We start from the raw sequence: 144,179 nt of genomic DNA, 5'->3' as shown, positions 1-144,179 counted from the left end.
GGATCTCCACGGGTTGAAATTGTACGAGTATATAATAAATGACAAATTAAATGGATAAATTAACATTTATTTCACTTTTACCTTGATCAAAGACTCTTGGTGCCATGAGAGGATGAGACCTTCACATGTTGCTATGACTTATTTCTTGAATTCAATGGTGTTTTTAGATAGATAGATACTTTATTGATCTCCAAGAGAAATTCACATTTCCAGCAGCTCTGCAAAAATCACTTAAATCACAACATAAAATTAAACAACCCAGGCAAGACATGAGAGAAAAGAAAAATAATAAATATAATCATAAATAAACAAATAAATAAATATTGGACAGATCTAGTCAAATTTGGAGTGCAATAATACATAATTAATAATAATAATACATGATAGTGATTGTTCAGTGGATCAGGGCAGTGATAGTAATCTGCCACTGAAACTCGGGAGATGATGCTGTGCGTTGGATGATGCCGTTTGTCCATGAAGGAAAGGAGCCTCCTCGGTGTCCTTTGCTCTGCCACAGATGTCAGGCTGTCCAGCTCAGTGCCGATGACAGAGCCTGCCTTCCTCACCAGCTTATCCAGGCATGTGGCGTCCTTCTTCTTGAGGCTGTTCCCCCAGCACACTACTGCATACAGGAGGGCGCTAGCTACCACAGTATGGTAGAAGATCATTGAAGCTTCTGGCTTCAATTTTCACCTTCTTTATCAGAGTGCTGGCACTTGCGTGGGTTATTTTTCAGGCGTGATCAATTTTTAAAAAGCGTAGACTTGTGCTGTAACTGTCGGTTAGCAAAGAACGAAAGTCAACTGGGAGGATGTTATAGATGGGTGACAGATCCGGGAGGGACCATGACAACTGAACGTTTTGTAATGACAACGTTTTGTAACGACGTCTTCACTCAGTGTATTAATAACACAAGACTGAGATTCTTTGCTTGAGCACTCGAGTCCATCATTCTCCTTTGAGTTTGCCAGTTGAATGTGCCCTCCAGGATGCCGTAGTAAGCAAAGTATCGCAAGATTTGGTGTTGGATGTGAGATCCAAGATGGCTGTAAAAACAAGCCATGCCTGGGAGGATCGTCCGTGCACGTCTTTATTAATACCACAAGCGTCAACGTGCCAGTTAGTGAAACACAAGTGTGGTACGTGTAAAAGTGTACGATAACCGAGACGTTGTATGAGAAACGCGGCAAAATGAGGGCAAAATTTGGTCGAAAACTGGGACGTTCTGAAACCAAGGTTGTACTGTATTTTATTTTTTTGTTATTGAGCTGCATCAAAGACACAGTTTGGGAATTGAAGAATGCCTAAGGCCCATGACATCATATGCAGCTCATGAAAAGGCCTTTGAGGCTTTGACAATATAAAAGTCACCATTATTGGACTTTGAGAGTGTTTGCACAGCAAATTCACTTCCAGGCATCCAATACCTTCCATGTTTGATTTTGGAGGTAATACCTGAACAATGGCGAGTTCCAGTTCAGACCCAGAGAACATTCTCAAGTGGAAGGCCAGGAGGCTGGTGGAGAAACAAGGGGAATTCAGTAACCTCTGGCAAAGCGACATTCTTGCTTTCGATGATCAACTGCACGTGTCACGCACCAAACAACAGGCTCTCCGTGAACAACTGAACAAGGTCAACAAAGAGAACATTACACTACTGTCCCAACAGAAAGTGTTTCGGGCCAAACTTTTCTTGCTGCAACAGAAGAGGAATATCTTAGAGAATGAAGCGAGTGACCTGAAAAAAGTTCAGCTGGATCTGCAAAAGAGGATAGCTGACCTGGAGGGGGTGAAGGACAGCTTGGAGAGACGTCTGGCCTTGCAGGCGCAGCAGTATAAAGAAAACATAAAGCAGGCAGAAGACAGGGCCCAACTAAGGTTGTATGATAAAGAAAAGGCATTGCAGGCAAAGGAAGAGGCTCAGTGTAAGGAGAGGGAAAAAATGGAGAAGCTGGTCCAGGACCTGAAAGACGAAAACCGCACGTTAAAGCAAGATCTCAGCAGGACGGAGAAAAAATACGAAAAGGAACAGGAAGCAAACAGAAAAAACACAGCAAAGATTCACTTTGAATACCAGGTGGACATGAGAACGGCCAAAATGAAGAACAAGGTGCTGACTGATCGGGTGGAAACGTTATCGACAACAACAGAGGAGAAGGTTAAAGAAAATGAAACTTTGAGGGACAAGATTACATTTATAAGTGAAGAACTGGAGGTTAAGAAAATGGAAAACACCGACTTGCTGGTGCAGATTGAGTCAGTGGTGGAAAAGCTGCAGCGAGAGAAGAAGCGCACATCTACATTGACAGAGAGGATGGCGGAAATGGGGAAGGAGTTGGAGTCCATGTGGAACAAGTACGATTTAGAGCAGAAGGCACACACGTTCACCAAAAAAAAATCTGGGTTGGTCCTCAGGAAACACAGTGTCCTGACTGAACGGATCAAATTCCTCGACCACAGGATCAGGAGCCATCAGACCAGCATACAGAAGCTGGAATCGCAGATATCAGCCAAGGCGACCTTCATCCGGAATATCAGCCTGGACATAGAAAACTCCATGTCTCTGGTGAACAACCCCAATATATTCATCAAGGAAATCAGTCGAATCAAAGAAAAACTATTCGCCGACGACAAGGGAGGAATGATGGACACTGCCCTGGCAGTATTTCAAGCTGTCGAGTCTCAGAAGGCGAGGTTCGACCGCTACGAGAACACCATACGCAACCTCCGCAAACAGATCAAGCAGAAGGAACTGGACTTTCTGAGACACATCGAAAAACTCGAAAAGCCTCGCAGTGACTTGATCAAAATAGTTAACGATCAGAGACGGGAAATGGCCAAAATTAAAAATGAAGTGAATGAAATGACTTACATGCTTAAGGGAATGAGCCGTCACCTACCACAGAAGATTCAGGTGTGGCTCAAACAAAGACAAGGAGGGGCGCTAGCGCCTAAGCCCCCAGAAGTCCTGTAACAACACAGCACTGCCTACTAACTCCATGCAACCATACTGGCTTTTCACAGGGTAAAATCCCCTAAATATTATTAGTATTTGAAGTAGTTTTATAAGTGGAAAGATATATTTATATGTAATGTTTTTAGCAGGTTTTGGGAAACCATCCGAGTCCATCTTTCTGCTCCAGAAAAGGGTGTAGTGCCATCTCCGGGTTGTGGATGAGAGCCTGCCCCAAGTGGAGGAGTTCCTGTTCATGAGTCAGGGAAGGCTGGAACGTGAGATCAACAGGTAGATTGGTGCAGAGTCTGCAGTGATGCGGAATCTGCATCGGTCCGTTGTGGTAAAGAGGGAGCTGAGACGAAAGACAACGCTCTCAGTTTAAATGGTAAATGGTCTTTCACTTGGATAGCGCACTCAAAGTGTACTGGTCATTACGCCCCCACCCCCACCTATGGTCATGGGCTTTGGGTAGTGACCGACAGGACAAAACTGCATGTATAAGCGGCCTAAATTAGTTTCCTCTGTAAGGTGGCTTGGCTCTCCCTTAGAGATAAAGTGGGAACGACTGTCATCCGAGAGAACCTCGCAGTAGAACCGCGGCTCCTCCGCAGTGAGAGGAGCCAGATGAGGCTGGCCCGGATGCCTCCTGGACGCCTCCTTGGGGAGGTGTCCAGGGTTCATCCGACCGATAGGAGACTTCAGGGAAGACCCAGGACACTTTGGAGCTGGACGAAGTAGCTGGAGAGAGGGAAGTCTTGGCTTCCCTGCACAAACTGCTGCCGTCGCGACCGGACTTCGGATAAGCGGAGGAAGACGGATGTATGGACGGACATTTTTTGTCCTTTGGACCTTGAGTGGGGGTTTTGTTTGTTTTTTTATCTGAAATTGTTGAAAAAAATTAAAACATGGACAGTCAATGTTGCTGCTATTCTTTGACCCATCTCAGGCCCGTGTAAGGAATGAAAATACTCCTTGAAATGTCGTTTATGGAAATTATATTTTTTAAAATTCCTTCTTTATAATGGAATATTTTCATAGTTAGAGCATGGAAATCTGTTTAAGACCTTCCAAAATGTTTTTTTTTACCATTATTAGAGCCCTCTACACATGAACTAACACCCCACAGTCATTTTTACACTCCTATTACCCAATATAGGAGACATAAAAGACAGAAAATAAGCCATTTGAGACATAAATAATGTCATAACATGTCACATGATCACCGAGTACTTCCTGCGGTGGCTATTGTCTCATCAATTAATTTAACAGACACCTAGTGACCAGTGTAGAATGCTACATATCAATCACAGTATTTGAATCCATCTTTTGAATGCCTTACAATTTATATTATATTTAATTCGCCATTTTTATGCTTAAAATTCTTAAATAAGGCCGGAAATACGTAAAAATGTGCTGAAATATGCATATTTGTGACTCACACAACAGCATGATTTATTAATGAAGATTTTTATTGATAAATCGTCATAGAGTGAAGGTGGAAATTTGAAATGTATTTACAGTCGTTCCTCGTTTAAAGCGGTTAAAAGGTTCCAGACCCCACCGCCATAAATGCATTTCCGCAATATAGGCTTCAATATTAATAAAATATCTAATATTTAGTAGTTAGAGCGTAGAAAACCTGTTAATGACTTTCTAAATACTGTTTTTAACATTATTAGAGCCCTGTAGACATGAACTAACACCCCCAGAGTCATCTTGACACTCCTATTATTATTTGTTTGCAACACATTTCTCAACTCTTATGCTGCAGGGACTCGAGACGGCTGCTAGCTGGCAAGCTAACAAGCTAGTGAATTAGCGAGCTACCCAGTTAGCTTCTAAATCATTTCTTCTGAACTTAAAAACTTACCACTTCCACATGGAATGAGAGGAGACCCTTTTCTTCACTCTGGTTGACTTCATGCAGTGTTAAGGTAATGCAATTTAAGGTAATGTCTCAATGTTTTGTGTCATTACTGCTGCATAGTGACCAGAATACTACATATGACTTGAGTTTCAATATGTCTACCACGAAACAGTGATCATTTATTAATTCATTTCTGAAAAAACGCATATAATGAGGGAGCGTTACTCAAAGCGCGGTATTGCGAGGGACGACTGTAAATCAAAAGTGTATTGTTTTTAGCTATGTAAACATACTGGCCCCTAAAGGGTTAAAAACACCCAAAATCTCATTCATATTTAGTATGTAATACATGAATACACTTCAAGCAGAAGTGGGACAAAATATGAATGCGTTTTTGTGGCACTCCAACTTAATTCTACCGAAGATGACAATGGCATGCGTGCATTATCCCTCCAGCACATATTGCTGTTGGCTGTCTTGTACATGTGACGGAAAGTGGATTTACATGCATGTTGTTACCCCTTTGACCCTCCACTGTACGGTCACGCTGGCTGATGTATCCGCCCCCTGCCCTCCGCTCCCTCGCTGTGCTTTATGATGGTAACCGATACAAACACAGTGATAGGGTTTCGGGATAAATTATTCACGCTTCAAATGCTCTCCTTCTACGTCTTGGAGGACTCTTCGACGTCATGCGTTTTAATTGACAATATTTTTGAAGAGCTTTAAGATTTACAGTATATTGGTTGCAGGGGCGTCCCATAATGTCTCTACCATCTGCCGGGATAGGCCTTTAATTGAAAAGAATTTCTGCACTGGAAGGGGAAGAGCTGGACCTAGTCTTGCAGGTCTCCCGAGAGAGCAAAGTAATGAAAAGAAAATAACTTCTCTCCTCTTTAGTGCCTATGGAAGCCATAAAGAATAACAGGACACAGCGCAGTAGTGAGTGGGTGAATAGCTTTCGCATTACAGTCAGACGGCCATCTGCTAAGACGGTTGCGTGGAAGCCAATTGGATTAAACGTTCTGGCCCGCTTTGCCTTTTAGGACAAACCTGACGGCGACGCTTCATAAAGCATTTCTTTGTCAGATTTATTTAGACATGAAAGATGTGTTTTTTACGTTTGTGTCACATACTTCTTGTCTTAAAACAAACAGGGCAGACATCCTGGAGGAGGCCGATAGAGGATAACTGATGAGTCTAGCAGGACCCGAGGCAGAATAACAATACTCACCTTTTAATGTGGCTCGACGTGACCGTTGGGAGTCTGGAGCATGGATCCAAGTCGTAACACATCATTTTATAGGAATTTCGTTGTTGGGATTTGTTTAGATTGGTGCAAATGTGACCGCTTTGCCTTTGTCGCAAATGTGACCGCTTTACCTTTGTCTTATAGCGGCAGCTGGCTCCCACACTACTCAACTCGAATGTTCCTATCCACTTTTAAAAAGTGCTGCGCGCACAGATTTCACACTTGCTTCTTCACAAGTACATGCACTGGATGAGGTCATCGGCCAAATCGTTTTAAGGGCCCCGAGGAATCATCCACACCCTAGGTAAACATGATATAGATACTAAAGATAAACAAGGAAAAGGTGACGCAAAGGCAACATCAGTGGCACATAATGATGATTTTTCTGTGTTTTTTTTTTGTTGCAAAAGTCCGCACTGTGGAAATTACTCTATGCCTTGTGTGTGTGTGTTGCTTCACATAAGACAAATGACACAACAATTACCGTAGTGATAAAAGGGTGTGGCGAGACAGGTCGTCTTCTATCCAGGTTCTATTGATTGATTCACAATGACAGAATAAGAATAAAATGGCAGAATATCAAATGTCAGTCTCTGCTGGTGTAGTGGTACAGCTGCTACCTTAAGAATAAAATGCCAGAATGGCAAATGGCAGCCCCTGGTGGTGTAATGGTACAGCTGCTACCTTAAGAATAAAACGTCAGAATGTAAAATGTCGGTCCCTGGTGGTGTAATGATGGACAATGAAATAATATAGAATTTAACTGTAACTCAAACAACAGTATTGCCAGAAACTAAAATAAAACAGCATTAGATAAGACTAGGCGATATTGTAAATTTTGGAATTGAGCTGATACCGCACTGATCACATTTTTGATGTTCTTTTGAAAGATTTTGCCTTTAATTTGTTGATCATGATAATAACCAGAATAGAACACAGGACAAAGATGTTTAGGCAACTATGTGCATTGTCCAAGAACTTCTTCCCTGAGTGTGTAAGTAATGTAACAATTCATAAATATAACAATATCAACAATGTAACAAAATGAACAACACACAGATAAAGAAAATGAAATATATCCATCTCATCACAATACCTTAGTATCCATGCTATCAATATTTGGCTCGTTTTGCCCACCCCCTAATGTTTGAACAACGATAAACTAACAATGGAATGCATCCAGGCTTTAATGGGATACCTTAAGGGCACAGGGTAAATATATAAGGTGTAGAACAGCTTAAGGTTAGGCATTAATGTGTTTATGTTCGTTTTTTTTTGTGCTTTCTCCTCTTTGTAGGTCTGTAACTTGAGGACTTACCCTAAGGAGACACCCTCCGGTACGTAGGTGGCGGTATGCACCTAAAACGTTGGTTGCGACCCGCCAAAACCAAGAAGAAGAAGCTTACAATGGAGCAGTGTTGCTTGTGTTGTGTTGAGTTTTAGACGTGTAGGTAGGAGACAAGTTTTATTCAAGAGGGCAGCGAGATGTCTAGCTGAAGAAGAAGAAGAGCACAAGAAAAAAATCAATAGTTTTATACTAAACCGTCCAGAGCTAATGCACAACAAGGTAAGCTAGCGTTAGCATGTTTGTTTTTGTCATTTCTAGCTGTGTCCTCCAAAGTTGTGGTGTTGATTGTATAAACATGGTTCAACCTCCCAAAGGGGATCAAAGTTGTCTAATCAATATTAATTAATTAATTTGTATTTGTATTATCTGCTGTTACTATGGCATCATTGTGTTGTGAGTCCAGAGATGATTGACAGCTGGAAAGCTCTGCCGGGGGCTCAACACTACGGGAAGGCTGCCATGGGTAATTTTCTATTGGCAGGTGTGTGATGGCTGCGATTAAATCTGGGGCTTTAGTTCGTGCCATCCGCATTATTGTGCTGGGATTCCCCGAGTCCCCGGATCCTCTGTCACATTCTGTCATTCCAGCTTTGGGCCCCCGCAACCTGCTCCCTCTCGCTCCACCCACCCCTTATCCTCCAAAGCATGGGGCGGTGCCTGCCCGTTCACTCCACAAAACTATCTTACAGCTAAGGTAAGTTTAGCATTTTATTATTTGCTCTCCTGGGACAATACTATAGAAATTTACCTACTGTACTTTTGAGTAGTCAGTGTACAGCTTGAATAGCCGAACAGATTTACTGTCCACTGAAAATGAGTCATCACACAGCCATTATTATGTAATTATCTGGCAACACAAGTTGGTACAAAACGTGTGTCAGTATTGAATGTGAGCACCACTGTTATCTCGCACTCTTGGGCATGGAAACAAGAGGCACTTGTGCAAGGCACTTGGTTGGGTTGGTATGGTTGGGTTTCTTAACATGTTGCCCAACTTTCACACAGTCGTGAGTGTACTTCATAATCTCACAATACATCTTTCCCCACCATACACCGCAGCTCCCCCAGTGCCGACAGCACTCGTGCATCCGCAGACCGTGACACCATCATCACTATACACACATATCTTGCCTGTGTTGCCAGCAAAAAAAAAAAAAAAAAGTGAGCAGTGTTCTCACTTTCTTTTTTTTTTTTGTGCTTATTTCCCCTCCAAGTCCTCGTTTCTCTTTACAGTGTTGTGTATTTTCACAAATCAAATCAAGCATCATTTAGATTACATGATGGCGTTGTCACTACTGACTGAAGCTGACTGACTCTGATTTTAACCAGGGCATTTTTTTTTGGTGTTTCCAGGAGGCCTCTGGTTCAAGCTTGCTTAATCACACACACACACACACACACACACACACACACACACACACATCTCATCAAGGTCGTCAGCACTGCGCAGACTTGACAGGTAATGGTCCTGTGGTTTGGACACCAATCAGTCTCTAAAATTGTTTACATTTCAAATGTGCTGCATGTTTTGTTTTTTTTGTGACATTCAGGTATCGATTACTCCACTATGATGAAGACCTGTCAGAATAAGCTTGTGTTTTTACATATATGAAGACATACTCGCATAAAATATAATATCGGTTATGTCCTATATGGACAGTGTATGTTGTTTATGCTGCATGAGTGCTCGTGCTTCTGTGTGTATTATTTACATGTTTATGGCTCACTATTTCCATCTGTTGTTTCTGGAACAATCAGCAGCCCGCAGCGGAGTGGGTGGCTGAATTTTGGTGGTGGTGGGGTTGCTGTAAGTCGACTTGGGTTTCATGATTGGGAGGCTGGGCTTGATTATGCTGGACTATAGAGAGGTGGGGGCTTGCAGGGTTTGAGAGAGGGGTCAATGTCTTCTCTTCAAGGCCTTCTCAAGGTTTGTGACGGAGGAGTGGGAGAACGCAATGACTCCTGGGACATAATGACATAATAAGAACACTTTTAATAGAGTTTTGAATACCAGATTGCAGCAGTTGTTCAGCATACATGAGGTGAAGCATCATATCACATTCTTACAGACAAAAATTCACATTATTTTTGTGGTCTTGAATTATCCAAAAAATTTAAAACTAACACAAAAATAAAAAAATATATAAAGAATTAGTCAGGATGCTACTATTCATTTCGGTATTTTCATGCAAAAGTGTACTAAATTTTAATGTCAAATATTTTAAATATAGTGATTTATGATATGATTTATGGTATGAAAAAGTGTTTGCCCCCTTCCTGATTTTGTTTTTTTTGTATGTTTGTCACACTGAAATGTTTCAGATCATTAAACAAATTAGTCAATGACAACACAACGGAACGCAACATGCAATTTTGAAATGAAACTTTTTTATTATTAAAAAAAAACATAACTTAACTGACATTAATTGAAGGCTCGTCTCAGTTTTGCCAGAAAACATCTTGATGATCCCCAAGATCTTTGGGAAAATACTCTGTGATCTGACGAGACAAAAGTAGAACTTTTTGGACAGTGTGTGTCCCATTGCATCAACCGTAAAAGTAACGCCGCATTTCAGAAAAGCAACGGCAAAATACGGTGGTGGTAGTGTGATGGACTGGGTCTGTTTTGCTGCGTCATGACCTGGAAGACTTGCTGTGACAAATGGAACCATGAATTCTGCTGTCTGCCAAAAAATCCTGAAGGAGAATGTCCGGCCATCTGTTGGTGACCTCAACCTGAAACCAACTTGAGTTCTGCAGCAGGACGATGATGATTCAAAACACACCAGCAAGTCCACCTCTGAATGGCTGAAGAAAAACAAAATGAAGACTTTGGAGTGGCCTGGTCAAAGTCCTGACCTGAATCCTATTGAGATGCTGTGGCATGACCTTAAAAAGGCGCTTCATGCTGGAAAACCCTCCAATGTGGCTGAATTACAACAATTCTGCAAAGATGAGTGGGACAAAATTCCTCCACAGTGCTGTCCGAGACGCATCGCAAGTTATCACAAACGCTTGATTGCAGTTGCTGCGGCTAAGGGTGGCCCAACCTGTTATTGGGTTTAGGGTGCAATCACTTTTTCACACAGGGACACGTACTGTAGCTTCGGATTTTTTTATCCCCTTAATGATGAAAGTTTCATTTAAAAACTGCATTTTGTGTTGTCATTGACTCATATTTGAATTAGTTTGATGATCTGAAACATTTAAGTGTGACAAATGTGCACCCAAAAAAAAAAAAATCAGCAAGGGGGCAAACACTTTTTCACACCGCTGTATGACCGCAATAATATTTCTTGGTGAGGTTTATTGAGGGAAAAATTCTGCGGGTTTGCAGTTTTATCAGAACATAAAAGCTAATTGCATTAGCATCACCTTCACTCTGAACAGTGATGTCAGATATGGCACAAATAAAAATGATATGCTTCAAAGTCAGGACTGGTAATGGTTTAATTTTATTTTGATCATGCATACGAACATATTTACCAAATAAGTTCATTAAAAACATGGTTTCCTCATTATTTGGATCTGATATCATTTTAACATGTATACTTTTCATTGGAGAGAAGAAAAATCCAAACATGCAAAGACGTGAGCTCGTTTTGGTTAATTAGATCTTATCAAAGTGTCAACAAACCGTTCCTCCTTCCAAAATGGAATGCTAAATAATCATTTAGATGTCGAACGAAAACTATTACTACCGAGAAGTAAAGTTACACCCCCTGAGGACAAGTGGGGGGGCTGTGAAAAGAGAGGCTGATACTGATGACTGTGTGGATAGAAGGAGAAAGAAAGCAAAGAAACACAGGCGGGATGAAAGGGCGTGTGGGTCCCCTGTGATGTCGGCTGCAGACGTAGTGGGTCCCAGCGTCAGCCCGGCCCAGCGTCGGGTTTCCCCCGGGCCGGAAGTGGTGCGTTTCCCCTGGCGACAAGCTCTTCCTGCAAAATAAAGAAATCATTAGAAAGATGACAGCTGGGCTAGCCAACAGAAAAGCCCAAAGGGAGGGGGGGGGGGAGGTCGGCCTCAGAGAGCTGCCACCCAGCATTAGCTTGCTCCCTTTTGCTTCCCCATCACCTCCTTCACTCTCTAAACAACACTGCTGCTGCAAGGTCAACTAATTCCGCCATCCTTCTATTCTTTTCTCTTCCACATATAGTGGCTGGTTGGGGTCTTTATTTACTCAACTGCAGAGAGTATCAAGAAACCCGTGGTAAGGTTGTTTTTTTTGTGTAAATGCATTTTTATAATACATTTTATCCACAAATAAATGATATATATTAAAGTACTATAAATCAGGGGTTTCGAAACTTCCCAGGGAGGGCCGCATATGGTAAAATCAAAGAATACGGGCGCCACGTTGAAATTTTAATTTTGAAAACCAAGAAAAAACAGCTTCGTGTGATAAGTGACAAAGTCTGTTATTACTATGAACTTTTTCTCCACTGCTCCTTTTCCATTTTTCCTGTTTTCCAATTTTACAAATACATCAACTTTTTTTTCATATTTTTTTTGTGACTTTATACCCATATTTTGACTTTGTTTTTGCCCAGAATAATTTTCCAAAAATTGCAACTTTATTCTTTTTTTTGTTTTTAATAATACAAACTTTGAACTTTAACAAAAATTGTATTTTGTTCTCATAGTATTTATGCTGGTGAAACCATTTTTTTCTCTTAATATTATGACTTTATTCTAATATTTTGTAAAATTCCTGCTCTTTTTTCCCCCCTTTTGTTGTTGTTTTTGTTAGTATACTTGTTTAATTGTATTTTTAGTATTATAATCAAAATAAAACTTTGGACATTCCCCCTGTAAATATATGTAATAAAAACATTTTGCCCTTTCTGTGTTCTCCGGCAAAAAAAATCAGCTTTACAGATGCCCGTATTTGTCCATGCATTTTTATAATAAAAAAAATCACAGATAAATAATGAATGAATTAAATATTATTGAATATTATGATTAAAATTGATTGGAAAGAATCTTTTTGCTTTTAAAAAATGCAGAAAAGAAATGTCTGATGATGATTTATTTGTACAATGCATTTCTATAATGTAAAAAATGAAAATAATTTCAATGAAAAAAATTAATAATAAAAATAATACATACTACAATTTAGTATTAATTAGAGTAAAATAATATAATGTTATTTTTAATACATTTGTTATCTTTTTTCCTGGACTTTCTATCCAAACCCCTTGAGTAGAAAGTTAAGGTTTATAGATGCCTGTATTTGTGCCATACATTTTTATAATAAAAAAAAATGCACTCCTAATCAGGATATGTAATATAAGTAATTTTTGTTTAATATGTTTTTTTTCAGGATTTTTTTTTGGCGTCAGCTTCACAGATGCCATGCTGGCTTTCCAGTGGGTGTCTTGTGAAGAAGACACGGTAATAACAGTTGTAGTAACGGCCGCTTTTAGGCGTCTTAATGAGGTAAACTGTGGTTTTCTTTTACGCAAGTGATTAATTGGGCCATGGCATCTATTAGAGTGGAGGCCACTATTTGAGGAAATTTGTTATACTTCCTGCATATAGCCTCCTTGTTCCATATATCCTCATTTTTAAGGTTCCTACGGTCCAGATGGATGGTGGGGGTGGACACATTGTGGCACTTTTACCCCAAATCATATGGAGAGTCTGGGGCCAAAGTGTCCGGGGGCTCTGGGCGTTGACCCCTGGCAATCACAGCTTGTGGCAGCCAGAGTGGAGGCCCTGCAGTGGGGCCTTCTGGGAGCTGAATCGCCCTGCATTCCAGCCCAAAGTCCTCCTGGCCCATTTCCTCTGCAAAGCCATTGATATCGCTTGGTTGTGTCTGTCAAGGCTGCATTCAAAAGCTGCAGTGCTTGACCTCAGCACAAATGATTGTACTATAAAGAAGATATTCCACAGTTGATCCTGAAAGATTTGTGGTCAAGAGCCCAAAGGGAAGCATTGATTTGGTCTATTGTTGACTATAATTCTCTGTGCATTTGGCATGTCTGCTTCTTATTGAGTTCTTATGTGCTACACTATGAAATTACAAGTAAACAATTCATTATTCAAAGGGATCTGGGTAATACACTGCACCACAAGGACTAAATAACATCTTTGAAACATTTAGTTTTCTTTCATTTGGGCAAAACCAAATTACGTTTATTGCGCTTGGAACTAGTCCAGCTCACAAGTAGTAAAACTACAATTTGTCTTCATGAAAAATGGTTGTGTATGAAATAAAAATTGTACGGTGAACACTTGGTTAGCGTAAATCCGTTCCAGAAGGTCCAACTCCAACCAAAACGTACTTCAACCAAATCTCTTTTTCCCATAAGAATTCATGTAACTCCAACTAATCCGTTCCAGAAAGCCAAAAATGTTAATCCAAAATGCGTTTTTATAGCCGGTACTCCGGCTTCCTGCCACATTCCAACAACATGCATGTTAGGTTAATTGGCGACTCTAAATTGTCGCCAATTGTAGATATGAATGTTTTTGATTTGGTTTAGTTTATTTGAACATGAAGGTTACAATGGAATACATCTCGTGAATCATTCTTTGACAGTTCCACATGTCCAAAAGGAGTAGGAAGAAGCAAAGAATGTGAGCGTGGAAGGTTTTTTGTATGTGCCCTGCGATTGGCTGGTGAATGGTCCAGGGTGTACCCTGCCTCCCTTCCAAAATCAGATGGGATAGGCTCCAGCATGCTTCTCTAATGAGGATTAAGTGTCTTTGTTGACAAAGATGGCGATGTGGCAGTGAGATCAACATGGACTGTGTTATTATTTTTCTGACAAATACAGCACATGGTGCTGCTTTTATTAGGTCGAGCGGACTTGAAATATCTCCTACAGCTCACCACACTACAGTAATCCCTCGTTTATCGCTGTAAAGTAGAATTCCTTATTTAGAAATTGAATATTTTTGTAGTTGGAGCATAGATTTGGCATTATTAGAGCCCTCTAGACATGAAATAACACCCCTATAGTCACCTTTGCAGTCGCATTACCCAATATAGTAGACATAATAATAGAAAATAAGACATAATATAGACTCACACGTTGGCATTGGGAAAAACACCTTGTTGTTGTTCCGGTTTCTGGACACTAGTACTTCCTGCAGTGGCGATTGTCGTGGCGATTGACGATTGATCAGTGTAACATAATGTAACACCTAGCGACCAGTGTAGAATACTACATAGCACAACATGTCTGTGCTTTCTGAATGTCTTATATTTGTATTTTAGTTCATTTTGTCATTTTTATGCTTGAAAATGCTTAATTTTGGCCAAAAATACGTAAAAAAAAAAATTTAAATGCATTTTTTTACATCCCATTGTAACTTTAGGGTATTAGCCGAATCACCACGAAATGTGGTACACACCATTAGGAGACTGACAAGCACATGTGAGCAAACATGGCTGCCATCGAGCAAAACGTATTTCTTTTTGATAGGGAGCCAACTGAAAACATGAAGAGAAGAGCTCAGTGTCAAGCATGACATTAATATGCTGACGGGAGCAGCACATTATGTGTTTTTAATGAGAAGTAATTGAACAAATAAAGTATTAATGTGTACAAATAGCACGGCTACGCGACAGATTGATTGCGCTGTCAGATGCAGATTCCCTCCCGTCAGTGCAACATCTGCTTCTTCGATCGTCAGCCTCATTTGTGGCGTGCGTAAATAAGCCGCATTGCACGCTCTGGCACACACACACACACACGAGCTCCCGTGTGTCAGCAGTCTCACATGAGCCCACTTGCTCATCCTGCGTCATTTAGGCTTTGCCACGCCATGGCGACGGTGCCCGGACTGGACTGTAGCATCTAACGTGTCTGTCAAGCGCAGATTGATGATTCTCCAGCTTTTTTTGCATGTGAAGAGATGCCAAGAAATGATGCTGAGAAGCAGCCCACATTTGTCTACCTGTCAGCTGTGATGACCCGCTGACATATACTCTTGTAACTTAATACCGCACGGTGACCTCCTGCGGCCAGCGGCCTTCTGTCACACTGCAGTGGAGAAACTGTGTGTCCTGCTTCCTAGTCATGAACCGTGCTCTCAATGTCTAAATGCAGCGGCGAGCACGTGGAGATGGTTGCAGCTGGGCTGACCTCAACACAGCTTGTGAAAGATGGAGCCTGTCTTTTATCGGTCCCCATTAAAGGGGACAGGCGTCCATTGGGTGTCCTGCTAGAGGGCGGCCACATTAATCTCCATGAGTGAGCACTAACAGGTGTTAATCTATGTCACAGCTAATTGCCATGGCAACAGACTTGTGACACCTGGAGGTATCCGTGACGTCCCATGCGCATAAAAAACTCTTGGGACTTCATTGTCATGGTTACAATAACACTATGAAGTGAAAACAAAGCGGTGTCCTCATTTTTTCATGACTGTAAATTGTGGCGCCCCCTATGGATTGCTGTTTGGAAGACAGGCTAGCATACATGTACATCCAGTAATCCCTCGTTTATCGCGGTTAAATGGTTCCAGACCCAACCGTGATAAGGACATTTCTGTGAAGTAGGATTCCATTTTTACAAATGGAATGTTTTTGTGCCTATGGCATAGAAAACCTATTTACCATCTACTAAATATGGTTTGTAACATTATTAGAGCCCTCTAGACATGAAGTAACACCCCTATAGTCACTTTTACACTCTTATTACCCAATATAGTAGACATAATCAGAGAAAATAAGCCATTTAAGACATAAATAAGACTCATGCTCATTTGTGTGTGGACAGGAAGTGACGTCGGGGGTTCATAATTTTGAGTTTTAGCTGGATTATAGCCACAACAGAAGCCTGTGTTTTGTTATTATTAGTAGTAGTAGTATTACTATTATTATTATTATTATTATTATGATAGAATTAATCTGCGAAATTCGAACCGGGACTGTAATACAGATATCCTCAGTTTTATAATCATTACCCTAATGGTTGACGTTCAACAGTAGACGTTTTGCTTGATGGTGGCCATGTTTTTCAACCAAACCTGCTCAAATTGTACATACGTGTGCATGTCAGTCGCCCAAAAGCTCGGGCCAAATTGCATGGCAAACTTACAACGGAGTGCATGGAGATGTGTGAGAAACTTCCAGTCCGACTTGTGGGGTTCAATAGCAGCGCCACCGTGCGGTGTGTTTGTCAGGAAAAATAATTGCACAGGCAACACAGTAGAGGTACATGTTTTTGACAAATTTTCACCCTTTTTTGTGTAGCCGTGCAGGAGTAGGAGCTGAAATAAACAACTGCACAGAGTACATAAAAAGTAGCATACTTGGATATAACATAGTCAACAAATTACATTGTGGACACTAATCCCGTAGTGATGTAGGGTTGCAACGGTAAAGCAGGTACCTAGACTTTCCTCCTGATTTCTAAATGTTTTTGGGCGAGTGCTCACATGGTTTGACTTACTTTTCCCCCTTCGTCTTAATAGCCGTTGATATGCGCTATTAGAGCGTATTCACTGTGTAGTTTGTGCTTACATGAAAGCGGCGGTTTGTTTACACGATTCTAAGGAACTGGGCAATGGAAAGCATTGTCATCACAGTTAAGACCCCTGGGAGGAAGGACACAGGGCACTTAATAACAATGAAGAAATCCACTGGCACGCTTCACTGACAGGCCAGAATGTTCGGGAAACCAAGCGGTGGGCCTCATGCACTAATCTGTGGCATTGATTATATTTACTGATTCTAGGTTTACTGCGCCACGGTTTTATTGAAAACATGACAACATGCTGGCTTTGGCAAAAACAGGCAGTAACGGTGGCGTTTTTCAATTGAAAATGAAAAAAGGACAACAAATAAGATGCTTTTCCACTGCAAAGTACCGGCTCGGCTCAACTTTGTTAAGTTTACTTAGTAGGAGACCGAGGGCAGCAAGAAAACGGGGCAATGACTATAATACTGTGGCATCTAGAACTAAGGCACAGCAAAAGGTTGAGCTAACATTAGCTCTCTATGTTTATTTTTGTCATTTCTGGCAGGACATTAGCCTTCATCATACCTGATTTTCCCAATAGAAATGTGTCACTAGCCGCAAGCACAAAGTAGGAACCATGCAGTGAAAAGTGGCCTGAATAGTCTATGTCATAGGTGTCCAAAGTGCGCCCCGGGGGCCATTTACGGCCCACGGATGTTTTATTATTTGCCACATTATAAAAATGATTTAACACGAAAAGTAAAAAAACAGTATAAGTGGAAAAATCTGGAGTAATTTTACAAGAGTAAAGTCAAAATATTAGGAGGAAAATGTTGCACTCGAACGAGACAAAATCGCAATTTTACGAGAATAACGTAACATTATACAGAAAAATAACATTCATTTTCAACAGTCATTTTAGTCGCATAAAGTTGAAATATTAAAGTTGTGAATTCTTGAGAAACAAACAAAACCATGAACAATGTTGTCATTTTTGTCATTTTGTGAGAATAAAGTCATAATGTTCTGAGGAAAAAAAACATGTCATTTTTAGATGCATAAAGTTGAAATATTAAATATTATGAGAGACAAAACAAAAAATTTAAGTTGCATATTTTGTAAAATTAGGTTGGGAAAACTTATGATATTAGTAGAATAAAGTAAATAAAATGTAAATTCTAGAAGCATATAGTTAAAATAATGATTTTCTAAAGTCGTAATGTTGTAAGAGTCAACAAAACAAAAATTAAGTTGCAAATTTTGGAAAATTGGGTTGGGAAAAATGTATAATATGAGAATAAAGTCAAAATATTATGGAAATTAAGTCACATTACCAGAAAAAGAAAATTTAAAGGTTCAAATATTTGGAGAAAAAACAACAACAACAGAAATGGAAAAAAGCCGCAGACCCACTGTTTCGCTTTTTTTTTTTTTCTTTTTTTTGCAATTTTTGTGGGGGGGTTTTGTGGGGTGTTTTACAGCGTATGAATGCTGTTACAAGCCAAGCCTGGCCCTTTAAGAAGAATTACTGTACATAATGGAAAGCTGAGTGTTGTAGTTTTGTGCTTTAGCACAGGCAGTTGTGTCTCTCTCTGTTCTCTCTCTTCTGTCTGCACCGCCCATTGTCTTCTGCATGCTGATTGGCTGTAGACCATTGTCAGTCAATCTCCTTCGTGCAGTCTCTTGTTGTGGTCATGGCTACCAAAGTAACTAACCGTGTGAGCTGCTTGCTAACCGCCAGTACTGAAAACAAAAGAAGAAAGCTAACCGTGTGACGAAAATACGACAACAGGAGCAATGTGTTTTACCAAGGATACAAAAACGCTACAGCCGAACGGCGCCAGGACGAAGAGGCATAGGAGTGAAGTACGTGTGAGTCACTTGATAGGTACTTGTGTCCAACCAAGTAGACTGATCATTGTAAAAATAAATATGTTGGCTACTTCAAGGATTTCACTTATTGCGGGCAATTTTGGGAACCTAACAAGCTTTTTGCCCCCTTCTGGGGCAGTGCCTCACTTGCCCCTAATGCAAAAATCTCCACAGGACAATAACAGGTATTTACTGTGGTTGTTTCCCATGGGTGTCTCATTGACAATAAAGGGATGTGGTCGCGCGCTGTCACGCTACACCCCACCCTTCTACGTCAGCATTATTAGCAACAATAGGAACGAGGCTATTGTGGACGAGCCCTGAAGGCAGCAAGCACTTGAGAAATATTTCTGCAATTGATCAGTCCTGTCATTTTGTACATTTCAGAAGATGCTGAAGCGAAGGGAGGAGGGTGTAAAAATAGCCTGCAGCTTCGAGATGCTTTGTTTGCCCTCTCAATGCGGAAAGGGAGGAGTAAGCTGGGAATCAGCCCAAGGGAGTGGAGGCACTGTTAGGAGACAAAGTCCAGGTGACACCCAAGCGGCAGCAATTTAGGGGACGACAGGCGTATCAGTGACAAAAAGACCTGTAGGCCCGTGTGGCTGTGTCAAGGCTGGCGTGATTGTGTCCATGAAGGAAGAGAACGTCGACACCTCAGGCTGACAATTAAATATCTTATATAAAGGCAAACAGTGACTTCTTTTACGTCACAATGTCTTCTATTATTAGAAGTAAGATATAGCCATGACCACACAGCCGCTTTGCTCAAGGACTCACAGGCTGCCCTGTCATTGTTATGACTTCCTCCTTGCGTCGCCAGCCAGGTCGAGTTGGGACCTCTGCCCTGGCTGGTGAGACTCGCTGGCTATCATGGATCAGCTTGCGGAAGGAGTGATCATATTACTTACAATGAGGAGTCCAATAGTAAAGATAATAACTGTATGATTGATTTAAAATATAAGCACCTGGGCCTCAACATAGTGTGTGTGTGTGTGTGCGTGTGTGTGTGTGTGTGTGTGTGTGTGTGTGTGTGTGTGTGTGTGTGTGTGTGTGTGTGTGCGTGTGTGCATATGAAAAAGTCGTCCCAGAGAATCGCGATCTCAATTCTAAGCAAGAATGCAGTTCTACTGCGGAGTCTCAATACAGATAAGACTAAAGAGATGATCATCGACCCAAGAACAAGGGAAAAGGAGCCGCATAGACCCCTGTTTATTGGTGAGACTGAGGTGGAGAGGGTGAAAACCTTCAAGTTCCTTGGCACACACATCAGCGAGGACCTCACCTGGTCTCACAACACCCAACAAATTCTGAAGAAGTCCCAAAGGAGACTGTACTTCCTGAGAAGACTGAGGAAATTTGGCATGTCCACCACAATCCTGAGTGACAATCTACAGATGCACCATCGAAAGTGTCCTTACCGCCTCCATCACTGTTTGGTACGGTAACTGTACAACACGTGATAGGAAGGCACTCCAGCGGGTGATCAAGACCTCACAGAACATTGTTGGGGCAGCCCTCCCCTCACTGCAAGACATTTATAAATCTAGAGTCCTACGCAGAACACACAACCTCATCAAGGACAGCACACATCCACAACACTCATTATTCACACTCCTACCATCAGGCAGACGCTACAGGAGTTTGAAGTCCAGGACCACAAGGCTGGCAAACAGCTTTTACCCACAGGCCATCAGGCTTCTCAATGAAGCACTCAGACACGCCACACGCAACACACACTCATAGCACTTTATTTATTTATTTATTTATTTGTATTATTTACTTGCATTAATGTCTCTTCTGTTGTTGTTGCTTAATTTCTTGGTATTTATGTATATGTGTTTATGTTTCTTATGTTCTTATTCTTTCTTGTGTTTTTCTTTCTTTTCCTTGGGAGAATGAACAGAATAAGATTTTCATTGCATGGTATAACTGCTGTTTTACCATGCACATGACAATAAAACTCTCTTGAATCTTGAATCTCTTGAATCTTGAGTATCCAGAGCAGGGGTGTCCAAACCTTTTCCAGTGAGGGCCAGAAACTGGACTGGGGTACAACTGCTGATGTGATAAGAAGAAAAAAACTGCATCTCAGCTTTGTGATATAGGTGAAAAGTTGTGTTATTAGTAGGTACTTCAGTCTCTTTCTTCTTTAATAATCTTCATAAATTTTTTTCCCGTAATATCATGTATTTATCCCCATAATATTTTGACTTTATTCCCATATTATAACTTTTTCCTCAAACAATTTTTCAAAAATTACAACCACATTTTGTTTTGTCTGTTTCTCATAATACTATGACTTAATATTTCAATGCTATACTCCTAAAATGACATTATTTTATTCTCACACAATTGCAACGTTTTTTCCCTCGAGAATACAACTTTTTTCCTCTTAATATTTTTGACGTTATTTTCATAAAATTTCCATTGTTTTTTTTTTCTATTTCCGCTTTTTTTCCCCAGCAATTTCAACTTTCTTCTTGTAAGTTTTCCTCTCGTAATTCGGACTCCATTACCGTGATATTTTGACTTTATTCTTGTAACATTATTTTGCAACCTAGTTTTCCAAAAATTTAAATTTTATTTTGTTTTTGTTTCTTCTAATATTACAACCTTTAAAAAAAAGTCTCTAATATTTCACCCTTATGCTACTAAAATGACATTATTTTCCTCTTAATATTTAATATTCTATATATATATATATATATATATATATATATATATATATATATATATATATATTATTATTTGTTTTTTTTTTTGTTCAATTAGCTTTCTTGTTCAATTAGATTTTCAAAATAAACAGTCCCCGGGCCACATTTTGGACACCCTTGATCTTGAGTCAGCATGTGTGTTTGTTTTTTACATACTTTTTTTTAATCATTTTTGATGATAAATAGTACCTTGTAGTAGCTGCTTTTGCTTGGAAAAGCACCACAGAACAGTAAATAGTCTACAGTATATGATTTAGGAGAATATTGCCCAATATTCTCACAGGTGCTAGCTCAGTTGGGTAACAGGTGCAGCAGCGTATAGCAAAACAACGGCGTTTCCTCGTGCCGCATTTGCCTGGCTGCTTGTTGCCAGGCAGATTTAACTGTCAACTTTGCATATTATGGGAAACATGCCGTACAAAAGCATGCTAAAAAAGCTTCAAAGTTCAGGTTTGAAAACATTTTTGATGATGTTTTGATGTTTGACCTGTGTTTAATAATTCTGTAGTTGCAGGATGAAAACATAAAGCACTTTATTGTGTGGAAGTGACACTGAGACTGGTAATTATTTTAAATTGCAATTTTTTGTATTAATTTACATGCATTTTTGATTATTATTTATTGAATTGAATTTTTATTAATGAAAACATAAATAATTTTTTAATGAAAGGATATGATGCAAATAATATGCCCCAAACCATATTATAGAAATTGTAGCATTTTTGTGTTACATGGCAGCCATGCTTTGAATGTTACTGGACTACAGGGGTTGCACTTTTTTTTTTAACATGCTACAGATACTACAGAACTGTTTTTAACAATTAGCCTACACTAGCCTCTGTTTTGTGGACATACTCTAACAGCCTGACAAAACAAACAGTGCATTCTAGATGCTTTCAAACCCACATGCAGTGTTATTGTCCGTGTCCATGGACAATAGGTAGAGTGAAATGAGGCCACGGGGGAATGTTAATCATCACTCATCACAAGCAGCTCTGCCCTTGTCGCTCGCTGCCCTCGGTTAGTCCCACCGGCTGCTAAAAATTGAATCTCAAGTCGTGCCCTATTTTGGTTTGAGGAACAGGTGACGGCGGGCCGGGCGTGTCCCCTCTCCCCCGCCTCCACCCTCACCACCACCCCCTTGGGGCTGTTAGTGAATGCAGCGACAACAACATAGTTTTCCAAGAAAAGGAAGCGGGGGCACTGTAGCCCACAACAAAGATCAATATATGTCATGGTGAAAAAACAAAAATTTTCTCTGCATTTGGTCAAATCTGGAAATGACAAGTCATAATAAAATAAAGTAAAATCTGCATATTCTGTCTATAATAAATGAAAACAATGCACTTCACTGGGAGTGTAACTTAATAAGGGAGTATAACTTAATAATAATAAAATATACAGTAATAGTTAGTCAGTTCGCCGCTTAAACCTGCACTGTATGATGAGTACTAATAAAATAAAATGAAGTATAATGAAAATTTGGTCTATTCAGTCTCCACTTTGTGAGGTAAAGCATGAAAAATGCACTTCACTGGGTAAACCTTCACAATTTCATGAAAAATAATGAAATAAACTAGCATTTCACTGGGTAAACCTGCATAGAGTAATGAAAATGAATCATCTAAAATATAAATAATTAGGGAAATCTGAAAATGCTATTACATTTATTTTTCAAAATGCACTAATAAAATAACATCAAATACAAATTCAGCCTTTAATTTACACTTAATTCAAATACACTGCCTGCACAGTTTCACAAGAACTAATGTATTGAAATAAAATACCAAAACATTGCAACTTTCTTGGGTAAAACAAAAAATATAATTCATATTTGTCTTTTTTATCTTTGATTTTCTTGCTAAAAAGTATTTTCTTATGTAAAATTGTTATGTAAATTATTAAATTGCATGAAAAAAAAAGTTTAGTTAAAGAAAAATGTAATTAAAGAAGATGAAGTTGCAACAAATAAGTTCAAGCTAAATTACATTGAAATAAATGAAATTGGTGGCGAGTGAAGCCCGGTTTTTGTCGGCCTGCGTGTGACACACCTGGATTTTCCTTGCACACGCTTACTTAACATTTACATGCTGGCCAAATCCTATTCAAATGTCTCAAATTAAGTGGACGACTTCTTTGTCTTTCCCCCCAAAAAGCAACCACTGTGCCGTAAAGTATGCGTCGGTTTGTGTACGGTCGAGCACAAAGACGGAATTAATCAACTGACCGCTGCCGTCAACAAGCCCTGATTGCTCGATTTGTGTACACCACGGAGATAATATTTAACATGAAACTCAATCCATGAATACTACTCATCCTCAAAGTATTCCTGGCGAGGGTAAACACAAATGTTTGTCCTTTTGACTTTGACTAAATGCACTGCAGCGATAAAATAATTTACTTGGCACGCTGTTTATAAGTTTCCCCGCAGTTTTGCAATAATTTGTACCATGTGGAGCCGCAATGGATACGCATGGGGATGCTTAGTTTTAAATACCATGCTTTAGTGCAAAAACGGAGCTGGAGGAAAGATTAATAAGCACATGAAAAAGGAAATAAGAAGAACAAGGGCTTGCTGCCACTGTTATGTTTAAACCTGTGAACTCCCTCCATTGCTCTTTACAGATCTGTTTCCCAGAGGTATGTGATGCAGAGAGCCAAAGCAAGAGGAAGCCCACCTCCTTGATAACAATGGCCCTCCACAGACATCCAGCCAAGGCCCAGCCAGTCATGAAACACCGTGGAGATGTTATTGACCTCAAGGTTAACTCTCCTCAGGTAAGACGGGAAGATAATGGACAAAGAGTGGTTCTTTTTACAGGTGGAGTGACACGGCATATCCGCGCGGCGCAGCTCCCCTCTCGCACTGACAGATTTTCTAATTCACTGCAGATTCCCATAAAAGTGGGTGGCCGAGCTTTTGCCCAACAGTGGGCCCATTCATGCTGGGTGGGATGCCGATGGGGGGGAGTCGAGGGATGGGAGGGGGCTGCCTAAATTAACCTGGATTAATTGAAAAAGCACATTTGAATAATCAATACATTAAACGTCCGGGTCGGGAAGCTGAGGATGGACTGAAATACAGGGGGAGGCTGCATTCTGCAGTCCTTTAATTACTGTATTCCGAGGAGGAGAAGTGCTTCCATGCATGAGATGGGCTCGTATAAACACACACGTCAGCAAAGAATGCCCATTACTTGTCTCGTTTGGCTGTGAGATGACTTAACTGCAACCATCAGATAAACAAATCAACATTGGTGGTTTAAAGCAACCAAATGTAATAACTCCGCCTTAGCGGCATGCCCTCTAAATCATTGCCTTGGTACACTGGCTTGTGAAAAGGTGAACAGCGGCTTTTATATCACCATGACCCTAAATTACCTGCTTTAGTAGTTTGCTAGTTGTAGTGGACCAGCCAGGACATCTCTTGTGTTGTTTTAGCACTACAATTAGCACTAATCGTACAGTTTGAGCTGTGCTGTAAAGCCGTATAAGTCACACTTTTTTTCATGTTTTTTTATGGTCTGCAACTTATACTCCAGACCGACTTATAAACGTTTTTTATTTTTTTCACACCGTGTGCCAGTACCTGCTACTCCCTATCCCTCCTGTACCACTGAAAATTTAAAATGTAAACATGAATTTATAAAGACAACTGAACACAAACACCCCGAAAAACTAAATCCTATTCTTCAGATTTCAAGCTGCAAGTAAACTAGTTATCTTATGTTGTTTAGGCTACAGTTATCTGAATAACTGTTAATATGTTATGTTAACATACCACCTATTTACATTATGTTAACCGACATGTATTTAGTCTGCTGTTCTCCATTTTATTGTTATTACTATAACTTGCCTTTCAAGATGAAATGTCTGTTCTTGGTCTCTTTATCTTTATCAAATAAATTTCCCCCCCAAAATGTCCCCCCTTATAGTCCAGTGCGACTTATGAATGTTTTGTTCTTCTTCATTTTGCATTTTTGGCATAAATGTTATAGCTACAGGTTTTAATAAAATATTGGCTTTGTGATGTATCATTATTTTCTATTGGTTTATATTATGGATGCCCAAATCCCTCCTTTATCACAGTTAATTGGTTCCACACCCGACTGTGATAAGTGAATTTTCGTGAAGTAGGATTTCTTGTTTACAAATGGAATATTTTCATAGTTAGAGCATAGAAAACCTGTTTACAACCTTCTAAATACAGTTTTTAACATTATTGCAGCCCTCTGGACATGAACTACCAGCCATATAGTCACCTTTACACTCACACACAGACTCACACATTAGCATTGGGAGAGTTCCTTGTTGTTTTTTCTGGATAGCGTACTTCCTGCGGTAGCTAATGTTTCATCAATGTAACATTAGTGACACCAAGTGACCAGTGTAGAATACTACATGTCGGGTCTTTAAATACGTCTTCTGAATGCCTTATATTTGTATTTTTGTTCATTTAGCCATTTTTATGGTTGTAATGTAATTTAAATGTAATTTAGACCAAGAACATGTAAAATTGGAATAGATATGTTTTTTGGTTGTAGTCAACCACAAAACTGCGCTAATTTATTGATTTATTTTTTTTTAAATGTGCTAGACTGAAGCCGCGAAATGCGAAGCGCAGTGGCGAGAGACGACTGTGTCCTTTTTGATATTATATGATTGATTCCACCATGTACTGTGTCTAAACCACCACTGAAACCATGTTTTGCTCATTACGCATCGTGTATGTCTGCTTGAACCTTTTGAAATGTTTTTTTTTTGCACATTAAAAAAAATTATTTGACTTTTAAAAGGCTGAAATGTATTACAATATTCAGTATACTGTTTAAAATGTGTTTTTCTTCCAACATATAAATTATCATGCAGTTGCTGTATTATTGTGTCATTGGAATCGTCAAATAATATTGTATACTTTGACCCGTGGTTATAACGCCGATAACAGGAAATTCCACTCCAAGACAGTGGAGGGAGCTCAAGAGCTCAAAAGCGCCCCCTGCTGGCTTAAATGTGCAGTCTACGTCGGACAGCATTTCCCAATGAAAGCATTTCCCATTCTCTTCGCCAAGTTTCACCCAAATTGATTCCTGCTCTTTTTTTTTCTTTTTTTTTTTTGCAAAACATACCATGGTTTAAACGTTAAATAAAATAAAGGCAAGAAATATGATCATAAGACCTGAACCTGAACCACATTGTCTGTCGTGACACGATCAATTATCCAGTAGCAGCCTTGTGAGGAGGCCATCTCATCATGCAGCCATTAATATATAAACAGTGTCTACCTGGAGATGACACAGTGGAAAAGATGGCCAAAGAAATGACCCACAGGCCTGAACCCAAGCTGTTAGTGGATTAAAGTGACTCAGACGTTTTGCGAAGGTATTTGGAAAGCAGTTAAAAAGTGCTTTCTGTTTTCCACATTTTAGATTTCAAATAAATAACCCCAACACCTACAATGGTTTTCCGAATGAAATACCAATCATGTCACTAAAGGCAGGCTTCACAAACACGCCAACAGGATACTTCCTCAGATTAGCGGGGCTGTTTACACAGTCCCCCGGTAATCTGGGCCACAGGGGACATACCTGTACTGTGTCAAAGAGCCAGCTAGAGTTACTTAGCCACGATGCGCCCCCTCCCCACACCACAATACCATCCGGTGGGAGTCCAGCGGGACTGGCCTGGCTCCAGGGAGGTTGGCACTGAGCACAAGCGGACTCCTCTGCTACAGTACAACCATGCCAAGAAAAGGGCAATGTTGGCTTTCTTGACTTCCTGTGCGTGATTTTTGACATGCGCTGAATTGTTGGTGCGCACGCATGCAACCAGTAAGCTTCCCGGTGCTTTACATGTCTAGACAATGCCAGTGTTATTGTGCACTGAAGGGAGGCCAGTGTTAATGGAGCCGAAAGCCGAGAGAAATATAATAGCGGAGAGTGGCCCTGTTTGAACTGTATGCAAACGTGTGCACATGGAACTCTGTGTGATTGAATCTGGAGACTGTGTTTTGTCCTCCAGATATAGTGCACTTCCGTTTGGTTACTCTGTTAGTGGTCAAATCTGCTGAGTTGAATTGATTTGTGTCCAGTAGTGTAGCCGTGGCAAATTTTTGGGGGGGCTTATCAAGACCTTCTGCACGGAGTTGCCGAAAGAAATACCACCGGGACACTGTTGCTTCATGAACTACAAAAATCCTTTCAGATGTTGGGGAATTAAATATTCCACTTGAAATTTGTTGAAAGCAAATTCTCAGGGGAGTCAATTAATCACAGCTGGACTGTTTAGGTGGTCTTAAAAGACGTTTCGGCTCTCGTTCGAGCAGGCTTCATTAGTTCATGGTCAATGACTAGGTGGGACAAAACACTAGTCAGACTAGGTCGGACAGCCCTAGTCTGAGGGGGAGGCACCACTCCACCTTATGTTATCCTCAGACACTAGAATTGAATAGACTGAATTCAACTAATCACCCAGAGAAACAAATTGCCTTTGAGCTATATTGTGTGGGACTCCCACACAATATACACTTTGTGAGTCTTTTCCACTTTCCTGTTTATTTACAATAACCAGTGTTATAAATCTAAAACATTTTTATGACACATACCTGTCTTTGTTTTTGGGGAGCTTGAAAAATTTAAACTCTGGTCTATTAGACCATCGAAAAGAGCAATTAATGGTTGAGCAGTGTGCTGAGGACATGTTTACAATGCACTGTTTCTGGATTCTGCTTACCATCATGGCAGCCAGGGCAGGGCATACTACGATAGTGGATGCCGAGTTGACAGTTCTATTCAATTCTAGCGTCCTTGATCTTAACGACTAATTTGACACCACAAAAAAGCGAAAGAGCGAAGAGTCTTTTGTATCTACTTTTAAGAGGATAAGCACTTTGGATCCTGCACCATGTTCTAAGACTAGGGTTGTCCTATGTAGTCAGACTAGTGTTTTGTCCCATCTAGTCATTGAGCATGAACTGATGAAGCCTGTTCAGATGATAGACGAATTCTCTAAGAAAACCTGAACAGTGCGGTTTCAATCTTCATTGCCCTTAGAATATAGTGACCTTGATGAATGAGACTATTGTTGTTACTCGTTGTTGAAAGCATCCATCCATCCATCCATCCTAACTCAGGTTGCGGATATGCTGGAGCCTATTCCACATGTCTTTGGGCGAGAGGCGGTGTACACTCTGAACTGGTCGCCAGCCAATCGCAGAGCACATATAGACAAACAAACATTCACGCTGACATTCATACCTATGGACAATTTATAGTCTCCAATTAACCTAGCATGCATATTTTTGGAATGTGGGAGGAACCCACGTTGTGTAAGAGAACCCACGCATGCACGGGGACAACATGCAAACTCCCCTCCGAGATGTGATACGAACACATGATCTCCTGACTGTGAGGCTAAGTTGTGGCCCCTACGTGTGGCCCCCATGTTGAAAGCAAAATGTTAAAATGATCAAAGGCTGCATTCAGAATCCTACTCAAAAATCATCCAATTTCTGTCAACTTTTTCAAGACAACTCACAGTGTGGCTCTGGAGCGTGTATGGCTTCCATGTATTCCTGTATGCACGCCCTGCAATGTCTGAGCATACTCCTAATGAGACAACAGAAGGTCTCGTGGGTATTTTCATACAGACCTGAATCAGGGCATCAGTCAGCTTCTGGCCAGTCGGAGATGCAACTTGCTTAAGGTGGATGCAACGATACGTGACCAACAATACAAGGGGCTCGACTGGGTTCGAGATCTGGGGCCAGTCAAAAGCAGGAAGCTGACCAGGACCTTTGGACACACACCAATGCAAGGATCCACCGGAAGGACTTTGGATGAGAAGCAGGATTTACTGATCTCCAGTCAACCAACATTCCTGCCCCGATGTGAGTCAGATGTACTTCAACTATTTGTAAATCCCTCCTAGCATTTGGAGAAACCGGCTCAACAAAGCTCTTTCAGGTCAAAGAAGAGATTGAACCAACGGGGTGTGTTGAGCCAGACAGGAGGATGAGTCTGGACTAAATCACTTGTGCGAAGGTGAAATGTGTCCACCAGCACAAGTGGTCCTAATCCGTTGCAGACATGTGCAGAGCACCAGCGGGGGCAGGTGCAAACAATTGGAGCAGCTGTCAGTAAGTTGCCGTGATCTTGTTTGATATCTTAATTGTTAGTCAATCCTAGAGCAATTCTGGCTATACGTGACTGTCAAGCCCAAAGGACTCGCTCACTTTGCTTCCATCTGTCAGGGTCTCTGCAGATCTTCTATATCTCTTGTGTGTGTGTGTGTGTGTGAGTGTCCAGCCCGTCCTGCATCACAGAGGGAAATCGGTCCTGATTGCTGCCATTTCCGCTCGCTTTTAACGATACGGGTCGGCGGGGGAGCAGGCTAATGCTGATAATTGCCACGTTTCAAACTACTGGAATTTGTTGGAGACTCCCACCCAAAGTCTGCCCCCCTTGTCAGTTCAATGCTCCTAAACATTGTGATTAGCATAAGAGCAGAGAGTGTGTCAGTGTCGATTCAGCTCCAGAATGCGAGACTCACCAGATCCCTCGCCATGTGGGATCCACATATGTGGGGACCAAGCAAGACTGTAAACACCCCTGACCCCGTGTGATTGATCCAGAATAATTGTGTTGAGCTACAAAGTCACTATTGGACTCGACACAAGCTTCAGTAGCGTCATTATGAAGAGATAACTGAGGGTGCGGCGGTGTTGACTGATCTGCCGCCATCCCTTCACCACGATCTGACTCCTGACTCCACACCCCACCCGCGTGATGATTTATGTGGCCCCAGGAAGCCGGGGTCTATTTGAGGGCCCAGCGAGGAATGAAAGTGTTACCAGTGGGTGTCGGGGGGGACCGCGGACGCTGAGGGGAGAGTTATGAGTTTTCTCAGCTGAGTGCCGGGCTTTAGCGTTCTGAAGTGAGCGAGAGAGAGCAGGAGTTGTAAAAGGTGGGTGGAGGCAGACTTATGTGTGTGTTGGAGGGAGTAAGGGGGGGTGTCTATGGAGCCCGCAGGCTTGAACTCCACAGCTGAACCAGTGACCCTGACCATCCATCAGTGCTGGGGTGTGACAAGGCAGGGCCAGGGGTATGTGACAGAAGGGGCAGACATACGTGGAGAAGGTTGGTGATGGCTAGAAGGGACCAAGGGGCTATAATGGTCTTTAGGGCACAAGGGAGGGTGGTCCCCCCACCACCTGAGGGTAGGCTGGCAAGGAAAGGAAAGGGCAGGCTTGGTACCCAGTGGGTCATGTCTGGTTGGTGTAAAAACAATAAGAAAGGATATTTTCTACCTAAGAAGTTAGTAAGAAGTCAGTCAAATTAAGTCAGTGTACTAGTACAGCACGCATCTTTACCATGCCAAAACACATTTGGAACTGTACACCCTTATAACTACCTACTGTATGTGTGTGAACTTTGCATTGAGGCAGCTTGGAGGGCTAAACAAGTTCACCTAATTTGATTGATTTGATTCTGAACATATCAGTTCACTTTAAAGGAAAACTGCACGTTTTTTTGGAGTTTTGCCCGTCATCCACAATCCTTATGTGAGACATGAACACACATGTCTTTCTCTTTTCTGTGCGTTTTAAAGTTATAAAAACAGTAAACAGACGCAGCTAAAATTGCACGTAAGGCTTTATTCCGCCTATAAAGCCTTCCGAAAAAAACTCCAAAAAGTGCCAAGAGCGCTCCATTTACATATAATGTCACAGATAGATACCTTAATAATCACCAAGAGAAATTCACAACGTGTGTACTAACCAAGCTACAGCGACATTGTTATTGTTATTATTAACAGTGTTACGCCAATCAAACTTTACTTACTTCCCTAGTGGCACCTTACCACACCACACCAGCTAGCTGCTAGCCGGCTAGTGACTAGCTTCACCACACACTCGCCCGCTTTCAATGCCTCAGGCCTCTACCAAAAGGCAATGCTACATATTGGAGCTCCCTCTACTGCTGCTGCTGTTTTTATTTTTCAGTTAGGAAAAGTTCATGCTAGGTGTAGACATTTGTTTCTATGTTGCTATGTGAAATCAGTGTACCAAGGAAGGATGTTTTGGTAATGCTTAAAAGGACCAAAATACGTCACAATACTATAAGTATTACATGTTATCATGAATGTACCCGTTACTACATGGTGACAGCATATATATGTAAAACCATAAAAACTTGTTGGAGGTTCTTGGAGACGTTTTAATAGCGGTCTTTGTAGGGGGCATAGATGTGTCCCATTACGAGCAGTAATGAGCTGTCTCTTTCTATCTGTTTTTATACCTTTAGAACGCACAGAAAAGAGAAAGACGTGTGTTCATGTCTCACATAGGGATTGTGCATGATGGGCAAAATTCCCCCCCAAAATTGCAGTTTTCCTTCAAGGTTAATTGTGTGAAATAGTGTTTGTTTTTGTCTTTGTTTTTGTTGTATTAAATTCCATAATCCCCTCTATTGCAAGGTGTATTTAAAAGGAGATTTACATATACTGTATGCCTACAAACTTTACTCATGATCGATTTGGTCCCATTGACTCCTATCAGATTATTAATTCTGAAAAATATTTTTAAAATGTAACGAAATTCCACAATCTTGTAATGTTAGCAGAATTGCTTTGTAAACTCATCCATCCGCATCCACATCTTTTGCACCAATATTTTCTGCGTTTTTCCTCCTTGGGTTTTCATTGAAACTGCTTACATATTTTAACAGACAAACATCATAATGCCTATTTAACTCAGGTAACATGAAATAAAGTTCACCTTATACAAGTAGTTGTCACTTTTACTTGTATATTTTGTGACCATAATCCTATTTTATCCGACTCAAGACAAATGGAATAAAACAGGACTCTTTCTACTAGACAAGTCCAACATTTTTTGCTTCTAGTGTTTCCACTTCTCAAAGTGAGACTGAACCCTCGTCCCCCCCTCCCCCCCCTGCCAGCGTCTTTCAGCTGTTGCCCAAGACTCACTGTCACTTGGCTCCGCTCACACAAAGCATGGCCAATGGGTGGACTTGATCCCAGCATCCGTCCTCAAAGGGGCATTGGCCCCCGGCCAGACAGCCTGAGCCAGGAAGGGGGCGGGGGGCCCTATTGCACTGAAAGACCAGACTAATGGTTAACTCTGAAGCCATGAGGGCGACAGAGGGGGAGGATGGTTTTCTTATAGGATCCAGTTTGGGAGTCCATAACACATTTCATTACAGGGCAAAGATGGAGCCTTATGTCGGCAGCATTAGCAGTTACGAGGGTGTGAGTCTTTGTCTGCTTGACACTGTAAAAGAGGGGTTTGGGGTGGGGGGGTTTGCCGGCCTCATGAGTTAGATTATGGCACTGCAGAATGGACAAATCCATGAGCAAGCGAAACCACTGTTTTAAATAGCAGGTATCAGGTGTCAGCAGGCCCTGAGAGAGGCCCTCTCCATCAATATGTTCCTTTGCCCTTGTCTGCTCCTGATATCTTTATCTTGTCATGACCCCTCCTGCCTCCGTGTTCCACCTCAATGGCTTCCGTCTGCACTCGCCCGCGTGCAGATGGGCCGCTGCTATATAGGCTCTTGAGGCCGGATGGTAGCGATGGGGTAAGGTGCGGTAGAGGTAGAGGATAGCAGGGGGGAGGCTCTGTCAACCTGTAGTCTTTGGGGCCTCATTACACAGACGCCAATAGAGAAGCTTTTAGAGAGTAATTAGATAGTCAGGGGAATACATGAGCACTCCTCTGGATTAATGAAATGTTCAAGTGCAGCTATTTTTTCACACTACTCTTTTAGTCATTGAAGCAAAGGCAAAAACTTTATATCCGCTACAAATGAGAAGCAAGCCTCCGTGGCATGGACGTGTTTGTTCTTTCCTGTCATTTCCAGCTTATGTCGCAATAGGGGTGTGTTGTAGGAGGGCTTTTGTTGCGGGAAATGACAGATACATACCCGGGAAGGCCAACTGAAGAGGTCATGTGAGTGCTCGGGGGATAGTGATGATATGGGGGAGGCCTGAGAATGCTGGTAAGGTAGACCAAGGCTCTATCTCTTGTTGTACAAATACATAATAATAATAATCTGCAATGTCTACACTATTTCCATTTGCGTCCTTCACTCTAATAGACATCCTGTCTCAATCACAGTACCAGTGAAAAGTTTGGAGACACCTTCTCATTCAGTAGCATGAGAAAGTGTTTCTAAACTTTTGACTGCTACTGTGGTTGGAGAAGTTTCCACCTTAAACAAATAGATGCCTCTTTTTTGCAGAGGGAAAACTACCTTAATTCATAGCTGCTGGACATTTGAAACCATTGCTCACCGAAACAGCAGCACCTTCCGAGGTGCCTAAAGTATCTCCTCGTCTAGTGTGGAACTAGAACAAGCGGGAGAACAAATACTGTAAAAGAATCTTTCGTCAAAGACTCAACATAAGGCTCAGTGGGATATTGATTCTGGTCTGCCAGCCAATAATAAGACAACTGCGCTGCTTAGTTATTACTGTCGCTTTCATAGGAGCAGATCCTTTAACATAATAAAGAATACGATCTATATATCTTTATGATGGTCGCAACAGTCGATCGTTAAATTGCGGCCAATATCGGTGGGTGTTTCTCCTCTCTCGGGACCTTTTTATGATATTCCACCTTCAGAGCCCGCCTTATGCTTGGGAGAAATACTGCAAAAAATAATAATAATAATGTAGCTGAAAATGAGGCATGCATCGAGATGAAGCATGCACTGCGCATTCATCATCATCAACGCAACATTTGTAACCACGAAACGCTATAACCAGGGGACCACCTGTTCGTGTTAATTGAATCAAGCAGTATGCTTTTCTTTGTGAAAAATGATTAGACCACCCTTGTTTCTTCAGTTTCTTGTTCATTTTAACGCCTGACACAACTAAAGGTACCTTTGTTGGACAAATAGAACAATGACAACAAAAATAGCTTGTAAGAGTTACATTTTTTGGCAGTACAATGCGATAGCTGTTCATGTGAGAACCTAAGTGATTTTGGTTATTATCAAGAAAACCATGGAAGTTGCCAGTTATCAGCTTTTAAATTCAACTCTTATGAGCTTTATTTGTTATCATCATCATATTTGTCCAAAGAAATGTACCTTTAGTTGTCCCGGGCATTAAAATGGATCAATAAACTGAAGAAACAAGTGTGGTCTAATATTTTTTCCATGACTATATGTTATATTACTTATTATTATGTAGGGGTGAAGCCGTTATTGATACATAATTGTCAAAAATAATCACGGATAAATATATTTTTAAAAACTCCAAGATAGATATTTTGACAGCATATATTTGTATATAATATGTTTGTCTATTCTAAAGATGCATTTGTACACAATAATAAATGCCTTATTCTTGGCCACTGTCCAGTCAAATACAGTACATATGCCTCCATATAGAAAAAAAGTCTGTGTGTCAGTTATCGAGTGTTACGCCCATAAATCATCCCTTTCATCAGTGCCATGTTTCTCCGCCTGGTATGTCCCGACTGGCGCCTGCTCTATATTTAAGTCCTGGTTCTACTTTTTTCCCATCTTCTTTAATAATCTCTTCCAATATTCAGTATATATGTGTGTGTGTGTGTGTGTGTGTGTGTGTGTGTGTGTGTGTGTGTGTGTGTGTGTGTGTGAGAGAGAGAGAGTGAGTGAGTGAGGGTGTGATTTTAATAGCTGTCTGTTACCTGCTCACATATGATAGCCCTGCAGCCTGCTTGGGCAGATGGCTATTACGTTCCAGTTGTGAAAGTCTAGCTTATCCAAACACAAGCAAGGCCTGAGACGCTCTGGACGACGTGTAGCATGGTGTGTGTGTGTGCGTGTGTGCGTGTGTGTGCGTGGAATACTCAGGCGTCTGTCATGCACTGTCTATCCTGTGCAAATCATTAAATAAAAGCACCAGGCCGTCACTTCCTGGCATAGCATGCTGATGTAATGAAGAGCTTTATCACTTTGCAGGACAGGTGGAACTTTCTTTTCAGGAGAAAACAAAAGTGTATTTGTTGATTTATCGGAATCTTACGGACCTTCATTTCTAAAAGCGTATTCCACTTTTTATTAATTGCGTCCGCTTCTTTGTTTTGGGTTTTTATTTTTATTTTTTGCAATGAAACCTGAACTTCTTGCTGCCTTGAAACTCAATAGTCCTTTTAGTGTCAAGAATGGCCCGCTGCTCACTCATGGAATCTGCCGTCATGTGACCCCCACTGTCCCAAACGGCTGAGGTTATTGATCACTCGTTGTCCTGAGTGAGACATTTACTGTACCCGCCCCCCACCACCAACGCCCGCCCTCCCCTACCCAATATCGCTCATGCAAATGAATCCCTCCTGTTTAAGTCAATCAATATTTGTACATTATTAAGTAACCCCCTAATTCCTTTAATGCGTTGGTAAAAATAAATGTAGCTATTATTAACTGATAAAGGGGAATTTGTTGTATTAGTAAAATATTAATATGGTGCGTGGTAATATGGTAATCTGGGTGCGTTTTCCTGTTTTACATTGCACATTTTTTAAAGCTATCAGGTCTGGGGGGGGGAAATGAATATAAAACAAATTAAATTAATTGAAAGAAAACAGTAGCTGCCTTTAGATAAACTAAAGCCTCTCGTATAATTAGTCCAGAGTGCTGATGGGTAATGAGGCGCTATCAGGTGTCCCTGTGTGGGGGCGGTAGCCCCTTCAGCAACCTTGTAGGCCTAAATGGGCCTTCAGGTCTTCATATGTGCATTTAGAGCGCCATCTTCCGGTCAGGCAATGATAGTCTCTGCACAGCTGCTTGTTTTCTGTCAAGGTGAGCGCCTTCAAGCAACATTACGGTTGTCAGATTATATTCATGATTGCAGTTTAAGCATACTAATGTCACATGTATTGTGGTTTATTATTAATATACTGTACTTATATTTTTAATACATTTTCTTTGGTGTTAGGTTAAACTGTTTTAAAACATAAATTAATGAATAATAAATTAATTATGATAATCATGTACAATAAAAAAAAATTACATATATGAATATTGAAATAAATACGATTGCAATAAACTAAAATAAAGATGGAAAACATCAAAGGATTGTCTTTTTGGGGTTTATTCTGCATACGAGTACAAGAGTTCTCTCTAGTAACGTCTAACATTTGTACAGATGAGTTCATTTTTATTTATTTTGTCATGTATTGATTTTCTGCATAAAATTGCAAAGGTGCAGACAAAGCTAGCTTTTTAAAACTTACTGCAAATACCTATACAGTATATACAGTATATATTCCAGCAACACAAAAGCAGTAAAGGCCCTATAATCAACATATTACATACAGTGCATATCAGAAACCAAAATGGAGCTTCATGGTTGTGTCTTATTTTAGTGTGTGTGCTTTTTGGTACGTGCAGCAGAAGAACCATGCGTGGTAGTAAAAATACTTCTTCTTCACACTGTTGAAAAAATGATCAATAATAATCACAAGTTAAACGTAGCGGGCCCATTCTTGCTCTCCAATCCAAGTCTGGTAATTGTCATGTATAAAACAGCAGTCAATCTTTCCCCCTATTGCAAACCCCTCATAAACTTCCCACACGTTTGTCCTCCAGCAACTCCCAAATTACAGTCTGAGATCCGTCTCCGACCTGAAACCAAAATAAACGCCGTCTGATGGTGATGCCTTGACCATCTTCCTCATTGTTTAGCTTGGCCGTCTGTGCGGTTTCATTGTGAGCGGGAGATAACATTATTATTCCGCTGGCTTCCACACTGCACATGCTAATAAGGGAGAACGGCTGAAATGTTTTCTCCTCAAATGCGGGGAGACGGTGATGTCATCCGTGTTGCTTTATCTCCAGCGGGGATCTGAGAGTGGGTGTCGTTTCCTCTGCTGGAGGACCGAGGGGCCCCACGACTGAACCCGCCGCTTTGCCAGGGGGAGCCTATTTAAGGAGATTACTCAGTCACACACCTTTGTTGCATTACGGGCCCGAGTGAGAGGCCGTGCACCGTGCACGCCGCCGACGTCAGCCATTGCTTCTCCTCGCCGTTTTGTTTACAGTCTTTTCCAAGCAGCAGTAAAACATTTTTATCACTTACAATGTGGCATTCAGATTACAGCGCATTTAATGGGTACTAATTAAATACACCACAAGCGAGGAAGTAAAGTTTCTAACAAATTTTGTCTTTAAGGAAAACTCCACTTTTTTTTGGGAAGTTTGCCCATCGTCCACCATCCTTATGTGAGACATGAACACATGTCTTTCTCTTTTCTGTGTGTTCTGAAGATATAAAACAGCTAAAAAGACGACACGTAATGGGAAACACTTATTCCGCCTATAAAGCCTTCTGAAAGAAACTCCAAAAGGCGCCAACCACGCTCCATTTACATATAATGTGACGTGCATATTAACCAAGCTACAGCGACATTATTATTATTGTTATGAACACCACACCAGCTAGCTACTAGCCGGCTAGCCTAGCTTCACACAGATAATTTAAACCTGCAATAAATGCCTGTTCTGGTCTGGTGCTTGTCCCACCGAACAATTACTGACACCTAGTGGTCAATGTAGAATACTACATTCACTGTTAGAATGCTTCTTCTGTCTTGTATTTGTGTTTTAGTCCAATTAGTTAGTTCATTTAGCCATTTTTATGCTTGAAGATGCTTAACACGTTCAATACCGAAGACGTATTTATACGTCTAGTATGTTTGTTTTTTTTGCGCAAGAGGTAAAAAGAGGTGATGACGCAACCGCACAGTAAAAAATGTTACTTTTAAAGCAGTTTTTAAGCCATAAAAACGACCACAAGGTGGCAGAAGTGCATTTGATACGAGCTCGGCATGGATCTTTTGCATTTAAAAACACACTCGACAGCAAGGAGGACGTGGAAGAGCATGGAGGGGTGTAGCGTGTAGAAAGTTACGCATTGTAGGGGAAATTTAATGCATGCACACGCGCGCACACGTGCACAAGCGCACGCACACACACAGTTTAGTAGTTCCAAATGTGAAATTGTAAATAGTTCATGGTGTTATATTTCTAAATAACTTGTTATTTTGATGTTGTTTTTTATCTGTTGTGGTATAGTTGTTTACATATTTTAGCTGTCACAAAAGCAAAACAATGTGTGTCAAACTGAAATTTATGCCTGAAATGTATCTTTTCACAAAAAGCTGTCTTTCTTTTGTAGTCAGGAACTGATATTTTCCTGAAACTTACCTATGTTCTACTGCTGATTACTAAAGAACAGAAAAAGGTAGAAACAAACTTTTTTTTTTCTGATTTAAAGCCGAGAGTCTAATCTTTCTTTTGGTAGGTTCCATGTTTATATAGGCATCGAACACAATATTCTGTGTGCCTTGAAAAATCTGTCAAAATCATCTAAAATGGCCGGTATTGAAGGGGTTGTCTTTTGAACAATGGCGGGGATTGAGTTCATTTAGGCCCAGAATAGGGCCTTTTCTTGTTTTTTACTAATAGTAGATGGCGACAGCGCACTCGAAGCGGTGGGAATCAATGAGCTAACTAAACAAAACTATCTGTTTTCTCTGTCTGTCTATCTAATAATGTTATTTTGTTGTGGTATAGCAAAAAAAAAAGAGTTCTACTAAGGCATTATGGGCATTGTTCTAAGGAACATTTGTGGCCCATAGCAAAAGTGGAAGGGGGTGAACCGCACAGAGCTTGACTTTATGGCCCTGATAAAACGCCCTCAGGGGGTAATTGTGACAAGCCCCCGTCGCGCCAACGCTGTAACGACACCAGAGAGAAAAACACCCATCCCATTTCTCACACGGACGGGCCCTGTCTCTCTCACTCCAAAAGTCGTTTTTATGGACATTTCCCCCCTGTTCTGTACAGATGGGTTAAATATGACATCAAAGCATCTTTAATCTTTCACAGTACCTCTCGTATTTCTCCGCCGTATCGAGTTCAAACCCGGCGCGGGCTGCATTTTTACAGTAGATTTAATGGCTCAATGTCCATAATCACATTAGCACTGGCTTAATGTATAACAAATTTCACCGTAGCGCCATCAAAGACGCCGGGCCCTCGCTCTAATCGGCCGTGGCATCTTTTGCGCCACTCCAAGATCCGTGGGCCCGAAACAGAACATCGTCAAAGTGGTGATAAGCCGTGGAGTGGGCAGCACGTACAGCCGCCCCGCTCTTGTGTGCTGCACACCCCCTCATTTTTTTTTTCCTGGATACTGATAATCCTGATTGGCAAAGTAGACCATAGAACCATGACATCAGAAAGGGTCTGATGCGGGTTTCACTACTCCTGAACCGCTGCACACAAGAAGGAACCAATTAACCGTGATAAACGAGGGTTTACTGTATATTGTATATACTGTTTATTGTACAACTCTTATTAATTACTGCAGTACCTATAAAACATCACTAGGTGATTATATTGCATAGACGTTCTATTACGAGTCTGTTAAGAGTGACTCATTTGAGTTCTTTTGCGTTTTATTATACATACAGTATCTCTTTAAACTTGTTTGGCAGTAGTCTGTTCCTCTGTAGTCCGAAAATAACGCTTTCTCAAACTGCTGCATCTCTCCATGCTGCCGATGTCATCCAAAATCAACAGGGTTGTTGCTTTGCAAGATTTGTATCGAACTACATCACCACGGCAAACTGCAAGCGCGGTAATAAACGTACTGTAAAATGTTAAAAAAAAAAACATCAATGATTGCATTCGTAAAGGCAAAACTGAGCATACGTCATATCATTAGGTGTACCTAATGTTGTGTCTCATTGTAGCAAGGACTGTGCAAATCCGTTGGTGTAATCCTCCTTTGTGCCTCAATCACGGAACATAAGGTTACTGTGCATCGTAGGACCACACACACACACACACACACACACACACATATACATTCTTATATATATACAGACAGAAAACAGAAGCCATGTTTGTATTGGGCACACTCCCACACCACACGGGATGATGGATTATACACTGTTGCTGTTTATTTACACTGCACTGGAATATGAAGAAAACGGGCATTTGACCTCCTGCCGACTGGATGTAACGTAAAATTGCATATCATGAATGAGCGATGGGTTCACACAGGAAAATGTAGTCAGGCTGCAATCACACGCACACACACACACACACACACACACACAGATCTTTGAGCTTGTCTTGATTAACCTGGTCCGGGAGAACCCCAGCGTGTTTTTCCTTGTGCGTCATGTCCTGGTCCCCCCCGAGCAGCTCAGTGGAAGCCATCAATTCTACTTTGTCTGCAGTTTGTCTCTTTGAGTTTTTGGCTAATCCGTAGCATTCATCGATGGCCTGCTGGCCCTGCAGGAAGTGCTGAGTGACGACGGCGGGGTGCTTTTTCTTCTTTTGACATGCACTGTATAAAACACTATACAAAAGTATTGTATACTTTCTCGTCACTATGAAAGATTTCGGTAAAGACTTCATGGGAGGAGCAGCAGCTTGACCAAAATAAAAATGTTAGATTGTCGTTAGAAAAAGCTTATTTTAGCGCAGTATTTTAGTACTGTATTTTTGATATCTTTATATTAATCATGCTGTCAGGAGATTTTTAAAAATGAGAGCTTAATTAATTATGATCTGGAATTAATTGATCTAATTAATCTCACCTAAAAATGGCTGGGAAAACCCCTTACTAGGAGGTATTTTCATCTAAATTCATTACATTATTGTGGCAGATCCAAATATTTATACATACCTGTAATTTGAGTAGGCCCAAGTGCACCTGCAGCTTTCGTCTCGAACAATGTGGGGGGGGGGATATTGCTGTGTTCTTTTTTTTGTCAGTCTTCAAATAATTAGAAAATAAAAAGACATTCAAATTAGATAAATTTGATTAAAAAAATAGGACTGTAATTAATTAATCACAATTTATCTTGTAGTTTGACACCACAAAATAATGTACATTTCTGTCTTCCATTTTCACTTTTTTTTTTACACAGTTTTTTTTTCTATATTATTAAATCATTATAATATAAAAGAGAAAGGTTACAGTTTCCGTTTTATGGTTATCATTACATTTGGAGAGACATACTTGTCTAAATTTAAATTTAAAAAGGTTCCACTGTTGCCCTAAAAAGAACGTGTTTTTTTTTTATTTATTTTTCTCAAACTGCTACAGTCCTCCAATGGCCCCTAGGGGAGGCCTGCCTCAAACACTGCCTGCCTCAAACACATTTTGTTGTTTTTGCTAAAGAGGAAAACAAGTTTGTAGAAAAACTTTTAAGGCAGGGTCGATTTCTGGTTCTATGGTTATCATCACATTTTTCCTCTTTGCCATCACTTATGGAGTTAATCAATTTTGATGCTTACGGAGCTCACAAGTCTCAGGAGACTTGCTGACATCTCATGTGACGATGGTTTTTGTTTGACTTTTGGGGGAGGTTTTGACATTTTCGGTTAAACTCCTGCAAATTGTGCGACTTTTGGGGCGTTCCGCTGTAGTTTATTTTGTTGTTTGATGGCTATAGGATGGTTTCCTTTGCTGCTTGAGGCTTGTATTGACAGAACCGTGTGAGTAACGCAATCCTACGCTCCAGCCCACTTCGTTGTAATTACCCTCAGCCCACTCTCCAATCCGTCACTGCCTGAACTCATTTAGCTGCTGAGCAATGCACCGTGATTAAAGAAATGTTAACGCTGCCATACCATTGCAAGGATGGTGCCTCGATCCCTTTTTTTTTTCCAAATTCAGGGAATTCTCTGCGAGTGAATGGAAGCTGAGCGCAGGTCATTGCTAATGCGTCTAAGGTGCTGGGGGTGCAGCGGCAGGAGTGTGGTAATTAAAGACATGCAGCATTACAGGCCTTCATTAATCATAGCTTCTATGCACTTTGAAGCCTTAATGAAAAACGGGCTGGCTCTCTGCATTTATTGTGTGGATTGCACACCCCCCAAATGAAAGTAAGGTATAGTGATGCTTACGGAGAGGCCATAGTTCATGAGCACACTGAGTGATTTGTTTTTAAATGTCTGTGCACTTTAAGTTGCAATTCCCGTGTCCTTGCCTGTGCAGAATGAGGATCTTTACCACAGCGGAGATAAATCTTTCACTGTCGGCGATGACGACTCCTTCTGGGGTGAAGATCAGAGAGAGAGATTAGCGGCTATTACGCTCTCTGTGCCAGAAATGACGCCAGAGTTACTTTTACCCCGCAGGAGGCGGGGGTGCATGCTTCACTCCACTTGTTCCATCTCGCTGCATCGTGATGGATCTCTGGCGGCAACTTTTCAGGTGAGTCACAGCCAAAATTGTCCATTATGGAGCATGGGACACATGTATCTTGCCCCAATAAAAGCACTTTTGGCAGGCAAACACTGCATTTGTTCTGGACCAAAGAAAGCACAGAAGAGGGAGAACTATGTGGAGAACTAATATAGGTGCTTTGTCCTTTCATGGTTATTCTTAGTTTTTACACCGTAAAAAGGTATTTATTTTCCCAACTACAAGGTATCATCACAATAATAAACATCTATCAGACAGTGGCAGTCAAAAGGCCTCTTGCGTAGCCTGTAAAGGAAAATTACATTGACAATACCGCCGCCCTGTGGAGAATGGGTGCATTACAACTCAAAAGTACAGGGCAAAGCTGTTTAACATTAGAACACAAGACTATAAATAAATAAATGCTGATATTGTGAGATTTAGATGCATTTCAAAGTGTGAGGTGTGCCTCTCCTAGGCAGGTGTCACAGGACCTCAGGGTAGGCTCAGCAGTTTGAGCAAAAAAATGAATTTAAACATTGCGCCTTTAACATTCACTTTGTATTACGGACTGCAATTAAATTGTTTTAACATATCCGGGGTGGGTTTCGCATATTTTAAATCATATGATAATAATATGAAAAATGTATAATATATATAAACATAGAGCCGCATGTTGGCCACACGGGAGATTGGGAATATCTGGGTTCGAATCTGCGTTGGGCATCTCCGTATGGAGTTTGCATGTTCTCCCCGTGCGTGTGTGGGTTTTCTCTCCCCACATTCCAAAAACATGCATGTTAGGGTAATTGGAGACTCTAAATTGTCCATAGGTATGAATGTGAGTGTGAATGGTTGTTTTGTCTATATGTGCCCTGCGATTGGCTGGCGACCCCATCTCTCGCCCAAAGTTAGCTGGGATAGGCTCCAGCATACCTGTGACCCTAGTGAGGATAAGAGGCATAGAAGATGGATGGATATATAATAATCATAAAACATTTTATTTTTGTAGCCCACAATTTAAATGCAAATGAAAGAGAATATTGGGCTGAGCAGCAGCAGACTGATACCAGTGTGTATATATTATTCAATAAATATGGAATACATACTGTATATACTGTACATACTATCCAAAGTACCATAGGTTGCACTTCACTGCATCATGCATAATAATGGAAACCTCAGGACATGAGATAACTAACAGCAGCTTATATTACATCATATATTTATGACCATTCTTCATCAAGGTTGCAAAAAGTGTCTTATCCTCCCAGTCTCTGCTTCCTTTCTCAGTCCGTCCACCTCGTCGGCCTCACGCTTCTTCTCCCTGGGGTGCAGGTGGAGGTAGTACAGCACCAAAAACACCAGCCCCAGCACGGAGTTTCCAAAAATTAATCCTGTGATGCCAAGAAAGAACGTGGCCGTCTGCACCTCAGGCATCAGCAAAAGCAATAGTAACGGTGTTGTCATGTTGATAAGAGAGTAGAGAAAGTAATAGACTATCATGGCTACTCTGGTGCCCTGACCTTTCACGTTAAAGAAGGTGAACGTCAGTATGAACCCCACCACGGCCCGGTAGAGCATCTCGTGACTTCTGGTTGAGCAGAAGTGGGTTTGAAGCAGGTGTGACCACGTTGTCGCCAGCAGCCACAAGATGGCCAAGGCGATCACGCTGTAGGGGCTGAGCATCAGGAGGAGGCTGTAGCTGAGGACGTGGCTGCTGATGGTGCAGAGCTTGTAGAGCAGGTAAATCGCAGTGGGGAGTCCAGAGGGCATCTCCGTGACGTGGGGGAGGGACCTCCGCAGGCAGCGCCGATAGTCCACCAGGGCCCAGGCGATGTTAAAACAGGACAGGACCATAGACAAATCTGAAAGACAGCAGACAGGACCCTCATAGATGTTTGTTGTAGATTACAACTGCCAATACCAATTGCGGTAAACTTGATTAGAACGGCACTGCCAGTGTGGTAGTCCAAGTAGAACGAGACCAAGTCAAGATCAAGACTCTAAGGAGTTAAGACTAAGTCAAAACTAAGACTAAGAGGTCTTTTAGTCAAAGACTTTGAGGTATAAAGACCAAATCAAGATCCAGACTTTTGGGGGGTTAAGACCAAGTCTAGACCAGGGCTGAGGAGTTGAGACAGAGTCAAGACCAAGACTTTAAGGAGTTAAGACCAAGTCTCCCACGAGTTGAGACAACATCAAGACCAAGATCTTGAAGTCTTCCAAGTCAAGGCAGTGACTTTTCAGTTGAGACAGAGTCAAGAACAAGACCAAGGGAACGTGACACCAAATCAGGATTTTGAGGAGTTAAGACCATGTCAGGACCAACCCACTGAGAAGTCGAGAACACATCAAGACCAAGACTTGGAGCTCTTCCAAGTCAACAAAGTGACTTTTCAGTTGAGACAGAGTCAAGAACAAGACAGAGGAAATGTGAAACCATCAGACCAAGACTATAAGAATGAGTCAAGAACAAAACAAGGCAGGGCAAATCCAAGATGAGACCCTCTAAAAGTTGTCTTGTGACCAAGAACAATCTCAAGTACTACAACACTAAGGGCTCCCATGACATGATTTCTATAGACACATGTCTGACACCTACACTGTATGATGGAGGTGTCGCCATGGTGCAGAGCTATGTAGATCTGGAGTAGAAGTTGGGGTGCACTCTCCAAAAAAGCCTCAAATAGTTTGAGCATGCTGAGGTCGGTGGCTTGGCAAAACAGACGATGGTGCACTTCCTTTGTCTCTTCCTCTTTGGAGGAATTGGTCCAAACCACACGGAACCCATTTTTGAGCAGGTGGTAGTACCTAAAAACAAGAGGAAAATGATGAAAATGAATACTTGGCATCATATTGATCACAGATACAGGGTGGGGGATCATTAGTTCATCCCTTGCTGATTTTGTAAATTTACCACCGGACATGACATGCTTTTTATGGTAGAGATGTTTTAACATAAAGAGAGAGAATATCAAGTCAAAAATCAATACAAATAAATACACCGCAGGTAGAAGCAGCCAAAATGAGTTTTCTCCGTAGGGTGGCTGGGCTCTCCCTTAGAGATAAGGTGAGAAGCATTGTCATCCGAAATTCAGAGTAGAACCGCACTGAGAAGAGCCAGATGAGGTGGCTCGGGCTTCTGAGCAGGATGCCTCCCGGACGCCTCCCTGGGGAGGTGTTCAGGGCACGTCCAAATGGTAGGAGGCCTCGGGGAAGACCCAAGACATGTTGGAGAGACTATGTGTCCTAACTGGCCTGGGAACACCTCGGGATCCACCGGGATGAGTTGGACGAAGTAGCCTGGGGAGAGGGAGGCCTGGTCTTCCCTGCTTAGGCTGCTGCCTCCTTGACCCAACCTTGGATAAGTGGGACAAGATAGATGGATATTCTAAATATTTTTAATTTCATTTTGTGAAATAATTATTTGATCCCCAACCAACCGGCAACAATTCTGAACCCCATATTCTTTACCCATGAAGCGCCCATATTAGTCCTGTCCCTTCAGCAAGAAGCTTGGTGAGAAAGAGACGACTGTTTTTCTGCTAAAGGTACAGGATGACATTGATGGACTGATAAACAGTGCAACCTTCCTGTAGCTATGAATGGGTATCTGACATGACAGTGACCCAAAATATATAAATATATTGCTAGGGCAACAATATAGTGGCTCAATGGGAAGCACATTTACTGAAGATCCTGGGGTGACCAAGCCAGTCTGCGGATCTTCATCCCATAAAAAAAATCAGTGGAGGGAACAAAAACTTGCCGAGCGACCGCCTAAAAACCTTCAGGATTTGGAGAGAAACTGTAAAGAAGAGTGGACCGAAATCCAGGGACCAACCACTAAAAAAAAAACCAAAGTATGTATGAAGCCACTTTTTGCTTGGGGATCAAATACTTATTTCACTCAATCCAATACAAAATAACTTATAACCTTTATGCAATATATTTGTATTTTATATTTTTACGTTCTGTCTAAAAATTACAGGTAAACTTACAAAATCAGCAGGGGATCAGCTCGTGAATTCCCCCACTGCATACCAAATCAATTGTAGAACACTAGTCAAAACCCTCAAACTACGGTAAGACTGAGTCTGTAAGAACTTGTTTTAAGTTAAGACCTGAGCATGGAGTATTATAAACTACAAGATTACTTGATAAAATGACTAGTAGTCTATTTTTTCTATGTGCAGACAATGGCACCCGACAATACGACAGGAAAAATTGAACCTCAGTGTGGTTCTACCTGTTTGCGTAATCGAAGCATTGTTAGAATACCATACAAGAGGGACATGCAGTCCCGACACTCCCTATGTTCGCTCCCCTATGCATGCTTTAGCTGCTGTGATATTTTGTTATAAAGTATCCAAACTATTATCAATAGTAATGAAATTACCTGGTGAAAATACCTGCACCACACAAATGGAAGACAGCAAGCCCACATTTGGATATTCCTGATATTGTCGCTATTCCTTGAGGGTTTATGAACACATCATTGATGTCATCCTTGTACCAGGCATAGCTGAAAGTCTGAGTCACAAGCATCCCGACCAGAACAAACCCCAAAGTCAGTGCTGACAATATATAACGTTCGTCGAGAACGTACTTCACGGAGAGTGCCAGATCTGTCCAGATGTCCGCAATGTACAAGAGTAGTCCACCAATGGTTAGCAACCATCGCAGTTTCGTGTACTGAATGTTTTGAAGCATCTTGGAGTCAGTTGTGAGCTGCAGCAAAGGACTTCCACACGGGGGTCACTTCTCTCCTGGCCATCCATTAACAGTCCCGACCTATGCAGCCATGTAAGGTAAAAGAATCATGCTGACATCAACTTCTTTCTATGTGGAGCCCTGATAAAATATTTGCACTGAGTAGTGTTGGCAATTATTATTAATGATAATTCATAGCTGGGAAATAAGCCCCAATTTTTAAACAGCAACTCACCTTCATGTTTCACCCACTGGACGTCCCAGACAGCAGCTCTCCTGTCCTCTTCCTTACGACTTCCGACAAGGTCCACCTCAGCGACACTGAGTAAGGAGGTTATTACATAAGACACGTGCACATGCAGGCGTTCCCTGGGCAGAGTCTTCACATGATCTCTCCTACTTTGTTATTATTATGAATGGATGACATCACTAATGAAAAGTTTAGCAAATGTTTTAGTTTCAGTTTAGGTGAATGAAAGGAGATGAGTGTGGCGTGTACATTTTAGGTGTGTGTGTGTGTGTGTCTGTGTTTTTCCTCTCAGGGTTTAGGGTGCTGACTCTGGGAGTGACTTCAGCTGAAATCACATGATCACTGATAAAGGGCAAACCTTGTAAAAACTCTTTAAACAACGTTGTTCCATTCTCGACAACACAGCATTGAGTAAACATGCAAGTAAGTTTAGTTATGATGCCAGCCCCTTGAATTTACTTTGAGGCCTAATACTTTTTTATAATTATTTTAATAAGCTTCTCCCTAAAAATGTATATTTTTTAACAAGAGGAAAATTCAGCAAATACAAATAAACATCTTTACTAAATGAAAAACTTCGTAGCAGCGGATCAGTATGATTGAGTAAAATTCTGACTATAAACTCAAGCAGTTGAAAAGACAACAATCATATTGTCATTTATTCTTGCATACATTCATTATTCAATTAAGTTATAGTACATATTCTTGTATTTCTTCATGTTAATCCGTCTGTTGGCATTCACGCCTGCATTTGTCGATTCATCGATGTCGTTTCCTGATCTTGATCTATTGTTTCCTTGTTTCGTTTCTTTCGCCCTTCTCTTCTATGAGGAAATGCTATTATCAGTAATTGCTTTTCCCTACGGCTTTTCTGACATGTTGAATTGTGCAAATATAAAAATATTCATCATCAAAATGAGCTATACCATTCCCATGTTATCATTATTATACAGCCACCATTTTTCTATTGAATTAATGTCCAAATTGCCATGCGGAGCATTACAGCTATTATTATCATTATGATTGTTATGATTGAATTCTTGTCATTATTATTAGCAGCAGTAGTGTTAGTAATAATAGTAGTAGTACTGAACCCCCCAGTACGATGCATTTATTTGCGAATGTGCTTTCCTCACAATAGGAACCTGCAAATACACTCCAATCCTCCAGGTGGCGACAGAGCACGTCAGCTGCCTCCTGTGTTTCCCACGAAACGTGTCGTTGTCTGAACGCAGCGCCCCACTCTTCCGTGGACCCTCCCACTAAGCAGAAGAGTGACACGCCATTTAATCGCCCCCTGGTCCTAGCCGTGCTTCTCGCAAACAGGAGGGAACCTCAAGCGCTCACATATAGAAGGATAAATTCACCGAAAAGAAACCACTTACAGTTGCCCTGAACGTAGCACCGAATCGTGCCGACATGGGGATCCGAAAGAAGAGCAACAAGAGCCCGCCGATGATGAGCCATGAGTTTGTGATCCAGAACCATGCAGATATAGTTTCCTGCGTTGCTATGGTGTTCCTTCTCGGCTTGATGTTTGAGGTAAATGCAGTACACATGTTGAATGGCTTCAAATGTGCGGGAGGTGCAGCAGTCCAGCGGTGGAGGCTGCTCTCTTTCACCAGCCATGCCAGCCAGCCAGCTAGCCGCCTGGCATGGCTCTCTGCTCCCTTTTCTTCGCGCTACTTCCTCCTTACAAACTTTCCTGAAGCACGCTGCTACCTTCTATCTATTTCAAATCTACAAAAAAAGTGTTAAAAGTATATTTCAGTACTTTGCCCCTGGGTGCTCTTCAAGTCCCCACATCAAATTGCCTACAGGCGCATCAAAAAAGTTATCTGACACGCCGCACAGTGTGATAGAATGAATAAACTGCTGGTTATTTGCAACCTATCGATACAAGTGATTATTGATTGAGTCAACCTCGGTTTAGGTAGTTTGCATGTAACATTGGATGTGTTACGTGGCAATCCGAGGCTGAAGAGGGCTGCCGTCAGTCTGACGCCACACGAACCCCAAGTTTTTTTCCCCCCTTTTCTACTTAGCTAAATAAAACCAAATAGCTAAATAGCATGTATTTCTCCCCATGAGCACCAAAATATAGAGTTTAAACGCCATAGTTTAATTAGAAAACATCATCTCTGAAAAGCGGCGCCGTCTGTCGCAATAAAAATCTACTTCCTGTTTTGTTTTTTCAAATTAAACAAGCTCCTTGAACGCACCGCCATGCCAGTTTTCGATCATTTGTTTCACTTTGAGATTTTTCGTGCCTTTAAGTCAGCGCTGTCGTCTTTTTTTTTTTTACCCCGCATAGAAAAATGCAACCATGAGGAAGCCACTTTAATAGTCCCAATCTAATTTGATTCATTAAATACGCAAAAATCAAACCAACGTAGGATATAATATATTAAGCAAATGTATTTAAATTAGGGGTGTCCAAAGTGCGACTGGGGGGCTGCTTTTGATTTTTTTTTACCTGATTTTTTTTTTTTTTTTTTTTTTTTTTTTTGGCTCTCTCCACATTCTAAAAATACGACTAAACAAGAAAAAAAGAAAAAAACAGCAAAAATGTGGGGGGAAAGAGCAGCAATTTTACAGGAAACAAGATGAAATATTAAGACAGTAAAGTCAAAATATTAAGAGAAAAATATATCAAAAAGTTGAAAGTTGTAGGTAAAAAGTAGTAATATGAGGAAAAAAATTAAGTTTCAATTTTTGGAAAATTAGGTTTGGGAAATATATTATGATTATAAAGTCAAAATATGAAGAAAGTCATGTTATGAGGGAAAAAAGTTGAAATGTTTGTAAAAAATAGCAAAAAAAAAAGTAATGTAAAGAAAGAAAAGTTCATACTAATAATACGCTTTGTCTCTGGTAACACAAAGCTGAGATGCAGACTGTTTTTTGTTTTAATTTAAATATAAAAGCATCTCCACATATCTTCATGGGTTGGTTTAAAAAAAAAAATGTAAACGTGGTCCCTGCATGATCCCTTTGATTTGTCAGTATGCATCCCTCGCTGGGAAAGGTTTGGACACCCCCCGATTTATATAGATAGCTTACATCTCAGCTCTGTGACACTAGTGACAGAGACTCTCTAGAAATGTATTATTCTTTGCTATTATTATTTTAGGGCTTTAACATACTGAAATACTTACCAAGGCAGCATGAAGAAAAAAAAAAGTCATGACCTGCCCCCCAGAAGTGAGAAATACCCGCCACCAGTGTCTGATATATTACGTATGTTGTGTCAATCATGACAGGCCACACCAAAATCATCCAAAAGTCACAGGCCAGTTTTTCTTTTTTTTCTGAGCGTTCAAATGCAGGCCATCCTTAAATTATCTGTAGAATGTGCCACGGGGCTACAAGAAACTAGGTGTGGGCCGCAAATAACCCCCAGGCCACACATTGCACACCACTGCCTTGAGAACTAGTAGTAGTACTACTTAAACAATGATCTGCAAACGTCAGGTTATGATTTTCCAATATTAATGTTAGGTTGCAGCTACATATTTGGACACAATATGAATTATTTGGGTTAAAAATGGGGCGCTCTCCTGCTCTGCATTACTCTAGAACAGGCTCTAGAACAGGCTCTAGATGCACTAGTATATTAGAAGTAAAAATAACAATAAAATAATGTTTTTTGTTTTGCATATCCACATTCACAGGTCACATCGAAGTTTGCGGTGTTGTTCATCACCGTCCAGTACAATGTCACCCTCTCTACAAACGGTAAGCCCACTGAGCAATTTAACAGCATCTTTTCCACTAATTTAACCTCGTCTTTATTCTCTTGTGGCGAGGTTGCACATTTTTGGGCTGAGTCGTATCACAAGTCCAGCTCGTTTTAAGGTCAACAAGTCCTGTGCCAACTTTTAGATACCGATGAGCCGACTCTCCGCCTCCCCCAGCTTGTGCAGTTAGAGTCCTATCATGGAGGCCTCCGCCGTCTCTGTAACTTATTTACAGATTGTACCTAATGAGAGGCATTTAAATATACAGGCTGTGCTGAAAGTGCCCTTGTGATTCTTGTGCAAAGCTTTCTAAACTGATACAAAAGCTTCATTGTATAACGTTTAGAACAGACAGGAGCTTATATGGTAATGGTGTGGTTTATTTGGGACAGGCATTAATAACCCGTAGGAGTGCAGGGTATTTTCTAGTATTTTTTACATACATTTGCGTTTTTTTCCTCGATACAGCCCCACATGTGGGACTGTAAAGGTATTTCTCAGCATAGGAATCAGTGTAGGAATTAAAAAAATACAAATTTAAACATGTACTGAACCAAAAACTGTGCACATTTAGAAAACAACAAAGATAAATGTAGTTAATATAATTATTCTAACAATTACTGACCTGCAAAGCCTCAGGCAGTTACTGTTTACTACATACACAACAAATATTGTGTCCCATTCAAAAAAAAAAAAAAAAAAAAAAAAAAAAAAAAGTCTTTGTCCACCTGAAGAAGCCTGACTGGCCCGTGTTGGACGGTCAAAGCAGTCAGGTGATGTCGTGTTTCATTACCTGTTTACTTCTAGGCTCGTTTTTTGCAACTTTATGGGGGGGGTAGAATACTTTTTTTTTTTTCTTTCAATTTTTGTTGTTTTTGTTCCACATATTTCAACTTTGTTCATGTAGATTTTCTTCTCATAATGTCTTTATGCCCATAATATTTTCACTTTATTCTTTCACTTTTTCCTCAACCTAATTTTCCAAAAATGACAACTTTCATAATATTACGACTTTTTTGGGGGGGGAATTTCCCCCCATATTACGTTATTCTCATAAATATACGACTTTGTTTTGTTAGATTACAACTATTTTCTCATATCTTAAAAGAAATAAATTTATTGCTGATTATTTCCCATTTTTGCAATTTTTGTTTTTAGTTTCTTGTGCTGCGGGCCAGTAAAAAAAAAAAAAACAGCAGCTGGCCGCAAATGGCCCCCAGGCCGCACTTGGACACCCCTGACATAGTGATACCAGTTTTTAGTGTTGTGTGTGTGTGGCATACTGACGTCGTACAGTATTTCTCCGCTCATGTCGTATGAATAGAATGTAGCTGTACAGAAAGGACCTTATGGAAAGTACTTTCCTTCTTTATAATCAGTGGCTCATCATGTCGGCATATATGCAATAGTTGCTTCCTGTGATGACTTGACTATAATCGGTGTGTTATGAAAGGGCCAGAAGAGACAGCTGTGAACCACTTCCACCACGGTTTCAAAGATTTGGCCACCATCTTTTTCTACATGCTGGTGGCCATCATCATGCACGCCATCATCCAGGAGTACGTGCTGGATGTAAGTCACACTTCACACACATTTCATATTCTGCATTTGATGCGTGCTTTGTAATTCTGCTAATCCGCATTGATGGCTAACTGCTCTTTGGCACAGAAAATTAACAGAAAGAAGCACTTCTCCAAAACCAAACACAGCAAGTTCAACGAGTCGGGTCAGCTCAGCGCTTTCTACTTGTTCTCCTTCGGTTGGGGCACGAGCATCCTCCTCTCTGTGAGTACATTTTTGTCACCTTCCTCAGCTTGTAAACTACACTTTGTCCGGCTTTCTATACAAGCGCAGTCCAATTATTACATTAATAATGACTTCAAGCTGCAAAGCCTTTTTGGTCATTATGTCTATAAACAGGAAATGCAAAGATGTAGGCCTGTCACGATAATCGATAAAATGATTAATCGAGCACTAGAAAAAAAAATGAGGTTAATCATTTTGACGGCTCGATAAATCGTCATGTACGACATGTACTTGTGCCTTTTCCGTTTCCTCGTCTTGCTGTAGCACACAGGCTGGATGACAGAGGGTTCACTCTGCTTGTATCCGAGCACATTGGATGTATAGTCACATTAAGGGAAAGAATGAGCCATTCAGCATCTTTGTCACAGTACGCGGAGGCGGGGGCTAGCTACTTATTGATTGAATACACTGAGTGCTAGCTAGTAAACGCTAATATGAATGAAAGCACAAAAGCGATAAGTTTCTAAGCCGAATGCCACAGTTCCAGTGTGGATGTGCTGTGGGAGGTTCGTCCCGGCGGTTGGCACTTGCTGGGGTGTTTGGTCAGCGAAGTGAATGGATAGTGCCGGGCGACGCGAGCTCGCAATACCCAGGGTACTTTTAAATTGAACTTGAATATGAAAATAAACATGTCCATGTCACAGGAGAACTTCCTGTCCAACCCAGTGTCCCTGTGGGAAGGTTACCCCCACACGCTGATGCCGTAAGTAGTCACACACACACGCACACACACATCTAAAAAAACAAAAACCAAAAGTCTTCATCAAGCAAGCCTTCCAAATTTCAATTTATTATTGTCGCCCCAGGTTCCAGATGAAGTTCTACTACATTTGTCAGATTGGCTACTGGCTTCACGCCCTCCCCGAGCTCTACTTCCAGAAGACAAAAAAGGTAACGGCCACAACATTGGGCACACCCGCACACACTGATGAGATCCAGTGTGAGAGATGTATCAGAATTTGGGCCTTAAAGATAATAATGCGCCTCTTACTGTGCGCAGCTTAATGAAACCCCCATTTTCCGGCCTCAGCGGTAGTAACGGAGCTGTCATAAAAGTGGGACGGTAGTAGTGGAAGGCAAATCCATCTACTGATCTGTTAGTGGGATGCTGTGTCAAATGTGGCTATTTTAATGTACAGTTGTCCCTCACCATTTCATGCTTCATTCTATTAAGGTTTTTCATTAAAATGTATATCTTTGAATACAGGCTATTATTAGTTTAAAAAAAAAAATAAAAACCTACAACAAAAAACACATTTAAGCAAATTGTGCAGGGTTTTTTGCCTAATTTATGCAGAGTTCAGGGCTCAGAGTTCAGAAGCTGGACTGCTGTGCAGACAAAGGTTGCCCTCCTTTGTGTTCTGCATCGTGGACATCTTTGCGTATGACCTGATGGGAGCCACTCAGACGCAGAGTGTGGTGCGTGTTCGGGGTCCTGTAGGATCCTGTGAGCAGTGCAGGTTATTTATTGGTCGTAATATAACGATAGAGCTCTAACAGGGTGCCATACGTTGGGGTAATACGAGTGTAAAGGTGACTATAGGGGTATTATTTCATGTTTAGAGGGCCCAAATAATGTTATTTACCTTATTTAGAAGGTTGTAAACAGGTTTTTTTATACTTTAACTACGAAAATATTCAATTTAGGACTGCTACTGTGCGGAAATTCATTTATCGCCGTCAGCTCTGGAACCAGTTAACCGCAATAAACGAGGGATTACTGCATTTCTATGCGAAAGAGGCTTGTGATGGAGTGTAGTTCTATACCACTGTCGACTACAACCGGTAGGAACAGTAAACAGGCCACGTTTCACACAGTATTCCTTTAGAATTGAGAGATTAACGACTTCCCATTTAGATTTAAGCTTGTTAATGTCCAATGAAAGTAGTTGTCAACACAGTGAGATGCACACAAAGACCACAAGGCAGTGGAGCACCCTTACAATGACAAAAGCAGGGAGTGATGATTTGAACCGCTGGCATTTATTTCCACTGTTGGATGTGATCTGATCCTTTTTTGCGTTTACGTAACGTTCCTGTCCCATTTTTAACCATCAAATACAATGCAGAGGCTTTGACAGGTTGATGAAATGACCAGTAACAGACAGTTTCAAATGTGTGTTGTCCTTTTTATTATAGGAGTGAGTGACAGTGACAGGAAGACAGGCCAAAGTCAAGCGGAGTGGAAGGTTGACCCCCCCCAGTTCAGGGCCTGGCTAGGAGAGGTGTCAGGAGAGTCTTCTGATGTTGGCAACATCGGTTTTTCGCCAAATCTTATCTGTGGTGGTCCAAATTTATTAGCGATGGGCCGCCATAAGTAAATGAACTGCCGGATGGCAAAGACAGAGTTCCAAGATTTTGTTTACAGTTGCCAGCTGGATGAATTTGTCAGTGACAGAGCAGAGTATGCAGCACTGTGAGGCTTGCAGGAGAGGAGTCCTGGTTCAGGGTGCAGAGCGCAGTTGATGAAGCGTCAAAGGAGCAAGGATGAGGTATGTGCAGTACTTTGAGGATGACAAAAAGGAAAACGAACCACCTTCAGAGGAGAAGGAAAGAAAACCACCAAGAAATAGACAATATGAAAGCAAAACAGCCAAGAGTAATGAAAAGCAGTGAGATGATGCAGAAAGAGGAAGACGAAATGTGCCGTGAATGCAGAAAAAAAAAACAAGGACTTCACATTGACTAAGTCAAATGCATATCGAAGTGAGAGATAAGAGTGACAAACACTGGAAAGCCTGCAGGAGAGTGTCGAGAAGCTACGAGAACCAGCTACGGTGTTATTTAAATGACATTGTTTTATATTAACCTTTTTGCACTGCAGGATCAAATTCATTTGAATATTTATGTTCATGACAATTTGTTTTGCTTGGTGATATAGATTTATGTTTGGTAAATGCAGGTACCAGATGTGTAAAGGGTTGTGAGCGACAAACCGATGTGACTGTGTATCCGTTTTGACAAGCGAGAGCTACGACTGCATCAGTAGGATCCATAAGAATCAGCCATAAAGTCTTAGATCGATCGATCGATTGAAGAGATATGCACCAGGTAGGGCAACACTAGCAGCCTGGGCTGCCCGGGAAAGGATTGTCGCACATGCTCCGTAGCTTGCTGTGTCTTAAGACAAGAATGGATACAAGTAGTCGCAGTGCGTACATTATAGCGATCTAATTTATAATATGTATTGTGTAAAAGGAACAGACAGGAACAACATCAAATTAAAAGCACAAAATGAATACCAACCCACCATTCACCAGTACGAGCCTGGGGTTGTTTTTTTTTTTAGAAGATTATAACATCGCTGTTTGCAGGCATGAATTAACTTGAGGTTGTGCACCAATGAAGCAATGTGCACGTTAGCACTCCGTAACATCATCAAATCTTACCACAAAACACGTTTTTTTAAATAGTTTTACATGCAGAAAACAATTCTAAATGCATATAAATACATATAAATGATGATTGAACTTTTACCTTGAAAACGTGATATATAACATTACTTATGACTCAAACATTTCAAGCCTATAAATTGGCTCGAACTGACTATCTTGTTTGGCTTGAGACTTGACTTGGACTTGCACGCCTTGAGACTTGCAAAACACTGACTTTCGTCTTGTAAGTGCACTGTACGTGTGGGCCAACACTGAGATGACGTCTTGGAGCCTGTAGTTATTTCCTGTCGCACTTCCTTGGTTCTGCAGCATTGTTTCCAAAGAATCCCAGCTTTCCCAATTCTGGGCCATGTTGTGTAAATATTTTGCCGTTTGTGTTTACGGTGTAGGAGGACATTCCACGCCAGCTTGTGTACATCTTCCTCTACCTGGTCCACATCGCAGGCGCCTACATCCTCAAGTAAGAGTCTGGAAAGCAAGAGCCGATGCTGCCCTTTTTTGCGTTTACGTAACGTTCCTGTCCTGTTATTTCTTCTTCCCTGCAGTCTGAACCGCCTGGGCCTGGTCCTGCTGGTGCTGCACTACTTTGTGGAGCTCCTCTTCCACGTTTCCCGCCTCGTCTATTTCAGTAATGAGAACAGACAAATGGGGTGAGATCACTCTGAAGTTCTCAAATGTCACACCTCGTAAAAGATGTGTCCAAAGTGCAGCCTCTGTCTTGGAAGATGGACTCATTTATCCTCTCGTCCTTCAGTTTCACCGTGTGGGCAGTGCTGTTTGTGCTGGGACGGCTGCTCACCCTGTCTCTGTCCGTCCTCACTGTGGGTTTTGGCCTCGCCAACGCCGAGAATCAAGGCTTTGATTTGGCCGCCGGAAACTTTAACATTCTTTTTGTGAGGTAAGTACGTGATCCCGGACAAGAGCCGAATTATCAGCACTCGTAGAACAACACTTCCACCATCTCCAAATTAACACTAAAACTCCCTTATTCTTTATCTGTTTCCTCTCCCTCCCAGGATAACTGTCCTGGCCGCCGTGTGCCTGACTCAGGCCTTCATGATGTGGAAATTTATCAATTTCCAGCTGCGCCGGTGGAGGGAGACCGCTCAAGCTCAGACCTTGAAAAAGAAACAAGTACCCTCCAAGAGCAAATCAAAGAAAGATAAAGGCAAGGCACCCATAAAGGATTACATAAATAAGTACAAGATTACAAGAAAAAAAAAACATTAAACAGTTGGTTAAAAAAAAAATAATAATAATAATAAAACGATATATTAAAATATAGAAAATATATTATAGTGCGTATCATTGTTTTTAAAAGTTATTTTAAAAAAAAATTACATTGGACTGAGGAGCAATGGATGAATTTAATTTACCAAAAAATGCAATAAACATTTACTGATGTATATACAATATATTATCATAATATATTATGTAAATATTATATAAAATATTTTTATATAATATTATAAAAATATTATATAATATAAATCATATGTTATATAATAATATAACAGAATAATGAATGTGATGTAAAAGTTATTTAAATAATTAACAACAATAAATAAACACAATGCTAAATGAACATAAATAGAATTTGGGGGGGAATTGAATGTACATTGAATCTATAATAATAATAATAAAGTACTAGCAATACTGTTTCCAAAATATATATTATATAAAAATATTCAAAATTATATATGTATTCTGTTTAACCTCCAAATAAAATGCATTATAATTGGAGAAAAGAAAGGGAGGAATATTAAAAAATAAATATCCAGTAAAATGATAAATAATATCATAAATACAAGGGGGGTTTTTTTGTACAAACTGGAAACAAATCAAATTTAAAAAAAACACTTAAATTAAAAAAAAAAGTCTAAAACTAAGAATAATTTATTCTATAATAATAAAGGAGTGAAACTATAAAAACAAGCAATGACGAAGGGGAAATGAGCTAAATCACCCGCCAAAAAAATGGACATTTTACTTGAAAAAAAGGGCAAAAATGCAGTTCTGTCTGAAAGTGGACTAAGCAGCAATAACTTTGGGGTAAATTCATGTAATCTGTTTACATAAAAGTCCAATGTTAAGCCTGAAAGAGCATTTTATTGTGGAATTATTGTACAGAACGACAACCTAAATAAGCCCAATATGTCCCAATAAGTGTGTGTGAATTCAGGCTGTACTTTGTCCCACTTTTATCGGCGCGCAGTTCATTAACAACCTATTTTCCAATTGATGGTTGAACGTGGTCACATGCTCATGCTGATGATACATGGGGTTAATAGGTAAGTGTGACTGCGTTAACAAGTTATGTAACCTGGTGTTCTTTGTTTAGCCAATGGTGTAAACGGAGTCAACGCCCATGCAGCTGATTCACCAAGATCAAGAAAGGAGAAGTCGTCTTAAGAGAATCTCCCACCCTGCCTCCCTCTCGCCCGCCCCCAACCCTGTGCCTCCTTGGTGGTATCCGACATGAGATGAGACGTTTCTCGGCCGCCATCGATTTATGCATTTTCAGCTTTCACTCAGCGGACATCACAGCTACTAGGAAGGCGAGGAGGGCGTCACCACTTCGGTTTAAGATTCGGTGCTCTGCTGTGCCATTTTGAAAAGAAAACAGAAATTCTGGAATAAACTATACTGTATTAAAAAAAAAAAAAAAACTTATTTAAGAAGTGCCTATTGCCACAGATGGTTTTGTACAGGGTGTGTAATTTTAAAATTTTAAAAATGTGTCTTTTGATGCGCCCCCATGTCTGCTCCATCTAGTACTTTATAGTTTATTTTTTCCCTTCTGTGTATTTATAACTGCCAGTGTACAGCTTAAACACCGTTGGGTTAGCTAACGTCCAGTGTAATCTAACCACCTGTAGCTTTGTCTCTCCGTTGTAGCAAAGCAAAGACCACTTCACTGAAACCACAGATCGTGCAAGTATTTTTTTTTTTTAAATCATGGGTCACGCAGTGGCGTTGATAAGCAGCAGTCTACATCATCGTATGGCTGTTAAGTGGGCTCCCCATTGGAAGAGTTTATAAAGGTTCTGTAATTACAGGGAGCAACACGTTCTGTGTCATGAGCACATGCTGCAGTTCTATTATTGCATTAAAAACAAAAAAAGAGGGATTTGATGTAAAAGCATGGATGGATTTCCTTTTGATTGTGCCAAATAAACCAGATTGACTGTTGATGTCTGCTATTTTGTTGACATAAAACGCACCACAATAGCTAGAGGTGAGTGTTACCTTGGCGACAGACAATGTGATTTTTGTAAACATTCTTTTATCAAAATAGTCCACATACATTTACTAAACATTTGTTTTACTGGAAAATATTTACTCTTAGCAAAACTGCAAATTTGGAATATAGTTTTTTTATAATTTTTTTTCCTAGTATATTGCTTTAAAGCTAATTGTTTGGTTCATAAATATTTAGTTATAATCTTTATTTTGAACAGCCAAATGAGCCACATTTTAACCACAGCCATTGACGAAATATTTCTTCATTTGAGTCGCACCATTATACTTTTTAAAATGTTCCGTTTGCACCACTAACGAAACTTAAATAGTCTATTTTGGTGTATAAAATATATATATTTAAATACTGTACCGCATGACTGAATGATTAAAAGAAATACAAATACCGGACGCACTTACTACACTACTTATTCATGCTATTTATTTACTTGAATTATTTGTATGTTAAACAGCCAATCTGCATTATTTTACTCTATTTACCTGAATACATGTTGCTAATATGGCCGCTAGATAGCGCTGTTGCACAATTTTCCCCACTATACATGTTTTTATTTGTATTTGTATTTTTTTTAATGAATGATTGATAGCAAATTAAATAAAATTAAATTAAATTGACAATATTGGTGTTATGTGATTTGCAAAGTCAATTTTGCAAAGCACTGTATCTAGGACGATTATGAACAATAATTCTGATGTTTATTTAATTCAAACAGATTCTACTCAAATATAACTTTAAGCTAGTGCTAGTGTTTTTTATTTGAACACTTATTATAGATTCTAAATATAATATATTAATGGTCTTACATGCTGTAATGACTTAAAGTGTACTTAAAATGACATAATTGAGGGCAACATCACAAGTGATGGCAGCGTTGTAATATATCGTTTTGTTGTTCTAAAACGCTGATTCGACACACATTTTACAGCCAAAGTCGCCATGATTGTCGTCCTGTCAAAATACAAATAATGAGTAATACCGTGGAACCCTGACAGCTACGCGGGGGTCGCTAGTGGGCCGTGCGGGAGTAGATTGCTCGCCGGAGCCCAGTGATGTGCTTTGGTGTGGGGGAGGAAGGGAAAAAAAAGCAGCTACCAGCCAGATAAACACTCACAGCGGTGGCTTGCGGACTAGCAAGGAGTAACATGGCGGCGGCACTGTTAGCCAGCACAAATGTTGTTTCACTGCCGCGAAGGTCAGCCTTGTCTGTGACACACGGAAACTAACAGCGAGGAGTCAAGTGTTAAATCGTAAGTAGATCGAAGGGCGTGTGGTGGCCGGGGTTGTGTTTTTGACTTCCCGCGGTGCTCGATCGTCAATCTCGGTTGTCTGGCACTTTGGCTCCTTAGCTTAGCTTGTTAGCCAGCGTTAGCTTCTTGGCTAGGCTGGTGTCAATAGTGTTTTCTGGTCAAGACAGCGAGCTTGCAAGCGACTTCTTCCAACGTCTATCAGTCGTCTCAATCTAAAGCATTGTGGCTGTTACAACACTTGCTAAGAAAGGGTGCACAGTGTACTTAAATCTTTGTTTTATGCTAAGTAAGCGACCAGACAACACCGGACGAAGTTGGGGCAGCATAAACGTAGTTAGCATGTTAGCTGTTTAGCTGAATGCTAACTTTGATTGCCTGTCACAACATATGCAAATAGCGTTTCTTAATATTCTGTGCTTTGAGCTGCATCCGTTTCTTGCCATCTCGCTACTTTTAGGAGAAGTTGATGTGTGTTCGTACGAGGTGAGCTCAACTTTAAAGGGACATCACTTTAACATGCAAGAGGGACATTTTGGGCCATTTAGTTTGTTTTAATTTTGCCTGTGTTGAATGAATAAATTGTGGATGTGACATTTGATAGCTGATCGTATTGGTTTTTTTTGTTGGTTTTTTTACATTTTACAATAGTCATCTGTTCTTTTTTCATTAGCCAAAAATGGCAACAAAAACTGACACATTTGTTCTTCGTGTCAAAAAACGTTTTGTTTTAAAAATGACGTTTCTGATGCCACATTCACCCCAACATAAACTTATGCAGTTCTTTTATGTTTAAATGTCCATGTGCACGACTGGCTGTCAATTTAAACTGTTTTATATTTGTCCACCAGATGGCACTACTCTTTCCCCATTCAAAGCATGCAGCAACTTTTACTGTTTTCTGCAAAGGTGCCTTGTTGCAGGTGTCTGTCTCATGTTTGGAAGAGTATTGCGAAAAATATATACCGTCTTTCAAAGGGTTGAATTCCGAAAATCTGAATTTAGAATTAATAGTATATTTACTGTAGAAAAATGCACGAAAGTTAATGTTGCTGGCAATTATTGAACTATATAGCATTGTTTTGATTTTTTTCTCAATACTTTTTAAAATACTTTATATATTTCAGTAAAAAGTAGCTTTACAAGATTGCCTTATTGAAAAATTTGTGCACCGAGAACCTCAACTGTGAGTTTTTGTTTCAATCTGAACAAAATAACTGCAGGAAAATCAGTTTTGCTGTCAATACTTGATCCTTCTCAATAGCTCGTAGTAATAAGTAAATACAGTACGCAGTAAAGCAAAAAGTTCGCACGGGTTTCACAGCTTGACTAATTCCAAACTACGCTGACACGCAGCCCGCAAAGTGTCGTTTCAACAAATTATCAACACAGCTCTGGCTAATGCAGGCGGAATGCATCCCGCAGAACCAGTTGAGCAGTTTCCGTGCCCACCTGATGGCGCGCGGGACTCCTGTCACATCACTGGCACTGGCTCTAACGTGACATGTTGTACAGCTGCAGGGATGTAAAGTAGCCCCGGTGCCTTCATGCCTTTCTGTCTTGACTACTGGAAGCTGAAAGACGTCTCCTTGTTATTTACGGAGGCAGAGAATGCAGTTAAAGGGGAGCCTTCAAATCTGAATGCACAAAAAGTCACCCTGGAACTGTTTGCCGCTGAATGCATCGCCACCTTTTTAACGGTAGGATGTTGTATTCATTTTGCCGTAACGCGTTCTCTGTGATTGCTTCCTACGTTGCCCTTGGAAGGCAAAGGGGGCGAGTCCCGTAGCGGCGTCCCTGATGCGAAAGTGGCCTCGTTTTGAACTTGTGGGAATGTGACACATGCCTGCAATCACCAATGAAAGCCGCTGCCTGCCGTATACACAAAGCTTTTTTTTTTTTTTTTTTTGCGCAGCTGCTCGACGCGCGTGAGCACTTTCTGTGACAGGTGAACCGGCACGTTTGATTTGTCATTTGCGAGCACGTACGCAAGTATGTGGACTGTTTAAACGAGGGACGCTCAACCGGCAGGGTTAAGAGTAGTGCTGCACCCTCATTGGCCGGGCGGCTAGAACAACAGGTGTGTGACAGAGCAGGTTCCAGCTCATCGCTGGATTCAGCAACTGGCAACTTTCACCTCCATGCTAAATCCTTCTAGAGTTAGTTAGCGCTACTGTTTTGGTGAACATCATCGCCTGCATAATCGGAGACCAAACTCTTTGTGTGCTGTAGTCTCTGGCCTTTGCCCTGTGATACAAGGCTTTGTTGCGTCACCTGACTGATATTGTAATCATCTGACCCTTGTTCTCTTGTGTGTGCCGCCAGTTATTTTCCCTTTGCTAGATGACTGCTGGACTGGCAACACAGCAGCCTTGTCTAGAATCACTGTTTTAAACCTGAAACCAAAACGTGTGCATTCAGCTCAGTTGATTTTCATGATTCTTCAAAGGGGTATAAAATGTATATTTGGTGCCATTGACGCCAAATCATAACCAAATTGTTTAAAGCTTGAAAAATCTCCAGAAATGCTGCTCCGAAAATATTGCACCAGAATCAGTTCATGATTAGTCAAAACTGGACTTTTGTCAAATATTGCATTTTTTAAATGTTATTTTGGGGGGGATCTACCGTAAATTCCGGTGTATAATCCGCACCCACTAAGCTTAGAGGGAGAAAACAGATTTGTACATACAGTATATACGCCGCACGTGTCCACGTCATAAGGCATATTGTATGACATCATAGGCATGCGACGTAGCTGACTTCCGGCTCCTGTCCCCACGTGGCAGCAAGCTAATAGGCGGCTAACAAGGATGTTTTGTGTTGAAAAAGTGCAGTGTGCGCGACAAGCTACGCAACATATTGTATGCTAACTAGAAAATGTACGCAAACCTAGGCAAAATTTTGCCGTAAATTTTTTACATTAACCGAAAAACACACTAACCAAGACATACACTAACCGAGGTACTGCTGTATAGACTTTTTTTTTTATTTTTTTGTTCAATCTGTTTTTTGAAACCACTATTGGTAACATGCTAGCTCGTGTACCCGAGTTGGTTGCTGTAGTTCATTTACATCTTTAGTCCCTGGGCAGACAGGAGAAACAATGAAGAAGAGTAAGAACATAACAGGATACGAAACGGGCCAATCTGTTTCTCATCAAATATGTTTTGGTTTAATAAGTAGCTACTTAGCTAGCTTAGAGTTGACTGTAGAGTCGCAGAGTCTAAATTCCTTTTGTCTGTTGAATTCCTAAGTTGTAATGCAGACTCCAGTACTTTGGGGGGCGCTAGTGCGCAATGCAAATGCCGTCTCCGTCGTCTTCTGTACGTGTTTTTTGCTGTTGCATTTAAATGGTTTTTTTAGTGTTTGGCAAATTTGTAATCATACTGGTAGCAAATCTATGAAAAACCAAGCTAACATCCTTGGTGCTAAAAGTATCGCAGCTTTATTGGGAACGTTTGGGAAGTTATAATGGTTTTGTTCCTCAATCAATCGGCATTAAAGCCTAACTTATTTAGGCTTGTCGTCACAGCAGCTGTCCAAAACAGGAGCTCAACAAGTTGGTTATAATTGAAGTAATAACGAAACGGAGGGTCAGTAATTGGGGGACCCAATCGTGTCTATTTAACAGTAAACAAACACAGCAGTTGCCATGCTGCTTCTTATTGCGTTAGCTTATCCGTCCATCAGTTATTGTGGCAGGGCCGCAGTTTTCTCTACAGGATGCCGCCCCTCCTCCCTCCCCGCTGACATCCGCTTGGGCACCTCACCCTGCTGGCTCTGCGTTTGTGTTGTCATGGAAACAGGCGTGTGACAGGTCCTGGGTGGGTGTGAGGGATGAGCTGCGGGGGTAATGGCTGGGCTTTTTTTTTTTTTTTTTTACAGTAGAGACATGGAAGGGAGCTGGGCAGGCTGCGTAAAGCGAGGCGGGGATGGTTGATGGGACGCCGCAAGGGCTCTGACATGGAAGAGAAGAGGAGGAGTGAGACTATTTACTGCAGCCCCGCTCTGAGGCGCTCGGTCATTGTGTTGTTATAACTGACCTCGAATCAGCCATGCCATCTATCTGTGCTCATACAGTGCTTTCACTACGCAGGGCCCAAATGAAGGCACATTTCTTTTTATAAAATTATACATTCTATCAGTCTACAGTAGGGCGAAATGGATTAAAATCCACATTGCAGGTTACATAGGCTCAAAGAAAAGCTCGGCTGGGGGGGAGCTAGAAAAAATGAAACGATCCAAGTGTAAGATGTACTTTTGTCACAATCCTTATGTGAAACATGAACACATTTCTTTCCCTTTTCTGTCCGTCCTAACAAGAGAAAAGGAGTTGGTCTGAGCCAGCTAACCGCACGTCATGGGAGGTATTTTGACGCTAAAGCCCTAACAAAAAACCCACCAACATTTACATAACCAACCTGTACTGTATATTAATCGATCTACAGCGATATTGTTATTGTAACAGCTAACACGAAAAACCATATTTATCTGGCGGAATAACACAGCGTCACTCGCAACGCCTCAGGCCACTGCAACGGGACAGACGGACGGGTGGATACTACTGGCTCTCAATTTCACTACGAAGACTCCACAAGATGCTCGTTTGCTGTCAGCAGTTTTTACCTGAGGACTGGAGCACAAGTCGTGCTGGAAGATGAAGACAAAGTCGCGTTAGCGCCTATGGGCTATGTCAAATCAATGCGCCTAGGAAAGAAGTCAAGGTAACGTTTAAAGTCATCGAAATACGGCAAGATACTGTAAGTATTACATGCTACCATCAATGTGATCACAGCATGTATATGAAACGTTGTTGGAGGCTTTTTTAGAGGGCTTCACAGTCAAAATAGGTCCCTCCCGTGACGTGCACTGTTAGCTGGCTCGTTTTACTAAAGAAATATGTGTTCATGTTTCACATGGGGATCGTGGATGATGGGCAAAATAAGAAAACATTTTTAACAAGTGCAGGTGCAAACACTGGGTTTCTTCAATTCAGTGCAAACCATTACAAAAGGCACCACAACAAGCTTGTTTGTAGTCCTTGGATGCTTTCAATAGGGAAACGAAAAGAAAATTCTCCAAGTGATGCTTGAAATAAAAACACATTGCACCATGCAGTATGTAGGGCCCTGTGAAATCCTGACATTCAATGATGCAGTCCATCATTGGCCGTTTTTGCCCAGTATTTTAGAAACGGATTTAACTTTTCTAATGAGATGTCCTCCTCTGCACACCTTGCTACAAAATCCTCAACAAACTAGAATGCCGTGCTTGTGGTTCAGACGTCGCCAATGCAGTTCCAGTTGTTATTAATGTAAGGTCTTTTTCATGGCACCCTTACGTTGTGTACACAGTTGGACAGGATGCGGCAAACGGCGGCGGTTGTGTGTGTCACTCGCTTTCATTCACACTCCGTAAGAGAGGAGTTTGGAAGTTTTTTCGCCAACTTTTGCCGGTGTTTCAGGTCGCCGTTTCGACATGTTCAGTTCAGGAGGGGGCGGGCTGGCATTTGTGATGAGATTCCACCGCGCTTGTGTGGTCCATCAGGGAAATACTTCCCCACACAAACAGCTTTTCGTTCACATTATGTCCATTTTCATCGGGCGATTCCGTTAACGCGGAAAACATAGCGCCTTACATTTGCTGCTGTACACATTTTCTTCAACGAAAGCAACAAATTCTTTGACTAAAGAAAATACTTGCGGTGTAAAGCACACATACTTCTATGAAAGGAAATATTTCAAGGTTAAAATGTTCTGTTTAAAGTAACTGTGCCACGCCATAGACCGGAAACACAACTTTATTGCTCGTTTCCATAATAATGATTGATTGATGATTAGATTTTATGCAGTATAGCTCATTTCAAGGCACCCAAAGCACTTCACAATGAAGTGAACCCATTATTCATTCACTCCTCAGTCACACACTGGTGTTGGTAATCTATGTCTGTAAGCACAGCTGCCCTGGGGTAGTCTGACGGAAATGTGGCTGCCAATTCCGGCCACCCGAGCATTCATTCCCATCCATACAGGTGATATGTGTATATACACACAAGGTGGGCGAAGTGTCTTACCCAGGGACACAACGACAGTGACTGGGTGGGGGGAGGGAGTTAGTGAGGATCAAACCGCCAACCCTCCCTCCGGTTTCTGGACGAGCTGCTCTATCTACCTCCTGAGCCGCTGTCGTAGATGTGTTTTGTTTTGAGGTGGTCAAACAACATTTCAGCCCTGTTTACTTATTACCGTAATGGCCTGCTGGTGTTGAATGTTTTGGTGTTCATGAATGCACCTCACCCTGATTTGGTTGGTGGATAATGATAATTAATTGGGTTTACGTTATTTCTTATGGAAAAGTGTATTCTGTTTGCGCCCATTTCGGTTAAAATCAGACCTTGTGGAAGGAATAACTATCCACTGTATATCTCCGTCACCCATTCCTAGTACCGATTCATCAATTAGCTTGAATTAATTAGGTCAAAACTCAACAGTCCCATTGCTTTTGTTGCGGCTGGTAATTGTTTACCTGTGTTTTACATGTATGGACTGCTTCAGGCGTTCAAATGCCAGGCCTCCCGATTTCCGGGACGGCCCAGAAATAATTAGAATTCCCTGACAGCTAACAGATCCTTCCAATTTGTAAATGCGGCCTTCATTATCTGGGTGCCCCACAACTCACAGTAGCACTTCGGCTTGATGCGGGTGCACCCATAATTCATAACTAGGACAAAGCTAACTCAGAGAGTCATTGTTATATTGAAATCAGAAGGGATAGGGATAGGTAGTCCAAAGTATCAGGATTGTACAGATTTCCACCGGACTGACTTCTGCTGGAATGAGTGAGTGGATAGAGGCTCCATATTAGCAAATAAAGGCACTCATCAGGTGTCCTTGACAGAGTGGGGATACCGGTTATTCCCTCTTTAAGTGCGTCAAGCGTTCCAATGATTTAGTTACTTTTGTTTGAGTTGCTTCTAAAAGGCTGGTTGAGCAACACGACACCGCAAGTCGCCTCACGATTCTACTCGGGGCACGCCGTCGATTCCAAACGCCACTGCGCCCCTTCCGCTGATGTAGGTCAGCCACCGCAAAGTGCATATTGATCTCGCCGGCTAAATGATATTGCTGTGTCTGCTGCTCGTGGCAGCTAAGAAGGTGCCCGCGGCCGCTATCATTTGAGCAGAGGAGAGCGAGGTCACATGACGGGGGACTTGTGCAGCTGTTTTGGAAGGCGGGGGGGAGACGCAGCTGTGTGGACTTTGTAGCCGTTTGGCGCTGCTGCTCGCTTGATCGTCCACTCCCCAAGGCAAACTAATTAGCATAAAAGCCAAAAAACATGTGGTTTGTACTAGTTATGAGAGGCGGAATTGTTTCCCCACCCTCTTTGGCCACGACATGTTGGTGCTACTGGGTGCTAGCATGTGGTTGGCACCTTTCCTACTGGCACCAGGGCGAGAGAGAGAGAACTTTTTAGGATTTAGTAGTCCACAAATATGCAGTGTGAATCAGTCCATAGAATCCAATCTCGGGAATAAACACCAACACTGCGAGGCTGGCTGTGGCAGGCGGGGCCTGGCAGTATGCTGTTGCAGTACGCTCAGCAGCCTTTCTCACCCTCCTGCTATAAAGCCGTCGGAATGTGAGGATTCAGTTTCGGGGCGTTTGGTTTGTGTGCACTTTGCGAGGGTTAAACTGACCAGCGCTTGCTCGCTCGCTCTCTGCTGACTCAGCCGTGTTCCTGCGGTGACTTGAAACATCGTTGCCGTCTTTATTTTCTTTGCACCACTGCAGGGGGGCTCCTTACCTGACCTGTGTTCTCTTTCCATACTGTGCTAATGAGATGTAGCTTTATGGATCTTAGAATTGCATCAACCCCGCCGTCTGCTCATGTCCTATTCCACACTTGATGAAAAATGTACTCGTACTCGGAAAACACATTACTTGCACTTCTCTGGAGTGTTTTCCAGTTTAGAGGATTAACGTTCCCCTGCTGTTTTCATTCACAAGGAGACAAAAGCAGCATTGGGCTAAATTCATAGTTGTAGTTTGGTTTAGTTCAAATAGGCTTAGCAAAATGACACTGAGAAACGTATTATGTTTACATTTGCACAGAAAGAGTAGGAAGAAGCAGAGCTTATTTACACCTTCTCCATGTCCCAGCAATTAGTCTGTTCAATTGAATTTATTTCATTGATAGAACAGTCATCCCTCACTCTATCGCCGTTTTTCCTGGTTGACTATGGCCTGTTATTAGTGTTTTTAAGCAAATGTTACATTTCCCAGGCCTAAATTAAGCATTTTCAAGCATAAAAATGTTCTAAATGAACTAAAATGCAAACACAGTTTAAGGCGATACAAGACGTTTATGACTACACTGGCCACTAGGTGTCACTAGTAACACACACCAGACTTCATCGCCAACGACAGGCTTTTGTTCATTTAGAATTGTTTATCTCACAACAGGCACATTAATAGCATCATAATAATAATAATAGATGTCATCATCCTAATAATAATAACACAGGCTACTGTGGCTGTGCTCCAGCTAAAACTCAACTGAATCACTTCCTGTCAACACGTCCAGAAGGCAGTTATTGAAACACACACGAGCATGAGTCTTATTTATCTCTTAAATGGCTTATTTCCTCTGATTGTGTCTACTATGTCGGGTAATATGAGTGTAAAGGTGACTGTAGGGGTGTTATTTCATGTCTAGAGGGCTCTAATCATGGTTAAAAAAAAAAAAATGTATTTAAGAGTGCTCTAACTCGGAAAATAATGAATACTGAATCCTACTTCGTGGAAATTAACCGTGATAAACGAGGGATTACTGTTTAATGAATAAGTAGCGAATTAAATAATAAAAACAGGAAAAAATACAGAATAGAGTATACAATGAAGAATGACCTAACTGGCTCAGGTATTTACTCCATTACACAATTTTACTTCAAGTGTTGAGAGGGCATATACCTGTAGATGTTTTTAATGTTATTTTTTTCCTGAGGTTGGACTTTTCTAGCTGAAAAAATGTTTTATATTATCTAACTAAGGAAGGTGTAGTCTCTAAAATGGAGTAGCAGTAAATGGACTTTCACTTGGACAGCATTTTTCTATCTTTAAGGTAGTCAAAGCGCACAGTTTGACACTGTGGCCACATTTCCTACTGATGACGCAGCATCAGGAGCAATGAGGGGGTTTAGTATCTCAGGTTGGGAGACAACAACTCTTACCACCTGAGCCACCCCTTTTTATTGAGATGAAAATGCTCTGTAAATATGGTGGGCACCTGAATAAAGACCTGTTTGAGTCCTGTTTGACCAAATTAAATAAAAAATAAAGAAAGATAGATCTCCTAAAACCACTTTCTGAAATATTGCATCAAATGTGTCCGCTTGCATGTGATATTTGAGTGGCGCCTCAATAGCGCACGGTAACGGTTAGTTCCCTAAAAACCCACAAGGTACAATTTTGACTCTGATCGCTTTGCCCTGTAAAGGTTAAATAGTCTTAGTCACCGGGTCTACCTGACCTGGTTGTCGCTCTGTTTCAGCATGGGACTTGTGCAAATGGAGAGAGAGCTGCTTCGCTTTGCTTTCCTTCCCCCGCTCTCCTGCCTGTCTGGTCCAATTACATGTTCCTCTGTCAGAGCAGCAGCACTCCTAATCAGGTAATGCCGGGCTTTAAAGTCATGCCTTCAAATGTTCTCCTGCAGAACACCACTACCACTTTTTTTCTTTTTTTTCCCAAATTTGTCCGACTGAGCGTGGATTCCCAGGCTGAGCATTGTCCTGTCACATTGTCTCACGCTTTCGCTAATAAAGTCAGTGACATACTTGTGTCAGCTGATACCTGGGCCCCCACTTTCTCTCCACTGGAACTAATTCCATACAAACTGTGACAGGCATTAAATGGCGGCGAGCACATAAGCGGTCGCAAGAGCTATGCAGCTGACATGCTGACTTGTCACAAGACAAGCTCCAATCCATAAACACATATGAATATTATTATTTCTGCCTACTTTTGCTCTCCTTTTGTCATTTATGACTGTTGCTACAGGAGTTTAGTACGCACGTCACTGTCGTCGGTTGTCATAGTGATGACAGTTGCTCTGATGTGAGCGTCAAAGCAGTTGTCATTTGCACGGCTGGTTTTATGCACAAATTCTCCTGCATTATTTGTGTATGGCAGGGGTGTCCGCGCCAATTCGATGTAGGTCACAGTATTCTAAGCGAGACAGGTGACAAGGTGACAAAGCAAATGGTTTGTTTTTCATGTTTGGAATAATAGAAAACATCGGGTCGCTGGCAAGCAACACATTTACAGGGCAAAGCAGAGCATGCGAGAGTTAAGTCACGCCTGCGCTAAGCATGGGCCGGTTACCGGTTTCAAGGTATACCACAGTATGAAAAAATCTCGGTTTCAAAGCTGCTAAAATAGTCCGACAAAGTGGAGGTCCATCGTGGCCACTGTGTGGAAATACTTTGTCATGTCTTATGTTATTCGTCGCAGATGAACTGGGCTTTGATGTGCTGAAACCACGGGCATGAGCTGTGGTCCCAAACGTCTGGCAACTTAACCGCCGCGAAGCTAGCTTCATTATTCCCTCGTCGAGTTTTGCATCTCGTAACGTGGATTGAGTGTGTGTGTGTGTCACACGGTTTGGAAGCTATCGAACTAATGTGTAAGCACATAACACTGTTTCAGTACATTTTTGACACGTTAACGGGAATATCGTAACCTAATAAGTCACAAATGTCGTTGTTTAATCACTTGTAGGGTAAACAAACATGTATTGACACCAGACATTGTGGCTTAAAATGTATACTAAATGACAAAACACACTAATATAACATTATGACGTGAAAACATTGTACTCACGTAAAAGATTCCTTAAAAGCAATGCACATTTAGAGTATTTACTGCATCTACAACAGGTTTTGTATATGCATGTGCATTAGCGCTAGCTGGCAGAACTCGATGAAGGCGCACGTATCGTCATTCCTTCGGTACTGCCGTGCTGTTATCGTTGTCGGTGGACATATTACTCACGTCGAGGGTCACCAAATGTGGCGATGTGATTACAGAAGGTGAGCATAAGTGGTATAAAAGCGTTTACTCTCAACTGAACAACAACTACTTAGCAACAGTTGCTAACAACAATCACATGACCCGGAAACGGAAGTGAAACTTGGTGACTCAAGCCGATGAATACAAACCCAGCAAATACACAATCCAACAATTCCTAAATACTCACCACGCTATGAAATAAGGTAATATCACAAGGTTTTTTATTATTATTATTATTATTTACGTTGCAACCTTTTTTTGAGCCAGTGATTGCATTTATTTACATTTTGCTTTTTTTTTTTTTTTTTAAATAAAAATATTTACGGCCTTGTGACATGAGTCACAGGATTAGCCACAGTAGACTGCATTAAGAAGTGCATTTTATTCATTTATTTAGAAGTAATCTGTCATTTATTTTAAATACATATGTTCCACTTCCATCATATTTTATGACAGTATACTGTTTAAGAATGACTGTTCAACAGTTCTCTTCTTTTCAATAAAGATATTTCAAAATAACACATTTTAGAGCTGTAATTATAATACAGTGAAACCGTCAAACTGTGATATTTTTGCCCAAGGTTATCATACCGTCAGAGTCTCATAACAGCCCATGGCTAGCCTGCGCCATGCGACATACACAAGAGACGTTGCACCCTTGTGTTGACTGTCACTGAGGTCACCGCAGAAGCAGCTGCCTGTTGCCATTTGAGCAACAGATGTGCTAGCACCTGGCAGGAGTCGGCCTCTCCATCAGAGGAGGCCGTTGAAATCTGCTGGCATGGCGTCAGCGTGCTTATAAATACATCCTAGCGGACGTGTCTGCCAGTGTTATCAAGAACGCGCCTCAAACTGGAGCTGTTCGGCCTCTTATTAGCCGTGGGTTGCCCATTTTATAAACTCATAGTTAGTCCTTTGTGTTGGAAGACAAAGTTCGTTTCTCTGCAGTTGAAATTCAAAACTGAAAGACTTGTTTGTCTAGCTTTTGCACCTTTTTCCTCTCAGTGTTTACACATGCAGATAAAGGCGTTGCGAGAAGAGGCATGGACTGAACCTCTGTAATTACTGCATTACTGTTTAGAAACTCTTGACCCTCTGTTGTCGTTGTTTGTAACATGGTGGCCATGGACAGTTTTATGTAAACAACTGACATTTTTTGACAGTTTTTCCATGTTTAATTTCAGTGTTTACATAGCTGAGTTGTACAATGTTATAGTTATAGAAGAAGTTATAGAAGATAACTCAGGGTGTAACCGTGCGTGTTAATCAGATTTTTTGGGATGGCACAGAGGCGTACCAAGTTCCCAGGTGCACGGTACACATTAAGTGAGGGACAGGAAGTATAACTGTGCATAGCTGACGTCGACTCGGCTTGAAAACGTCCCCGTCCGTCGTTAAAGTCTGCTGTTTGGGAACACTTCCCCCTTTCTGGTGAAATACGTAAACCGACAAAGACAAGTGGATAAGACCAAAGCAGTTTGCCGCCATTGTTCAGTAGCACTTGGAAACGGGGCTACAAGATGGAACTATTAGTGGTGCAGTCTAGGCAGTAAGTAACTTTAATTTTGTAAAAAATAAAATAATAATTCAGACTGTTCAAACAATGAAACTTCGGATTTCGTAGGCCCCAATTTTCATACGATTCGGTTTTCAATCAATTTATTGGTAGATATATGTCTGTTTTTGTACACACTTTAGGGGTGTCCCGATTGGATATTAATATGTGATATCGGTCTGCTATCAGCAAAAAAAATGACGGATTATATCGGCCTGCATCCAAAATTGCCAATATTAGCACTCCGATACAAGCAGTCAATTTCAGACTCCGCCCCAGCGCACCTGTCCAGCAGCAGCCGGATAGACTCTACGTGATCACGACAACAGTGTGTGCTAATGTGTTAAGCGTGGAGTAGGGTGGGTGTCGGCCGTGTGTATTTTTTTGTTAAAATCCGAAAACGACAATGCAGCCGAGTACAAAACTTGTCATGCATAAGTTTCCTGTGGTGGCACAGAATCGGGGAAGTTTAATACGACCAAACTCATCGCACATTTGAAGCAGCGTTACACAGGAAATTCCCACAGGACAAGAAGTAGTCATTGGCTACAACAGAAAAGATGACACCTGTCTGTGGTGAGTAAAGTTGGGTTTAAACCCTTAATTCAGCACATCAAACCTCCCTATGTTATACCTAACCGCGGCTACATTGTGGCTAAAACTATACCCCAGATGCTCAAAGAAGTAAATGGGTACGTTTTTCTTCATACTTGTGTTTTCTGTTTGAGTGATATCACTTGATCAAGTCTTTTCTAACATTCCACACTACAAAATAAGCAATAAATAAATAGGATTGGTGCTGATATCTGATTGATATTGGTATTGGTAATATTCAAGGCTGCAATATCGGTATCAATCGGAAGCAAAAAAGTTGTATCGGGGCACCCCTGTCTCGGTTATCATACGGCCAAACGGTGCAGCTAATTAGTCCGTAAAATCGAGTGCCCCAACAATGTGTCCACACGTAAAGAATGTATAGTGGTTACGTTAGAGTTGGGACGATATAGACCGATTCCTGCCAGGGAATCATTCAATGGGGGTGGTTTATTTGTTCATAGAACGCACACAGAATGATGAATGAATGAATGATGATCGGTCTCCTTCCTTCATCCTTATAAGCACAGTGCGTCGTATTCTGGTGAGGCGTTCAAGAGCGCTGCCTATTTCTGAATGTTCTGAATGATGAATCTGACTTTTTTTTAAAAAAAAAAAATTTAAATACAAATTTATTCAGTTTTTGTGTGCTTCAGTTTTGCGGTGACCTTTGGGACAGATTTTCGACTAAAATCAGGGTTCCACTGTTTATACCGAACCGTGATTGTGCGGTCACATGCCTAATGTTAATCTCTTTCATAACAAAAATCAATAGGACGATTCCAAAATAATCCACTAAGTCACAACCGACAGTACAGCTTCGGTCACGTATTTGACGTGTCTTAATGAGCGATACAGATAGTAGAGGACGATTCTAAATATGCGACCGTGCAGAAATGGCACTCTTAAAATAAGGTTAATTTGTTGAATAAAAAGGGTGCTGGGGGTGCTTGTCATTAGCGCTGGCAGAGGACGTCACTAGTTTGCTGCCTAAACGGGATGCAGTGTCAGTCAGAACAAGCAGAGGATTTCAAGCAAAACTTCCAACCAGTCCCAAAACCCTCCTTTGACCCCACCAGCTGTCTCACTTGTAATTGCATAACTCTCAATCTTTTTGAATGGATGTTTATGTACCAAATCTTAACACGACTTTGTTCAAAGCAATTAGATCAGGTGTTTTCATCGAGCGGGACATCGGCCTTGGTCCTGATTGAATTGAAGGCCATCAGGGGGTCGTTTAGAAGGCACCCACCCAGTCGGGGCTCCATTGGCGTTTAGCCCCTCTGTGACCCGGCCGTTCTGGTCAATTTCTGGCACATGATCCCTCTCCCCTTTTGTCCCGTCTAAACCTGATTAGCTGGCTCATTAGCATTGTTAGCCCAGGCTGGGTGTCAAAGCCTTTTTCACTCAGAAGGAGCCTGTTGCCAGGCTGTTCGGAGGGAGGGGGGCCTAGGACAAGGCCTCACAAGGTTTCGGTTCACCTCCCACATTTTGTTTATCTGTCTTTATATCAATTTTCTTGGTGGAAATTTTGTGAGCCGAGTTCCGATGTCCTCAAGTCGCAATATTTGAACCTGAACTTGGAATCTGATCACTTTTCTCAGAGTATAGATGTTTGTCATTGGTTGTTTTATTGTATTTTGCTGTGCTTCTTGGTGAATATCGGATTTTATGTCATTCCTTGGTCATAAGGGACAGCTATCACAGTTTCCCATAACTGCTTATTCATTTTCATCAGTTCTTGACAATACATTGGTGTACTATGTGTTAATGTCGCTACCGCTGTTAAGATCTTTGGCTTTTGTTCCGGTGTGTCAATTAAAAGTCATCCGTATCACGGTGTAAACTAGTTTTCACACCCCTTGCTTTATTCTGTCACTCAATCCGCAGATCAAGCACAAGCATGTGACAGCATTAGAGCTCAGAGGAAATTCCTCTAGAGGATGAGAAGTTTGGCGTCTTGCAGGAACATGAAAAGAGGAAGGTTAAATACGGAATTGCATAAATGGAGAGCTTTTCTACACTTGTGCAAAGATGGTATACTGGGCATGTGAGTGCCTTTTTGGTTTAAAACTCTGCCTCATTGCCATGGTCTTCTCCTATCATCTTCCCACATTGCTTGCAGGCAGCGATCGTAATCGTTTTGGTTGTGTTTTGAGTTTGCTTAACAAGTTCAATTAAGGACTTGTACAATTCAACATGTCCCAAAAGAAGAAGCAGAGCTAATTTAGTCTTACACCTTCTCCATGTGTCAGCAATTACCACAGGTTTGGAGCCACGCGACTTGGACTCGAGTGAGACTCAAGTCACAATTTTGATGACTTTGAGCTGGAATTGGACTTTGACATCATTGACTCGGGACCTGACTTAGTCTGATAACTGTAGTACTCAGCTAACGTGACCGTTGAGTCATTTGCGGCCAGACGCCAAAGTTTCTCAACGTCCAATCTGGTTTAAGAACAAGCAATGAGGGGTTACGTTTCCGTAGCGAGCGGCAGTGATTGCTACCATGGAGAATTCCATTTGCATTCGCACATTACGAAGTCATGGTATTTTATTTGGTAAACACAAGTGCTTATGACTTTTAAGGACTAAGGAAGGCTGATAACTTCGTATTTGACTCAACTTGTCTTGCCTTGAGACTTGACTTGAACTTGGTCATTTTTACTTGAGACTTGACTTGGCATTGAAGACTTGAGACTTGCAAAACACGTTTGACTTTCTCCCACCTCTGGAAATCACTGATAGCTTGTTGAATTGCTGTGTTTCAATTAGGGCTGAAACTAACGATTGTTTGCTCTGTAGATTAATTTGAAGCTTGTTTTGATTAATCGATTAATCAGTTAGGCCCTAGACGGACCAAATCAGTACGAACCAAACATAAACAGCTAGTTGTTTGGTCCGCAACATCCCAGAAAAGAGGCAAAAATGTCTGTTTTCCAAAGTCAAAGCTGATGTGTGTGAATGCCTTGTTTTGCCTAAAACACAAAGCTAATAGGCTAATAATGACTAAGGACATTTTAAAATATTCAAATTTGAGAGGCTGAAATCAGAGGATGTTTACATTTTGAAATCAAAATTGATACCAAAATACTTAATACTTACTATTTAATTACGTAGATAATCGAATAATCATCGATTTGTCGATTAACCGTTGCAGTTGAAGTTTAAAAGTTACCATTTTCTTGGGAGGAGAAAAGAAAAATAAATATATAAGCTATAACTTGGGCAATGATGAAATTTTAAAAATAAAAAAATCTTAAAAACGGCAACAGAAATATTGCATAATATATAAATAATGATAGGCTTGCATAGGTTTAAAAGGAACGAGCCATCGTGTGAGTGCGCTCCCTGCCTGGCAGGTATTTCAGCGAAATAGCTTCGGTCGAGCAACCCCACTTGAATCTTACTGCTGGAACCCCCACCCCCACATACCGTAGTCCCAGCAGCCCTGCAGAGTTCTCCAGATACCAGTTGTATTTTCTAATTATCCAAAGGGGAACTTAACTTCAAATTGAAACTTCTCTCTGCGTCTAATTGTGTGCCATGATTAAAAAGGCACACTGTGTTAACGATATAATAGGTTGCAAGGTCCCCCAGGGGATGAAAAGACCCTGCAGACACTTCTGTGCAAACGTAATACAAACATAACTCTTGTGTTTGCTATATGGAGCATATGCCCTTTACACACGGCCACGTGCTTTGAATTGTGCTTAAATAACCGCTTTCACTCTCATAAGTAGCTTTTATGTTTGAAGTGCAGATCTGTAATATCTTGAAAGTGATCAAGCTCGCACTTGGTAATTTTCTCATCAGCGGGTGCTCTCCCACGGAGTGAGACTCTTACCTGTGGCGGCTTCAAGGACAACACCTCTGAATGCGCTTGGGAAACCCACATGGAAGCCGCAAACATGTTCGTCAACACAGACGCTGTCTGCACTTCAAACATGCATGGATTTTATCTCATAATTTGTTCCTGCTGCCCTCAGTCTCCTCTAGAGCGTTGTTAGTTTTGCATTAGAACACACACACAGAACAACAACAAAAAAAAGCAGCTCTATTCTTAAAGCATGCCCCCGCGGTATTGCATTTTTTTTATCGCAATTGTGCTGACTCATCATCTCATGTTTGCTCTTCTGCCTTGTCTTCCAGCAGGAGAGAGAAGTGGATGATGCTTAGAGCTTTCCTGATGTTATCGTCTTGCAGCGATGGCCTGAGGGACTCTGCGCACTGAAACCAAGGTGGGAGGCTCGCCTTTTACGCAATACCACCACTGCACTGCAAGTAGTAAGCACCCGAGAGCAACCAACACAAATTGCCATGTCAGCAAAATGCTTCTATAGTAGCAAATGAAGAACATAAGGTTTAGAAACTCACAGAAAGTACATGAACTGGACCATCATATTTTTTTTATATAGATTCTGACTCATTGGTAGTTTTTTAAAAATGTTTTCTTGACGAAATAAAGTTTTAAAATAATAATCTGCCCCTGTTTATGCCAGGGTTTCTTCTTCTTTCAGTTCTCTCTTGACTTTTTCGCTGTTGTGTAATAGTGAGTCCACTGCTGTTCCTGAAAATTTGCCATCTCTGTGTACAAAAGGGTAAAGTGTCAAAACATGCACCCGTGCTGTTCTCTAATTTTAACCAACCTCCATATATTGCCATGCACATGCGTGTCTGTTTTCCTCGTCACTCGCCCCCAAACAGGCATGAAAAGCGTTTACTTCGTGCACTCGTTTACCACCTTCATGCTACATGGAACAACAGCGTTCCATAGAACAACGAAGTGGGACCTCTTGTCAGTCATACAGCTGCTTTGTCTCTGTGGGGGTGGCGGGGCCGCTAGCATACACACACACACACACACACACACACACACACACAGTGCGGCAAGGGAGCCTCATGAGGAGCGATGCAAGGTAATGTAGTAGAAATTAGGAGGGAAGATGATTGCCACAGCCGCCGTATGGGAATATTAATAATGAGCAAGGTGAGCCCAACAACACAAAAAAGCCAGTATGCCGAATTTGTTTGAAAGTGGTGGCAACATAAAAGGCAACATAGCAAACTTGCCGTTTTCCCATCTGGAGGGGGAAAAAAAACTACACATAAAGAGAGCCTTTGTCTCGACAGTCAAAACTCACTGTGACGTTTGATCGGCAAATTAAACACAAACGGGACAGCGCAAAATGGTGTGTGTTCACAGAAAGTGTAGTGTGCTACGAAATGCTACTCTTTAGGAGAGTTGAAAAGCCAGCGTTTGCAGAAATGCTGCGCACGTTTGACAGACAGGACGAGTATAACATTGGTGGTTTATTTGATCTCCATAAATGTTGACAGGAATATCATTTAGTGTCAATTTGTGGGACAGTAAACATTTTAAAATGCACCTGCACTGTTGTGCGACTTAAATAAAACAAGTTTGTTTGTCCGGTCATATTTTAAGTCATAATATTTAGGTCCACTAGAACGAGACGGGACAATCTCGTGCATCGTCGGGTCTCGTTAGCTGGGTGTATCGTGACACCCCTACTTTTACATGCTCTCTATCTTCATACCAGTCATGTTTGGAGCAAGTCGCATCCTCAGTCTTTTAGATCAAGCCTCAAGGTTTTTTCCTTTTGTGGCTGTCTTACAGTATCTTCCTCCTATCCATCCTACTCATCCTCTCAGTCATCCTCCCGTGACGCAGATCTACACTGTAAAATGCATTAGTTAACCTGACTTAAAAAAACATGCAAACCGATTGCCTTGAAAAACAAGTAAATGGAACCGTGTAGTTCCAGTTGACCACAACAGATGTTTACGTTTTACTTGGTACACTCAAGTGACATGAAAAACATGAGATTGTTTAAATGGGAGTTGAGAGTGCTATTGGATTTTACAGTGTAGCATCAAAACATCTGATTGAAGGTAACCGCAGTTATCTACCATGTAGAGTTCCCTTACACCCCCAACCCATTTTACCAAAATGGATTTTAATGACATGTTTGTCTTTTATACCCCCCCACCCCCCAGCTGTGTTTTGTCCTTTCAGCCATACAGATATTTGGATGTAAAGTGAGAAGATACAAGTCCTCTGGCTCTGTCCATCACCGTTTCCTCACAAAATGTGTGTTTTTCAATGAGTCCTCTTTTGTTGGAGTGCCCCCCCCACCATTTCCCTACCCGGAGCCCACGTGAGGACTGATTACATGCATTTTTGTCTGTGCCTCACAGTGGTTTTTGCTCTTCCTGGAATCAGAGCCCCTTATTATGTTATTGCAGAGAGACTTCAGACATTTGCCAGTTAGCTTTTGATACCATTTAATGCAGAGTCATGCTGAGCTCTCTGCAAGCTTCACACACTGGGCGTGCCGCTCTAATGAAAGCCCTGATAACCCGCACAATTGCAGGGATGGCACATAGTAGCATGCCCTCTCCCTCTCGGCGAACGCACAAAGACCCCCATCGCCTCCCTTTTTCCATGCATTATACAATGAGACACTGGTGAGTCAGTGTGTCTCAGGGCCCACCTCTGGTGATTATGCATGCTGGTTAGTTTAATTTGTGTGGTCATATCAGCTGAAGTTTGGTCTAAAATATGTGATGATAAGTGACGCTTTGCTTGAACGAATGAACTCAGAGAATTATCATTCTGTAACTCCCCTTTTTGTTAAAAAGCTTTTTCCTCTCTTCAAACTGACTATATAATAATTTAGTGTCTTACAAACATTATGTGCATGTTTATGTTGCATCCCATGATAACTTAAAAGCCTCGAGGACCCGCTCATAAAAGTGTAATAAAAATGTAACATGTTTTTCCACTTTCACCACGCCAGATCTTGTCAACAAATTCAGACCTAAGTATTGATACAAAGTTTGTTTTTGAAATATTTAGTTGGGACAATCCACCTTACGGACCGTCGGGTCTGTGATACATTTTGGACTGTGTGTCCTAAAAAGGAACACTGTAAACCAGGGGCGTCCAATGTGCGGCTCAGGGGCCATTTTTGGCCAGCAGATATATTATTACTGTAGATAGCACACTAATTTGGATTGCTTTTAGCATCTTTAATGTGCACTTCGAAGTAGCCTCCACGTCCTTCATTTTTTCAACATCATAAATAATAGAGAATTTTGGGAGAAAAAAGTTAGCACAAAAACGTACCAAAACCAAGTGCGGGTTACCTGTTCCGTTGCACCCCTAATGTTAACATACCTGGGGGGGGGTTTCAAAGCACAAAATATGCCTTCAGTCAGTGTGACCAAATTGCTCCTAAGTGTAAAAATTGTGGGCATTTATGCACATCTCTGATTTCATATGCACTTTGCAATAAAGGTACATTTAAAAAAAATAATCCAAGACAAATTCGGGCTATGTTTCATGCAGTTAGCCTTAAAACTGCTCGATATATTCATCTCAATTCATATCAAAACAGTCAAGGTGCTTTTTGCAGACTTGTCCTATACTGGCCACACATACAACGGCACACACATGGCCCCACATTCTCTTTCAGCGACCGCAGCAGTTTAATAAAGCTCACACAAAACTGGAGAGAAAGTCGGTTCTGGACAAAAAAAGGGAAATATATGATGTGTAAAATAAGGGCTGTTGCGATATCAGGCTATTTCACATCATGGATACGTTTTTGAGAGCTTTGAAATACTGGATGTGATACAGCAACACCATGCACAGGTTGTACTAGCAGAATAAAAGTTTCCCCTGAAATCCAAGCTGTCGCTGCTTGCTTGTTGTCTCTCCTATCGCTAGACAGGGTGGCTCCAGCTATGTCCTGGAACGTCTGCTCTTGTGATACCTAAGATATAATGCATACAGTATCGCTGCCATCACTCCTTCCAACACTTTCAAAGTCAATAGATTTTGTTTGTAGTTGTGTTCCGTGCCTGTTGATTCATTTATTAATCTACTATGCTTCAAATGAGCTGACGTATTGGAATGCCATTGAGCAAGCATTGAGTTTGAAGAAGATGCAACCTTGAGGATAGTTGATCATGGCACTTAAGTCGTCGTCTTTTATGCACTGGTATTTATGAGAGGTGGCAAGAGGTCTCGGGGGAGGTTGATGTACCCTTTTGCAGGTGAACTCACATCACCACTTCAAAGTTGTAAAATAATTGCCAGAAAGGTCATCTTTGTACAGTCAACCGCAGCGCCCAAGCGCCAATTACAGTCTGGATTTCACAGTGGGCTGCCAATGACGGGGAGTTTGACATTGCCCTGTGAACGACGACGAGAAGTTCGCCAAATACTGGAATGGCCTGAATGTAAGACGCATTAAGGGAGGACTTAGCAGCTTTTGTGACTTACTACTTGACAAATCCAAAACTAAATGCTGTCTGGTGGGTTGAGTTCATCGATAATTTTTATATTCTGCTATTTTTACCAGCACGGATTTTCTAAAAAGCTGGTAACATACTCCCTTGGGCGCATCCCCGTCTGGTGGTTTGCATGCATAAACCTGGAGACCCCGCATGTAAGATGACCCATCCTTTTCAGACTGTTTTCTAGGGGAAAATACCGTCTTATTTTCGGGTCTTAATCCTCATTTGTCTCAGCATGCTGATGTAAGTGAAGCAGTAGACTTTCAGAAAGAGGAAAGCCATCGTATTCTTTGCACGTAGCAGGAGGGGACAGCTTAATTGACTCACCAAGTTTCTCCCACATTGTTGCCTAATCAAAGTTTAACTACCCACAGCACAGTGGATAAATGGAGTTGTCAGATTCTTCTTTGAGCATTAATCTGTGCCGCCTTGCAGCTAATTTCACTGCCAGGTTGTTGCTAAGGCTAATATTTGGCCATAGTTACGCAGTCATCAGACATCCACATCATGAACTGTTTCTCAGTCGCTCTAATGCGTTTGCATTTAGCTTCATCCTGAAGAAGCCCTTAACTAATATTTGCATACCCATTGTCCAGTGCATTGTTAGCCAGACAGATGAATCGGTCTTGTAATCCCTGAGTCCAGTTGCCCAGGTTTCCCAGAAGATTCCCATCATTAGAAGTCCTACTGACTAGTGGTCCCGCCCACCTGCCCCGTCCAGCAGCCAGAAACAGCCTGTACAGACAGTCTGGCTGCCCCCGTCATTGAGACGTGCCTTGTACTTCTAGTCTCTCTTATTTGTCTCAAACATACAGTGACCCATCATTACTGCTGTGTCAAGGAGACCAAGGCACCCAATCATATCCCAGCCCGGCGGGACAGGCACAACCAATCAGAGCCTGAATCCCCATGGTAACTTGTGCTGCTTGGAAGAACAACCAATAGGAATTACCGGTGCCACTTAGCTATTAAGAGATTAACAGCCTGATTTCTGCTGTCATTAATAAAAAGCACCCATCTTGCACTGATGGACGTCAGGGAGACCCTTGCAGGGGTTAAAACTCCCAGCAAGGACACGGCAACCATTGTAATGAAGTCACTTGTCATTTATGAGTGTGTCTAATCACCTTTGCTGCAACTTCATCCGTTTGAGCAGCGACCCCACCATTAGCTCAAAGTAGGTCACTCCAGGCCAGAAGGGAGCCCGACTTGTTCTGTGATCAGCCTGTGTGTTTTTTTTCCTTTTCCTAAGCCATGCTACATCTGCTCTATATTGTGCTCGGCTGTACTCTGCCCTGCCTTACATAATGAAGGAGCAGTTGGAGGCATGTACGCGTGTCATATCTGTTTCCATGGTTAGAGTGCCGCGGAGTGGATACGCTACACACCGCCCACCCCCCACCCACCCCAACCACTGCGCTCGGGAAAGCCTTCGTGGAGGTTGGGAAGTTCCCTACGCAAAAATAACAAGCAACAACAACTCTTTTTGCTCATGTCACCACCCCAGTGCGCATCTTTCTTGCAGTCTGTTTAGTTTGTATCTTTTCCGTGTGTGAAAAGGGTCAGTGCTCAGTCGTTTTGCCTATCACAACACACATCACACCGGCAAGCGATTGTGCCGTACAGGCCCGGATATATGACGACCTCCCCTGTTTCAGGACCACTTTTTGGCAAAATATAAGACCAAATTAATCTTCTTTTTAGTTGAATCATATTTCATTCATCAGAATTGACTAGTCCAATATCTTAGCTGCTCGACAGTCGTTTGATGACTCCGCTGCAGTAATTCTCTCCAAAATAGCATGATAACGCCAATGTCACCATTTCACTTTGCATCTAGCGTGCATTCTTGAATGCTATAGGGTGCATATGATGGTTGTCATTATTATTTTTTCTCAGTAAAAAGGGCCAGTGATTGGTTAATATGCCTTACTTTTCTCCATTGGCAAGCAGGGCTGCAAGTAACGATTGTTTTCTGAGTCAATTCATCTGAAGCTTGTTGTTTCCATTAATCGAGTAATCGCTGAGGACCTCGACGGACCAAATCAATGTGAACCAAACACCAGCAGTTAATGGTTTGGTTTGCAACATCAGACGATATTGTCCGAATGTTGTGAATATCTTGTTGTGCCTAAAACACAATAATGGGTTTGCTTTCATGAATGACTAAGAAATTAGAAAAATATTCACATTTGAGAGACTGGGGTCAAGAGGAAATTTCCATTTTTTTATTTAAAAAATGAATTGAAAACCAAAATAGATTAATTGGATAGATTAATCATTGAACTGATTAATTGTAGCAGCTCTATTGTACCGCACTGGCCAGGATATTAGCATATTGGCATCATGCGTGCAATCTTCAATGCTATTGGCTGCATATGATTGTCTTTTTTGGTTTCTACCTTTTCCAGGGTTAAAGTGTCAATGATTGGTTATTATGCCCATCATTAGACTCCACTGGCAAGCTATTGTGCCGTATTGATCCGGATATCGGCAACTTACAGTTAGCATCTTGCTTGCAGTCTGGAGTACTGTTGGGTGCAGATGATGGTTGTGATTTTTAGTTTTTGCCTTTTCCAGGGTTAAAAAGGCTTCAATGATTGGCTGTTATGCCCATCACACAACTTCACTGGCAAGCTATTGTACCGTATTGACTCAGATATTTGGCATTTTGCGTGCAGTTTTGAATGCTATTGGTGCAGATTGTTGCTGTGATTTTTCGCGTCTACTTTTTCCAGGGTGAAAAAGGGCCACGATACTCTACTGACAAGCCCGTTGTACTGGATGTAGAAGACAACCCTGAAAATAAAACGACTGCCAGGGTTATAAACAGTCAACAATGAATCATTCCTATCGCTATACCTCAGTGACAAGCTATTGTACCTCAGAAAGGTGCATTTATTTTATTTTTTCCCCAGACTTTTACATGACGTGCTTTATTTTTTTCTTTCCAGAGGCTGATATGCATTGAGGATGAGTGGCGTCGGGGAAAGCTCATCTGACCCTGCAAGGGCAGAGTTACGGAAACGTAAAGAATGTTCGGCTGAACTTCTTGGACCCAGGTGAGCAGTTTGCACCAAGCTCTGTAAATAAATCTTGCAGGCATTTAAGAATGCTTCTGTTTTGTCAACATGAATCCATGCAGACTCTCTGAAGGGGCGTTGAAGGCATTTGGAGCAAAATTGAGTGTGCTCCCGCCTCTTGCCAAGATTTATAGTAGGAGTTCAGCGCTGTCATTTAGCAGCTATGAAAATGAGAGGTTTCGTCACTCGTGTCCAGAAAGAGGGTGTTTAGTGCTTTTTCTGCACCGTGTCATCTGCCTTTTTCTGCCGAGCACTTTTTATTTATTCGATTGGATCACAAATGCTGCATCTTCTCACCCTCTTACGCTCTCTCTCTCTGTGTTTGTCTGTAGTCCCAAGCGGAGCAACGAGAAGCGCAACCGTGAGCATGAGAACAAATACATCGAAGAACTCGCTGAGCTGATCTTCGCCAACTTCAATGACATTGACAACTTCAACGTGAAGCCCGACAAATGTGCAATCCTAAAGGAAACTGTGAAGCAGATCAGACAGATAAAGGAGCAAGGTACCACCTTGGTTTTGTCTGTTGCACAGTGAGCCTCAGAGGACACGATACTGTTGCTCTCTGTCAGAACAAAAACGCAAGTTCCCTCGGCAGGTTGGAGAAATGTGTTTTTCATTATTTTTCTCAAGCTGCTGTGCCTCCACTGAAGCCTTCTTCTGGCTTACGCTTTTAAAAACTGCCGATCTAGTGTGCCTTATTTAGATTATGCCATATTTGGAATGTTGGTCCAGCTTGATGACCAAAATAACCAGTCCAATCAAAGCCAAATGTGTTTTATTAGGTTTTGGAATCAGTTTATTGTGGAATAATAACGTTCCCTTCATTGCGTCATCATGTAATGTGCTTAGTAATCAGGAGCACACTGTTGGCTTCCCTCACTTCCATCCAGAGCCAGAACACCAGCTAAATCAATCTCACTGTGGCTGAATTATTTGCCAGATGCTCATTTTAGGTCCTTTAGTCATTTAAAGCCTTTCTTGGATCAAAGCACGCACGCATAAGATTTCAGGAGCTCCTTTGTCCCTAAAATTGTTTTTAATCAGCCAGTAAATTACATTTTCTGCAGTTTCCTTTTTGAGGACTGAAGACTAATAGAGTCAAACGTCGTTTGAGGTGTGCAACTTCTAGGAAGGAATATAAACGTGTGTAACCGAGTACGTTTAGACTGCGCTCAAGCTGTAGAAGTCTAATTATACATGGACGACACTGATGTCATCTTGTTTTGTGTGACAGGGAGCCCAGCGTTATGTAACATGAGAAACATAACTTGGGAAAAAAATAAACACACACCCTCAAAGTCTTTGCTACTGTTTGCAGGCTGGCGCATTTGACTCCAGTTACATTGTAACCACGTCCAAATGCAATAACAGTTGTTGTTGTTTTTAGTCAACACGTACATTTTGTCGTGACTTTTCTACAGCGGAACCGCTGCACACAAAAGGGTGAACATTTCACAGATTTTCTCCAAAAAGCACCCCCCACCGTGTTGCCTGTGCTATTATTTTTCGGACAAATATACCACACGGTGACGCTGTCAGCGAACCTCATAAACCGAACGGGCTTGGCATTTCTCACACGTCTTTCAATGCATTCCACAGTAACTTTAGGGTGTTTCGACAAATCACCATGGAATTTGGTACACACCTTTTAGGGGGCCGACAAGCGTGTGTGTGTGTGTAAAATTTGAGCAAGATTGGTTGAAAAACATGGCCGCCATCGAGCAAACTCGTCTTGGACTTAGCAGCCAGTTGTTCGTCAGTCATTCACCATTTATCTAATGATGATAAAATGCTACTACGTCTTCCAAAGCAAATGTCATTTACATGGGTTGGCCAAATGTATTTATTTCTTTTTTACATAACTATACATTATGGTGGTCTACAGCAGTGGTTCTCAACTGGTTTGTCAGTGGAACCCACCATCACCCTGTAGCTGTGTACATTTTTCAACTCCAATTTCTGTATGTGTACTTTGTAGTGTATCCAGCATGCTTTGCGGGTTGTAAATGTTGGTATAGTTTTGCATGAATGTTCATGCGTAAGTGTTATTCTGATACCTGCACAACCCGAGTTAGATGGCCATTTGTGCTGTGTTGTGAGAGAGTATTTGCTAGCTAACTTCCTTATAGTAAGAGCGTCGTTGCCACTTTAAGGAGTATTAACAGACGACCACTGCATAAAGAATACTTTTTTTTACATTTTTTTAGCCCAGGCAAAGACCCGCAACCCCCCGAAAAGGCGCTTGCGACCCACCACTTGAGAATCCCTGGTTGACAGCCATGCATTTGTAGTTATTTAAAGCAAAATGTGCCTTGACTGCATCATTCCTGCATCCCACTCTGTGTTTGTGGTGGCATAGCTGAAAGCATTAAACTCCACTCACTGATTGGTGCTACACTCCTGCTGAAGAGAGCAATCAACTGTAAACGTTTACCCAAATTAACACAGAATAAATGTGTTCTCCTCGCTCTCTTCGGCATATGTTTGTAAGCACATGGAAGCAAGCTTGGAAGCTTGTTGCATCTTATCTTCTCATGTAAAGGGATGGTACCTTTTACGGTGGCTACAGGCGACGGCAACAGTTTTTACAGCTTTCTTCACACTGCAACTGCTTGTTCATGTCAACACTGCAGCCTTCATTGGCCGGTGGCTGAGATAGCCTCCACGCTGATGACTCGCACCGTGATTCCACTATACAGTCGCCGGCTTGTTATGGATTATATTTAGCACCCGCAAGGGACCACTTTTACAAGTGATCGGGTCCTCCCTCAGTCTGTGGCACACTTCTTGAGACGGACAGAGGGCCAGTGAGGGCCACGCTGACATTGAGTGATGGGTTGGTACCCAGGGCAGCTGTGCCGCTATACGGCGCCCCGTTGGGACAGGAGAGGGTCCCGCTGATACAAACATCATTAACTCTGAAAGAGATGAATGTGGGTCTGTGTGTGTGTGATGTTGCAAAAGCAACGCCGCCTGCTTTTGCTTTCGGACATCTGCATCCAAATGTAAGGCACATGCTTTTTGCAGCAGATTCCAAAAAAACAGGAGTGCTCTTTGACTAGCGTTTTTGCCGTAGGTGCTTAAAAAGACCTGCTAACATGTCCACTTTTTCCTTACTCTGTATGAATTTTCACCCTTGAATATACACTATGTTGCATTTTGCTAGAGAATCTTCTTGCACTTCTGCATCTGTCGACCACAAAGTAACAACTATATTGTTTGTCTGCAGAATTGTTTATTAATTGTATTTATTATGTACTCGCACAATTGAGTGGCGACCAGTTCAGGGTGTATCCCGCCTGCTGGGATAGGCTCCAGCATACCCCCGTGACCCCAGTGAGGACAAAGCAGCATGAAAGATGAATGGATTATGTACTCGCACAGTGTTTCTGTAATTGCACATAACAACATAATGCATCCAGCGCTCGCTAACAACCTTCTTTTCTTTTTTTTTTAGCCACAGCAACCTGGGAAACAAATAAATGTGTGTATAAGAAAAAGAAATATCTTTCTATCTTTCATAACTTTCATGCATCCACCAACAGAGAAAGCGGCCGCAGCCAATGAGGAGGAGGTGCAGAAGTCCGATGTGTCATCGACGGGCCAGAGTGTGATTGACAAAGATGCCTTGGGACCAATGATGCTGGAGGTGGGCAGCCAGTCTTTTCTTGAGCAATGATGCCATGAGAATTTCATATCGCACATTTGAGCACAGAATTACCCCCACGCTGGCTTGGAGCTCTCATTCCAGCATAGGCTCCATAATTTAATCCGTGATTGATATATATTTAAGAGCTGTCCTCGGAGACGACAGCAAATGGGCTAAAAGTGGCCGTGTGTGTATGTGGAGTAAAAGCTGCCAGCATCTTGTATCTGCCCCGGATTGGCTGTAAATCACAGAGCGCAGCAATGGCCTCATTGTCCTGCGGAGGGCCACTGAAGTGCTTACGTATAATGGGAAAGAAAGCAAGAGCCTGATGAATGAATCACTCCATTGAGCCTGTCCTCACGCTCACATCCTCCCTCCCTTTCTCTCTCTCTCTCTCCTTCAATTCACTTTTCTCTCCCTCCGTCCCCTCTCTCTCTCTCTCACCCGTATTCTCTTCATTCGCCTTCAGATCTGTCCTGTCATAGAATATTTATAGCTCTCCTGTCCTGGTCCAGCGTCACCAAATCGACATACTGACTCTGAGCTAAATATAGCCGCGGTGCTGCCTGCATGCTTTCCCATCTGTCAGCCGGCCCACCAACCAACAAAAAAAAAAAAAACTCCGCCATCGGCCATTCACACCCGCTGAGCTCCAGCCACATCTCAGTGCGGCGGCCCAAATTCATTAGAGGGTCCTCTAAGAAAGAAGGGAGGGGGCAAGAAATGCACCCGCCTGCCACAAAGTACACAATTGGACATTTAGAGAATAAAGTCATAGAATTACTAATAAAATTCAAATATTATGAGGGGAAAAAGACGCAATATGACAAAGAATAAGGTTGTATTTCGAAAACAAAATCGTAATATTAATCATATAAGCACGATGATTCAGATTAAATATGAGGCCGCACGGTAATAGTCAGCATGTTGGCCACACAGGCTGGAGATATGGAAGACCCAGGTTCGAATCTCCGTTTGGGCGTCTGTGTGTGGAGTTGGCGTGTTCCTTCCCCGTGCTTGCGTGGGGTTTCTCTGGGTACTCCAGTTTCCTCCCACATTCCAAAAACATGCACGTTAGCTTAATTGGCAACCCTAAATAGTCCATCGGAATGAATAGTCAGGACTTTGACCGAGTCAAATCCTATTGAGATGTTCTGGCATGACCTTTAAAAATGTGGTTCAGGCTGGAAAACCCTCCAATGTGGCTGAATTACAACAATTCTGTGAAGATGAGTGGGCCAAAATTCCTCCACAGCGCTGTAAGAGACTTTTTTATTGCACGTTTATTGCAAACGCTTGATTGCAGTTGTTGCTGCTAAGGGGGGCCCAACCAGTTATTAGGTTTAGGGGGCAATCACTTGTTCACACCGTTGTACAGTATTCACCTTACCAAGCACAAGCTGTAGTAATTCTACACTTGATCAAACTTACTGAAGATTTGCCAGATTGAAACACGATCATTGCATAAGACTAAAAAAAGTGACATTAACGTCCACTTTACTCCTACGATTCACTACTTCCTGAATCTGAGGTCTAGGCATCATGGGAATTGTAGTTCTTTTAGCCATAAATTAGCTGCATCATTGTTAAAGCCACAGTGTAGCGGCTTACAATCTGGAATTTACAGTAATTACGATAATAAAGTTGAAATTTGAGGACAAGGACAAAAACGTGGTTGTATTTCAAGAATAACATAGTATTATATTATGTGGAAAAAAATATCAATCCAGTGAATCCATATTATTTACTCAAAAGTATCCTGCGGTAAATCATTCTTTCAAATGAGCAAAAATAATAACGTGTTTGTTTGTTTTTTTAATGTAACCTTAAAAATTGTGAAACGTACATTACATACCTGTACATACCTGTACATACCTTACATACATTGCACTGCAAAAGCAAACGGTGTGTGCAAATACCTTTGACCCCATCCTTCCTTGGATAATGTATGGCAACCTTTAACCACAGTGTCAACTTAAATACAGTACTGTATGTTTCAGGGCTAACACAAACATAACATCTCCATCCATCAAGCCCAGCATGAAAAAGACACACAAAGTACATTGATGTGTGACAGCGGCCGCCATCTGTGCAGTATATCCACAATCGGAGCGCTGTGAATGGCCATATTGGCCAACGGCGTTATGTAAGCGTGTCTGGAAGGAGGCAAGAGTTTGGCAGTGGCGTGTGTTTGCTCTGTTTTCTGTTTGCCCTACTTGTCCAGTCCGTGGCCTTTCTTCGCACCGAATGCACTTACACAACCATATCGGCGCTTGAGGCCGTGATAGATGAGAGCGCCACCGGTCTATTTCAGCACGGGGAAACGCCGGCATGTATGGAAGGACGCCAGCCCAAAATGATTGAAGTCCGTATGTTTAGTCATAAAGATGTACCGATGCTTCTACTTTTGGTATATACAATTAGTACAGTGATTATTCTCGGCACAGAGGTGAGATGGAAACACCTTGGCAAGCATCTCTTGTCTCTTGACGGCGGAGTTTACAGCTTAACAAGCACCAGTATTCCTTTTTTTTTTTTTTTTTTTTTTTTTTTAAGAGCTGTGGGTGATTTGATGGCCTAATTGCCACCATCTTGTGTGTAATGGCTGACCTGGGGCTGTATTCTTTCAATTAAGTGTTCCTCCTCCTGCACATCCTCTTTTTCTTTTTTTTTTTCCTGCAGGCGCATGCTTTTAGCCTGCTTTCTATCAGTCTGCAAGAATGATGGATGTACTCGGTACAAAGTGTATTATACCTGTTTTTAGACACAACGGAGATGAACGCTGCATATATTGCACAACTCAATAGGTCATCACCACTGCAGTGAATTAACACACACAACTGCTTCGTCCTGATAACATTCGTGCATGAATATCCTTATGCAAGAACAACAAATCTACCTTGAAAAGGTGTTTCCAGCGTACCTTTCTCATCCCTTTCTCCCCTGCAGGCCCTGGACGGCTTCTTCTTCGTAGTGAACATGGAGGGCAACATCGTATTTGTGTCTGAGAACGTGACCCAGTACCTGCACTACAACCAGGAGGAGCTGATGAACACCAGCGTCTACAGCGTGCTGCACGTCGGGGATCATGCCGAGTTCATTAAGAACCTGCTGCCCAAATCCCTCGGTGAGCCTCCAGAACCACTTCTGTGTATCACACACACACACACACACACACACACACACACACAAATGGAGAATGGCCAGAGTGTGCAGGGACACGGCGGGAGACAAATGTAACGCGGAGAAGCGATTTGTGACGTCTGATTTTTTTTTTTATTTTTATTTTTTTTTTGAGGAGGCATTTTTATGATTATGATGCAAATATATTATTCTTTTGAACGCATACTGTTTTGAGAAGTCAAACTCTAACTTAAATGACCCAGCAACTAAGCAGAACTACGTTCCTCGTCACGGAAATCCCACCAGAACTGGACTTGCAGGACCAAATGAGCAAGTCACTGTTGATATACAGTAGTCCAATGCTGATGGGGGTGTCCTACAGCTTCCAAACTATCTCGTGAACAAAACTACAGTCAAAATAGGTGCACGACAAACGCATAATAGCTTGGTACAATTAATTTGTGGAGGCATTGGTATGGAATTAATTATATTGCCCATATTATATGAGCAGCAAGGCCTTTATCAGCATTTCTGGTGCTGTGGTTATCGTCACACTTTTTCTCTTTGGCATCACAAGTTTTAGAATTTTATATATATATATATATATATATATATATATATATATATATATATATATATATATTTATTTATTTATTTATTTATTTATTGGCCCTCAGCACATTCTAAAAATACTAATTAATATGAATTGATTAAACAAAATATTTAAAAAAAGAGCAGTGATTTTACAATAATAAAGACGAAATATTAAGTATTATTAAATATTAAAAATTTAATGAAGTTGAAAAAGTAATATTACAAGAATGAAGTCTAAATATAATATTATGAAACTGTACTGTAAAGCTGAAATATTATATTAGTTTAAAAAAAAAAAACAACCTGAAAAAGAAGCAAAAAAGTGTAATAGCAGGAGAAAAAGTTCATGCTTATAATACACTTGGTCACCGATGACACAAAGCTGAGATGCAGGCTGTTTTTTTTGGGGGGGGGGGTTAGATAAAAAATGTAAACGTGGCCCCCCGCATCTTTTAATTGATCAGGATGCGGCCCTCGGTGGAAAAAGTTTGGACACCCCTGATTGAAATCTATCCGTTTTCTCCAGTTGTCCCCCAACACAGACGGGCATTCGTCCCCCTGCTCGTCGCCTTCCCTTCCCAGCTAATTAACTTCCTTTTTCAGCTCGTCTCCCCTGTCAGCAGCATCACGGCTCCCTTCTTATATTCTCATCAGGTGCCGTCTTTTCTCACTCCCTTCCCATGTTCCCGTTTTGTAGCTTTCCTCAAGCATGAGGCACAAAGGCCAACATTTGACACCCTCTCCCACCCACCTCTGCTCTGGACCAACCGCTGGAGGTGATTTGCAATGTATGTCAGGAGATTTCCCTTCCCCCCACCCTTTTTTTTCCCCCCTTTCCTCTCCTCTCTCGGTGCTCCGGATTGAGGTCTGAGTGCCCAGCCATCTGGGCGGGAGAGCAGCGCCGAGGAGAGCACCCAGGAAACCATCAGTGAAGCTGTGTCCCAGATACTGGGAGATTATCAATGCACCAAATGAGATCACAAACCAGATGGAGTGGGATGGGAGTTTGCTAGAATGAAAAGAGTTGTGTGCATTGGGTAGAGGAAGGAAACTTGGCAATGTCGTTTTCAAGGACATTCATATGTTGGCCTAGCAGTCATGCAGGGCTGTGCGGAGGTTTAACCGACCAAATCTGGTCACGGTTACACAGCCACCTAGAGGGCGCTAACTTTTGAACATAGTAGACACGGAGTCTTTGCTAAGCACTGAAGGTGTTGCTATCAGAACATCCTTCTCGTGTTTTCCGTAGCAGTCCTTCCGCTCGAAAAGAAGTCCAATATTTACTCTAGTTTTACTTCTCTCTTTGTCTACTTTCTCTTGTACGGTTTTTCCCAGCCTCCCAGCGTGTACACGCAGAGTAGGGTGCAAATTGTCAGTCATGACTGCAAATTGTCGGTCGCGTCTCCGGGACTGCTGTTGTGCTACAGGCATGTGCGTGAGCACGAGAACGCCATGAACGCCAGTCATCTTATTCGGGCCGAGCTCCAGTTTTTTACTCAATTCAATTTGTAATTGTAAAAAATATAGACTTTTTTTTTTTTTAATCTGTTCTTTTAAACCACTAATGGTAGCATATGCTAGCCGGTGGCGATGTTCTTGTATTTTTTGGGGGGGGGGAAATGTCATTTTGAGCCTGGGATATACACTAGATTAGATCACATGTTCAATTCAGAACTTGGAATGGGGGACCGTGCGGTCTATAATAATCCAATATAGTAATCTAATAGTGTTATCATTCACGCAAGTATAAAGCAAAGAAAAGCACAACATCAAGTTTAAACCACAAAATCAATCAGCTTGGTTTCCAGTGTCGTTGTGGAAAGTTCTGGGTGGTCACTTTTCCTTTTAGTCCGAAAAAACACAACGACCAACTTCTCCCCCGCGCACAACAAACACACAAGTGGTTTGGCTCATGAGCGTGGAAGCGACGAGCACGAGCGACGTGGTCGCGTCCGCCCAACTTTGACCCCAATGTGACGGCAGAGTAGATTTTTCACCCTCGTTTCCAAAATGAATGTGCATGTGCATAAAGTATGTGAGTCATTTACACAACTACTTTTTTTACTTTTTCTTTCTTTTTTTTTTTTTTTTTTTTTTTTTTTTTTTACCATTGCTTCTGAAAGTTTTGCGCCGTGTCCCAGTGGTTGGGGACCCTTGATATTTTGGATCATTGATGAGCATTTCTGCAGTACATTCCTAAAAACAGCAAAACAATCCTGTGATAAAGAGGATCGTTGACGAGCATTTTTTCACGACATCCTTAAAAACAGCACAGGGTTCCAAGTATATTGGGGATGTTTGACGAGTGTTTTTGCAGTACACTCATACAAAAACAGCAAAACAGTCTTGTCATAAAGAGGATCTTTGACAAGCATTTTTGTAGTAGATCCTTAAAGAGTATTGTTTTTACAGTACATTCCTACAAACAGCAAAATAGTCCTGTCATAAAGAGGATCTTTGACAAGCTTTTTTGCAGTACATCCTTAAAAACAGCAGAGGGTTCCAAGCACATAGGTGATCTTTGAATAATGATTTTGCAGTACATTCCTAAAAACAGCAAAACAATCCTGTCATAAAGAGGATTTTTGACAAACATTTTTGCGATTGATGCGTAAAAGCAGCAGAGGGTTCCAAGCATTTAAAGGATCTTTTCATGCTTTTCTTCAGTACATTCTCAAAAACAGCAAAATAATGCTGTCATAAAGAGGAGCATTGGCAAGCATTTTTGCAGTAGATCACTAAAAAACAAATGTGCCAAGCATATAGAGGATCTTTGACGAGCATTTTTCCTAAAACAATATTGTCATAAAGAGTATCTTTGACTAACATTTTAAAAACAGCAGAACAATCCTCTCAAAGAGGATCTTTGACAAGTATTTCTGCAGTAGCTCCTCAAAAATAGTAGAGGGTTTCAAGCCTATTAAGTATCTTGGAGTAGTGTTTTTGCAGTACATTCCCAAAAACAGCAAAACAATCCTTCCATAAAGACTATCTTTGACAAGCACATTTGCAGTAGATACTTAAAAGCAGCAGAATGTTCCAAGCATATAGAGGATCTTTGACCAGCATTTTGCCACAAAATCCCTACAATTTTAGGCCCCTGGATCGGGCCTAAGTGTTGTAACCCCTCCCTTCTTTTTACTTTTTGTGGCATAAATCACTTTGAATGAACGACATTGAAGTAAGTTGAGTAAAATAAGTTGCATCATGTCACCAAAAGATGCCCTATGCTTCCCTATAGTGAACGGCGTCCCGTGGTCCAGCGAGGGTCCGAGGCGGAACAGTCACACCTTCAACTGCCGCATGCTGGTGAACCCCCACAGCGACAGCCAGGACGAGCAGCACGAGCACGAGCAGCAGCAGCAGAAATACGAGACCATGCAGTGCTTCGCCGTTTCGGAGCCCAAGTCCATCAAGGAGGAAGGAGATGGTACGGAAGTGGCGATGTGACTGATGCCCTTGTGACCCCAGAAAGGAACCGAGCAGAACAAATCAAAAGTTCATATCATCACAGTGCTTACCAGTGCCGCTACTCATGTCTGCATTCCTCGATACGTGCTTGACATTGCATTCGTCAATACTTCTTATAGCAGTTTACGCTCAAAGCGTGAGTTGCGTCAAATACAGTTTGTGCTTTCAGGAGATTTTTATGGCTGTACACCACAACCTGAGAGTCAACTTTCATTTTTTTCCGAAACTACTGAGTCAGCACTTTGCAAAAGCATTGGCCCACATTAGTCCCAAAGCAATTGCAGTATTGTGCAACTAACCCAACTTTATTTTCTCAGTGAATTTGACAAGCAGCCTCTTTTTTTTTTTTTTTTTTCTTCCCCAACCCTCCTTCCTGCTAAGCTGCAAATGTGTAATTACGATGGTGTGAAAACTCCCAAGCTTTGTCTCAACTTGTCCTTTGTCCTCCTTGGCTGCATCTGTGCGGTGGCGGCTGCTTGCAAGCCAGCAGTAGTTGTTTAAAACTAAGTAAACTGGGACCGCTGGAGGGGGGGGCGGGATCGCTGGTTATATTTGCAAGAATTTGTGCAGCCATAAACAATGGAAGGAGTGAGGGTTCACTGATCTATGTGCCGGACCACCCAAAGGGTCTCTGTTACATGTCAATGGGATATTGTGTGTCTGATTGTGAATGTTATTGGCATCCCACAACTGGAATTGTAAATGTGAGGCTAGGGGATTTATTAGTGAGATGGCACTACACTGTAGGTGAGACCAGTCTCTCACACACACACACACACACACACTCAAAGGTCACACTCTATCATTTCCCTTCCCCCAGTCATACCTGCTTCTCCTCGTGAAAGGAAAACAGGGGAGCCCTGTTCTCCATCCTCATTTATAACTGTATGAATTATCCTGCCTGGGAATAACATGCATTTCATTTTCCTTTCCCTTACCCCTCTTCATCATCGCCGTCCCCCCATCCGCCTTCGCCCTTTCTATATCTGTCCTGCGCCCATCTATTTCTTCTCTCCATCGCTCTCCTTAGATTTCCAGTCGTGCCTGATCTGCGTGGCTCGCAGGGTCCCCATGAAGGAGAGGCCCATGCTTTCTACACATGAGAGCTTCACCACACGCCAAGACCTGCAAGGTACCAAAATAGTCCAAAACATATTGTTCTGGCCTCAATTTCAGCCGCAAAAGGTGTGCTTATTAGTTTATCACACTGCCAGTCGTATCCAATAGCTTGTTCCTCACACTTATCAACATTATCAAACTGGTTCTGTCAACTATCTTATCAGTTATTTTCCATTTATTGCCATCATTAAGTCTGTTGTATCGTCTCCTTACAGTACGTATAAACCTTGACTATCACTGCACACTATGTTGTTATCTTGCCTCATCACCTTCCTGGGTATTTACAACTGGCAAAGAGTACTTTTGGAATACAGGGGGTGAACAAATAGATGGGGGGTAGCATTAAATAAGCTTTGCTTCTTCCTACTCCTTTTTGGACATGCGGAACTCTGAATTGTGCTATGTGATGCGCTCCATTGTAAGTGGTGTGCATGTTGGAGGTGAATTAAACCACTACACCTGCCTCAAATAATGCATACACGTCCGCATGAGGCAGTACAGTCTTAGACCACTCAAACGGCAATGATACACGTATTAATACCTCTCTCCTGTGTGTGTTCATCAAAACTGACTGCTATCCTTGCAAAGACGAAGCTTTGTGTGAATAAATGGTGCAGGTGTAATGTCCTGTGAGTCTGCAGGTTGTAATTCCTCCCATACTACTGTCCCCTGCCCATAAATCACCCCACGCTAGCATTGTAAGATGATTATCGCTTTGGAGAGCAGCCCCGAGGATCCAACGCATTAAAGTCAATTGTTTGTCTGCAATGTGGGAGGTAGAGTTTTCCCTCTGTGCACTGACACAAACCTGGTTTTAAACATGCACAAACACACAGAAATCAATACAAATTGGATTGCTTTGCTTCCCAGGCTGCTGGAGGATGTGTTGTTTTTTGTTGTTTTTTTTTAATCTGATCTCCTGTCTCCAAGCGGAGTGGACAACATTGTCACTTGAGTGCAACAGGTACATAGCAGGCTTCCCAAATCTCCTCTGCTTTGTTTGCTGTTTCAAGGTAAGATCACGTCCCTGGACACCAGTCTGCTGCGGGCCTCCATGAAGCCAGGCTGGGAGGACCTGGTGCGGCGCTGCATCCAGCGTTTCCACCTGCAGAACGACGGGGAAATGTCCTTTGCCAAACGCCATCAGCAGGAAGGTACGCCTCATAACCGCAAAGACGACTGTCTCCCGTGTTTTTTGGGCTCGCCGCGCTGATTGTTTTGCACTCCTTTCCTTCAGTGCTGCGCCACGGCCAGGCATTCAGCCCCATCTACCGCTTTTCCCTCTCGGACGGAACCATTGTGTCAGCCCACACGAAAAGCAAATTGGTGCGCTCGCATGCCACCAACGAACCTCAGCTCTACATGTCTCTGCACATTCTGCAGCGGTATGTCTCGCCACGTGTGTCAGGCAGAAAGCATGAGCTTCTTGGCATACTTTAGCATAATGGAGCCATGAACTGGTTAGCATTAATATACTGTAGGTCCTTGGTAATAGAATTATGTGGTCACAAGAATGAATTTATATTACTGATACTTGAGTCTTTTAGCAGTACAATTAGTCCTTAATATGAATGTCATGCTGACTGGGGGGGTGGCACCATCAAAGACCTTGTTGATTGCTTTCAGCTAATGAAACTGTGTTTGTGTTGTGACCCCAGAGAGCAGACAGTATGCGGAATGGGCCAGGACATGGGTCCTGGCACTCAGGCCACAGGGATGGCCCCCAAGCCAATGAACTCCTCCACTCCCTCCATGACCCCCCCAACACCGGGCAGTTTGCCAGGCTCAGGACCTCAGGGCCAGGACACGACCATCAGCAGCAACAGCACGCCTTTCTCCCCTCCAGGCCCTGCTGGCCCCAGAGAACCTGCAGCCTTAGGTGGGGGACACATGCAGGCCTACCGTCAAGGCTGCCCCCAACCACACAGCCACCCTGGAGGAATGCAACCTCCTCAGCAGGGCCAGAATTGGAGAATGAACAGTCCCTCTCGTGCCAGCCCGAGCCCAGCCGGTGGACCTCATGCCCCGCAGCAGAACTCGATGCTCTCCCCCAGGCATCGTGGGAGTCCTGGCGGGGCAGGCAGCCCACGTGTAGCAGGAGGCCTTCACTCCCCCTCCCCAGTGGGGATGTGTGGGGGAGGGCCTGGTGGTGCAGGTGGTAGCGCAATAAGCACTCATGCCAACAGCTACACGAGCAGTTCCCTGTCAGCTTTGCAGGTCCTAAGCGAGTGCCACGGTGTAGGACACGGGCACGGGCCCCCTCATGCACACACACTGGGGTCGCCAGATCGGAGGATAGGCTCTCCAGCAAGCGTCACACCAGGATCAGGCGTAAACACTCATCTCATGTCAAAACTCAGTGCAGGGGCAACTGGCGGTACAGCGGACGCGTTTGGCCCTCACACAGAAGTGGGTCAGGGGGGGCACACCCCAGGTCAGACAGAAAGCAACATTGCTGAACCTAAAGACGAGAGGGAGGGGCCGCTTGAGGGCCATGACGCTCACAGTCGTCTTCATGACAACAAGGGACACACTAAGTTACTCCAACTGCTCACTACAAAACCAGAGCCTCTGGAGACCCCCCTGTCTCCTACTGCAGGAGGTGACGGGAAGGACCAGGCTGGGACGGGGGCCCGAGGTGGTCATTCTGGAGGAAGTACTCACACCACCTCCCTTAAAGAAAAACACAAGATCCTCCACCAACTCCTTCAGAACAGCACGTCTCCCGTGGACCTGGCCAAGCTCACCGCAGAGGCCACCGGTAAGGAGCTAGGCCAGGAGCAAGGCCAAGGTGCTTCTGGGGGCGAAATCACCCCAAAGCAGGAGCCCTTGAGCCCCAAGAAGAAGGACAATGCTCTACTTCGCTACCTGCTGGATAAGGATGATACGGCCCTGAAGGACAAGGTTCCTAAGCTTGAGCCGGGCGAGGTGAAGGTGGAAGTCGGCAAACACCCACTTGTTAAAACGGAGAAACAAGATGTTGGATACGACCAAGCTGAACAGGTCCGTTTTTTTTGATACTGTTGCTCATTCAGTGCATCTTGTGAAGAGTTCCAGCTGGAACGTAATCATCTTTGCAGTGTTTTGCTCCACTAGATTTTGTCCTAGGTTGGTTCTAGGGATGTCCCGCGTGGGCTTCTCGTGCTTCGCAAATGTTTCGGACAGCGTCGGTTGTTTGAGGGAACCAGGTTTTGCGAAAATGCTCATGCTGTTGTTTTTTTTTGTTCTGCTGCTTTAAAAGCGCGATGAGGTTGGTCGTATCGAACTTCCCTGGTTCTGTGCCGCCACGGGAAACTTGTGCATGACAACTAGTTTTACGCTCAACTTCAAAACATCTTTTTCTGACTTAAGTGAAAAACACCGCCACACGGCCGACATCACTCCTGCTCCTTGCTACTTTGTTAGCATGTTAGCGCACGCTGTCGTTGTGATCACCCGGGCTCTATCCGGCACTGCTGCATACAAGCGGAGTCTGGGATGGACTGCTGGTATAGGACTGCTTATATTGGCAATTTTAGATGCAGGCCGATACATTCTGATACTTGTGTTGTTGCTGATATCGGACTGATATACAATATCAGTACCTATGTGGCTCCTCCGCATCCATGCAGAATGCTACAACCCAGTTCAAGGTCACATTATAGTAACGGTGGCCAATCTTTTGCTGTCTGAAAAATCGATTTCGGGGGTCATTTCGATATTTTTTAAATTTAGCAAACAAGCTAAAACCAGTCCCAACGTAGATACTGTATGTTAAGTAATATGTAGGGAGATATATTTTGTTTTCTTGTTTAATTGTATTGAATATGCTACGGTCGCTAAAAAATTACTTACAGGCTGCAAATGGCCCCTAATCCGCATTTTGGACACCCCTGCATGAGAGGCATTCAAGTCTTGCAGTCTGCAATGTAACGAGAAGTAGCAGCAGCCACTACCAATTAGCTGCAGGCGACAAGTGCCAATTTCGACTTCTGAGTGAGAGAGAAACTGCCTGCTCCAACGCCATGTGCTGCATGCAATTAGATCACGCATGCCCGCAGTACGATGGACGAGGGCCAGTATTGCCTGGCTACTCCACTGAAATGAAAACAGTTTGTGTTGCCGCCTAACAATCCTGGCAGCGGTCCGTTTTTAACTACAGGTGTCTCCAAAACAACCAAAAGTGATATCTTAAGGATTGTAACCTCATCTGCTCCCCACACTGGCTGTGGGTTGGCAGCGTGGGCAAAAGGGAAGCTGTCGTCCAGCTTCAAACAACTGTGACATTTGGAAGGAGCCCCCGTGGCTCGCCAGCCATTTGATCCCGCTTGCGTTTGGCCAGAATCTGCAGGTTTGGCACCGTGCTCGGTTCGTGGCTGGCGCTGAGAGAAAGAAGGGGAGGCGGTGGGGGGAGAATAGGAATCCAGAGGGTGTTGCTGGTGAAATTTCAATGTCGCAGCAGATTCCGAAAGGCGGCTTACAAGAAAGAAACATATTTTTTGGTGACCTTTCACACAGCAAAAACACTGGCTTCGTACGTATTCTGGGTCCAAGTCACATCCAGTTGAAACTTGCATGCTGACCCAGTCATGAAGCAGCAATGCAGATTGATGCACTTGCAGCGTGGAGGAGGGAAATCAGGTCATCTAATGTGCAGTGATTGATCTTCTACAAATGCTCACCAAAGCAGATCAGAAACCATCACTGACACGCTCCTTTTGAGCCGTGCTCGCGAGCCATACGCCCGGCTTTACGCCCGATGTAGACTTTGTGCTTGGCTCGAGCACAATGTAAAAAATGAGGGGAAAATAAGGTGACTGTCTGAGATAATAAGGGACCACTGTAGAACCGAACAAAGAGGGAGAGATGAGGGAGGTGTAGATACCCCCAGGAGAGCCCAGCCTCGGCAGGCAGAGTGAAAATGATGAGCCATATGCTCCTGCGTGTCCTCTCTGCTGCCATGGAGATAGCAGCGAGAGAGGGAGGCGCCGTGTTTGGAGAGCGAGCATTGGAGCAACTTGGAAATAAGAGAGCAGGTTGATGCTGGATGCTTCATTTTACATCATTTCTCTGTGCTAAACCTCGAGATTACATCTCGCCTCATTGGCTGGTTCGCCGTTTCCTCCAGACATAGACGCGGCTCTGACTTCATTAGTTACATGTTTGTGAGTGGGCTGCTGGTGAATGGCTGCTCGGCCATGTGTGAACGATGACTGTACTAGTTAAAAAGTCCACTCTTCCCTTCTTACCCTCACCCACTGCTCTTTCTCCCTCGCTCTGCCTCCCCTGCTGTAATGTTCATGATTGTTTGAGGGCTGAATTATTGATGCAGGAGCAGGGCTACATGTGAAATCAGAGCAGAGTTCGCTAGTTGTTGCAAAAGAAACTATCGGAATGGCACAGTGGGGAAAATTGCGTGCATCACTGGAATTCTGTCATCAATATTGCCTGCTGAGGCTCAAGAGAAAGCAGTGGCACTTCTGCTTTAACCACGTGCTCACTTCCCTTTTCCTGCCCTGTGTCACGGGCTACACTGTCACACCCAAAATGCCACATTGACATCTCAACATTAGTGTCAAAGTGTCTGTATTTGAGGAGGGGGAATTAGTACTTTTTTTTTTTTGCACAGCCTCATCATTAACTTGTCAACTTCTGGCAGCTCCTCATCAGCATCCCGCCGTTTCTCCCAGCGCTCATTCCTGCAGCACAGGATGTGGATCGCGTTACATGCATTGAAAACGGAGAGATTGATAGAAATAGGAGCCATTAAGGGTAAAAGCAAAACAGAGTGGCCAAGAGAATAGAAAGTGGGAGGGGGAGAGGAATGGAGAAGAGGAGGAAGGGAGCAAAGTGAGAGTGTACAGGAGCATTACATCATTCCTGACCTCATTAGGGCTTTTCTCCGTCTCACCACCTATCCCCTCCCCTTCCATGCTGCCACTCTGTGAAGCACTCCCATATATCCTAACAGAGTGATTGGCTTTGTGCTGCATTCCCTCTGCTGCTGTTTATGGTCAAGCGCGTGTAAACACCATCGCAAAATTAATTTATGTGCATGCAGGAATGGCCCCGCTTCCTTTATTTACAGTCTTTCTGCAGCCATGCACACTTTAGGGGCGATTGCAATTACCTATTTGAGAGGTCATAGTCTTAAAAAAAAAGTGTTTGTTGTTAAAACAGCCGTTTTCTTGAGTGATTCCTCGCTTGCTGCCTTCTGGTGGCTGACTATCGCCATTGCAACTTATTTACCTCGAGTCCCCCAGGCCTCAAGCGTTGTTGTTCTTTTTGTGGGATCACACTGCAGTAAGTGTTGGATTTGTAAAGTTGTCAAGGGCGAGCTGAGAGTTCAAGGCTTCCTGCACTTTACCAAGGCTTCACTTGTCGAGTGGTGCTTCTGCAGCACTGGTGTTGGAAAAATGTGTGGCAGGATAAGGAGTGGACCTGCACGGCATACTGTTTGAGGGCCCCTAAACTAACTTTGTTGAAGAGAGCTATCTATCTGTAGATAGTCCGTGTGTGTGGATGTAGTCTATGGGCAGAGAGCGGTTCACACTGCACCCCGCATGAAAACAGTTAGTCAAAGTGTGTGTGGCCTACAATGAAGGTGGAAGTTGTCATTAGTCATTATTAAGATTAAGATAAGAACTCCTCAAATTCATCTGATTCTGTTCTCACAAGTGTCTCCTGCTTCCCCGCACAGTCGTCGGAGCTGGATGACATCTTGAATGACCTGCAGAATGCTCAGCCGCAGCTCTTCTGTGAGCCGCGGCCCGTGTCGCTGCCCAGCCCCATGGACAAACAGAACATCATCAATGACTTCCTGCAGATGTCTGAGAGCAACCCCACTGTGGCAGCACAACAGCAGCACAGGAGCGTTGGCGGTGGCAGCATGGGTCCAACTAGTAAGCACCGTACGCTGTTATTTATTGTATCTTTTGCGGCTTCGGATTCAGCTTCCCTTCCTTTCTGTCTTCAGATTTTGGGGGTGTCCGACCGGGGCAACCAGGCAGAGGTGTGCCTGTACGGAGCGTCTCCCTGGACATGAACACGTCACCACAGTACCCCATCAGGACCACAAGCCCATACACCCTCATGCAGCAGCAGCAGCCGCAGCAAGGCATGGTGGGAGGCCACGGCATCATGGCTAATCAGGCCAACATTGTTGGCACAGGTGTGTTTACAGCGCTTCTCCCAACAGAGAGCCTGGCTGTCTGTGGTGGAATTCAATTAAAATCTAATTATTGGAGTGTGATAGTTTTTAATTGGATTTTTCTATATGAGCTTGAGTTTAATTGGCAGTCTCCATTTAGTGTTAGTAGCACATTTGGACAAATGTCTTCTCCTGTGAGTGGAAACAAAAGTCACATTGCATATGTCACCAGCTATCCACTCACTCACCGTTTCATCTCCATCCAGGGCTCATGGGTCCAGGCGGGCCTCGGCCGGGCATGCAGCAGCAGGAAGGCTGGGCAGGCTCGGGCTCGGCTCCTCCCCTCGGGACCCCTGGCCCCGGACCGCCAGGGTCCATGCAGGGCAGGATGGGCCCCAACGGTGCGCCCATGAGGCCCGGCACCCAGCCAGGGCCCCGGCAAATGCTCCAGTCATCAATGATGCCCACCGGTGAGGGGAGGCAGTGTGTGTGTATAAGCGGTAGATTTCAAAGTAGAGCTTTTGAACTCCAGTCTGGATCCATTCAGCGAGTGCTTAAACATTTCAGTACATATGAAAGCACAGAACCATGAGAGCTGAAAAGCCCTTGATTCTCCCACACACATTGATGACAACTCAGCTCAGATTTAAGCTTAACAGGGCCATCTAGTGGCAAAGTGCAATGTAACACAATGTTGTGCATAGTTGGAGCAGGCTAGCTTCTTCAGCAGTAGAACGACCAGCACCATTGACAGCAAATGTTTCTTCCCTGTTTAGCCACACCTGACATGGATATCAGTATGGTGGGCCATTTCTCGCAGCAGCAGGCTCCTCCCAACCAGACGGCGCCCTGGCCAGACAGCATGATGCCCATTGACCAGACAGCTTTTGTGAGCCAGAACAGGTAGCTTGCAAAAGAAATATAAAAAGCCACAAACTGATGAAATTAATCCAACAACCATGCTTCTGCCCAGGCCGCTGCACTCAACACCTCAAGATGAGCTGCTGTGTAACATAGGCCTCAGCAGCGGTGACGGCAGTGCAGTGGATGAGGGTGCCCTCATGTCCCAACTGTACACTGCGCTAAAGGATTTTGATGGCCTTGAAGAGCTTGACCGCGCCCTCGGCATCCCCGCTCTGATAGAACAGGTGAGTCCCATATCCTTCATCTGAATCGTGTACTTTGTTCATCGTCGTTTCAAGCATCACAGCAAATGATTTCTCTTTTAGAACCAGACACTAGACCAGGACCAGTTCCCGCAGGACTCGTCCATGATGTTAGAACAGAAGCCCCCCATGTACGCCCAGCAGTTCAGGCCCCCTCAGTCACACATGGCCCAGAGGGGCTACCCCGGGGGACCCATGCAAGAGACGGGCTTCCATCCCATGTCTGGCCAGATGGGTCCTCGGCCAGGTTACCCCATGATGAGGATGCAGGCCCGTCCCGGACTCAGGCCTGGTGGTGTCGGCCCCAACCAGCCCAACACACTGCGCCTACAGCTTCAGCACCGGCTACAGTCACAGCAGGTGGGAACTCTATGTGACGATATCAACACGAGTGTCACTGATTGGAATTGCATTAATGCACAGTACTAATTGTGCACCTTTCTGCCGTATTTTGATCTATCTGAAAGTTGAGTGTTTTAATATTGTTCTCTCCATCAGAACCGACAGCCAATGATGACTCAGATGAGTAGCGTTTCCAATGTGAACCTGCCGCTCAGATCCAACGCTCCAAACCAGGTAAGGCTTGTGTGAACATGACACATGACCATTCCCAAATAAATCCGCTCACATAAGAACTGTTGCATGCAGGGGACCATCAACGCTCAGATGTTGGCGCAGCGTCAGCGGGAACTCCTGAGCAACCACCTGAGACAGCGGCAGCAGCAGCAGCAGCAGGTCCAGCAAGCTCAGCAGGTCCAGCAGCAGCAGAGGAGCATGGCCATGCGGGCCCAGGGCCTCAACTTGCCGCCCAACATGAGTAACCCGCGGATCCCCCAGGCCAACCCCCAGCAGTTCCCCTACCCGCCCAGCTACGGTACCGGTACAGGCCTGGCCTCGCCACCTCCCCCTACCAGCCCCTTCTCCTCTCCTCTCTCCCCCAGCCTGTCGTCTCTCCCCTCCAACCCCCAGCTCCACTTGCATGGCACCTCCTCCTCTTCCTCCACCTCCTCCTCCTCCCAGATGATGATGGGAAACACAAATATGATGGGCGGACAGTACGGGGCCGTACTCAGCCCCCAAATGCAGCACAGTGCCTTTCAGTTTCCCAACTCAGGTACCGCTCTCACATCCCAGCCCGACACACTCTTGATCTCACATCCCTTGTGTGTGTGCGTGTGCGTGCGTGCGTGGGTGGGTTGTTTGTGTGTGCGTGTGTGTGCACCATTGAGTGACAATCATACTGCTTATACATGTATTAAATCTTCAATTTTACTGATAGCTCAATACACCATAAATACACTGTATGTCCACCAGAGGGCAGCCTGAGCACAGAAATCCTGGTTTGTACTCTGGAGCTCTACTGATAATCAAGATTTGTATGATTTGATTCCGTTTGAACAGGGATTTAGTCAACTCTAGTGAAGTATGGGTAATTCATATGTCTTTGACCTTATTTAAATGCATACCACATCTTCCAATGGTGCCATTGCTTTTCTCTCTTATCTCAGCAAATCCCTCATTCCTTCATTCCTTGCCTGTTCATTGCTGACATGCTTGCAGAAACTCAACCCCAAAATGTATTAACTCTGGCTTGCTCGTTATCAACACTTTTCTCCTTTGTGTGGCATGTTTGTGTAAAGTATAGAATTCATTCACCGGCTTGTAGTCAGGCCTGCATGTTAACTGTTGTTGACCCCCTTCCTGCACAGGTATGAACCAACAGGCAGATGGAGGCTTTGGGGGTCCCGGTGCACCGCAGAGCCCCCTGCTTTCTCCCCGCATGGCCCACACACAGTCCCCGATGATGCAGCAGGGCCAGGGGAACGCCTCTTTCCAAGGCTCGCCTGACATTAATGGCTGGCCACAGGGCACCATGGGAGGGAACAGGTAGAATGACCAGAAGACTTTGCACTCTAAAAACAAATGCATGCTCACCAACTGCTTTATTCCCGCGTGCAGTATGTTCTCCCAGCAGCAGACGTCCCCTCAGTTCACCCAGCAGCAGAATAACGGCAGCATGTACAACGGCAGCGGCATGAACCTGAACAACGTCCCCATGGTCACCAGCAGCATGGGCCAGATGGCTGGACAGATGAGCGTCACATCCATGGCCTCGCCCGGCTTGCCCTCCATGGGACAAGAACAGGTAAACGCCCCAGCAGGAGGCACTGCATCCACCTCGACTCCACCCCTCATACTGATACTGTAGCAATGAAAGGTAGATATACTTTTGAGTAGTCTGTGTACAGCTTGGGGTTGATTTGAGGTTGTGCAAAAATAACAGTGTGCCAGCGCAAAACAAGTTTAATGAGCATTTCAGGAACGGTATGTTTGCCATCCACAAAATCCAAATTATTTTCACAAAAAGTGTCTGAAAAGGTGTTCTATTTTGCTCCTGCCAACGTTTGGTCTCTACTTGCAATCTCAACAGACACACTCCAGTCGAGTTCCGTTTCAGAGCCTTTACTTTGGAGCACATAAAAGTGAACATACAGAGAAAAAAGCACGTCAACTTCCATAAGAGTCATTTCTCTGTCACACAGTAGAAATGGAAGGATGCAAGGGCCACTTTATTTTATGAAGATATGCTAAGAAGCTACATATATTTAAGAAAAATAATAATAATAAAAATTGCATCTCAGCTTTGTGATATAGATGAAAGAGCACATTGTTCTTGTAATATTATGACTTTATTTCCATTATTATTTTGACTTTATTTCCATATTATAACTTTTCCCCAAATTACACTTTATTTTATTGACTTTTTTTTAACTAACATTTAATAATAATGTGATTTTATGCTACTAAAATTACATTATTTTTCCTAATAATATTATGCGTATTCACATAAAATTGCATTTTTTTTCTTAGTAGAATAAAACTTTATTCTCTCAATATTCTGACTTTATTCTCATAAAATTTCTGCTGTTTTTTTTTTTCATTTCTTCTGCGTTTTTTTTTCCCCCAAACTATTTCAAGTTTCCTGTTGTCAATTTTCCTTTTCATAATTATGACTTTATAGCTATAATATTTTGACTTTATTTTCAGAACATTTTCCGCCAACTAATTTTACAAAAATTACAGCTCTGTTGTTTTTCGTAATATTACGATCATTAAAAAAAACATCTTTAAATTTTAAACTTTATGCTATTAAAATGTAATTAAGTTATTCTCGTAAAATTATCAGTTTCTCGTTTGAGAACTTTTTCCTCTTCATATTTTGACTTCATCCTTGTAAAATTACTGCAGATTTTTCCAATTTTGTTTTGAAGTTATATTTTTACAATATGTTGGGAGCCAATTTGAAAAGAGCAGCAGGCTGCACTTTGGACTGGGCTTGGGTGGAATTTTTATATACCGGTTTAAAGTCTTCCAATAAGAAAATGACTTCTACTGGTATAAATGATCATAAACGGAAAAAAGCGGCGTAGATGATGCGTTTACCTGCAACTGCGGCGTACTGTCTTGACGCACTGGCGCCTCACGTGTACCGCAGCATGGCCCATGTCAGCGGAGAAAAGCAGAGCAGAGATGACGAGAGAGAGGCAGAGACCACAGACAAAGCAATTGTTGCTAAACAGGGGAGGTACCTCTGTAATATGGAAGTAGTTTGGTTTCGATAGAGGTGACGTGGAGCAAGAGACCATCATATGCAACGTTTGCAAAACAACGGTGACAGCAAAAGTAAGAACACGACAAATTTCCGTCTCAAGTGCAAACACAGTTGTATACGAAGTGTGTCATGAAGCGTGGGAGTCAGCAAGCCAGTCTACACTTACCCAGACTGCAGTTTGTTACCGATAAACACCCTCGTCAGCCGTGATGCTTTTAAGCCCAATAAAGTTTTATCAATATTTAACCAGGCGGTTATAACACACCAGTGTCTTGATTTAACCTCCATGCAGGACTATACTGTCAAAGTATATTGGCACTTATTTCAATTATTTACCGTTTGGCCATTAGTGTAGTGTTTGTCTCCTTACACATGAAGTGTGTGTGTGTGTGTGTGTGTGTGTGTGTGTGTGTGTGTGTGTGTGTAACTGGTCACTCTTCTCTTCCTACAGAAATACTGTTGACCCCAATTGAGTTTCTGACCTGGGCCTCAGTGATCAGCTGGAGCAAAAATTGTATCCAAACACGTAAGCCACCAAGCCCCGTCCATGTTCAAGGTTGACCGGGGGGGTGGCCCAGAGAGGCGCTGCCCAGCCCCTCCCTCTGCCTGTCCGGCTGCATTCACCGTAGTGTGACTTACTGTAGGCCCGGGTTCTTGATGAATGTATCCTCTCAGCGGACTGCGGCCATTTACAATCTCATCTCAAAAAACACAACATTGGCGTTTTCTCCCACTCGTTCAGTTCCAAGTTAGGAAAAACTTTTAGCCGGTTTTGCCTTTTTTTTTCTTTTTTGGCTTGTTTTTTTTTTTAGCTCTTCTTTCTTTTCTGTATTATTATTGTTACTGGCGGGTGTCGGGAGAGGAAGTGAAGAGGATCTTGAAAAAACACTGCGGAGGAAGAGTGACGTGAGGTTTATATAGTGTATTAAATTAAGTTTTATTTTTCTGTATAGAGTTAATGAATAATTCCTGTAGATGGCTTTATTATCCTCGTAGCATCCGAGAAGAGAATATTCTTTAAAAAGAAAAAAAGAAAAAAGTGTTGCGAAAAGGCACTTTTTACATGAATTTTAATATTCTTTCTGAGAAGTATCGCCTGTGAACCTGAATACTTGGGTCCGATCGTTTCAGAAAAAATTTAATAGAAAAATGAATTGTACATACCGAGAAGTAAAAGGGTTTTTTTCTCTATTTATTTGATTTTTTTTTTCTTCTTTTTTTGGTCTGCTTTTTTTGTTTGTTTCCCTTCCCGGTACGAAGCAGACTGGGGGTTGTGTGACGTTGGGAAGTGTTGCTGTGTATACGGTGTACAGATATCGCTTTGCTTCTCTGCCTTTAGCATAGAACAACACCAAACAGGTAAAAAAAAAAGGAAAAAAAAACAAAAACAAGATAACACAGCCATAAATAACTTTGAAAAAGTGTGCTTTCTATGTTGTCTGGAGTGAAAACGCTTTCTACAAGCTGCTAGGTGCAAACTGTTTCCGGTGTGATGTAAACAAGCAATAACTTGAGAATCTTGGGGTTATTATTTTTTGTAATTTTTCTGTATATAATAATGATAAGGACACCTTTTTGCGCCACGTTTTGGATGCAGTATTAAAAACCGTTGTTTTTTTTTTTTCTTCTTTGTTTTTTAATTGCAGTTTGTACCAAGAACTACACACACACACACACACACACACACACACACACACACACACAGAATTTTAGATTATGCAGCAAGGTGGCCCCCCTCCCCCTGCACTCTTGACAGCCATATTGAAATGACCTCAGGCAGTTAGTTCACCTGTGAAGTGTTGGCTAATGGCGTGTGCTACTCTGGGTTCATCTTATACAACCTCAAAAAAACAAAAAAAAAAGACCCATTTTTCTATCGTCTAGTTCAGGGTTTCCCAAACTTCGGGTGTATTATTATTTACCAGTGGATGAAACGCTGTATGTGCTGAAAAACACAACTTCTCAACTTTATTTTGTGGACTTTTCTGCGCCCCCCCCCCCCCCCCCCCCCCCCCCCCCCCCGACTCTAATTACTCTCACCACAGCAACTAAATCAGTTAGCGTGTTTTTTCTCTATTTTTCTCAAGCTGCTTCATTCCAAGTCACACTTTATAAACCGGTGCTGTCAGTCAGTTCATTGTATGTTCAAGCACGACACACGTGTGTTGGCTAACACGCCTTGGATTTCCCTGGAAAACGGGGTTTCCCAAACTTAGTTTGATGCAGTGAGGGGGGGGGAAAGAGCATATTTTGTGTCTCACCATAGGGAGTACAAGTCAATTCATTTTCACCTCTAAAGATGTTTTTCTTTATTTTTCTCAAGCTGCTGCACCTCCTCTCAAGCCTAATGTACAGCATCTCGAGTATGAAAGGAATTGCCAACATGGACTGGATGCACTTTTCCGCACACAACGTGCGTTTCAGTCCTTGAATCCGCGTTACTGCTCTCGGGACCGAAGTGTTTACCGGGCGAAAGTCCCACCCAGGTTCTTCTATTCAACAGCTGTGAAATGAGTGGAGGGGTCTCCAGGACAGTTTACACACGAGTAGATGCAAACAGTTGCAATGCCAGCGCTGGAGAGAGCCATCAGCTGCCGACGAAGGTTGAGCCAAGTCCAATCAAAAGATCCTCTTTCTTGAATGACTTGTGTCAGGGAGGTGGCGCAGGGGGTGTAAGCGTCCCTTTTTTTGGCTGTTGGGATTTTAGTCGTGTACTGGGTTGGGCAGCCAGGAATGAAAAAGGTGGCATATGTGGGAACTACGTATGTTTGTGTGCGCGCAGATAAAAAAACAACAGGGTGCATTTTTTTGACGCGAGTGTGTTTTGACTCTGTGGAAAATATTCCATTCCTAACAGTCGCGTAGCGTGACGCGCACCTCCAAAAATAATCGCTGAGCTGCGTCTGTGATTGGTCGGCTTATAGTTCATTATTTCCTGCGTGCGTACGAGTCATTCAGAGGACGGACAGCCCGCCTTCTCCTCCCACTTCGGACCTACTGACTGTTGTCACGCGTCTATAAGGTACCATTGTTCGCTAGCGACGGGACGCTCACAAGCTAAGCTATAAAGCAGGGATGTCCAAACTGGGGGCCAGGGGCCACTTCCAGCCCGTGGCTTGTTTTTTTTATAGGCCTGCGGCACATTGGTGAATCTTTTTTTTTAAAATAACAGCAAAAATGAAAAAAAAAAAAAACTACAACAAAAGAGCAAAAGGCATAAGGTAACAAGAAAAAGATAAAAAATATACAAACATAAAGCTTTCGCTTATGTATTACCTTTTATAGCGTTTTTATGAAATAAAACTATAAAAGTGGGGATACTCAACTTTCTTCACAGTTGGCAGGTATTAGGGCCACATTGGTATATAAAAAAATTTAAAAAGCTGAAATTTCAAGAATAAAGTTGTAATTTACAAGAAAAAGTCTCTCCCCCCCCCCCCCCCCCCACACACACACACACACACACATTTACGAGAATAAAGTCGCAAATTACAAGAAAAAAAGTCATATTCGGAGAATAAAGCCGTACATTTACGAGAAAAAGCTCGTAACTTAATGTAACAGGCATTGCCTGAGACGGCTATGAAAAGGGGGGCCTGATGTGACATTGCTTTGAGCATGTGGAGGGGGCGGGGTAAGGAAGGCGGAAGTGAGAAGGGAGACACGCTCACGTTGTAAATAAAAGCTTGCCTGAAGCGAGAGGGAAGCTTCCTTCCTTCCTTCCTTCCTTCCTGAAGAGCTATGCTTTTATTTTCCCTCTGACATGTACGACACGTAATATTATCGCTTTATTCTTGTAAATGTAGTACTTTTTTCTCGGAAATGTACCACTTTATTCTCCTAATATTACAACTTTTTTTTCTCATAAATTTACAACTTTATTCTTGTAATATTAAGATTTTTTTTCTGGTAAATTTGCGACTTTATTCTCATAAATGTACGACTTTATTCTCCAAATTACAACTTTTTTTTTCATAAATTTACAACGTTATTCTCATCATATTACGACTTTATTCTTTTAATATTATGACTTTTTTTTCTTGTAAATTTATGACTTATCTCCGAAATTTACGACAATTCTAATATTACTTTTTTTCTCGTAAATTTACAAAAAATGTTTTCAAATTACGACTTTATTCTCTGAAATGGACAAGTTTTCTCTCGTAAATCTTAAGACTTTATTCTCCTTTTCTCCTCGTAAATGTATGATGATTCTCGTAATTTTGGGACTTTATTCTCGTAATTTTACGACTTTTTTTATCGTAAATTTATGACTTTTTTCTTGTAATATTACGACTTTATTCTCGTAATTTTACGACTTTTTATCGTAAATTTATGACTTTTTTCTCGTAATATTACGACTTTATTCTCGTAATTTTACGACTTTTTATCGTAAATTTATGACTTTTTTCTTGTAATATTACGACTTTATTCTCGTAATTTTACGACTTTTTATCGTAAATTTATGACTTTTTTCTCGTAATATTACGACTTTATTCTCGTAATTTTACGACTTTTTATCGTAAATTTATGACTTTTTTTCTCGTAATATTACGACTTTATTCTCGTAATTTTATGACTTTTTTATCGTAAATTTATGACTTTTTTATCGTAATATTACGACTTTTTTTTCTCATAACTGTACTTTTTTTCCGTACATTTGCAAGTTTTTTTTTTCTCGGACATGTACGACTTTATTCCCCTAATATTATTTTTTCTTAAGTTTAAGGCTTTATTCTCTAAATCTCTGATTTGTATTGAATTTTTGGATGTGGCCCTATTCCTCCGTCGTATGTAACGGCTAACATTCTCCAGATAAGCCACGAGATTTCTTCTTCTCCAGCTGCTGCTCCTCCGGCGGTCACACCTTGAAAGCCGGTGCTGTAACTTTATTTTACGGACGATCAAGAACAGAATCTTTCCGTTGGCTTGATACGGGGTGCAAGTCACAGTTATTTGAATAAGTTTGGGAAGCCCTGTTCGATTTCAACGTAGGAGCAAGCCAAATAAACCCTCACACCTCAATTGGACGACTCCATTCTGCTTTTTATTTCACCCGCGGTGGCTTGTTTGTTAGCTTTTGAGGCCCAGAAAGAACCTTCTTAAGTAAATAATGATGATGTCACTTCAACAGGGTCCAATATATCCAAGACAGAATGTATTGTACACATCCAAGGCCTAACACTTTTGTGGGTTTAAGCCGTGCTTTATACTCGACACAGCAAGTAGCCTGTCAAATTCCTTTCAATATGAAATCCACTCAAGCTCCATTGGTATTTTTAGTGCTTGTACTGAAGGGCGTATGGACGATTTTATGGAGAAGTGGTTTTTGATTGTAAAATGGGCCTTTTTGAGCCATTTTACACCATTTTATCCACACTCGTTGCAAAATTTTTCCAAAGATGAACGTTTTGAGAAGCCATGTGCAGGTTGCATTTATAATGAGGACAGATTTTCCTTTAGTATGATTTTGCCAAGACCCTTTTTTTTTCTTAAGAAAAAACGACTTTTCCTCCTGAATTTAACTTTCAAAGCCCTTTTGTATCGTCTGCTGGTTTCTTAGAGCTAAGATGCAACTTTAAAATGCTAAAAAGTAAAAAAAAAAAAAAAGAAAGAAACTAGAATAATGCCTTAGATCTTGTGCATTTTCGCTCTTGTTGTACATTACATGGCCGTGTGTATACATTTGTATAATGACTTGTACAATACTAACTGCCCCCACCCCTCACCCCCCACCCATCCATCCCATCATCGCTTTCTGTAAGGATTCCTGCACTACGTCATGTGTTATGATGGACTTTCTGAGGAAAACTTCTTTGCTTTTTGTTTTATTTGAGTCACACTGTACCCCCACTTCCCACCCCGGCGCATTTGTACCCCAAGTGTGTGTGCGCGTGCGTGTGCGTGCGTGAGAGAGAGAGAGAGAGAGAGAACGTTTTATGCAAAATTAGGTAAAGAAAAACAAACCCACAGTTATGCAAGTTGTGAACTAATATGGCTTCGCTGATGCTATTTGCCTTGTAAATAAAGAATTCTGTTATTGCAATATTTAATGGAGTGCATCTTTTTTCTCTTTCACACATGCACACACAAAAAAATATTTGAGGTTGAAGGTATTTTATATCATTAAACTCCACCCAAAATACCCTAAATATGTATGATTAAAAGTATCTCGACAATTACATTTCATTCCATTTGGCATCTTATTTCGCTTTACTTTTTTTTTTTTTTAAATACCCCCAAAAATTCAGTACCCTGCAAATATTCTATATTTTAGTCCCCTTCTCAAAAATGTTAACACTTTTCCTTGTCTGAAAAATATTTACAATAATTTCTCTATTTATTATACAGTAGATCACATCTAATTAATTTAGTATTTTATTGAAATGGCAAAAATTCTGCTATATACTGTATATATTTATGAATAAAACATGTTTATTATTATGTTTATTATATATTATAAAAGTTTATTATTGTATTACTTTTTCTCCGCATTTATTTAAGATTCAAATGATTCTCATTAAATTACGTTCAAACATGTTAAGCCCTAAAAGATAACATTTGTGCTCCTGTGAGGTAAAGGGAGGGGGGTGTTTTAGGGGGGGTGGCACAGATAACATCTCACCAAAATGAAGGGACTGCAAGGGGGTCATATGGAAATGTTGGGGCCAGTGGAGAAGTTAACAGGGTGGGTTGTCCCTGCAGAGAAAAGAGAGAGAACAAGGCCATTATTGAGATGCATGAGGTCCATCTCTATAGGAGCCAATAGGAGGAAGGCTGGATGGAATGGAAGCATCCTTCCTCAGCCTGACGTCTTCACTCAGCGTGTTTACCCTCAGATGACCGCAGCACGCACACAACTCTGGTCCTGTTGAGTGCAGGCAGGAGAAGACCAGTGAAGTGTGAAGCATCTCTAACTCGTACAAGGTAAGCTGCTTAGTCATATCGTTGAGATCCAAACGGGACTACATGAGGGACTGGGTCCAGGACGCAGGGGTGTCTCAGCAGTTGAGCTATCAATTACATTTATGGAGGGAAAGAGGCTCATAAAACAGCACATGTAGGCTACGTTCCATTTTTCACACATTTCTTTTCAGAACTCGAAAAATAAAAGGTGATGAGAAAATGTCATCAAAAGAGTCTGCATATACAGTAACATGGCAAAGACCAGCCACGCTATCAAATAACCATTTTCACGTCACTTTGAGGGCCCCTCAGATGTCTTCAGCACCATATGGGGCCATCTAGAAACCCAAGGCTGCGTAATGGCACACCAACTGCAAGGACAAAAAGCAGCCCGAACCACATGTCACTCTAAATCAAACCCGACTGTTCGTTTGGGTCAGCATGTGACAGGCGGCACCACAGGCCAGGTGATGATCACAAAGCAAAACATGTCAAAACAGCCAACATAATTGACATAATCAATTGCTGGAACAGCAAGACGCATGGCTAAATGACATTAGTTTTCCATGCTGCTCCTAGAGTACCAGTAACCAACTTCGTAACCAGCTTCCATCAAGAGGGTTCGGCCAACTCCAAACATTTAGCGTTAAGAGTGTAGGTACTTGGTAGTACACACACGACCAGGTCCGACATAGAATGTCCTCATCACCTCCGATACAATATCAAGTATGCTTGCCAGCTGGCTAGCTTAGTTGGTAGCACAGCCATGGTGCAGGAGATGAGGGTTCACAACCCAGGCAAGGTAGATGGAAACATTGGTCATCCAGTAGCCTGTACTTGTTTTGTGAAGAAAAGACAAATGGCTTCCTTGCTATTTCTCAGGTCCAGCACGGAATGTCCTCATCACCTCCCATACAATATGAGGCCTGTTTGCCAGCTGGCTAGCTCAGTTGGTAGCATCACAGATTCATGATGCAGGGGATGGGGGTTCGAATCCTGATTGGTGTTGCTCACTAAGTGTTGCTTTCCCTGCTTCTGTGAAAGAAGACTTTAATATCTGAATTAATTTTTAAAGAAGAGAACTTATAAAACGCCAGCCAGCTAACTCCTACTTTTACCACCCCACGCCCACGCCAACGCCCGCGGCCTCCCTCCCGCCACCCGCCACCCCGACCCTCCCCCCCACGCCTTCGCCCACGCCGCCCCCTTTTTGTTCCTATACGCCTACTTCTCCTTTTATGTTGTCACCCAGCTGGACAGATCTCTGAGGCACTTTAACGTTTCCATGGCAGCAGGCATCCTGGAGGCGGGTCCTTCGTCGTGTTGATACTTACCATAAGTAATGCTGAGGGGGTGTCCCTACTATATTGTGCCACATTGATCGCCAACTGGGAAGGCAACTCCCTATCACATGTTAGGCAACCCTGAGCGGGTTTTGAACCGCGATCCCCTGCACCGTAACCTTTGGTGCTACCAACTGAGTTAGCCTGCTGGCAAGCATGCATGATATTGTATTGGAAGTGATGACTACAATACGTGCTGGACCTGGACCTAGACAAAACAGATCTTCACTGGGAAAGCAACTCATGTTAGGAAACCCTGACCAGGATTTGAACTCTGCTCCCCTGCACCATAGCCTGCAGTGCTACCAACTGAGTTAGCCAGTTGATGATATGCATGATATCGTATCGGAAGTGATGACTACAATACGAGCACTCACTCCTATTGTTATGAAGTGCTTTGAAAGAATAGTCATGACCCACATCAAAAAGAGCATCCCGGTCACTGTGGACCCCTTACAGTTTGCATATCGCCAGAACCGGTCCACGGATGATGCAGTCAACACTGCCATCCACACAGCCCTTTCTCACCTACAGGGCCAGGACACATACGTCAGAATGCTATTTATAGACTATAGCTCTGCTTTTAATACAGTCTGCCCCCACAAACTCACAAATAAGCTCCTCACACTTGGCCTGTGTCCCTCCCTCTGTAACTGGGTGTTTAACTTTCTCACAGGCAGACCCCAATCGTACATACAGCTCAAGAATTGTGAGCACTGGGACCCCACAGGGGTGTGTGCTGAGTCCGCTCCTCTACACGCTCTTCACCTACGATTGCGTGGCCTCCCAGAACAACACCAGCATCATTAAATTTGCGGATGACACTACAGTCATCGGACTGATCACTGGTGGTGTTGAAACATCATACAGAAGAGAGGTGGCGGACCTCATAGCTTGGTGTCGTGATAACAATCTCCTTCTCAATACAGATAAGACTAAAGAGATGATCATTGACCCAAGAACAAGGGAAAAGGAGCCGCATAGACCCCTGTTTATTGATGAGACTGAGGTGGAGAGGGTGAAAACCTTCAAGTTCCTTGCACACACATCAGCGAGGACCTCACCTGGTCTCACAACACCCAACAAATTATGAAGAAATCCCAAAGGAGACTGTACTTCCTGAGAAGACTGAGGAAATTTGGCATGTCCACCACAATCCTGAGTTGCTTCTACAGATGCACTATGGAAAGTGTCCTTACCGCCTCCATCACTGTTTGGTACGGTAACTGTACAACACGTGATAGGAAGGCACTCCAGCGGGTGATCAAGACCTCACAGAACATTGTTGGGGCAGCCCTCCCCTCACTGCGAGACATTTATAAAACTAGAGTCCTACGCAGAACACACAACCTCATCAAGGACAGCACACATCCACAACACTCATTATTCACACTCCTACCGTCAGGCAGACGCTACAGGAGTTTGAAGTCCAGGACCACAAGGCTGGCAAACTGCTTTTACCCACAGGCCATCAGGCTTCTCAACGAAGCACTCACACACGCCGCACGCAACACACGCACACACTCATAGCACTTCATTTATTTATTTATTGTATTATTTATCTGTATTAATGTCTCTTCTGTTGTTGTTGCTTAATTTATTGGTATATATGTTTGTTATGTTCTTATTCATTTTCTTGTGTTTTCTTTCTTTTCTTGGGAGAATGAACATAATAAGAATTTCATTGCATAGTATAACTGTTTTACTGTCTAATGACAATAAAACTCTTGAATCTTGAAGAATTAAGCCGTCCTATTAACTCTTCATAAACTTTAATCACACGTTCTGTCTGGGTTGTATCATTTAGCTTTCCACTGTATCTCCCCAGTCTAACTCTTCCTCTGTTGGTCTCATTAGCTCTAAGGCTGCATTAGCAGTGTCACAGTGCCCTCTACTGGTCAAGCATGTACAGTAGCAGTATAAATACTGATTGAGACTGACTACAAGGCTAAATCAAATAAAATATAGACCAGTCGGCTTGCGTTCGTATCCGCTAGTCGGATGTTCGTAAGTCGGGGACCTAGTGTACTTGTTTTTTGTCTAGAAAAAGACAAATGGCTTCCTTGCTGTTTCTCCAGGTCCAGCACGTATTGTAGTCATCACCTCCGATACAACATCATGCATGCTTGCCAGCTGCCCAGCTCAGCTGGTAGCACTGCAGGTTCATGGTGCAGGGGATTGGGATTCAAATCCCAGTCAGGGATGCTCAACAAGTGATGGGGTGTTGCTTTCCCAGTTGGCAATTGGCGTGAGAGAGAAAATGGAAGAAGACTTCAATACTTGGAAGTTTTTTTTTTAAAGTAAAATAAGAGAACTAACAGCTGGCAAACTACTACTCACTCTTTTTGTCCACCCCACGCCCTGTCCCCCCAGTCTCCCCTCTTCTCCTTTGTGTGGCATGTTTGTGTAAAGTATAGAATTCATTCACCGGCTTGTAGTCAGGCCTGCATGTTAACTGTTGTTGACCCCCTTCCTGCACAGGTATGAACCAACAGGCAGATGAGGCTTTGGGGGTCCCGGTGCACCCCCCCAACATTATTATCCACAAATTACACTTTATTTTATTGATTTTTTTTAAACAAATATTTAATATTGCGATTTTATGCTACTAAAATGAAATTTTTCCTCATAAAGTGTATTCACATAAAATTGCATCTTTTTTCTCTCTCAATATTCTGACTATATTCTCATAAAATTTCTGCTGTTTTTGTCATTTCTTCTGCTGCCCCCCCCCCCCAACTATTTCAAGTTTCCTGTTGTCAATTTTCCTTTTCATAATTATGACTTTATAGCTTTAATATTTTGACTTTATTTTCAGAACATTTTCCGCTAACTAATTTTACAAAAATTACAGCTTTGTTTTTCGTAATATTACGATCATTAAAAAAAAATCTTTAAATTTTAAACTTTATGCTATTAAAATGTAATTAAGTTATTCTCGTAAAATTATCAGTTTCTCGTTTGAGAACTTTTTCCTCTTCATATTTTGACTTCATCCTTGTAAAATTACTGCAGATTTTTCCAATTTTGTTTTGAAGTTATATTTTTACAATATGTTGGGAGCCAATTTGAAAAGAGCAGCAGGCTGCACTTTGGACTGGGCTTGGGTGGAATTTTTATATACCGGTTTAAAGTCTTCCAATAAGAAAATGACTTCTACTGGTATAAATGATCATTAACGGAAAAAAGCGGTGTAGATGATGCGTTTACCTGCAACTGCGGCGTACTGTCTTGACGCACTGGCGCCTCACGTGTACCGCAGCATGGCCCATGTCAGCGGAGAAAAGCAGAGCAGAGATGACGAGAGAGAGGCAGAGACCACAGACAAAGAAATTGTTGCTAAACAGGGGAGGTACCTCTGTAATATGGAAGTAGTTTGGTTTCGATAGAGGTGACGTGGAGCAAGAGACCATCATATGCAACGTTTGCAAAACAACGGTGACAGCAAAAGTAAGAACACGACAAATTTCCATCTCAAGTGCAAACACAGTTGTATACGAAGTGTGTCATGAAGCGTGGGAGTCAGCAAGCCAGTCTACACTTACCCAGACATAAATACAAAACGCTTTTTCTCACGGCCTTGCTTTCAACAAGAAAAGTAAAAGATGGCATGAACTGACTGATGCGGTGTCATTTAGCCAAAGACATGATGCTTTTAAACTCAGTTGAAAAGTACAATATTTAGCTGTAATTCTGTTTTGCAATTTGCACTTGCTACTAAACTGTATTCTTGAGTTCTGAATACTTTGCACTGATCCGGTTTGGTAGACAACAGATGCACTTGCTGTATTGCAGTTTGTTACCGATAAAACAGGAAACGTGCTTTACAATTGGAGACAAGTGTAATTATATGGGTTAAGGTTTGTAGCTTTTTAAAACAAGAATCCACTGAATTTAATTACATCGTCATACCGTGATATAGGGTTCCCTTGTTTATCGCGTGGGATAGGTCGAAACAGCAAACTTCATTTTTTTACAATTATATACAGTCATGCGTCTGTGTAGGCTCTCAGTCGTACAGGAGTTGTCCATCGAGGAAAAGGCTTCTTGAGACGTCATCTGTACTTCTGTGAAGAAGGTGTCGGACGTTTTGCTCCTCATCCAAAGAGCTTCGTCAGCGAACTAATAAGTGCTGGTAGCTTAGGCCTTAAATACAGTAAGAGTGGGCGGAATTGGTGTGCCAACACCCTCCTACTATTGGTTCCTTACACTAAGCCTGGGCGGAGTAGTTGTATAATTCTATCCTGCTATTAACACCTCCGATAAAAGGGAAGTGTCGCTCCCTGAATTGGGTATGAACGACTCTGATACTGGCTCGTTAGCATCTATTGTTCTGGCTCGGCCCTGGCTTCACCTCATTTGCAAGACTAAGAGCTGTGGGTTTTGGTCTCAGTAACCTGCTGAACACAGGGTCCAAATTAAACCTCAAACCACCATTCCGATTCAATGATGGGTTCTGTTGTTTGACAAAAATAGCTTCCTTTACTCCTCTTTCAAACCATCTGTTTTCTTTGGCCAAAATCTTTACCTCGCTGTCCTCAAAAGAGTGATTGGTAGCTTTAAGGTGTAGATGTACTGCTGATTGAGGACCACTAGAATTGTCCCTGCGATGTTGATAAAGCCTTTTTTGGAGCATTTGCTTGGTTTCCCCAATGTAGTGCTCTTTGTAGTAGTAGGAGGGTGTAGTAGGAGGGTGTTGGCACACCAATTCCGCCCACTCTTACTGTATTTAAGGCCTAAGCTACCAGCACTTATTAGTTCGCTGACGAAGCTCTTTGGATGAGGAGCGAAACATCCGACACCTTCTTCACAGAAGTACAGATGACGTCTCAAGAAGCCTTTTCCTCGATATACAGTCATGGAAAAAATTATTGGACCACCCTTGTTTCTTCATTTTATTGATCCATTTTGGTGGCTGGTACAACTAAAGGTACATTTGTTTGGACAAATAAATATAGTGCATAAGAGTTTAATTCAAGAGCTGATATCTAGCAACTTCCATGGTTTTCTTGATAACCAAAATCACAAGTTCTTACATGAATATCTAGCATTGTACTGCCAGGAAATGTTGCTTTAATGAGCTATTTTTGTTGTCATTGTTATTTGTCCAAACAAAAAGGGCTGCACATAGGAGACTGACAATGGTCTACAGTCAATCAGGAAGCAGAAAACAATGGGCGGTGCAGATAGGGGAGGGAAGAGACACTCAACTTCCCACAATGCAATTCTTTTTAAAAAAGGCCAGACTCATTTCATATGGGGTAATATAAAGAAAACGCTGTACTTGCTAAGGTCCATAATCACCAACCCTACTTTGGACACCGCTCGTCTATGGCAACTGGTTTCAAGTAGCACAACAGAGATCTTTTGCCATCTATCGGAGTATTTATACAAGACGCCACACTGGATAAAACCATCCCCTTTAGAATAAAAGTGCAACAACCCACGACGTGCTCCACCAGTTGAGAATCCCTGCTGTGTTTTATTTCTACAGTACGGTCCCTTGAGAAGCTGAACTGTATGTGTCAGGCACAGAGGCCTGGGAAGGTTACCAAAGTGGACTTTTACACAAGTGTGTAGGAACAAGTCTTTTGACTGTGCTCTAGGCTTCTGGCCAGAGTGGTGAATAATTTACTGTACAGTTTATGCCGCTCCTCTAGTCTTGACTTGAACTTAAGAGGACAAGCATGTAATGAGCTGCAGGCACTTTATTGCCACGGCTCGTATGGACACTATAGACTGCGCTCAGACATCTAACATGGAAAACCTCCAACACGCTAATGCAAACAACCTCAGTCGGGCTCTCTTCACTTTTTAAGACCAATATCATCACCCTGGCTCTTGCTCACTCGCTCCCCCCCCAGGTGTCATCAGCTATGATGCTTTTAAGCCCAATAAAGTTTTATCAATATTTAACCAGGCGGTTATAACACACCAGTGTCTTGATTTAACCTCCATGCAGGACTATACTGTCAAAGTATATTGGCACTTATTTCAATTATTTACCGTTTGGCCATTAGTGTAGTGTTTGTCTCCTTACACATGAAGTGTGTGTAACTGGTCACTGTTTTCCTGCAGAGGCGCTGCCCAGGCCCTCCCTCTGCCTGTCCAGCTGCATTCACTGTAGTGTGACTTACTGTAGACCCGGTGTCACGACGTGGCGTGTGTTCGTGGTTAGATCCCAAATAGCGGACAGGACAGCAACGCTTCCGTGTAACAAAAAGGTTTAATAAAATCCACAAGGTACAAAAAAAAAGCAATGTCAATAGAAAAATGCTAACACAAAAGCACGCTCACTGCCAGACGTTGCCTTTGTTACCTTCTCAATCTCCCACAGCGCAAGAACGATGGCCAGCAACTCTGTTACACACATCATACTTGTAGTTACCCTCAGAAGCTGTGAGGCGATGCAAAAAGAATACACATGGGTGGAGCTTCTGGTTGACTGGGGATCGCTGGGACAGAACCGCTCCCCACTCCTTTATCCGAGACATCCACCTCGACAAAAAACTGCAAAGAGGGATCGGGATGAGCGAGAAAGGGTGCGGAAGTGAATAATGATTTAAGTTTGGTAAAGGCAGCCTCGGCTTCTGGAGACGAAATAAATGGAACTTTAACAGATGTAACCCTCAGAGGTTTCCGCCTTACTGCTGGAATTGCAAATAAATCGCCTGTAAAAGTTTGCAAACCCTAGGAACCCCTGTAGATGCTTCCTTGATGTCGGAGATGGCCAGTCGACCACCGCCTGTATCTTGGCGAAGTCGGCTCTCAGTTGGCCCTTCTCCACGATGAAAGGAGGCTGTTGTAGTGTGGAAGTCACATTTCTCTGCCTTAACAGATGGTTCTCCAGAAGCCGCTGCAAAACTTGTCGCACATGTCGAATATGCTCCTGCAGAGTCAGAAAAGATGAGAATGTCAGAGATATACAAAGCAGAACCAGTTAAGCATGTCTCTGAGGATATCATTGATGAGGTTTTGAAAAACTGCAGGTGCATTGGTTAAACCAAATGACATGACGAGATATTCGAAGTGACCTAGGGGTGTGTTGAATGGCGTTTTCCCACTCGTCCCCCTCCCCAATATGAACCAGGTGCTAAGTGTTACAAAGGTCTAGCTTTGTAAATATTTTAGCCGTCTGGAGAGAGGAAAAAAAAAAAAAAAAAAAAAAAGTCCATGAGTAGAAGTGAGTAACTATTTCTCAGTGATGGAATTTGGCCCCCCGATAGTCAATACAGGGCCTAAGTGACTTGTTCTTTTCAACGAAAAATCCCGTCCCCAGGGGCGATGAAGAGGGGCGAATAAGCCCTGCTGCCAATGAATCTTTAAGAGACTGTTGCTCAGGCACCGAGATGTTAAAAACCTAGCGCTAGTTAATGGAGCAATAATGGAGTCATAAGGACTATGTGGTGGTAAGCATTGGGCTCCATCTTTACTAAAAACCTGAGCTAAATCGTGGTATACCGTGGGCACTTTGGAAAGATCCGTCTCATCGGGACACTTGACAACCGGACTCTCGGGTACCGCTGATCGAAGGCAGTTGGCCTAACAATGATTTCCCCAATCACTAATCCCTTAAAGCACCATGTATAAACCGCACTTTTTTTGTCCACTGGTAAGAAGCAAAAATAATCGGGGTGCGGTTTATACACAATGACAGGTCTGTGACCAGACGCAGAAATTGACGAGAAGCCCATTTTAGAATAGCCGTCTGTGGGTCAGACAGTTGCTTTGACTGTAGTGCCCTCTGCTGTACAGTTGCTGAAAATGCTTGTGTATGCAACTAACTTATCTGACAGCTGTCTGTATTTTCACACAGTGAAACGATCTCTATATACACTGAAGCTAACCTAAGCTTCCAATGTAAAATACAATACAATGTTGTTTAGTCAAATTCACACAGAAGCAATGCAATAAAAGAGAAAAAGCAGTGAAAGATAAGAAACATCTCTGAAAATTGCAAATTACTTTTTGATTTTTTATCATTAATCTGTGCTTAGCCATAATATTAAAGATCTAGATGCCGAAGTTCAGATTTCTCCTTTATTCTTTTTGAAATTGCTTAGTACCTTTACGCATGTTGATTTGAGATGAAAGAGTTGGCAAGCATTTATGAACTAAAATTACACCCCACCCCTCCCCACCCCCACCACAAATCTTAGCAAACTGGTGTTTCTCCACGAACTGGGAGTCTCAAAAAAGCTATCGTCCGACCCAGAGTCAATAAACGCCAAAATCGGCACACACTTACACCCCCTTCCAATAATAGTTCCTGCTATTTGCAGTCTCAGTTGTGTGGCATGGTGTAGTTCCTGGGTAGGTACCTTGCCCACATACTCACATTTAGGCTCCGGAGTTTTGACTTTGGAAGTACAAGGTTGTCCTGGCTGCTGCTCGTCTACGCGACGTCGGGAGGGGTGACTGGGAGCGGCGAGAAGGCTTTACCGGACAGAGGGCAATCTGATGGTCGGCGGCACCGCAGTAGAGGCACAGACACAGACGAAAACGGCACGCTCGTTCCGCCGAAGATAGGCGACGTCCTCCCAGCTGCATTGGCTCCTCGGCACCGAGAGATGGCGTCTCGGCTGTGGTGCCGTCCTTCCACTCCGTTCTAGACGGTGGGGCTGTACCTAGTCTAGATGGCATCGGGGTCCAGCTGGCTCCTTCCTCCTCTGTGCTCTCGATTGCATTCTCGCAGTCGGGGTGAGCAACGCAGCTGCACAACTGTACTTGTCTTTTTGTATGCGTGTGCGTCTCTGTGGCAGTTATCAGCAATTTGGTATGAAGCACATTTCAGCACAGCCTAGAAGGACATCGGTTAGTATGCGACTGCATCCTTGTCAGCAGACACAGTGGCGCCGTGAGTCGCCACCTTCTGTTGCTGGGTCACTGCTGCATTCCTAAAACAGACTTTTGTACAGGGCAACACTAACTCTACAACGGTATCCATCCATCCATTTTCTATACCGCTTCATCCTCATTAGGGTCGTGGGGACATGCTGGAGCCTATCCCAGCTGACTTCAGGCGACAGGCGGGGTACATCCTGGACAGGTCGCCAGCCAATCGCAGGGCACATATAGACAACCATTCAAACTCACATTTATACCTATGGACAATTTAGAGTCAGCAATTAACCTAACATGCATGTTTTTGGGAATGTGGGAGGAAGCCGGAGTACCCGGAGAAAACCCACGCACACACGGGGAGAACATGCAAACTCCACACAGAAATGCCCCAGGGAGAATCAAACCCAGGTGTTTGCCAACATGCGAACCACTAGACCACCGTGAGACCAACTACTACGGTATATGAGTGATAATTATATTGCTGGTTAATTAATGTCCAGTTCCAACAGTTATCCAGGCGGACTGCGAGGTCGATTACTTCATCCAGCTTTGCCGTGTCATCCTTGACCGCCAACTCGTCCCGAAAAGTGATGGAAAAAAAAATCAGCTACAGAACTATTCCTCTGTCTTAAATCCAAAAGTCGACTACCGGCCTCTCTACCCTGCACGGGATGGTCAAAAACTTTAAGCATCTCGCCCAGAAATAAGGAAAAAGATGAGCGAATGGCGGGTTTGGCTTTACTCGCCGCCGCGTCGTCACTCAGCAGGCTCATGACAAACACTACTTTAGCCGAGTCTGTAGCGTAGGTGCTAGGCTGTTTGTCGAACACCAGAGAGCATTGGTGTCAAAACCGTTCGCAAAGACCTGATTCCCCTGAAAAACGAGGAGGATGTGGGATGTTAGGCTCCTTATGTAACGATCGGGCGAGATACTGCACACTTGGCGGGTTGGCCGTGTCTACCCCTGGAAGCGCTAAGGCTTCCTTGTACTGTTCAGGCGAAAAGGTTAGTGCCAGACGCTGATCAAGCGCAGTTACATTGGAGGACAGAGTGTTAATAGCCTCCATGATATTCCTCAGGGACTTCTCGTGATCGCCAACTAATTGTCCCTGGTGTGCGAGTGCTGACCGGAAGTGATCCAAGTCTGCGGGATCCATTTTGTTGGCCAGAACATGCTGTCACGAGGTGGCGTGTGTTCTTGGTTAGATCTCAAACAGACAGGACAGCAACGCTTCCGTGTAACAAAATGGTTTAATAAAATCCACAAGGTACAAACAATAGCAATGTCCATAGAAAAATGCTAACACAAAAACAGGCCTAGCCGCGGAAAAAAAACTAATCTCACAAAAAACACTGCGTACACGGGTAGCAGGAGAAAAAGGTCTAAACAGAAAATCACTATCACCAAAAGCGTGATTGGAAAACACTACTAGTAGCAAGGTAGCTAAACACAACGACACCACTGCAAAACCACTGCACGGGTAGGAAAACATGAAAAAGTCTCTACTCACAGTAGGAACAGGATACGACCAGCACTAAGGAAAAAGGTATCAAACAATGGGTAGTCAAAGGAAGACGTTGTGGCAAACAATGAGAGCTGCCGCATGGCCTAAATAGTCCAACGTTAATTGCTGGCAGGTGTGCCTGAGCTCCTCCCCTGGTGATTAGGTGTGCTACAACAAAGTGAACGTTAGATGGCAGCAGAGCAGCACACTGACTCAAGACAGAACACCACCAAAGAGGAAAACAGGGAAAAAAAAACAAAAAAAAACAAGATAACACAGCTTTAAATAACTTTGAAAAAGTGTGCTTTTTATGTTGTCTGGAGTGAAAATGCTTTCTACAAGGTGCTAGGTGTAAACTGTTTCTGGTGTGATGTAAACAAGCAATAACTTGAGAATCTTGGGGGTATTATTTTTTTCTGTATATAATGACACATTTTTGCGCCATGTTTTGGATGCTGTATTAAATACCATTGGGTTTTTTTTTGTTTGTTTTTAAATGCAGTTTGTACCAAGAACTACACACACACACACACAGAATTTTAGATTAAAATATATATATGAGCCCAGCAGTTTAACCTCTGCTGAATCCTGAGATCGAAGCTAAATCTTCCAACCGAAGCTACTAAACGGCAGGTCAGGGTGCAGCTGCTCTAGACAGGGTCTGTTAGCATCAAGTCCCGCTGAGTCCCACAAGACTCTCCCCGTGCATGTGTGGGTTTTCTCCGGGTACTCCGGTTTCCTCCCACATTCCAAAAACATGCAGGTTAGGTTAACTGGCGACTCTAAATTGTCCATAGGTATGAATGTGAGTGTGAATGGTTGTTTGTCTATATGTGCCCTGCGATTGGCTGGCGACCAGTCCAGGGTGTACCCCGCCTGTCACCCAAAGTCAGCTGGGATAGGCTCCAGCATACCCCTATGTTCCTAAATGAAGAGAAGCGGTATAGAAAATGGATGGATGGATGGACACCTGAAATAAAATTCAAATATAATTTTATTGCCCAGAGGTGCAAAACAAACTTTCAGTTAAAAACTAAACACTTATAAAATAAAATAAAAACAAAACAAATACAATTCAAATATAATTTTATTTCAGGATAAATGTAATATTCATCCATTTAAGTCACACCTGTCTAACCGTAGATTGATTGTACCGCAATTCTGATTGACAGTTGACTCCCTTCGGATACATGACACCGACACTTTCGGTCAGCAACTGGATTTGTATTTGTGTTGCAAGGATTTGTAAAAATGTTTAGGAAATTTGTATATGTATATTTGTCTTGTACATTTGTACAAGTGTTTTGTGTATTTGTAAAAGTGTTTTGTGTATTTGTAAAAGTGTTTAGTTTTTAACTGAACGTTTGTTTTGCACCTGTGGGCAACCATAAGATGGAGGAGAGAGAGAGAGAGAGTAGAGCGAGCAAAGTGAGAGCGGGAGAGAAAAAGGAGAAAAAAGGCTGGAAACACTGCTATAATAGAGGAAAAACAAAGGGACAGAGTGAAAGCCAGTTATAAAAAAGGTAGAGACAAAGTAAAAGGTGCATACATACTTACCACAGTAATACAAACCTATATGTACAGGATTATTTAACAGGATTAGAGATGTTACACTTTACCTTTACAGCTGCTGATTAATCACACATCACCGTACACCGGGAACACTTCGGAAGGCTAGCAGTATTGCAGTTGAAACATGTCGAGGTGCAGAACAACATCTCTAATCATATTGTCTGTTGAAAAGAAGCCTTCACATATGAAGTTTGAAGGCATAGCAAACATGACTGAGCTTAGTAGTACACACCAGTTCATCAGGAACTTTGAAAATGGCTGCCAAGACATCAGCTGTCTTGCTGGTTTTGGAAGACTTTTGTCTGAACAGTGTCGTCAGATGGCAGGTGTGCATGTCGAGCTCGGCATAGAGGGAATACAGCAGTTTTTTATTGGTTATCTGCTGAAATTCAGCATATACCTGCAATAAAAACATGTTTGTCATAATTCCAGTACGAACAAAATAAAATGTTCCGATCTGGATTACCTCAGATGGCAACTGAAGGGCAGGCCAAAGCTCCAGCAAGTTCTTCACAGGTGCTTCAGAAGCCACAATGTTTTGTCTTTGGAGGGCAAAGGTCATTTGCATTAGTTTGCCAACTATGGTCAGGTTCTTTTCTACTTTTTTCATTCCCTCCACTATTTTTTCTCTTTGCTAGAAGGACCACACAAAAAAATTATTTTTGAAGCGCCATGAGAATAAAGTAGTAGTAATATCAGATTAAAGTTGGAATTTTACAAAAATAAAAGTAGAATATTAAGAGAAAACTTAGGAACTGTTACTAATCCCATTCTGTACATACACGTGTAGCACTGTTTTAAAGATCAACATTAAGTTGGACATCTTTCATATGCTTTTATTCAAAGTTGACTTCAAGCACATTGTTTAGAGTCCTGCCCGTGGCCGCGCAACCAAGACAGGGATTAATGATGATTCCTAATTTTCCTCAAATATTATGCCTTTATTCTCGAACATAAGATTTTTATGGTCTCGACTTTTATCTCAAATTATTAAAATTGATACTGTAATACGATGTTCTAGTTCTCGTCCTTCTACAGTTTATATAAAGTCAAAATAATCAGAATTTAATCATTCAGCCTGACCGGCCATACTACAGTACATGCCTTTCCAAATTTATAATGATAAACTTTTGTAGTTTTGTTCAAAGTAGTTTCTGTAGTACTTTTATCAGAATCAATTTTGGATATGTATTTATACGTACATTTACCCCCAAAAGTCTTAAGTCTGGTTTGCCCACAAACACCTGCTCAGACAGAAATACAAAATGAGCAATTATTTAAAGGTTGTGAGAATGTGACCCTCTTGATGCTGTTGTGCTGCTCTGAGGGCTGTGGAGTAGCATGTGTGCCGTGTTGCTAGCGCATTAGCATGCCCGCCTTGGTCCTAACACACTAACTTTCGTGTGGTCCGGGACATGCACTGTGGACTGCACTTACTTAAATATCCTCTAAATATGTTATATAATTGCGAAATATAAATACGACAACATAACATTTGCAACGGCGTAAGTCGACTATAGCAAGGACATGCTCTCGGTAAGAAGAAAAATTAGCTAGCACAGGTACAGGTAGCACGATGACTGAGCTAATCAAAGCTAATCAAACTCTGCCTTTGAAATATCAACGAGAGAAAAGTGACGTGCTTCTAAGAAAGACGTGCTTCTAACACTCATCGCGAAACTTAAAACTAATCGGAAAGTGTGTACATTTTGAAGATGTTACCTGATTCAATCTTAGGATGCCGGTTAGCCTTGACTGCGCCGATGATGAAGCCGAGGTAGCGCAAGAGCACACCATGCGCATGCGTGGAGATTGAAACCAGAAGGGTGAAGGGAGAGTATGTCCGGAACAGACTGAGTAGTGAGGAATCTTTACATCCAACTGGTTCACGAAAAGGTTTATTTTTCGAGGCTTCATGCGCACCATATGATGTAATCTTTGAGCATATTAGGGAGAATAGGCAGGGCACGGGATTATCCTGGTATATTCAATGAAAAAAAACCTACCTTCCTTTGCACTTGGACAATGAAATTAATGAAAGTGCATAAATATGTACAAATCATTATAATAATAACCCCCCTATCTTTAAAGTGTACTGATATTGCCAGTTAATCATGTAATCTTAATAAAATAGTGGAAAAAATGTTGTATGCAATTGTTTATTGGATTGTTGAAAACATTAAGTAAATGTAATTTCAAAATGATACTAAAGAAAAGTAAAAACTATAATTTATGCTTAATTAATTTTTTATGTAATTAATAATTAAAATGAATAATTTAAAGTACAAAAAAATTGGACATAGCCTAAGCATTAAAACATCTGAAAATTTAATTAAGCAGCAAATTTAACATTTTTTACGGTGTGTTTTTTAATCTCTTTGGTGTTAAACTTTTATTGACCGGATTTATTTAAGATTCAAATGATTCTCATTAAATTACGTTCGAACATGTTAAGCCCTAAAAGATAACATTTGTGCTCCTGTGAGGTGGGGGGGGGGGGGGTGTTTGGGGGGTACAGATAACATCTCACCAAAATGAAGGGACTGCAAGGGGGTCATATGGAAATGTTGGGGCCAGTGGAGAAGTTAACAGGGTGGGTTGTCCCTGCAGAGAAAAGAGAGAGAACAAGGCCATTATTGAGATGCATGAGGTCCATCTCTATAGGAGCCAATAGGAGGAAGGCTGGATGGAATGGAAGCATCCTTCCTCAGCCTGACGTCTTCACTCAGCGTGTTTACCCTCAGATGACCGCAGCACGCACACAACTCTGGTCCTGTTGAGTGCAGGCAGGAGAAGACCAGTGAAGTGTGGATATGACTGCAAACTTCACTGTGAAGCATCTCTAACTCATACAAGGTAAGCTGCTTAGTCATATCATTTGGGTTTTTTACTGCATTATTAATCTGTTGCTGATATTTTTTTAGTTGAATGTTTTTCCTTTAAAATAATTTCTAGAGTCCTCGTGCTTGCTTGAGCAATGTAAGGTCTGTAAATAAAAAGAAAGCTCTATTTAATGCTGACCCCTGCTTTCATGGAGGGGCTGTTGTTACATGAGTGTCATGACCCTGATTTGTATCTTTTGTGCTGCTGACTGCTAAATGCTTCCTAAAACACACACACCATGCAGAGACATTGATTTAAGAGTGTCTTGGAAATAATTTTTACGAAAAAATTTACATTTTAATCCATTTTTATTTCACTTTTTGAAAGTAAAATCACATACGTTATTTATTAAATCTCATCTAGACGCTTGTTTTTGGCCAAAATGTAAATTTGAGTACCCATGTATGCATTTTTACTTGACAAATTACTTTCAAAAAATTGAAATCACATCTTTTGGGTATTTTTTCCAACATTAATTTTATGGAACCTCATCTAGGAGCCTCCTTCATCTCTGTCATGTTGCTCACTTACTATTTCTTTTGCCAAAAATGTACATTTTAGTATGTATGTGTGCATTTTACAGGACAAATGCCTTTTTCTTTACATTGAAATCACATATTTGGGGTGTTTTTTCTGCCATGTTGCTCACTCACTATTTTAGTACGTATATATGTGTTTTCATTTGGCAACTGACATTTTCCTAATTAAAATCACATATTTTTCCAACAGTAATTTCATGAAATGGCTTCTAGGACACTCCTCCATCTCTCCCTCCTCTTTCTTTTTCCCCCCCAAAATGTAAATTTTAGAATGCACGATTTTGATTCACGAATTAACTTTGTTAAGTTCAATCACATACTTTGGGTATTTTTCCCCCAACATTTCTTTGGTGAACTCTCATCTAGGACTCTCTTCTCCATCCATGCTGCTCGCCCTGTCCAGCGTCCCCTCAGCCCCCAAAGACAGGAGCCTCCACCCCGACATGCTCAAGACAAGTCCAGCCCGGGGCTTCTACCCTAGTCCTCATCCCCACCACCACCACCCGTACATGGACCTCTTCCCTCCGACTCACCACCTCCTCAAGTCCACCTCCTCCCTCGCTCTTAACCCCTTCCTCAACCACCACCACCTCCAGCAACCCCAGCATCACCACCACATGCTCCCCGCTCCAGGACTCCCCTTCCTCGGCCACCTTGTGCCGGGACACCCGCTGTGCTCCTCCAAGCCGGAGGAGCTGGCGGCGGTGGTGACCGAGCACGCAGCGGGTCCTCTGTCGTCGGACTTCAGCAGTCCGTCCAGCGGGAGGTCCTCCTGCACGTCCACGTCGCCCCCGAAGCCAGTGCACAGCCAGACGTCATCCCCGGGGAAAGGCCGCTTTAACTTCAGCGAGGATGACTTGTTCACTGTGTTGTATGGCTACTCTGGAGGGCAGGGACGGCACGCCATATCAGGGGTCAGCCTACCCGACAAGTCAGGTAAAAACACTCGATTGCGTGCTGTTATTTACTTGAAATTTAAAATCCTTCAAATTGGTTGTATTTGAGCACATATTTATGGACTGGAAAGCTCAAATTGTCCAAATTGAGTGCATTTCTGCATGTTTTTATTTACTCCAAATGTAAAATTCTGCAAGTGGTGTGCATTTCTGCATGTTTTTATTTACTACAAATGTAAAATTCTGCAAGTTGTGTGCATTTCTACACGTTTTTATTTACTAGAAATGGAAAATTATCCAAGTTGAGTGCGTTTGTACACACTTTTATTTACTAGAACGCTCAAATTTTCTAAATTTAGTGCATTTGTAATTGTTTTCATTTACTGGAAAGCTCAAATTGTCCATGCTTTAATTTACGAGAGGGTAAAATTATACAAACCGAGTGCATTTTTGCATGCTTTTATTTACTATAAATTTAAAATAATCCAAATTGTTTGCCTTTCTACATGCTTTTATTTACTAGAAAGTAAAATTATCCCAATTGAGTGCATTTCTGCATGCTTCTATTTACTAGGAATGTAAACTTATCTAAACTGAGTGCATTTCTGTATGCATTTATTTATACTAGAAAGCTCAAATTCTCCAAATTGAGTGCAATTCTACATGATTTTATTTACTGGATATCTAAAATTGTCCCCCTTTTGCAGACTCTCACATCCTGCCTCTTGATAAAGACACTTTGGACCTTCCTAAGGGTAAAAACAATCCAATCATGTTCCAATTGATGTGTTTTATCATGAAATTGATGGGGCTACTTCTTCTTCTTGTTCCATGCAGGGTTAAGCATCATGCAGGCTGCGTGGGGGAACGTCTCCCACTGTGGAGTCTTCACAGACAAGACCAGCATCCCCAAGGGGACACGTTTTGGTCCCTTTCAAGGAAAGCTCGTCAACACCAGCGAGATAAAAACATATGATGACAACACTCTCATGTGGGAGGTAAGAAGAGGACACAAGATTCTGGTGATTCAGGACTGTTTTATTCATCTAATGATGTTCTCCAGGTGTTTGAGAATGGACGTTTGAGTCATTTTGTGGACGGAAGAGGAGGGACTGGCAACTGGATGTCCTTGGTGAAGTGTGCCAGGTTCCCAGAGGAGCAGAACCTCATTGCAGTGCAGCTCCAGGGTCAGATCTTCTATGAAGCCTGCAAGGAGATTAAAGCCAAGCAGGAGCTGCTGGTGTGGTATGGCGACTGCTACATGCAGTTTCTCGGCATCCCACTCACACTCAGGGACTCTGGAGAAGTCAACAGCATTGTTCCTCCCACTGAAGGTACAATCACGTTTTATTGCATCATTATCATCGTTAAATGTTTAATTCTGCGTTCTTTTAAAAGATGCTGGTGAGGGCTTCAAGTGTGACAGGTGTGGAAAGGTGTTCGCCTACAAGTACTACAGGGATAAACACCTCAAATACACACGCTGCGTGGACCAAGGGGACAGGAAGTTCCCGTGCCATCTCTGCAACAGATCCTTCGAGAAGCGGGACAGGCTGAGGATCCACATCTTGCACGTTCACGAGAAACACAGACCTCACAAGGTAGGAAAATGTGTTGAGAAAAGACAAAATAAAAGAGTGTGGTGCTGAAAGAACAGCTCCATACTGCGAACTTGTTAATGATCATCTTGACTAGTATTATTAAAACATATGTCAAGTGTAGTCTTGCCTCCTTAAACACAATTTATTAAACAAAAATTGTGAGGGGGAAATGGCATCTTTATCTTGCATATGCCTGAATGTTGTCATTAAAGTTATTAATTAATTATTCATTAAAATGTATTATAAAATTCATAAAATTAAAGCATTTGGTTGCAAGATTTATGCATAATCCTGCACAAATCGAAATGTAATTATTATTAGTATGAACAATAATATAATTTGGTAAAACTATACAGTTACAATAAAGTTAAAAGGAGAAACATTTGTTTTACTTGCACATGCATGAATTTTGTCTTAAAAAAAATGCATTATTCACTGAAAAATGAACAAAACGTGACCAAAAAGAGACAAGTTTGTTAGAAAATATTACAGGAAGCGGAATCGTAAGTAAACTAGGTAAGGTAAGTAAAAAAAATATGTAAAAACTGAAAATAAAAAACTAAAATGAACAAAAAACGCGTTTTCTCACAAAGCGAATAATCACTACTTTCCACTCCTTTATCATCCATACACTTGAATCATTGTCATTATAATTAACCCAATATTCACTGAAAATCTCACAGAATGTGACCAAAAAATTACCTATAATGATCACATCGTTATTTTTTTGTACTATTTTATACATTTAAATACTTGCATAATGCCATGAGGGAATCCTGCAACCTGACGAGAATAATAGTGCGTTTGCAGGATGTATTATGCACAATAGATTATTACTATGGTAACGTTGTGTGTTTTTGCAGTGCACTGTGTGTGGAAAGAGTTTTTCTCAGTCGTCCAGCCTCAACAAACACATGCGAGTTCACTCCGGAGAGCGCCCATACAAGTGTGTCTACTGCAACAAGGTAAGAAAAGCTGTTACTTGCTACACGTGTGGTGTGTTATTACTGTACGTGTATTAATTAGGAAGTTCGTTTTACTATTATTTTCAGAGAAATTCAATCGAGAGCCGTCTTTGTACTGTAGCGTAGCTGTCATCCACTCTTAGTCACTTCCTTGTTTCATGGTGAATTTGGCGCAAGGCATTCTCAATTGTGTCCCTCCGCGGGCACGCGCCGACATAGACACTTACATGCTAATTATCGCCAGATGTACACCCACCCTTTTGTCCGACCACATTATACTTTTAATTTATGAGCAGAAGCCTCTTTTCTTCTCTCTTCTTTTCATCCTCACGCTTTTTTTAAACACACTGTGGGAATGTTTTGTTAAACATAACCCTTATTTTTCCGCCTTCCTTACCCTCAGCTGACCTGTCTGCAATGTTTTTCGTCAACTAAAACGTGGTATTACTGTAATACTAAAATGAACGTAACCATATACAACATTAAAAGAAATGTATTTATGTATTTCGTGTGTTTTTATAGCAAGGTTTGTTTTTAAATGATCAAAAAAGACAAAAATGAGAGTTCTGAGAAGTGGAACTACTTTATCGCCTGATTAAAAATGTAATATTTGCGCAATAATAATGACGTCATCATTATGTATTTTTTTTATCGCCTGATTAAAAATCAAGTAATTGCTGATTTTAATGAGAAAATTCAAGAATATCCAAGATAAAAAAAGTTTTAATGAATTAATGTTTTAATTCATTAATATTTTTATTTAGTAAAGACTGGATGTCCCATATTTTCTAGCAAACGGCATTATTGTATAAATCAACAATGATAATAGCAATGATTATGATATACGTACAAATGATTGTGCAATAATAATTATACAGTAATGTGATAATTCTGTCAAAATACATTTGTTGTCACCAAAAAATGTAATTAACATGTTTTTATATACTATTCAAGAATAAATGTCGAACAACAAATTCGAACAAATTACATTATTGTATAACATAATAATGCTAATGAAAATTACAGCGAAAGTAAAACAAATTATTGTATGAAAATAATGTGCTAATTTCTCAGTCAATATTTTTTTTAATTTTAATGACATGTAAGATAAAGATGTGTATAGTGTTTTAATTAACATTCTAAAGAGAAAGGGGCTCATTGTTTTTTTTTTTTAGTTTAGTGTCGTAAATTGCAGCTAACTTTAATTTTACCGTATTTCCAAAATGAATGTAATGATATATACATTTAAGAAAAAATACATTTTAATCATCAAAAAAAAGACACAAATGAGAGTTGGAACTACTTTATTGCCTGATTAAAAATACAACAACGCTGGAAAAAAAGAACACGTTATTATCATTATTATTATTATTATTGTTATTATTATTATACTTCATATTCTTCTTTTCAGGCCTTCACGGCCTCCAGTATTTTGCGCACGCATATCAGGCAGCACTCCGGAGAGCGGCCGTTCAAGTGCAAGCATTGCGGGAAGGCCTTCGCCTCCCACGCCGCCCACGACAGCCACGTCCGGCGGACCCACGCCAGGGACAAACCGTTCCCCTGCGACCTGTGCGGGGCCTCCTTCCAGGAAGAGCACCAACTCAAGTGCCATGCCAAAAGCCATTCAAGTAAGTCAAGATTTAAATATTACATTGAATGAAAACATACTATATTAAATGGTAGATGTAAATGTGATTTTAATTAGGTGCAATATTTAACTGTAGTTGTATAGGAGTAAATGCATCTGTATGAAAATGTTTTAATTCATCTTACACTTTTTTTTTTTAAAGAGGGGCAAGTCTTGGACACATCAATTCTTTCTCCAAGAAATGGATCTGTTGAAGAATCAGTTTTGGACAACCCAAAGAGTCAAAGAAACACCGGACAAAACTTCCCTTACACTGGATTGACTGTTTTAAATGCAGAATATCGACCATGGAACTAAAAATAAAATCATTTTTAAAAAACAGGAAAAGGGAAGAAATTGATGAAAATGTTAATTTATGAAGACTTTATTGTACAGGCCTTTCTAGTCAGGCAGCGTCTATTTATATACTATTTGTTGTTATAATATTTGTTGTGAGTTTTGCATCTCTATCATTATTATTATTATTATTATCATCATTATTTGGGTTTTGCAATAAGTAACCAAAGCTATTTTGTATTATGTGATATTTGTGTTTAAAATGTTGTAATTTATAGTTTTGCAATTGAAAGTGTCCTCATTTATTTATAATAGACATATTTTGTTGTTGTTTTTGTTGTTTTTGGACAAGTAATGAATAAAACAATTCCAAGCATGAATTGTCTGTTGTGGTTCGAACTTCACCAATATGTTTAAACCATTTGATTACAGTGCAGCAACAGTCCACAATTATGTACAATCATTCAAACAATGTTAGGGATGCTCGGGCCACCGATCAGTATCGCGTGATTGGCATATGCAGATGAACAAAAGCCGATCACCTGTGGCTAGCACTATTGTAGCTCCTGCGATCCTTTCTTGCAGGGTAGTACCTAACGTCTTTGGCATTGTCGTCCTCCCACTTCATGTCTGCCGTCCTGTGGAACCTCAGTACCTCAATACCTGGCGGGGGTAGCGCGTTAAAATTAATTTGAAGAACAACACTTGACAGAGTACGGTGTGTGACAGTCAGACGGCTAAGCTAATAAACCGAAAAATAAGAGCATTCATCCGACGAGATGAGCAGCCTTTGTCAGCCGTGGAATACACCCGGCAAGTCTCCTAAAAGAAGGCGTCGGGAAGTTTCGGAACGATATGTGCTGTCTTCAAAAAGTAAGTAAAATATGTTTTTGTCTAAATTAAGGTGATTTTAATGGTTCGTTTTTTCATATCGTATAGTCAGTAGCAGGTGTGCAGCCAGGAGTTCTGGGCCCTACAAATCACGTTGCCCCGCCCCGCTCCTTTATTAATTAATTACTAATTTTATTAGTAATTACCTATTTTTTGACCTCCTGGCAGTCAAGGGACCTTGGAATTATCCAGACCTTTCCCCTTTATACGGCACCCCTGGCTCATACCAGTCATCATAAATAAATGTAACTAGAAAAGCACACGGTGAGCGCAGACCTCCACCAAGTGACATAATTCCCCCATATTAGGATTTATACAATAAATATTAGTCCTACGTTTGTTTTATCTACATATTTAGATTCCTTGACCATGAAAACATACCATTAGCAATGGATGCATTATGATATCAATATTACTTTAGTAGTTATTCACAAAAATCACATTTTCCGTAATGGCGATTAGCTCCATAGCTTTTGAAGATGCAACAAATCCGTTGGCACACCCCAGATTCCACAGTGTCTTGGCTATATATAATGGTGTTTGTTGCATGTTTATAGCTTCATTTGTTGTCTTCCTACGATGAAAATTTCAAAGGTCCCCTATTTTTTTCATATTCTGGATCATAGTTTCCGGAATTATTAAATGTAAATGTAATTTTTGGACTTATTTAGTGTATGAAATACCAATTACTATTTTTTTAAAAGTTGTGTGCACACATGTAGTTATTACATCGCTGCCGGTCAAGCCGAGAATAGACTACAAACTCCTCCGACATACTGTACCTTAAAGGCCAGACAAGACCTCAGCCCTCTGTACCTGATTCACCTCCTCCACATTGCCACTCCCTCGTTCCCTCAGATCCTCCTCCTCCATTCACCTCACTGTGCCCTCTGCCTGCCTCAGCACCATGGGAAGCAGAGGTTTCAGACTCACTGCCCATCATCATATCCAGACTGTTGAAGACTGCATAACTCACTTTGACCTGTCTACTTTTGTTGTTTTTATCCTTTGTTGTTTTAGCTCTATCATGTGCAGTGTCCTTGGGTTTTTAGAAAAGTGCTTCTAAATGAAATGTATTATTATTATTATTATTATTATTATTATTATTCAAAAACATGCACAGTGTGCATTTTAAAGGCCGTACAGTTTCTTTTTGGGGGTATATTGTTTTGCGGTGTTGCCAGGTGATGCTACATGATGCATGTGTGCGCGCAAGGGTGAAAATGAACAAATCCCCATGGACCAAATGAATGACAATAGTGTGTGTTTTGTAAGGTGGGCCATTGCTCACAATAGAACTCAGCATGACTGACATCTGCACTCACACACTGTTGCCGCATGGGCTGGATGGACACATGTAGATGGGTGAATGGATTAATAAAAGGATACATGGGTACTGTAGACAGACAGACATCGATCGATCGATCGATAGATGGATGGATGGACAGTAGTCTTGTAAGGGGTCGGGGGTCACCGCCTTTCTGCCTGTTTAACGGCCTCCCCCTTCCTTCAAATAGCCCAAATATGGACGCTCCAACAAGAACATCTTCATCATTGCGCCGGCCCCTCCCACGTATACGACCCCCCCGGGGCCCCACCAAGAAAAAGAAGCCCCTCCCCTTGGCGGTGTGGGCTGGAAGCCGAGACAAAGGAAAGAAAAGAAAGCCAGAAGGAGAAGAAGTCAGAATGAGCTGCCAGAACTGAAATCAGGGAGATTGTTAACGAGGCTCCTTTTACTCTGGCCCCTCCCTAATTGGCTTAGACGTTAACATGGCCTCTGGAGAGCTGCGCTGGCTGCTGTGTATTTATGTGATATTAATCATAGCAACCACAGTATATATTTCAAAAGTTTATCCTTAAGAAGTTTTCTCTACAGTCAAGCTGAGTGCAATGCTCTCATGTATTAGCGCCTATTGATTGACTAATAGCTGTCTGTGTGTGTGTGTGTGTGTGTGTGTGTGTGTGTATAGTCTGGCCCATGTTGTAAGCAGACAGGCCGTCAGCTGAGTGGACTCATAAAAGTGTGACCGCCACCATTCCACTCTCTCTCCATCTGTGCCCTTGGAGCCCAACAAGAAAACCACATGAAAAGTCAGAAAATCAGTTGAATAATGACAAATTACACTTAATTTATTATTATTTTTTTAAAAGGACCATGTATTTAAGGATCTTTTTAGGCTAATTCTAAAGGTGGACAAAAACACGATATGGACATTCATTGGACAAAACGTAACAGCCTGTTCTAGAGAATTTAGCAGCATTTTGCACAAAAGGTAACAGAGGTAAGCATTTTTGGGGGTTAACACAAAGAAAAATAGCTTTAGCAGAATAAAATGTGTCGCATTGCGCAGCGATGTTATATACACATCCATCCATCCATTTTCTATACCGCTTCATCCTCATTAGGATCGTGGGGGCATGCTGGAGCCTATCCCAGCTGACTTCGGGCGACAGGCGGGGTACACCCTGGATTGGTCGCCAGCCAATTGTTATATACACACATGAAAATTTGAAGACCAGTTGAAAAATGGCAAGAATTTCCAATTTGCACTGTTGGATATTAAGGAGGTTTTAAGTACAGCTTCAAAATGCAAAAAAAGAAGAAATGGGAGTGAGGCAAAGCATTTTTTGAGTAAGCAATTTACGACAAACAAGCATTAGGTGAACTTAGCTGATCAGAAGTTTTAGACCATAGCTCAAACAACCCCGAAACTCCTCGAAATTAGAAATAAAATGTTCAAAAAAGGATTTAGTTAGGAGTAGCTGTGCCATTCTTGTTAATCTCATCCAAGATTGGCTTGGGCATGCTTTCATGCCAGTGTTTCCAGGAGGCTCGTGGGATTGTTGCTCCAGGTGGTGAAGATGTCTTCATAGAGGACATCCACTGTCTGGAACTGATGTCCATTTTTGAAAAACTCCCCTTGCCATCCATCCCCAAATGTTCTCAATTGGATTTAGATCAGGGTAACACACATGGTGGTGCAAAAGAGTGAGGTTGTTCCTCTGGAAGAAGTTTTTGTGAACCGCAGCGTTGTCCTGTCATTAGCACACAGATGAGCGCCTTCAGTCATGAGGGATGCCCCGTGCAACATCTCCATATAGCAGTTTGACACTCCTGCACAACCTGAAGCTACATTGTTTCATTGAAGTAAAAAAAAAAATATATATATAACATGGATTGGGTTGTATTACAGGACCTAAAACTAACCGTGGTCTTCCTGTCTTCAAGATAAGCCCTTCTTAAGTGTCAATGGATCTGATTTCCAGCAAGACAGTAGAGGAGATGCAACACACACACGCACACACACACAGAATGTGGGGGTGCAGGCAGATCAAACAGCGTGCGTAAAGCCTCTCCATATTGCTATGTGTGTGTCTTCTAGGTGGGATTGATGCTCAAGAAGGGGCAGATGGCCTCATCCTGCTCTCTGGGGGCTGCTTTGAGGATCCACTGTGCTCCCGTGGGTCAACATATTTTGGCCCAACACCCCCCACCCCCTGGCCATCCAGCCATACCCCCAGTCAAGCACTCAGCACCCTCCATACTGTAGCATCCGTCATCATAAGACAAGTAAGTAAGACCACTTCAATGAAAACAAGGAGGGAGGGGGGTACGATTCAAATGCAGTGCTGGGGCGAAAGGAGTGGAGTGTGCATGTAGGTCGACATGTGTCTTTGTTATTCGCCTCGTTGCAAAGTGTTATAGGGTTCCTCTCCCCATGCGCCGACGCTTTACAAAGGCCCCCGCCATGCTTTTACTGGGCCCTCATGCGTAAAGGTCTTTGGATGTGCGCCACTCTCTCTGGTCACTACAGTAGGCACACCAAGAGACCCAATTATTTCTTCTTTCCATCAACCCACGTTTTGCCAGTTGAAGGAGGACGTGCATGAGTTGTCCCCGAGGGAAGGCTTTGCAGCATATGGACACTGTACTCACAGCACATGCACGTCCATGCAAAGACCACCTCCCTGTTTGCTGACAGCTAGTCCAACTAATCCCAAGTAAGCTGTGCATTTAGACCAACACTTTAGCGGATGACACACACACACACACACACACACACACACACACACACACACACACACAAACACACACACATACGTATGGCATGCATGCTCTCAAATGTACATGTTTGCATTCTCCCCGGTGAGCTCGCATTTAACGCTAATGCTCATTACAAGTGGTATTTACATAGTGCCAGATAGTGAGTCCACTGCCGTACATGAATCATGCCATTTTTGTTGTTTTTAGGCAACTTATCTTTGTGTTAACCCACTTGATGTTATTAAATTCTCTTGAATGTGCACCATAAGTCAAGTGAAAGCCTCACATGATGTTACTGCTGTTCAATTAAAAGCAGGTTTTTTGTTGTGTTTATCAAAAATGAAAACCTTTTGTTTGAGTTAACCCAAAAATATATCAATTTGTATTCAACCAAATTCCACCTATTAGTGTAATGATAGCAAAAAAGGGCGTTGCTACCCACTAGAAAGCATGTATCTCCAAGTTTGTTGTCCAAAAAACAACCTTTCTGTGTGTTAACCTACACTTGTCTGTAACTTTTTGTACAAAGTTTTCGAATAGGCACCATAAGTCAAATACATGACATTAGGGGTGTCCAGTGAAAAGCAGGTATCTCCAATATTTTGTTGTTTTTATTCAAGAAAGCATCTTTTCTTTGTGTTAACGCAAAAATATGTCCAGTTATCTGTTACTTTTTGTACATTATTCGATTAAATTCCCTCCATAAGGGTC

The 144,179-nt window shown here is 42.0% G+C and overlaps 5 protein-coding genes and 1 long non-coding RNA gene across 15 annotated transcripts in view; 5 read left to right on the top strand and 1 right to left on the bottom strand.

The window, feature by feature from the left end:
- The first annotated feature begins 7,409 nt into the window (after positions 1 to 7,409).
- On the top strand, positions 7,410 to 24,338 carry LOC129173742 (uncharacterized). Of its 3 annotated transcripts, none has more exons than XR_008567299.1 (4): positions 7,410 to 8,117; positions 8,777 to 8,882; positions 11,581 to 11,634; positions 24,052 to 24,338. It is a non-coding gene; the product is annotated as an uncharacterized LOC129173742 (long non-coding RNA). The 3 variants fall into 3 exon arrangements; XR_008567298.1 differs by lacking the exon at positions 24,052 to 24,338 and adding an exon at positions 12,997 to 14,168; XR_008567300.1 differs by lacking the exon at positions 24,052 to 24,338 and adding an exon at positions 12,748 to 14,168.
- Positions 24,339 to 43,650: 19,312 nt separating this feature from the next.
- xkr9 (XK, Kell blood group complex subunit-related family, member 9) lies at positions 43,651 to 47,700 on the bottom strand. 2 transcript variants are annotated; one of them, XM_054765760.1, is made up of 4 exons: positions 47,597 to 47,700; positions 47,048 to 47,442; positions 45,251 to 45,459; positions 43,651 to 44,513 (listed from the first exon to the last, which is right to left on the bottom strand). In XM_054765760.1, exons 2-4 carry the CDS (start codon positions 47,359 to 47,361, stop codon positions 43,888 to 43,890), a joined length of 1,149 nt encoding a protein of 382 aa, XP_054621735.1. In that variant the 5' UTR covers positions 47,362 to 47,442; positions 47,597 to 47,700; the 3' UTR covers positions 43,651 to 43,887. The 2 variants fall into 2 exon arrangements, with proteins under 2 accessions (XP_054621735.1, XP_054621737.1); XM_054765762.1 differs by having other exon boundaries at positions 47,258 to 47,442.
- Positions 47,701 to 48,836: 1,136 nt separating this feature from the next.
- Positions 48,837 to 59,744, top strand: tram1 (translocation associated membrane protein 1). 2 transcript variants are annotated; one of them, XM_054766181.1, is made up of 11 exons: positions 48,837 to 49,153; positions 51,286 to 51,349; positions 52,811 to 52,923; positions 53,020 to 53,136; positions 53,802 to 53,860; positions 53,964 to 54,048; positions 56,942 to 57,012; positions 57,098 to 57,202; positions 57,307 to 57,450; positions 57,569 to 57,720; positions 58,894 to 59,744. In XM_054766181.1, exons 1-11 carry the CDS (start codon positions 49,031 to 49,033, stop codon positions 58,962 to 58,964), a joined length of 1,104 nt encoding a protein of 367 aa, XP_054622156.1. In that variant the 5' UTR covers positions 48,837 to 49,030; the 3' UTR covers positions 58,965 to 59,744. The 2 variants fall into 2 exon arrangements, with proteins under 2 accessions (XP_054622156.1, XP_054622155.1); XM_054766180.1 differs by having other exon boundaries at positions 48,838 to 49,153; positions 52,805 to 52,923.
- A 1,032-nt stretch (positions 59,745 to 60,776) lies between these two features.
- ncoa2 (nuclear receptor coactivator 2) lies at positions 60,777 to 111,535 on the top strand. Of its 5 annotated transcripts, XM_054765457.1 has the most exons (23): positions 60,777 to 61,061; positions 70,611 to 70,727; positions 78,432 to 78,517; positions 85,556 to 85,663; positions 86,017 to 86,189; positions 89,233 to 89,336; positions 92,286 to 92,463; positions 96,295 to 96,483; positions 97,555 to 97,656; positions 98,657 to 98,797; positions 98,881 to 99,028; positions 99,302 to 100,646; positions 104,323 to 104,524; positions 104,599 to 104,793; positions 105,039 to 105,242; positions 105,549 to 105,675; positions 105,746 to 105,920; positions 106,002 to 106,298; positions 106,437 to 106,514; positions 106,587 to 107,052; positions 107,648 to 107,825; positions 107,898 to 108,084; positions 110,003 to 111,535. In XM_054765457.1, the coding sequence occupies exons 4-23, from the start codon at positions 85,575 to 85,577 to the stop codon at positions 110,012 to 110,014; spliced, it is 4,590 nt and encodes a 1,529-aa protein (XP_054621432.1). In that variant the 5' UTR covers positions 60,777 to 61,061; positions 70,611 to 70,727; positions 78,432 to 78,517; positions 85,556 to 85,574; the 3' UTR covers positions 110,015 to 111,535. The 5 variants fall into 5 exon arrangements, with proteins under 5 accessions (XP_054621432.1, XP_054621431.1, XP_054621430.1 ...); XM_054765456.1 differs by lacking the exon at positions 70,611 to 70,727; XM_054765455.1 differs by lacking the exon at positions 70,611 to 70,727 and having other exon boundaries at positions 78,429 to 78,517.
- Positions 111,536 to 132,495: 20,960 nt separating this feature from the next.
- On the top strand, positions 132,496 to 138,647 carry prdm14 (PR domain containing 14). Its single transcript, XM_054765900.1, has 9 exons — positions 132,496 to 132,577; positions 133,510 to 134,079; positions 134,747 to 134,794; positions 134,877 to 135,037; positions 135,103 to 135,373; positions 135,438 to 135,640; positions 136,504 to 136,605; positions 138,017 to 138,236; positions 138,399 to 138,647. Exons 2-9 carry the CDS (start codon positions 133,527 to 133,529, stop codon positions 138,551 to 138,553), a joined length of 1,713 nt encoding a protein of 570 aa, XP_054621875.1. The 5' UTR covers positions 132,496 to 132,577; positions 133,510 to 133,526; the 3' UTR covers positions 138,554 to 138,647.
- A 524-nt stretch (positions 138,648 to 139,171) lies between these two features.
- The window catches only part of LOC129173818 (solute carrier organic anion transporter family member 5A1), a 74,860-nt gene continuing 69,852 nt past the window's right edge, over positions 139,172 to 144,179 (top strand). For both annotated transcript variants that reach the window (XM_054764993.1, XM_054764991.1), the window contains exons 1-2: positions 139,172 to 139,405; positions 142,807 to 142,994. The gene's annotated coding sequence lies outside the window, so the exon portion shown is untranslated. The remainder of the gene's footprint in view (positions 139,406 to 142,806; positions 142,995 to 144,179) is intronic.

Source organism: Dunckerocampus dactyliophorus, chromosome 21 (assembly GCF_027744805.1).
Source record: "Dunckerocampus dactyliophorus isolate RoL2022-P2 chromosome 21, RoL_Ddac_1.1, whole genome shotgun sequence".
In the NCBI taxonomy this organism is placed as follows: Eukaryota; Metazoa; Chordata; class Actinopteri; order Syngnathiformes; family Syngnathidae; genus Dunckerocampus; species Dunckerocampus dactyliophorus.
Note: the sequence above shows the minus strand (reverse complement) of the source record. Positions and strands in the feature narration are given on the sequence as shown.

Coding starts and splice junctions, on each gene's coding strand:
- tram1 (XM_054766180.1), top strand. CDS start 49,031: ATGGGGATCCGAAAGAAGAGCAACAAGAGCCCGCCGATGATGAGCCAT. Junction 57,013..57,097: donor GCAGGCGCCTACATCCTCAA/GTAAGAGTCTGG, acceptor TCTTCCCTGCAG/TCTGAACCGCCTGGGCCTGG. Junction 57,721..58,893: donor CAAATCAAAGAAAGATAAAG/GCAAGGCACCCA, acceptor TTCTTTGTTTAG/CCAATGGTGTAAACGGAGTC.
- ncoa2 (XM_054765456.1), top strand. CDS start 85,575: ATGAGTGGCGTCGGGGAAAGCTCATCTGACCCTGCAAGGGCAGAGTTA. Junction 98,798..98,880: donor CAAACGCCATCAGCAGGAAG/GTACGCCTCATA, acceptor CCTTTCCTTCAG/TGCTGCGCCACGGCCAGGCA. Junction 106,515..106,586: donor GATCCAACGCTCCAAACCAG/GTAAGGCTTGTG, acceptor TGTTGCATGCAG/GGGACCATCAACGCTCAGAT.
- xkr9 (XM_054765760.1), bottom strand. CDS start 47,361: ATGCTTCAAAACATTCAGTACACGAAACTGCGATGGTTGCTAACCATT. Junction 45,460..47,047: donor GGTGCAGGTATTTTCACCAG/GTAATTTCATTA, acceptor TCTTGTTTTTAG/GTACTACCACCTGCTCAAAA. Junction 44,514..45,250: donor CGACACCTCCATCATACAGT/GTAGGTGTCAGA, acceptor GCTGTCTTTCAG/ATTTGTCTATGGTCCTGTCC.
- prdm14 (XM_054765900.1), top strand. CDS start 133,527: ATGCTGCTCGCCCTGTCCAGCGTCCCCTCAGCCCCCAAAGACAGGAGC. Junction 134,080..134,746: donor CAGCCTACCCGACAAGTCAG/GTAAAAACACTC, acceptor CCCCTTTTGCAG/ACTCTCACATCCTGCCTCTT. Junction 134,795..134,876: donor CACTTTGGACCTTCCTAAGG/GTAAAAACAATC, acceptor TGTTCCATGCAG/GGTTAAGCATCATGCAGGCT.